This window comes from Acomys minous (genome assembly GCF_964271855.1).
Source record: "Acomys minous genome assembly, chromosome: 7".
NCBI classification, from domain to species: Eukaryota; Metazoa; Chordata; class Mammalia; order Rodentia; family Muridae; genus Acomys; species Acomys minous.
In genome coordinates, this window is record NC_140488.1 from 20,304,689 (window position 1) to 20,444,597 (window position 139,909).

General features: G+C 48.7%; 3 protein-coding genes and 1 long non-coding RNA gene across 10 annotated transcripts in view; 2 read left to right on the forward strand and 2 right to left on the reverse strand.

Moving 5' to 3' along the window:
* LOC311602092 (uncharacterized protein) overlaps positions 1-1,775 on the forward strand; it is a gene marked incomplete at its 5' end in the record, with an annotated part of 4,251 nt that extends 2,476 nt beyond the window's left edge. Inside the window, one exon of the mRNA XM_084789773.1 lies at positions 753-1,775. Within this exon, the coding sequence (XP_084645899.1) occupies positions 753-1,474 (722 nt within the window). The 3' untranslated portion in view covers positions 1,475-1,775. The remainder of the gene's footprint in view (positions 1-752) is intronic.
* An 11,305-nt stretch (positions 1,776-13,080) lies between these two features.
* LOC311601902 (putative zinc finger protein 75C) lies at positions 13,081-26,948 on the reverse strand. Of its 4 annotated transcripts, none has more exons than XM_084789658.1 (4): positions 26,912-26,948; positions 21,458-21,946; positions 20,038-20,164; positions 13,081-13,928 (listed from the first exon to the last, which is right to left on the reverse strand). In XM_084789658.1, the coding sequence occupies exons 2-4, from the start codon at positions 21,860-21,862 to the stop codon at positions 13,732-13,734; spliced, it is 729 nt and encodes a 242-aa protein (XP_084645784.1). In that variant the 5' UTR covers positions 21,863-21,946; positions 26,912-26,948; the 3' UTR covers positions 13,081-13,731. The 4 variants fall into 4 exon arrangements, with proteins under 4 accessions (XP_084645784.1, XP_084645782.1, XP_084645783.1 ...); XM_084789656.1 differs by lacking the exon at positions 26,912-26,948 and adding an exon at positions 26,341-26,471; XM_084789657.1 differs by lacking the exon at positions 26,912-26,948 and adding an exon at positions 26,285-26,451.
* Positions 26,949-44,080: 17,132 nt separating this feature from the next.
* Positions 44,081-73,122, forward strand: LOC311601634 (uncharacterized protein). 4 transcript variants are annotated; one of them, XM_084789209.1, is made up of 12 exons: positions 44,081-44,119; positions 49,248-49,736; positions 51,033-51,159; positions 57,283-57,436; positions 65,072-65,159; positions 65,373-65,496; positions 67,979-68,400; positions 68,964-69,098; positions 69,771-69,896; positions 69,987-70,075; positions 70,521-70,689; positions 72,501-73,122. In XM_084789209.1, exons 2-12 carry the CDS (start codon positions 49,332-49,334, stop codon positions 72,597-72,599), a joined length of 1,938 nt encoding a protein of 645 aa, XP_084645335.1. In that variant the 5' UTR covers positions 44,081-44,119; positions 49,248-49,331; the 3' UTR covers positions 72,600-73,122. The 4 variants fall into 4 exon arrangements, with proteins under 4 accessions (XP_084645335.1, XP_084645333.1, XP_084645336.1 ...); XM_084789207.1 differs by lacking the exon at positions 44,081-44,119 and adding an exon at positions 44,560-44,690; XM_084789208.1 differs by lacking the exon at positions 44,081-44,119 and adding an exon at positions 44,580-44,746.
* Positions 62,453-77,269, reverse strand: LOC311601635. The gene is made up of 3 exons (XR_014780618.1): positions 77,165-77,269; positions 74,219-74,403; positions 62,453-63,945 (listed from the first exon to the last, which is right to left on the reverse strand). It is a non-coding gene; the product is annotated as an uncharacterized lncRNA (long non-coding RNA).
* Between the last annotated feature and the right edge of the window lie 62,640 nt (positions 77,270-139,909).

A 139,909-nucleotide genomic window follows, 5' to 3' on the forward strand; every position in this document is an offset into this window, starting at 1 on the left:
CAAGGATGACATTAGAATGGTCAAGACTGGTGCCTAATTAGACTATACATTGCATTAGCACCCATCGCAACTCACATGCCTTGTGGAGCAGTACAAATGGCCAGTACTTAAGAAAGAGAGGTGAACACATGCTGTCTGCTGAGGCATTAGGATGGCAGTGGGTAGGGAGCACATAGGACAATTACCAGGCTCTGCCAGGTAGAAAGGAATTCAGAAGAAGCAAGGGAAGAAAGGAGAGAAAACGGTGCAATTTATCAGTGGTGCTACTTGAGAGCTTCCCCCACCCTCTGAGCATTTATTTTTCTATTTATTGATTTAGATTCTTTTGTGACAGGGTTTCTCTGTGTGACCCTGGCTGTCCTGGAACTCACTCTGTAGAACAGGCTGGCCTCGAACTTAGAGGTCGGCCTGCCTCTGCCTCCTTGAGTGCTGCGATTACAGATGTGTGCCACCACTGTCCGGCTTTTCTCTTTATTTTTTGTCACACAGTAGCACCTATGGTTTCCTTTTGTTCTCTCAGCTATTGATGTTGGGAGGGGAAAGTGATGATTGCATGTCAGCAAAGATCAATTTCTGAGCCAGGCGTGGTGGCGCACGCCTTTAATCCCAGCACAGGGAGGCAGAGGCAGGTCTTCAAAGCAAGTCCAGGATAGCCAAGGCTACACAGAGAAACCCTTTGTTGAAAAACAAACAAACAAACAAACAAATAACAACAACAACAACAAAAAGATCAATTTCTGATTTACTCTCAGATTTCCACTTAGCCAAAGATTATGAATATCTGGAACCCCCTGGCGAAGAACCCCCAGAAGAACTACTGGCCGAGTTCCAGGAGCCTGTGGAGAACGAGAATTCCTGCGTGGAAGAGATGCCAGGGACCTCCATGGAAGCACAGGCTCTCATCCCTGGGGCTCTCGCACAGGCTGGTCACACTGGGATGCCTGGCACTAATGCTCAATCAGGGATCTGTTTTGCTCACCTGCAGCAACATAATAGCCATCTGGAAAATCGCTCAAGAAAGGTAGCCAAAAAGGGCCCTGGAGACAGTACAGGGTCCTTTAATGGGTCAGGCATTAATGGGCAATGGCTCATGAACCAGGAGGAGGATACCCATGAGTGTGCTGTGGGCAATAACCCACTTACTGAGGGAGCATCCGCTAGTGTGCCACAGGCAGATTATATTGAGGAAGAAAGACAGCAATGTAGGCTGTGTAAGAGGGAGTTCATGTTTATGTTGGGCCTGAGAGAAAATGTGGACACTGGCGACTCGAAGCCTCGCCTGTGCTCCTTCTGTGGGAAGATGTTTAGAGGGCAGGCTCATCTTGTTGCACACAAAGTAACACACACCAAAGAGAGACCATTTGTGTGTGAACGCTGTCGGAAAAACTATAGACATAAATCTAGCCTGCTTAGACACTTAAAAAGCCACACAAGCCGGGCTTCTGAGAACCTCTCGCACAATGTAAGCCAATAGCTCACCAGCCTGCAAAGTGGATGGAAACAGATCCTTGAAAAGTGATGGCTCCTCCTAAAAGCCTCCCCCTGCACCAGGCTGTCTTGGAAGGATAATGTTGCTTGAGCTCATCTTAGAGTGGACCTTTGCTTTTATGTAGATGCAAATCCTACCTTCCAAGGCTTACCAATGCTAGCATATGCATTTATTCTCCATGGCCCTGCATGTGATTCTTCTGGGCCTGGGAAGATCTTTTTTTTTTTTTTTTTTGCCTTTAATATGAATATTGTCTGTTCCCAAGCAGTACCCACCTCACAAATGCTGTGAGACTGGGATATAGATGATATACATTGCTCATACCTTAAATGGAAAAATGTTGACATGCAAGTCCTGTCCCAAACTAAGGTGTCAATAGGTATGCATGTTTAATTTTCCTTACTGCTGGAAATGGTTCTCACAGCTAGTTCTGCTTAGCTTTTGCTAGTTAGTACTGGGGAGTAATATCAAGGCACACACTGTATCAAGGAGCTATCTCTAGCTTAGGTAGATTTTGTTTTTGTTTTTGTTTTTGTTTTGTTTTGCTTTTTTGCTTTTGTATTTCCTTTGCTAGTGCTGGGGAGTGAATCGAGAGCCTCCAGCTTGCAGATCAGACACTGCCACAGAGCTACAGCTTTGGAGTTATTTTTTGGAGGGGACGGGTTGATTTTTGGTTTTGGTTTTTCCTGGTGCTGGGGGAGTGAATCGAGAGCCTCCGGCTTGCAGATCAAACACTACTATGGAGCCACTAATCTCTAGCTCAGGTAGTTGTATTTTGTTTTGTTTTGTTTTTTGTTTTTTGTTTTTTTCCTTTTCCTGGTGCTGGAGAGTGAACATAGAGCTTCGAGCTTGCAGATCAAACACTACCACTGAGCGACATCTTTAACTGAGTCAGGGTTTTTAATTCTTCTAGTGTGGTTATTCTCCATTAATTTGAGGTTATAATCTTGTTTGTCCTGTGTTTATGATATGTTAATGAGAATTTTGTTTTATTCGCTGCGCTTAGGCCTGGAGTTGGCCAATGCTAATTAACCCTTTGCTGTCAATGTTTTACTAATACTGCAATTTGATCAATAAATATGCTTCTGTTTCTGCTCTGTATCAGACTTAATTTTCTTGAAGACTTGCATCTTATGAATCAAAACAAAAACATGTAATGTGCACTCGAGGAGGGTGGTTGGGGACTCTGAGAGGCTTTTCAGTTATTTAATGTAAGCTTGGTCCCTGGCACTCTAGCAAGGCAGTGGCATCCCTTAGGTTAAATGCTTGCATTTTTGTTCTCACACACATTTGGCAACCATTTTTTTTCAATACCACAGAGCAAATTTTAACAGGTGCTTAGCTTTTAAGCTGGCAGTAAACACTGAAAGGCTCCATTTTGGACCTAGGAGCAGCCTGTTCTCACAAAGCTATGCAAAGAATGCGCTGCTTGGCATCCCATCCTTGCCTTGTGTCCTAAGAGTAGAGGGAACCTGTGGTGTGTCCTGTAAGGTTTTTGCAAGCAGACCTTCTGGAGTCAGTGGGGCTTGCTTCTTAACATACCAAGCTTGCTCACCCAGAACAGCAAGGGAAAAGTGGGCAGAATCAGTGTCCCATGGCTCAAAACAAGTCTAGGACACCATTGCACTCCACCCCCTTGTGTCTGCAGTCCCTGTCACATTTGGAAGGGAAACTGTTCCTCCAGGAAGCTCCAGGCACTCGAGCTGCATTCCTCAGTTTGCTGTCAGACCTTGTCTCCAGGTCTGACCTGGCTATCCTTAAGTATAATCAAGGCTCATTCTCCAGGCCCCAGTTCCTGCTTCTTTTTTAGTTCTCTGCAGCACACCAGGCTCTCTTCAGGTTTTGTGCTGAGCGGTGTCAGCCCCGCGTCTCACATGCTAACTAGTCTGATTTAGCTGGTTACTTACCATTTATGCTGTCGGAGAGAATGCCTCAGGTATCTAGTCTGGGCTACATCCACGTGATTAAGATACGGCAAACTTATGAATATATATTAAGAGTCTACCTTTAATTGACATCTCTAATGCTGGACACAAAGAGCAACAATCTGTGAGGTGACTTCAAACAGTCAAATATGAGATCCATTAAGAAAGTCAAGTGATGCCTCTTGGCCCTGAGTGGAAGACAGCTTGCCAGCAGCTTCATCTCCAGGGACATTTGTCCACTCTGTCACTTCAAGTGCCACAGTGGTACCCAGGCAGGAAGAGGGAAGGATGGCTGTGGCTCTTTTTTTTTCAGGACTGATTCTTTAAAGCGGAAACACGCTCTAACAACTCACATCTTTCTGGCATTTACCAAGTAAATGGCCATGGGGTGTCCCTGTTGCTCAGTATCTTTGTTGTGATGGTTTTAGACATGGCTAGCAACACTTTCCTGTCAACCTGTGTGTGATAGGAAGTTTTTGACAACTCGTCACAAAGCTAGAGTCACCTAGGAAGAGAGAACCTCAAATGAGGAACTGCCTACATCAGACTGGGCTGTAGGCATGTCTCTTGGGGATTTTTTTTTCAAACAATATGGTTTGAGCATACTCTTTTCCTCCTCCACCTCCTTACCCACACAACTCATGTTCTTCTTCTATATATAAAAAAGAAAAAATAACAAAAATAAACCCAAATAACCAAAACAAACAAAACAAAAAGCACGCGAAAATCATGGTGTGTGCTTTGTGTTGAACAATCGCTTCCAAGCATGGGGCCTGGAGGAGGTTGATGTGTCCTGTACCGTTCTGATCTTCCTTCCCCCATCATGTATCAATTGAAACAGTTTCTAGGTTAGAGGTGAGACTCTGTGTCTGCTTCTGCTTCTCCTCCGTGCTGGGATTTTGTCTGGCTTGAACCTGTGCACTATATGTCATGCACACTGTCACAGTCTCTGTGAGTTCATATGTGTGTCATCTGTGTTGTGCCTGAAAGATGCTGTTTCATTGAAGTCATGCATAAGCTCTGGCTCTTCCAGTCTGGCTCTTCCAGCCTCATCTTTTGCATAGATCCCTGACACTTGAGGGGAGGGGTTTAATAAAGATATCCTATTTAAGGCGGAGTGCTCCAAAGTTTCTCGCTATCTGGCACTGCCCAGTTGTAGCTCTCTGTGTTAATTACCACCTACTATAAGAAAAACATATCTGAAGAAGATTGAGGGTAGAGCAATTAGGAGCCATTAGAAATCATCTGATTGCTATGTTCATTGAGCAGAATTATAAGATTTTCCTCCTAGGATTCCTGACCTATCTGGTCTCAGATGCTTGATCTGAGACACTCCCCTCAAATAATCCTTCTGTACTAGTTTCTTCTTTATTTCTTTATAACACTATATTCTATTCCCTCTTCCTTGGAAGATCTGCTCCTCCCCCCTGGTCTTTTACTAGATGGCTAAGCTTTGTGGTTACTCTAAATGAAACACACATATGAGAGAAAGCATGCAGTGTTTGTCTTTCTGGGTCTAGTTTACCTGTCTCAGGCCTTTTCCTGATTAATAGTTGATGGGAGAGGACCCAGAACACTGTGAGCTATGCTATCCCTGTGTAGGTGGTCCTGGGGTATATAAGAAAACAAGCTGAGGGTGGGGCCTGAGAGATGCCTAAGTGGTTAAGAGCCCTGGTTGCTCTTTAGAACAGCAGGGCTTGACTCTTAGACCGCACAGCTTTAATATCAGGGGATGGATTGCCCTCTTCTGGTTTCTGCAGACACTGCACCGACATGCTGCACAGACATACATGCAAGCAAAACACTCATTTTATATTTCACACATTGTATTATATTATATTAATAATATTACACATACTAAAAGTTAAGACAAGTTTTTAAAATTAAGAAAAAGGCTGAGAAACCTGTGGAGAGCAAGCCTTTTATCTTTTTAAAAAATATATTTTATTAATTTATTCATATTACATCTCAATGGTTATCCCATCCCTTGTATCCTCCCATTCCTCCCTCCCTCCCATTTTCCCCTTACTCCCCTCCCCTATGACCGTGACTGAGGGGGACCTCCTCCCCCTGTATATGCTCATAGGGTATCAAGTCTCTTCTTGGTAACCTGCTATCCTTCCTCTGAGTGCCACCAAGCCTCCCCATCCAGGGGACGTGGTCAAATATGGGGCACCAGAGTACCTGTGAAAGTCAGTCCCCACTCTCCACTCTACTGTGGAGAATGTCCTGTCCATTGGCTAGATCTGGGTAGGGGTTTGAAGTTTACTACATGTACTGCCCTTGGCTGGTGCCATAGTTTAAGCAGGACCCCTGGCCCTAGATCTGCCCATCATAATGTTCTACTTGTAGGTTTCTAGGACCCTCTGAATCCTTCTATTTCCCCATTCTCCCATGGTTCTCTCACCTAGAGTCCCAACAGGATGTCCTCCCCTCTGTCCTACTTTCCTGGTAAGTGAAGACTTTCATGGGACATGCCCTTTGGCCTAGTGTCCAGATATAAGTGAGTATATACCATTTGACTCTTCCTGCTTCTGGGTTAGCTCACTCATTATGATCATTTTTAGTTCAATCCATTTGTCCACAAATTTCAGGAATTCCTTGTTTTTAATAGCTGAGTAGTATTCCATAGTGTAAATGTACCAGTTTCTTTATCCATTTTTCTACTGAGGGACACTTAGGCTGTTTCCATGTTCTGGCTATTATGAATAAGGCTGCTATGAACATGGTTGAGCAAATGTTCTTGTTGTGTGCTGGAACATCTTCTGGGTATATTCCAAGGAGTGGAATAGCTGGGTCTTGAGGAAGCTTTATTCCCAGTTTTCTGAGATAGAGCCAGATAGATTTCCAAAGTGCAAGCCTTTCTCTTTGTCTCCTGCCTCCGCTTCTGCTCGAGTCCCTGCCCTGCCGTCTCTCAGTGACAGACTGTGCTGTGGAAGTACAACATAAAACAAGCTGTGTCCTCTCTAAGTTGTCCTTGGCCATAGTGTTTATCACAGCAGTAGAAAGCAAACCAGGACACCATGGTATGTAGAAAAGTACCCTCCCCAATGCCAACTATATCCTAATGATACTACTGTAGGCTCAATTTCCTTAACAATTATACTTTAGTATAAACTTATTAAATGAGTGAACTTCCCTTACAACCCGACTAGCCTAAATAGCAGGGGGAGGAGATTAAAGAAAACTAGAATGAAACCTTCTGGGTGTCAGTTCCTAGGATCGATTCTTCTGGCATAATCAGCAGGATTTCAGCAGAGCAGCCATTCCACCAAGGTTGCTTCTGGAACCTGGAACAACCGGAACCCAGAGCCTCAGCCGCAGCCCAAGGCCTTAAAGTCTTTGACGGAGTGGTTCTCTCTAGGAGCATATTGAAGTGGAGTGATGAACAGCCAAACAATACCAAGTCCCAAAAAAGCCCCCTCTCCTATTTTGGGCTCATATACATATCTCCTCTCAGAGTCTGTTTAAGGGTGCTTTTTAGCTGGCAACAGCCAAGCTCCCCCAGTAAGTGGTTCGATTTCTAAGTGGATAAGCATCATCTGTTCTCTCACAAGTCTGTTCCCCATTCCACACTTATGATCAAAACAAAAACACGTTTATCTCCCCTACATACTATGTCACATTCTTTCACAAAACAAACTCTGAACGTATCCTCAGTGTCCTCAGATAGGGGCGTTTGACTAAGAGGAAGCAAGAAGATCAGAGTTAAAAACAGATCTTAGACTGATACCAAGGCAAGGCTGGGAGCCACGCAGTGGGGGTGCCCCCTGGAAGCTGAAAAGAACAAGGAAAAATGCTCTTTTCTCTTAAAGCTTCCTATTTCAAAACTGTAATTTTGATACTGTTATGAATTGTAATGTAAACATCTGATATGTAGATGGTCTTAGACAACTCCTGTGAAAGGGTCCTTCAATCCCCACAGGGGTCATGACCCACAGGTTGAGAAGCACCACTGCTCTAGCGGGTAAACCTAGGCAGCACCTTGATTTTACACTTTCTGCCTTCCAGACTTGAATTGAAATAGATGAGTTCCATTTTAGGTGCCTAGACATGTGATCATCTCTTAACAGTAACTAGAAACTCACATACCCAAGTGGGGATGGGGGAAGTCTTGGCAGGCTTGAGTCAGCTGCTAACCAAGTAGAGAAGAAAGGATGCTGGGTAAATTTCTATTCAGAGTTCTTGAAGACATCAGAGATTACATTTTGATCTCATGGAGAATGGGGGAGGATTTGAGCTCCATTTAAAAAGTCTGTACCTTCACTAATTTGATGCCTGCCTGTCTGTCTGAGTGTGCTTTGTAATTCTGTCTGTTTGCAATTGAAAATGGATTTTTTATACACCATATTCTGATTGCAGTTTACTCCAACTCTTTCCAAATCCTCTCCACTTCTCCACTCACCCAGACCCACACCTTTTCTTTCTTTTATTATAATACAAACAGGCATATTAAAAACAACAACATTATTAATGATGATGATAAAGATAAAATAGAAACAAACAGGCCAGAAAAGGAAAACAAACAAACAAGAAAAAGGGCCAGAGAAAAAAAGCACAAGAAACATAGAGACAGAAAGACACACATTCACAAACACACACGCGCACACAGAAATCCCATAAATGCACAGAACTAGGAACCACAATAATATACCACAAAGGACCTGTAAGACTTAAAAAAAAAAAAAGAACCCTAACAATACGTTATTAGATAAAGAACCTCCAAAAATGCTATTGGGTTTGTATTGCACTGGCCATCTACTGGCGAGCAGAGGCCTAGCCTTAAGCATGATTTGTACACCCAGTCAAACTAGTGGAGAAAACTAATTTTTCCTGTGTGAGCTATCAATTAGAGATAGCTTCCGGGTTAGTGATAGGGGCTTGTGTCCACTTCCCCCTCACTGCTGGGACTCTTTCTGGCTTAGAGCTGGCAGGTTCTATGCATGCTGCTACCATCTCTGTGAATTTGGTGCATCCATCAGTCCTGATGTGTTTAGAAGGCCTCTGGGTGAGATTTTTTTTTAATCTTAAAACAATCTTCACCTCTGTAAGTAACATGAGGATAAGTAATACCAAAGGCTTGTTGAAATTTTAGATTGCGACATTTTCTGTCCTAATGCTATTTTGTGGCATGACAGCCTTCATAAGGTGTTAATTGTGACACAATAAATAAGCAGGCAAATGTCAGAGGCGGTAAAGAAATAAACCTGAAGGAAAGTACAAAATGGCTCACTGGGTCAGGGCAGTTGCCACCCAAAGCTGAGGGCCTGACTTTGATCTCTGATATCTGCATGACTGAAAGAGAGGACTGACTTTTCCAAATTTTCCTCTAATCTGTACATAGGTGCTGTGGCATGTGCATGTCTACACACACATGTGCACACACAAACACATGCACACACAAAAGAAATGCATTAAAATATATAAATAACATGAAAGTAAATGGGCCTCTAACAGGAGGTTCAGGAAGAAGATCATGGAAAGGGGACTTGAAAATGTATTCCTCCAAGCCTCCCATGCCAACAGCTCTTACAACCAACCATCTTCTTACAAGAAAGCCTTGGCTTGAAGACATTTGCCTTGGGTTCCTGACAAGCTGGTTTTTCGTGCCGCATCTCCATGTGTCTCTATGTGCTTTGAGCAGGGAGGGTTTGGGGAGCTGTACATGTCCCCCTCTGAGACTTCACACAGCTGCTGAAGGAAGGCCCTCTTTTCTTTTGTCACAAAAGAATCTATTTCATTCTGCCAATAACAGACCGTAGTTGCTTCCTTCCTGATGGATATGGTTCTGGTTTGGCAAAATGTATTTATAAAAATAGTTTCAAGTCAAATAATACTATCCAAATCCATTTTCAGACTAGGTAAGGGCACTAAGGTTTGGGTTGTATGTTGTTAACTAAAATGCCAATTTGTAGCCACACAGCACTTTGAGGTCAGCGGCAGTTTTTTTTTTCATTTATGAAATGCATAATATTCCACATCAAACTTTCTATCAGAATGCTTTTATGTCCAAGATCAACCGAAAGCAAACAGACAACCTCCAAGCAGCTAATATATATAAAAGACTGACAAATTGAAATAAGATGTTTTTTCAGAAATAAGAAATAATAAACATGCTTTTATATAACCAATTTAATGTTAGGCATAGAGGAATTACTTTCTTCATATGCTTAGAATTTAAAAGGAGAGAAAATCTGTATGAGAAAATCCACATAGACACACAGAAAACTAAGCAAGAGCCTCATGGAAAATTCAAACTATGGGTGAATACTGATTTCCTGACCCAAATGCTGTCATATGAAATCAAGTTTCATCATCGCTAGATCAGTCTCACTTGATTCTTCAATTTACAGAGAAGACAATCAAGAAATGTATAAAGCTTTCCATATTGACCAGAGACAAAATTACTTTGGCCTAACATGGCGGCTCTAATTAGTCCCTTTATCATCCAATGACAGTGTGGACAAGCGGACCGCAAAACCTAATAATAAAGTCATCATTTAGTTTCTCAGTTAGCTCACAGCAGTATCTGTGTACCATTGCCAAGGTCAGGGGGAGCTCAGAATCTGCCTGGTAAATTTCATAGACCAGCTCCTCACCAATGGAGAGGAACCGTGGCTATGTACTCTGTTTATGGCTTATGATGAAGGAACAACTGCAAGTAATAAATGGATGCTGTAAAGGATTTATCATCAGTAAACTGGCTTAGGAAACATTAAGTTATACATGAGTACACTTTGCCTAAAGCAGCACTACCTCTACCGTAACTGGAAGATGAGCAGAGCACTAACCAGTCTTCTTAGAAACTAGAAAGGAGTTTTGTCCAATATTTAAATTTAGTATGAAGCATGTCATTTTCAGTGGAAAACAACACTTAACAAATATGTTGGGCGGTGGTGGCGCACGCCTTTAGTCCCAGCACTTGGGAGGCAGAAGCAGGCGGATCGCTGTTGAGTTCAAGGCTAGCCTGGTCTACAAAGTGAGTCCAGGATAATCAAGGCTACACAGAGAGACCTGTTTCGAAAAGCCAGGCTGCCCAACATCATAAATTAGCCCTTGACACATCTTTCAATCTACGTACACTATCATTTAAGAGCATTGGAGAAAAACTCCTGGATGCACAGTAGAGAAAGGGTTGTGCATTGAGCTATTGGGAGGGACACAGTTCTGCTGTCCAGATTGCTTGTGCTTTTTTTCTCCCTGAAGATGTGCAGGGAGGGGATGATTCTTTGATCAGACTGTGTACTGGGACAAGAAGGACCTTGGAACAGATGCCACTTCCTATTGACTGTGTAGGAATGGAGCTCTTAGCTGGTAGAGATCGTGAGAGGCTAACAGGCTTGAGACTCCCAGACCATGAAAACACCAGGCTACCCTGAAGGTGCCTTAGCTCCTGGTTTATTTTTATTATTATTTTATGTGTAGGAGTGTTATATCTGCACCTGGTGCCCTCGGAGGCAGGAAGTGGGCATCAGATCCTCTGGGACTGACTGAGTTCTGGACAGTTATGAGCTGCCATGTGGATTCTGGGACTGGAACCCCGGTCCCTTGCAAGGACAGTCAGTACCCTTAGTCACTGAGTCTCTTCTCAAGTCCCCATCAGTAATTATTAAAATAAATTATTACATTTATTGACTGACAGACTGAGGGAGCAAGTGAGCAACTCCATCTCAATCCTTTCAAAATATTTTTTTGGTATACTTTGGTTTATGCTAACGACCAGTATATCTAGCTGTAGTCGGGCCATTATCTTTTAAGTACTATGTGGAGAGCAGCATCTGGCCACAAAGAAACAGGAAATGATGGAAAAGATGTTAAGTACAATTAAATGCTGCATAAACATACAATGTTTAGTTTCTTCTTTAATTCACTAGGTGAATGAAGAATGTTCCTGTGATCACTGAAACCTAACGTGTCCCATCACTCTCCTAGATGCTTTCATGTGCCTCATGTAACCCACACAGTAGCTTTCAGATAGCAACTGCTCCCAATGCATAACCCTGAAAATAGGCTCTGCGAAGTCTCTTTGAAGAATTGCCTCAAATCATCCATTCAGAAAAGTGAAGGTTAAGGGGGCTGGGGAGATGGCTCAGTGGTTAAGAGCTCTGCCAAAGGACCCAGGTTCAATTCCCAGCACCTACGTGGTTGCTCACAACCACCTGCAACTCCAGTTATAAGAAGTTCACACCCTCTTTTGGCCTCCTTGCACACTCCACATGTATGACACACAGGTGTGAATCACAGGTAAATCTTAGAAAAAAAGTTAAGAAAGGAACGTTAGTCATTTCGGGGCATTTAGTTTTCAATATTAAAATGCAGTATAAAGCATGTCAATTTAAAAAGAAAACAACATAAAAAAAAACATATTGCAGCCTGGTGTGGTGGTGCACGCCTTTAGCCCAAGCACGCGGGAGGCAGAGGCAGGCAGATTGCTGCGAGTTTGAGGCCAGCCTGGTCTACAAAGAGAGTCCAGGACAGCCAAGGCTATACAGAGAAACCTTGTCTTGAAAAAACAAAACAAACAAACAAAAACCCAATACAGAAGCCTGGTCTACAAAGAGAGTCCAGGACAGCCAAGGCTACACAGAGAAACCGTGTCTTGAAAAACCATATATATATTTTTCCCAACACCATAAATTAGCATTTGACATACCTTTCAATCCATGTATACTAATTTATCTTCTAAGCAATACTTGCACAAATGGTAGAAAGGATAAAAAAAAATCAATATCATTAATCAGTTTCCATGTGGCATGGTTCTGATGGGGATCGTAACTACAAGCCATGTTTTTCTTTGCCTGGCTACTTCTAGATGACCCCTTCTATTACCAGATGTCTACCACGCAAAAAAGCTACATACCCCCCCTTGCCATTATCAGTAAATTAAATGTAAATGCTTTTCTTATTTACTTACTTTATATATGAGCTGAATGTACACCTATCTGCCAGAAGAGGGCACCAGATCACATTACAGATGGTTGTGAGCCAACACGTGGTTGCTGGGAATTGAACCCACGTCCTCTGGAAGAGCAGGCAGTGCTCTTAACCTCTGAGCCATCTCTCCAGCCCCTATTCACACTTTTACTCATTTGGGGCTAGGAAAGCATGAAAGTGGACGGCCCTTTAGGCACAGGAGTGGTATGCACCCATTTGAAAGCTTTCACGACTTTGCTGTTCTTCCACAGAGAGACAGAGAACTAAGTGTGGCCACGCACTGCCTCCAGCTCCTTTCACTCTGTAAGTGTATACAGAGCAGAGCACAGCTACAGTTTAAACATTTACAAGTTTCTTAGGTGTGTGTTGCCTTTCAGGTCTTCTCTTGCTCATCAGACTTCCTTGAAAGAAGACAATGTAGTAGCATGGGCACAGGAGGACAGCTACAACGGGCACACTGACGCTGGGGAAAATACTAACCCTCACATCCTCATCCTAACGTTCCCTGACTCTTGCTCTTGGTGGTCCATGGCGACAAAAATCATAGTCACTGAAACTGTCCCAAGAATATTCATTCTTTCTGACTTCAAGGGACTCTAAGAGCATTCTCCTTCTCTTCTGAGAAAATGTGAAGAATAAGTGTAGAGCTCATGGTACCTGACACGAGAGGATAGTTTCTGAGAAGAACATACCTACAGACATAGCTGACAAACAAATTTTCCTTCTTTTATTCACAAAGTATTAAGTGAAAATAAAACTTGTGGTCAACACTGAAATTAAAATGCCAGGGGTGGGAAGCAATTTTGAATCCTTTCTATGACACAAAAACATAACTGTCAACTTTTCTTTTTTTTTTTCTAACAGATCTTATCCCCAGGACACTCCTAAGCTTCTTTCCATCCTCCCACTGCAATGTGCTAATTTTCCTCGGTCTGAGTCTCTGGACTGTGTGTGCTCTGGTATCTGAGAAGGCTTCACCGTCTGCTAAACATGAATACTGTTGCTCATCAGTGTAGGTTAGGTGGTGACCCTCAGGAGTGGATGCTTTCCCACGTGCTAAAGAGCTAGCGGGGCTTTCTCCTGCATGACTTTGTTGATGTTTATGGAAGTTTGTGGTACGACTAAAGCCTTTTGGACACCAGGAACACTTAAAGTGGTTTTTTTTTCTCTTGGTGATCCAGGATATGCATTTTAAGATCTGACCTGCACCTGAAGCTACTGCCACATTGCTGACACGTGAAAGCCTTCTCTTTGATATGACCTCTTTGATGATGCCTAACAAGCTCAGATAGAACTCTGAAGCTTTTCTTACATTGCTGATGTGTAAAGGGTTTGTCTCCTGTGTTGCTTTCCCCATGAGCCCTGGGTGTCAGATGCTGCTCTTCAGACACTGAAGCTACCGTTTTTCCCCCTCCCTTGAATAGCCTGACCAATTCTCTGCTCCATGCTCGTAGTCGGACGTTTCTTCCCCGCCTTCTTTTTCCTGGACATCTTTCTGATCTTTAGTGGTCTTGCTTCTGTTTCTGATATAGAGGCCAATTCAGGCTGATCATTTTCCATGGCAGTTTCTGGCTTTAGCCCTGTACACAGAAAGAAACGAATCAATCAAGTGTTTCATAGAAAAGAAAATTCAAAGGAATAGAGAGAATTGTTGATAACAATTACCTTAAAGAAATACATAAATGCCGGGCATGGTGGCGCATGCCTTTAATCGCAGCACTCAGGAGGTAGATGCCAGCGATCGCTGTGAGTTTGAGGCCAGTCTGGTCTGCAAAGCAAGTCCAGGACACCCAAGACTACACCAAGAAACCCTGTCTCAGAAAAACAAAACAAAACAAAACCCAACTCCGCCTAAAACAAAATAAAAAAAAAACAAAACAAGACAACAACAACAACAAAAACTCATAGACTAGTGATTCTGACCTGGGCTGGAAAAATGGAGTAGATCCATAGTTCCTTGATCCAGTTGGTCAGGGACAGCAAAATGCCCATTAAATGATGGCAGAAGTCACAAAAATAAATTATAAAAAGTGGAGAATGGTAAGGAGGTCTGGGAGGCAAGGAAAACACAGAAGGGCATAGCACATGCATCCACGCAGAGGAAAGCAGTAACTTAGACCCAGGGTTTCCCCAGCCAAAACCTTCTGCAGAGGCTGCCTGGATGGGCTTACTCTGATCGTTAAGGAACGATCAGAGGGACATATGCAGTCCTAAGTGCTTACAGTAGAAAAGAAGGTTTCCAACTCAGTAATCTTGAAGTTCCCCCTTCAAGAAACTTGTAAAAAGCAAAGGAGGCCCTAACCAACGTGAAGAGATAGAGTTCTAACAATGAAAATGGAGAAAGCAATTAAATAAAGTGCTGCTTTAAAAAAAAAATAAAACAGCAGCCAGGCCTGGTGGTGTATGCTTTTAATCCTGGCACTCAGGAGGCAGAGGCAGGTGGATCTCTTGTGAGTTCGAGGCCAGCCTGGTCTACAAAGGGAGTCTAGGACAGCCAAAGCTACACAGAAAGACCCTGGCCTCAAAAAACGAAAACAAAAAACAAACAAACAAAAAACAGCAAGAAAAGTGGTAAGTCACCATGAAGTTGGACAAAAACAAATGGAAGACCCAAAGGACTAACAAGAAGCATAAAGTACAAGCAGGCTTCGTGGCACAAGATTGTAATCTCCACCCTAGGCAGACACCCAGAGGGCAGATCAATGCTAGCATGGGCCACATTGTGCATCACCCTGACTCAGAGTGCCCTCCCAGAAGATACAAATAGAGGGCACGTGGTGGTTTGCATGAGAATGGCTCCCACAGGCTCATGTATTTGACTGCTTTGATACCAGGGAGCGAAACTGTGTGAGAAGGCTTAGGGGACATGGTCTTGTTGGAGGAGGTGTGTCACTGGGGGTGGGCTTGGAGGCTTCAGAAACCCATACCAGGCTCTCTCACTCTCTCCCTTTCTTTCTGTCTCTCTCTGTGCCTCTGTGTGTGTGTGTGTGTGCGCGCGCGCGCGCGTGTGTGCGTGCGTGCGTGTGTCTGTCTGTCTTTCTCACTCTCTCTGATGCCAACTAAGACACTACAGAAAGATACATGTGGCATGATCTTCTAAACCCATAACACCAGAGATCTGGAGATGGAAGGAAGAATGTCACAACTTCAAAAGCCCAGCCTGGGACACACAGTGGAAATCTATCTGAAGTGGAAAAAAAGAAGGAAATTTAAATGCTCCTATTAGTTGACAAAACAAAACTATATGGGGAAAAAATCACACATCACTTCAGGATAAAAATCACTTATAAATATAGAAATTCTGACAACGAAGTAAAAAAGCAATTACATACAGGAAGTTGACACTAATGCAGTAAGTCAAGACAAAGGAATAAAAGGCATTCTGGGTGGTTGCTTACAAGGAAAATCCTGAGGTTGCCCAAGAAATCTAAAAGTACAATAAAATAAAATAAAATAAAAATAAAAAAGACTTGTAGGTAGTACACTCTATTTACAAGATACAAGATGCCAAAATAAAAGTCCCTGGCATTTAAGAAGTGATATAATGAGGAAATCAAAATTAAAATTACTGCCCTTGCTGTTGTTACAACAGGAATGAAAAGCCAAGGCACATACACAGATAATAATGAAGAGCAGATGGGAGAAACCAAGGGCTACCTAACTTAATGTGTGATGTGGGAGTCTGACACAGGTCCTTCTGTGTCAAACAGTTTACCAAGTGAGCATCTCTCAGGCCCAAACAAACAAACAAACAGAACGTCAAAACTGAGCACAGTGTGCTGAACTTCAAAACTGAGCACAGTGTGCTGGGATAATTGGAAAACAAAGTAATGAAGAACAGGGAAATGGGGAGCCCAGTTCTAAGAAGAACTGGACCAAATACGTAACAATATGCAGAAACTTTAATACCAGTTAAGCGATGTGACACCTACACACCTCATGTTGTTGCAACATTCAGAAAAGCCAAAGAAGAAATTAAAAACAAAATTGGACGCTCTTAAAGAAGCACAACAGGGGCTGCAGAGATGGCTCAGAGGTTAAGAGCGCCGGCTGCTTCCCCAAAGGTCCTCAGTTCAATTCCCAGCCACCACAGGACGGCTCACGACCATCTATAATGAGATGCAGTGCCCTTTTCTGGTGTGCAGTTGTTCATGCAGACACAACATTGTATACTTAATAAATAAATAAACCTTTAAAAAGTAAAGAAGCACAACAATTGATATATAAATAGCTTGCTAAAGGAAAAACAACAACTAATAAAGACTTGCACACTATCCTGGTCGGGTTTTTATGAACTTGCTGCAAGCTAGACTTATCTGGGAATCGGAAACTCAACTGAGAAAAGAGATGCCAAGCCAAGCAAATGAACCTAGGGTGCATAAGACAGCAGCAAGCTGAGCAAGCCAGTATTCAGTGACCCTCAGAGGCCTCTGCTTCAGTTCCTGCCATGACTTCGCTGAAGTGTCAGATGAGATGAACCCTCTCCTCTCTCTCTGAGGGCCCTGTGTTTTGTTGTTGTTTTTGGAAACAGGGTTTCTCTGTGTAGCCTTGACTATCCTGGACTCGCTTTGTAGACCAGGCTGGACTCGAACTCACAGAGATCCGCCTACCTCTGCCTCCAGAGTGCTGGGATTAAAGACATGTGCCACCACGCCCAGCCCTCTAAGGGCACTTTGTTTGTGGTGTGTGTCACAGCATTAGAAATCATAATTAAGGAAAGTGCCAAGCCGAGAAAAACTGGCCCCTGAGTTCTATGTAATGCAGAACAGTGAAAGCTTTCAGGGTTCTCTCCACCCAAGTTCCTTAGACACAAAGTCACACCTCGAGGTCTTCTGGAAGAAGTGGCTGAACAGATGCGGCCCCAAGGGTCGGGGATGGTTCTGACGGCTATAATTATGTGAAGATGGGGGGGGGGGGTTGAACTCTAACGAGAAGCCACAGGGAAGGGAGTTCCAGAGTGTCTTTTTAGAAAGCTAGACGATGAAGTTTAACAATCTGAGAAATGCTGCCGTGGCTTCTGTCTTGAGAAGAAAGAAAAATGTCTATTCAGAATTTGAAAACCAAAATGCAGTTAAAAAGAAAAAACTTTAAAAGATACAACACACTTTTAAAAGAAATCAACAAATTGGAGGACACTAAAAAGCAAAAAGATGGACAAAGAAGGAACAGAAAGTGACAGTCAGAATGTGGATAAAGTACAGAGAAATATAGAAATTTCTACAGAATATGTCCCACTTTGAACGCGAGGAGAAAGCCAGCCAAAGCAACAGAAAGAGTGTCAATGGCATTTTACTCTAGAAGGTTACATCTTGCCAAAGAATGGTACAGGAAGACTGTTGAGTATCAAAAGGGGGCCAAAGGGCTGAAACAGAAACTGCTGCAGCTGCTCAAAGTGCCTGGGTTCGAGAAAGAGATTTACATTTATTTAAATGGAAAACGGCACACAGATGGGCCAAGTGTCTTCAGCAGAAGTCACCTCTATTGCTGTGAGGACACACTACGCAGCTCTTATAAAAGCAAGCATTTAATTCAGGATTTGCTTACAGCTCACAGGCTTAGCAGAAAGGCATGACACTGGAACAGCATCTAAGAGCAGAGAGAGAGAGAGACAGAGAGAGACAGAGAGAGACAGAGAGAGACAGAGAGAGAGAGAGAGAGAGAGAGAGAGAGAGAGAGAGAGAGAGAGAGACAGACAGACAGACAGACAGACAGAAGACAGACAGAGACAGAGACAGAGACAGAGACAGAGACAGAGACAGAGACAGAGACAGAGACAGAGACAGACAGACAGACAGACAGACAGACAGACAGGCAGGCAGGCACAGACAGACAAACAGACAGAGAAGGAGGGAGACACTGACATAATGTGGACATTTGAAACCTCAAAGTTTACCCCCAGTGACATAGCTCCTCCAACAAGGTCACACTTACTCCACAAAGCCACATATTCTAAATGTCCTTAAACAGTTCCACAAACTGGAACCAAATATTCAAACCCATGAGCCTGTGGGGACCATTCTTAGTTAACCACCACACAAAGGGTGATGGAAAGGCAGAAAAAGCAAAACTGGCAAAATTATAACCAAAATGAAACCTTGAGCAGCATGTTAGTAAACATTCCTTATAGCTTTGCAAACCTCCAGAAGGGTCGGGAAGAAACAACCAGAAAGACGAGACCAAGGCCGGAGAGATAGCCCAGATGTTCAGAGCACTGGCTGCTCAGTCATGAGGCCTCAGACCCAGACCTGGCACATACACTGGGAAGACTATTGACACCTCCAGCTCCAAGGGGTTCAATGCCCTTTTTAGCCTCTATGAGCACCCTCACAAACACAGACATGGACAAACACACATAAGTTTTAAAAAAATGTTATCTCTTCATAAAAAAGAAAAGATAGGACCAACAGCCTCACAGAGGGCTATTTCAACCTGGAAATAAGGGATAAAGGAAAGAATGGAAAATGCTAAACGTTGGATAGGAACGTGAGTATATGCCATCACACCATGAAAAACTGACTAGCTGGGCTTGTTAAATATCACCAGCCTCGTCATACTGTTTATTGTTTCATATGCAAATCAAGAAGTAGTAAGTTTCTGCTGGGCATAGTTGTGCAGGCCTTTAATCCCAGCACTCGGGAGGCAGAGGCAGGTAGATCGCTGTGAGTTCGAGGCCACCCTGGTCTTCAAAGTGAGTTCAGGACAGCCAAGGCTACACAGAGACACTCTGTCTTGAAAAAACAAAACAAAACAAAAAAAGAATCAGTAAATTTCTTATGACACTGTCAGCATTTTTTGTATCTACTAAGAGTGTATTTCAGATATATACTGGCCTAATATCTACATAAAAGTTATTTAGATAAGTTTATGTCACTAACATTCTATTAAAACAGACAAAATATTTTAAAGGATTTTGTATAGGATAGAAAAATAAGACCATTTTTCTAACTTAGAGGCAAGTCAACTCAATTGACACAACTATGGAGATTTTTAAAGCTCTCCTGAAATAATTTGGTACATTTCTTAAGTTTAACAAATTGGTTGTTTGTTATCTATTGCATTTTTTCCAATAAAGACTTTGAATTTACTTGAAGTATTCTTTGGCTTATATAGAGAACATTTATTTTAAAGGTAATGCCAATAAACCCTATTAATTATAAAAGTGGCACCTCTTGGGTTTTCTTCATCTATTCCAAATTTAAATTTACCTTGAGCCTTTCCAAAATTCATACACACGCGCGCACACACACACACACACACACACACACACACACACACACACACACGATGCTTGTGTCTTTGAGTTAATATAATTAAAATAAAAATTTACAAACTCAGCCCAGACTACATAATAGTAGAAGGCTCTTTCCTTTTGAAAAGACTTATTTTATTGTTATTTGCTGTCATTTCTGGGAGTGGCGGTGGTGTGTGGTGTGTGGTGGTGGTCATGTGTGTGTGTGTGTGTGTGTGTGTGTGTGTGTGTGTGTGTGTTGTGTGTCTATGTTGTGGTGTGTCTATGGTGGTATGTGTGTGAGGTGTGTTGTATCTAGAAAGGAAGAAGTCCCCAAATCAATAGGTAAGAAGCAATCTAGATCCATTATAGTCCAACGGGGGCTTCCTCACAGCGTGTGGTTTTCATCAGGACAGGCCACGTTACACAGCTTGGATACAAAAGGGACAAGGTATCTTTACCTAGAGAGGTGGCTGTCTTGTAGATGTCCAGCATTACATCACTGTAGAGTGTCTTCTCAGAAGTGTTCATCATAGACCACTCCTCCTCAGAAAAAAGCACGTCTATATCTTCAAATGTCCCCAAGTCCTGAAGAAGAGATTGGACAACGTGAGCCTAGTACTACTGCTGTACTGCCTGGGAATCACATGGTGGGCCGCATGCTGAAGAAATGATCACTATAGAAGGTAGGTGGAGAAAGTGGGATGCCAGGAAGTGGCCAGGCAGATCAGGAAATAACCTGGGAAACATTCAGTTCCCTTTCCTCATCGTGAAAGTCTCGTTGCCCTGGGGAGCATTAAGGTCAAATGGAACCCAGAGCACCTCGTAGGGACTATGGGTGTTAGCAGCATGAAAAGAGCAGACAAGATAAGAGGATAAAATGAAATAACAACAAAAAGCGATCTGGTTCCCCTCCCACCCCCAGGCCCCTCTGTCCAGCAGCTTCTGTGTCTACTCACGCAGCCACAGCTCGCGACACTCCCAACACTGGGCCCACTGCTCTCTTGACTATAATCCCTCATAACGGGAATTTCTCTTTTCCTTTTGCGTAAAAGATTAGAAAGCACTAGACTTAAAAATCTTTTTTTGTTCCTGTCATCCTAGTTTTTCAATCTCCCTATAACTAAGGCAAGATTCTGTAGGGAAAGGGAATTAAACAAAGGGAAAAATAACCAACGGCCCCCCAGAAGAAACTCTGCCCTATATTCTTAGGTTGGATCCTGAAGAGAGCTGGTGTGCTCCTGTCACCTGAGGTGTCTTTTGATTCTCCCACTCACCAGCAGCACCAAGAGCATGCTGCTAGGAGACGCAAGTGGCTTTCTTTTTTTATTATTACTAAACATTTTTTACATATACATTTATACTATTACACATATATACAACAGACTACCTACAGCAGCAAGAAGAACCACGACACAATCAGGGGATTATATAAATATTACATTCTTAGTGTTTAGACCGTTTGTCTGGCAGCCTTGAAGAAAACATCTTTCCTATCTTGGAGAGTCTACAACTCTGAACGTAAATCACTATCGTATCTCATATCTCTATCGACTTAAAACATCTATCTCGACCTAAAGAGATCTTAACCTCTGTACAACTAAGTGCTGTGACATGTTTTTAGATACCCCCCCTTAACATCCCTTTCTTGCCTTTTATTTCTCCATTTCTAAGATCTCAGGCCTTGTACTCCTACATCTGCTCCCTTTAAGGCCATGAGAGACTCTACTAGGGACTCTCAACCTTATAGAGTGACTGTCAACACGTGGTTTTGGTTCCTGCCTAGTCAGTCATCCTAAAGGAATGAGAGCTGTCAGCTAAAACCTATCTACCTCTACCCTAAGCCATTGATTGTGCATTGCAAAGAATCTTTCTTCTCACCTCACTGGGCACTTCATCAGGCTGTGCCTGCAAGCAGGTGACCAGAGCTGCCGCCTGTGTGACATCCTGGGGATGATGCTTCTGCACCCAGTTCTTCATGGCCTGGGGCAGACTATTCAGGAACTGCTCTAGCACCAGAACTTCCAAGATCTGCTCTTTTGAATTGGTCTCTGGCATCAGCCACTGGCGGCATAACTCCCGAAGCTGGCTGGCAGCCTCCAGTGGCTTAGATGGTGGCTTGTAACGGAAGTTGCGGAAGTGCTGCTGAGCACTTGCGGAGGGAAGACATTTGGTCTGTGAGCTGTCATCCCTGCTCTGGGTTGGGATCTCTTGAAGAGATTCATTACTTTCCTGCACGCTCCGCATGTGAGCGCGGAAGACCTCATCTTCCTTCTCCTCACTCATCACCACCAGTCCCCTTGAGACCACCTTTCACAGCCGAGGCGTGTCAGGTTTGATACCAAGCCAATAAATGAGCAACTTTTCTTCCTAAGGGGGGGGGGCAGGGGGACACAGAGAGTGAGAGAAAAGAAAGTTACATGACACACATTCACTTGGCATTTTATTACCAAAGAAAAATTAACAGAAACATTCCTTCCTCTCCTCTAAATTCAACTGTAAAGTACTATGGTAGTGTATTACCTCTGAAGCTATATTTCTCTCCTTTGTTTTTCCACGTTGGATTATAGCATAGCTCAGTAAAGAAAAATACCAAACAATGCACTTATTTCTCGCCTCCCTCCCACCCACAACCGCCCTCTCCCCCCCCGCCCCGCCATTGAAGAGTTTAGGAAAAGATGGCACCCAATGGCTGACAGAAACCCTGACACTATTGAATACTTTATTTGTGCACCTCTGTCTAATTTCACAAATAGGGCACATTCCTGTTTTGTTTACATATAACAAGCAATCCTAGTATTTCAGCTGCACTCAGCGGAAAAACCCACTTTACCTTAAATTCCTTACAGTAAGTGAATTTTTTGCCTCACGGCCCCTTTAACATTTTCCATATCGCGTGTATTAACGGTTACAGAGAGCCTGACATATCAGTAGAGGTCAGAGATATCCTTAGGGGAATTGTAATGTTCATCACGGTGAACGTCGCCCCCCTCTCCCCAACACACTGGAAGCAGAACATTGCTATTTGGGGGATGCACACCTCTGAGTTGTGTATACAGGGCCCTGTGCAACGTTACTCCTGTGTATTCAAGTGTGTGCTTAACCGGGAAAACGTACAGCCACCCTTTGCTTACAAGATGTTCAAATGTCAGGTTATTTTAACAACAGGGACGGTGATGAATAATGAATGTTCTCATACATAGGAAGTGTCTGGAGAGGGGTGAGTAACCTTGTCCAGACCTCACACTTCCTCTGAATATGACTGTGTATTCTCCAGGCGAAGGATGGCCTTGATGACCTGATGTTCCCAGAGGCAGGCAATTCAGCAGAAGCAGCACCGAAACTCCTGGAACGGAGCAAGCACGCACACACGGTTCGTGACATATGGTGACATATCCAAACACGGGAGACACCGTGGTACTTCTCAGCTTTTCGTTTCAGCAGAAGCCACTGTATCTTTAAGGCTAGACGGCCCGCTCTCTAATACAATGACCATGAACTAGTGGAAACTGGCAAGCTTTGTGTGTGCAGTGGTGGACCTTACCACCTGAGTCCATTCCACCAATTTGTCACACTTTCTACACAGACCACTGTGACACCCACAAACACTTTGCATGCAAGCAGCTTGGGACTGCACTCTAGCCAGCATTCTGACTTGAATAGGCACTTAGCTAGGAGGTGGCTTTCGGAGCCTAGCAATTGCTGGTGGCGGCCGCATTTGTAGAACACAGAAGAGGAGCTAGGTGGTAGTGGCACACACCTTTAGTGCCAGCACTTGGACGGCAGAGGCAGGTGCATCTCTGAGTTTGAGGCCAGCCTAGTCTACAGAGAGAGAAGAGAGAAGAGAGGAGAGAGAAGAGAGAAGAAGAGAGAAGAGAGAAGAAGAGAGAAGAGAGAAGAGAGAAGAAGAGAGAGAAGAGAAGAGAGAAGAGAGAGAAGAGAAGAGAGAGAAGAGAGAAGAGAGAGAAGAGAGAAGAGAGAGAAGAGAGAGAAGAGAGAAGAAGAGAGAGAAGAGAGATGAGAGAGAAGAGAGAAGAGAGAGAAGAGAGCAGAGAGCAGAGAGCAGAGAGCGGAGAGAGGAGAGCGGAGAGCGGAGAGAGGAGAGAGGAGAGAGGAGAGAGAAGAAAGAAGAGACAAGAGAGAGACAGAGACAGAGAGATATTCTGGATAGCCAGGGCTACACAGTAAGCCTTGTCTCAGAAAAGCAAAGAAGAAAAGGGGAAGGAGGAGGAAAAAGGAAAAGAAGCTCTCCTTCATTGTCCTACTTCTGACTCCTGTCCCTGACTGGCTAACAGCCAGAAACTTCGACAGTAATAATCAATCCATGGGTGAAAGAACTGCAGTCCCTCTTTCGGAAAACATCACAGATGACGTCATTAAACTTGGCTTATGAAGCCCAGGCACGGTGGCACCCGGCACCTGGGATGCAGAAGCAGACAGATCTCTGTGAGTTTGAGGCTAACCTGGTCTATACAGTGAGTTCCAGGACAGCCAGAGCTACATAGGTGAGACCCTGCTTTAAAGAAGGAAACGAAACCTCAAGGGAACTGTTGAGATGGCTCAGCTGTTAGGAGCGATTCACTGGTCTCACAGAGAAGCCTAGTTCAGGTCCCAATACCTTGCAGCCTGCCTAGCTGTGGTTCTTCACCTGACACTTTAACAGGGGTCACCTAAGACCATCTAGAAAACACAGGCATTTACATCCCAACTCACAGCAGTACCAAACTGCAGGTACGACGTAGGAACAACAACAACAAAACCACTTTATCGTTAGAAGTCACCACAACATGAGAAACTGTAGTAAAGGGTGGCAGTGTGAGGAAGGCTGAGAAGCACTGCTGCGGCACTGGAGATCCAAGAATCTAACCACCTCTCTGGCCTCTGCTGGCAACCCCTACACACACACACCAACACACACACACACACACACACCACGTGCGTGGAAAACTTTAAATCTTTTAAAAACGTCTTATGAGGGACTGTCAAGAAGGCTCAGGGGTGAGGAGGCTTGCCACCACAGCCCTTATGACTGCAGTTAGATCCCTGGAAATCACATGGCCAACGAGAACACTGCTGAACAGGTAACTCAAGGGCTAAGAGCATTTACTACTGTTTCACAGGACCTAGGCTCGAGTCCTACATTCACACGACACCTGAGTCACAACTGTCTAAAATTCCAGTTCCAAGGGATCTGGCATCTCTTCCAGCCTCTACTGAACCAGACAAGTGATAAACATACACACGTGGCAGGTAAAACACGAATACATGCAAACAAAAACAAAGAAGTAGGGCCGGGTGTGGTGGTGCACGACTTGGGAGGCAGAGGCAGACAGACCTCTGTGAGTTCGAGGCCAGCCTGGTCTACAAAGCGAGTCCAGGACAGCCAAGGTTGTTACATGGAGAAACCCTGTCTTGAAAAACCAACAAACAAACAAACAAACAAAAAACCAAACCAAAACAAGCCAAAAACGAAACAAACAAACAGAAACAAAACCCCAAAGAAATCTTTTTTTTTTTAAAGTCAGAAAGGAGGGAGGGGGGACAAACAGAAAACCCCAGGCAACTGCCTTCCCAAACCGGTTTGACCTCTGCATCAGTGGGAGTAGATGCACTGAGCCAGCCAGCGCAAGGTGGCAGTAGCACTTAATGGCAGGAGTGGGTGCACGGCCACAGGAGGGAGCTGGCGAGCACGGAATTCACTTCCTGGTTATTTGTTTGTTTGTTTTAAAATGGCGAACTGATGCTGTCTGGAGAGATGGCGCGGCCGTTATCCGAGCGAAATTGACTTCCACTTCCAACAACTACGTGGGCGGCTTACAACTCCTTCTAACTCAAAATCCTGAGGGATTCAACACCTCTCATCTCCCTGTACTCAACGTGAACATACCTGCACAGAATTAAAAATTAGCTAAATATTTTTAAATGGTCCTACGAGCCGTGCTGTAGGGCTAGTCCCCCGATGCTGCCAGTGTAAGGTTAATGCTGATCAATGTTTTATTAAGTAGTAGATATTTGTCTGTACTTCTATTTTCTATCTGGAATCCTTCCTTCGAACTCGTCCTCGGCAAGGACCAAATGAAGCACCGTTAGCCCACTTTTAAACTCTGAAAGCCACCTTCTTGCTACAGGACCACACAAGTCAGAACTTGGCTAGAACTTAAGTCACACACCCTTCTCTACCACCCAAACCGCACAAAGCACCTAAAAAAAAAAGTTGTCTTCAAAGACAAAAATTATGTGGATAAGTAAAAGGAGCAAGCCGGCATGGAGGCGCATGCCCGTAATTCCAGCTACTCGGGAGGCAGAGGCAGGTGGATCGCTGTGATTTTGAGGCCAGCCTGGTCTACAAAGCGAGTCCAGGACAGCCAGGAGTACACAGAGGAACCCCGTATCGAAAAACCAACCAGCTAAACGAAAAAAAAAAAAAAAAAAAAAACCTACCACAAACCAAATACCCCCCAAAAAATACACACACACACTCAAAAAAAAAAAAAAAAAAAAAAACAAACAAACAAAGAGTGACAAAGAAAGAAAAAGAGCAATGAACCCCTCCTTGCCCTAATGTTTGAATTTAGTTGCAGATTCAGACGTTGCGAAGCCGTCCCCCAAAACTCCCACTACAGGAGCGTTTCGGCAATTGCGTTCCCAGCGCCCAAACTCGCGGCAACCCCACAGAAAAATATGGCATCCCCTTCGACTCCCACTCACCACCAGCTAACGGCTGCTCCAAATGGCGCCCAAACGGAATCTAATGGCGAACTCACCTCGTCACCTCGTCAGCTCGTCAGCTCGTCGAGGCACTACCGGCTTTACCCAGGTCGCTCTCAAGCCGCGAAGGACCTCCCGCCAACCCCAGGCCCCGCCTGCAAAACGTGTCTCTCGGGGTGTGTGGGTGGGGCGAGGGGTGGGGAGTAGACTGTGTTTCCGGTTTCCTTTCATGAGGCCACATCCTGTGATCTCACTTTTGCGTTCAGCTGTTTCCGGAAGTATCCGATTCGCGCGCTCGGCTTTTTGTTGTTGTTTTATGTATGGAAATGTGTATGCATGTGTATATGCATGTTTGTGTGTACATTACATGCGTGCAGTACCTGTGGAGGCCAGAGAGGGCGCGGAGGCTGGAGTTGGTGGCAGCGAGAGCCACAAGGTTAGATGCTGGGAATCGCACCCAGGTCCGCTGTAAAAGCAACGGTCGGTTTAAACTGCTAAAGCCGCCTTTCTAGCTGCTGGCTCCAGTTTAGCGGTTAATTCAAGAATTGACGCTATGGAGTCTGGAGACCTGCTGCAAGCCATAAGAACTCTGAAACTTGTTGGTGGTTTAGGGGCTATGTAGCTTACCGATTCCGGGTTCGGAGATATCCCATCTCCAGTCTTGAATTGATGCCCGTCCACATGGTTTCTGCTGGGAAGCCGTGTCTGCCAAGAAGCCAAAGAAGAATATGGCGCATGAGATTCCAACCGTCTCAGGACGGCTACATACTATGTGTTCTTCTTGAGTCCCAGCCAGTGCGTTGTAACTGTGCTCGTTATACTACTTAGCTGTAGCTTCATTTAGTAAGGTAGTTTAGTCCTGGTCAGATCTCACCATAGATAACAAACATTTGTTTTTAACTTTTAAAATTGTCTGGCAGTCCTTTCTAACCATTCATTTATTCTTTTTTTTCATTTATTCTTATATAAATGTATTCTTATGTAAATGTTTCATTATTGTCTTATAAAAAAAATTGTGGGGGTGGAGAGATGACTCAGAGGTTAAGAGCACAGGCTGGCTGCTCTTGCAGAGGACCCAGGTTCGATCTCAGTACCCACACAGTGGTTCACGGCTGCCTGCAACTCCTGCTCCAGGGTACCTGATGCCCACTTCTGACCTCCGCAGGGACCAGGTACACACATTGCAAACTGATATACGTTCAGGCAAAACCATTCATATAATCAAAATAAATAAAAGTAAAAAAAATTTTTTTAATTGCAATGTAAAACCGGGCATGGAGGCACACGCCTTTAACCCCAGCACTCAGGAGGCAGAGACAGGCAGATTGTTGTGAGTTTGAGGCCAGCCTGGTCTACAAAGCCAGCGCTACACAGAGAGATGCTGTATCGAAAAACAAAAAAATAAAAAATAAATAAAAATAAAATTTGCAATGTATAACTAGCTTCCACAGGGTTATGTACATTAGCAGGGATAGATTTTAAAATACGGACTTAAAGGCAGGGTGTGGTGGCACATGCCTTTCATCCCACCACTCAGGAAGGAGAGGCAGGCAAATTGCTGAGTTTGAGGCCAGCCTGGTCTATAAAGCTAGTCCAGGACAGCCAAGGCTACACAGAGAAACCCTGTTTTGAAAAACCAATATGCACCCGGGCATGGTGGCGCACACCTTTAATCCCAGCATTCGGGAGGCAGAGGCAGGCAGATCCCTGTGAGTGCGAGGACAGCCTGGTCTACAAAGCAAGTCTAGGACAGCCAGGGCTACAGAGAGAAACCCTGTCTTGAAAAACAAACAAACAAACAAACAAACAAAAAAGAAAGAAAGAAAAACCAGTATGTATATATTGGCAGGTATAGGCTCCAATTTTCTTAGCAATTATATTACAGACTTATTAACTGAGAGTAACTCACTTATAACTAACCCAGCTACCCTAAACAATAGGAAAAGACGATAGAAGAATACAACAAAACAAAAACAAACAAACAAACAACAACAACAAAAACCCGAACCATAAGAATATCAGTTCCAAGGAACGATTCTCCTGGCGTAATCAGCAGAATTTCTTCTTCTGGAAACTAGGGCAAAGAGAATCTGGAACCTCAGCCAGAGTCCAGAGCCGCAAAGCCTTCCATTCAGTGGTTCTCTCTAGGAGCATCTCAAAGTCTAGCAATGAACAGCCAAACTGCCCCCAGTTTCCAAAGGCCCTGCCTTTTGATTTTGGCTCATTTTTATACCTCCTCTCAGAATTTGTTCAAGGACGTTTTTCAGCTGGTTAACAACCAATCTCCCCAAAACGGTGGTTCGACTTCCAAGGGTATAAACATCACCTGTTCTCTCACAAGTCTTTTTCTCATCCCCCACGTGTGATCTAAACAAAAAACATATTTATCTCTCGTTGAGAGCCCAGAGGGCATAGGCCTGAGGGCAGAGTGGAGAGGCAGAGGGACAGGCAGAGGCAGAGGCCAGAGGCAGAGGCAGAGACAAAGGGACAGGAAGAGGCAGAGACTGAGGCCCGAGGCCAGAGGCCTGAGGACACAGACCTGAGAGCATTGGCCTGATAGTGAGGCTGAAGGGCAGATTGCAGACCCCAGAGGGCAGAGGTATGAAGGCAGAGGTCAAGGCCAGAGGGCAGGGAACTCAGGAAGGACAGAGGGCAGAGGCTTGAGGCCTCAGGGCAGAGGCCTGAGAGCAGAGGCAGAGGCAGAGGCTTGATGATAAAGGCAGAGGCCTGAGGTAAGGGACCTGAGGACAGAGTGCAGAGGCCTGAGAGCATAGGACTGAGGCCTGAGGGCAGGGGCCTGAGGGCAAAGGCCTGAGGACACAGGACTGAGATCTGGGTCCAGAGGCCTAAGAGCAGAGGCCTGAGGGCAGGGGCCTGAGAAGAGAGGCCTAAGTCTTGAGGGGAGAGGCCTGACAAGGCAGAGGATACAGAGGTAGAGGTAGGAGCAGGGGCAGAGGCAGAGGCAGAGGCAGAGGCAGAGGAGGTGGCAGAAGCAGAGGCAATCAGGACACAGGGACAAATGGGAGGGCAGAGACAGAGGGCAGCGGCCAGAGGCCAGTGCAAAGGGTTGATTCTGAGAGCAGAGTCCTTAGGCCTGAAGGCAGAGGCCTGAGGCCTAAAGGCAAATGTCTGAGGGCAAGAGCAGAGGAAGAAGCTAAAGCAGAGGCAGAGGCAGAGTCCTGAGTGCAGAGGCTGGAGTGCTGGGGCCTGAGATCTGGGGGCGTGGGCTTGAGAGGAGAGGCTGGAGGCCTGATGGTAGAATCCTGAGGGCACAGGCTTCAGAGGAGAGGCCTGAAGCAGAGGACAGGGACAGAGGGCAGCGGCCAGAGGCCAGAGGGCAGTACAAAGGGGTCAATTCTGAGGGCAGAGACACAAGCAGAGTTCAGAGGCAGAGATCCATGAAGAGGGTCAATTCTGAGGGAAGTGACGGAGGGCAGAGACCAGAGAGCAGAGGGCAGAGGCAAACACAGAGGCAGAAGTCTAAGGTTAGAGCCCAGCCTGAGGGCAGAGCCCTTAGGGCAGAGGGCAGAAATCTGAGAGCAGACACCTGAGGGCAGAGCAGAGGGAGAGGCAGAGGCCTGAGGACACAGGCCTGAGGTCTGAGGGACTATGTCTGAGGACTGAGTGTAGAGAGCTGAGAGCATAAGCCTGAGGCCTGAGAGTAGAGACCAGAGGGCACTGACCTGAGGCCTGAGGCCTGAGGCCAGAGGCCAGAGGACACTGACCTGAGGCCTGAGGCCAGAGGCCTGGGTACAGAGGCCTGAGATCTGGAGGCAGTGCCTTGAGAGCAGAGGCCTGAGGCCTGAGATCAGAGGCCTTAGAGCAGTGGCCTAAGGCTTGAAGGGAGAGGCATGGCGGCAGAGGCAGAGGCAGAGGTAGACATCAGTGCTCAGGGCCAAATCCAAGGGCAGAGACAGAGGGCAGTGGCCTGAGGCCAGAAAGCAAAGGCTGGAGGACAGTTCAAAGGGTTGATTCTGAGAGTCGAGGCCTTAGGCCTGAGTGCAGAGGCCTGAGGCCTAAAGGCAAAGGCCTGAGGGCAAGAACAGATGCAGAAGCAAAAGCAGAGGCAGAGGCCTGAGGTTGGAGGCAGAGGGAGAGACTTGAGGGCAGAGACAGAGACATAGGCAAAGGCAGAGAGGGCAGGGGCAGAGTCATGAGGACAGAGGCCTGAGGTCTGGAGGCCTCAGCTTGAGAGCAGAGGCTTGAGGCCTAAGGGCAGAAGCCTGAGGCTTGGGGGCTGAGGCCTGAGGGGAGAGACAGAGGAAGCGTCAGAGACTAAGGCCTGAGACCAGAAGTCTGAGAGCTTTGGCCTGATGGCACAGGTAGGAGGGCAGAGTGCGCAGGCCTGAGGGCAGATGGCAGATGCCTTAGGGCAGAATCCTTAGTCCTTAGGGTGGAGGCCTGAGGGAACAAGCGGAGGCCCGTGAGGAGAGAACAGTGGACTGAGGGGAAATGGCAGAGGTCTGAGGACATAGGCCTGATGCCAGAGGGGACATGCTTAATCCCGGTGCCTTAATCCTCTAACAATCTCACTAGTCCACCAGAACCGTGGACGAACCTGCAGCACCCATTTCCAATCTGCGCGTTTCCTACCTCCCTGAGGCGCTGGTCAGCTTCCCTGGGCGATCCTTCAGGGAAGGATCCCTTCTTTCCCCGATATCGGTGAGATCTCCACTTGTGGCGCCCATGCTACCGCGGTGCAGAGTCAAGGGCGAGGGACTACGGATTTAACACACACACACTAAAACAGCGGGTCCTTCGTGTTAAGAGAGCAGCAGCAGCAGGGGCAGCAGCTTTTAGTCAGTGTTCAAAGAGCCTTCTTATAGGCAGCAAAACAGGCATGCCACTCGCAGGTGAAATCCCTCAAGAGTTGATTGCGCACAGGAGGAAAAGTCCCGAGGAGGGGAGGGGTGCGTTCTCAGAGCAGTAAACATGACTAGCTAACCAACATAAACACAGACACGGAAGCTGCTAGAAACAGGACATGAAACAGCAAGACAGGCAGGCAGCCCAGTCGGGCCTGGTTCCTACAGGCAGAAGCCTGAGAGCAGAGAGAGGCCTGAGGGTAGATGCCTGAGGCCTGAGAGCAGAGGCCTGTGAGCAGAGCCTTAAGGCTTGAGGGGGAGAGGCCTGACGGCAGAGGCTTGAGGGTAGATTGAAGAGGCCTGAGGGCAGAGATCTGAGAGGAGAGGCCATAGAGCAGAGGCAGAGGCACAGTCTGAGGCCTGAGGCCTGAGGACAGAGATCTGAGAGCATTGGCCTGATGGTGAGGCTGAAGAGCAGATTGCAGAGGCCTGAGGGCAGAGGGCAGGGCACTAAGGACAGAGGGCATAGCCTGAGAGCAGAGGCCTGAGGGCACAGGACTTAGAGGAGAGGCCTAAGGGTAGACGCCTGAGGCCTGAGAGAAGAAGCCTGAAAGCAGAGGCCTAAGGCTTGAGGGGAGAGGCCTGACAACAGAGGCAGAGGCAGAGGCAGAGGCAGAGGCAGAGGCAGAGGCAGAGGTAGACATCAGTGCACAAGGCCAAATCCCAGGGCATGGACAGAGGGCAGCGGCCTGAGGCCAGAGGGCAAAGGCCAGAGGCCAGTGCAAAGGGCAGATGCTGAGGGCAGAGACAGAGGATAGAGGCCTAGAGACAGAGGGCAGAGGGTAGAGGCAAAGGTCTGAGACCAGAGGCCAGAGACTAGAGGCCTGACACCACTGGCCTGATGTCACAGGCCAGGAGGCAGACTGCAGAGGCCTTGGGACAGAGGCCTGAGAGCAGATGGCAGAGGCATAGGGCAGAATCCTGAGGCCTGAGGGCAGAGGGCATGGGTAGGGACAGGGGGAGAGAGAGCAGTGGCCTGAGGCCTGAGGGAAGAAGCTTTAGGCCTTAGTGCAGAGGCCTGAGGCCTGAGGACAGTGACCTGAGGAATCAGGGCAGAGGCCAGAAGCCCAAGGCCCGAGAACAGAGACCTGAAAGCATTGTCCTGAGGGCAAAGGCCTAAGGCCTTATGGAAGAGGCCTGATGGTAGAGGCCTGACTCCTAAGGGAAGAAGAGGCCTGAGGCCTGAGGGCATATGCTTGAAGGTACTGATGTGAAGAATGAGGGCAGAGGCCGGACACCCAAGGGCAGAGGCAAAGGCCAGAGTGTCTAGGCCTGAGGTCATAGGCCAGAAGGCATTGGCCTGAGGGCAGAGGGCAAGAGGCCTGAGGCCTGACGAAGAGGCTTGAGGCCTGAGGGAAGAGGCCTGAGGCCTGAAGGAAGAGGCCTGGGGTCAGAGGACATTGGCCTTGAGGACAGAGGCCTGAGACCTGGGGGTAGCAGCCTGAGAGCAGAGGCTTGAGGTATGAAGGCAGAGCCTGAGAGCAGAGAGAGGCCTGAGAGGAGAGGCCTGAGTTTTGGGGACAGAGGCCTGAGGGTAGTAGATTCCTGAGGCCTGAGAGTAGAGGCATGAGAGCAGAGGCCCAAGTCTTGAGGGGAGAGGCCTGACAGCAGAGGCAGAGGAAGAGTCTGAGACTGAGGCCTGAGGACTGAGGCCTGATGGAAGAGGGCAAGGACAGAGGGCAGAGGCCTGAGGGTAGAGGGAGAGACGGAGGTGTGAGGTTAGAGGCAGAGGCCTGAGAACAGAGGACTGAGGCCTGAGTGCAGAGGGAGAGATTTCTGGGCACAGGCCTGAGGGAAGATGCCTGAGGCCTGATGAAAGAGGCCTGAGACCAGGGGGCAGCAGCCTGAGAACAGAGGCTTGACGCCTGAAGGCAGAAGCCTGAGGGCAGAGAGAGTCCTGAGAGGAGAGGCCTGAGGCTTGAGGCCAGAGGGCTGAGGGTAGATGCCTCAGGTGTGAGAGCAGAGGCCTAAGGCTTGAGGGGAGAGGCCTAACAGCAGTGCAAAGGCAGAGGCAGTGGGAAATGCAGATTCCTGAGGGCATAGGCCTAAGGCTTGAGGGGTGAGGCCTGACAGCAGAGGCAGAGGCAGAGTTAGAGGCAGAATCAGTGCACAGGGACAAATCTGAGGGCAAAGACAGAGGCCAGCATCCAGAGGACAGAGGACAGAGGACAGAGGCAGAGTCATAGGCCAGAGGCAGTGGCAGAGGCCTGATAGCAGAGGCCCGAGGCCTGAGGACAGAGGCCTGAGACCACATTGGCCTGATGGCACAGGCTGGAGGGCAGACTGCAGAGGCCTGAGGGCAAATGGCAGAGGCATAGGGCAGAATCCTGAGGCCTGGGAGCAGAGGCCTCAGGGCAGAGGCAAGTACAGGGTCAGAGAGGCCAGTAGCCTGAGGGCTGAGGCCTGAGGCCTGAGGACAGAGGGCAGAGACTGGAAGGCAGACGCCTGAGGGCAGAGGAAGTGGCAGAAGCCTGAGGATAGTGGCAGAGGCCTTAGGATAGAGGGCAGAGCCCTTAGGGCAGAGGCTTGAGGTCTGAAGGCTAAAGCCTGAGGGCAAGAGTAGAGGCAGGATCAGAAACAGAGTCAGAGGCCTGAGGTTGGAGGCAAAGGCAGAGGCATAAGTTGGAGGCAGAGGCAGAAGCAGAAGCAGAGGCAGAGGCAGAGGGAAAGGCAGACTCCTGAGAGCAGACGCAAAGTCCTGAGGACAGAGGCCTGGATCTATGGTCAGGAGTCTGAGAGCATAGGCTTGAGGTCTGAGGGCAGAAGCCTGATGGCACAGGACTCAGAGAAGAGGTCTTAGGCTTGGGGGCAGACCTGAGGGAGAGGCAGAGGAAGAGTCAGAGACTGGGGCCTGAGGCCAGAGGCCTGAGGTCAGAGGCGTGAGAGCACTGGCCTGATGACAGAGGCTGGAGAGCAGACTGCAGAGGCCTGAGGGCAGAGGGAGAGGCCTGAGGACAGTGGCCTGATGCCTGAGGGAGGAGGTCATGGCCCTCAGGCCTCAGGCCTCTGCACTCATTCTTAAAGTCTCTTCTTTCAGGCCTCAGGCCTCTGCACTCAGGCCACTGCCCTCAGGCTACTGGCTTCTCTGACCCTGCCCCAGCCTCTGCCCATTGCCCTTAGGCCTCAGGATTCTGCCCTATGCCTCTCCTGCTTGCCCAGCCTGTGGTCTGAGGCTGCTACCTATGACTCTGCATCTGGCCTCTGCCTCTGCCTCTGCCCTCTGCATAAGAACTGTCTTTGCTTCTGCCTCTTCCTTTGCATAACCTCACCCCCCCACCCCACCCCCGGCTTTTAATCTGTCCCCTGCCCTTTGCCTTCTTCCCTCTACACACTGTCCTCTGTCCTCTGGCTTCAGGCCTCTGTCCTCTGTCATTAACCTCTGAGTCAGCCCTTTGCACTAGCCTCTGGCTTTGTCCTCTGGCCTCAGATTTGTCCTTGTGCACTGATGTCTGCCTCTGCCTTTTTCTCTGCCCTCAGACCTCTGCTTCTGCCTCTGCCTCTCCCTCTGCTGTCAGGACTCTCCCCTCAAGCCTTAGGCCTCTGCTCACACACCTCAGGCTTGGGCCCACAGGCCTCAACCCTCTGCTCTCATTGTGTTACCCCCAGATCTCAGGCCTCTTGCCTCTGGCCTCAGGCCTCAGGTCATTGCCCTCAGGCCTCTATCCTCAGGCCTCAGGCCTCAGGCTTATGCTCTCAGCCCTCTGCACTCCGGCACCCGGCCTCTTCCCTCAGCTTCAGGTCCCAGTCTTCAGGCCACTGCTGCTATCCTCATGTCTTGGCCTCTCCCATTGCCCTCAGGCTCCTTCCCTCAGGCCTGAAGCTACTACCCTCAGGGCTCTGCCCTCAGGCTCTGCCCTCTGCCCTCTGGCCTCTGGCCTCTGCCCTCAGGACTCAGGACACTATCCTCAGGCCTCTGCCACTATCCTCAGGCTTCTGCCACTCTCTCTGCCTTTAGGCCTCTGCCCTGAGGACTCTGCCCTTTGGCCTCTAGATTATGCCCTCAGGCATTGGGTAATTGCCTTCAGGCCCCTGCCCTCAGGCCTCGGGACTATGCTCTCAGCCCTCTACACTCAGGCCTCAGGCCTCCTCCCTCAGGCATCAGGCCACTGTCCTCAGGCCTCTACCTCTATCCTCAGACCTCTGTCTCTCCCTCTGCCCTCAGGCCTCTGCAGTCTGCCCTACAGCCTCTGCCATCAGGCCAATGCTCTCATGCCTCTGTCCTCAGGCCTCTGCCCTCAGGTCACAGTCTCTGACTCTTCCTCCGCATCTATTCTCAGGTCTGCCTCCAAGCCTAAGACCTCTCCTCTGAGTTCTCTGCCTTCAGGCCCTTGACCATAGATCCAGGCCTCTCTCCTCAGGACTCTTTCCTCAAGATTGTGACTCTGCCTTTAGAATTCTGCCTTTCCCTCTGCCTTTGCCTCGATCTCTGCCCTCAGCAGTAGCCTTTGCTTCTGTTTCTGCTTCTTCTTCTACTCTTGCCTTAGGCCTTACCCTTTAGGCTTCAGGCCTCTGCACTCAGGCCTATGGTCTCTGATCTCAGAATCAACCCTTTGCACTGTCCTCTGGGTTTGCCCTGTGGATTCAGGCCGCTGCCCTCTTTCTCTGCCCAGGGATTGGCCCTGTGCACTGATGTCTACCTCTGTGACTGCTCTGTCTCTGCCCTCAGACCTCTCCCTCAATCCTCTGCCTCAGCTTCTGCTTCTCCATCTGCTCTTGCCTCAGGCCTTAGCCTTTAGGCCTTAGGCCACTGCCCTCCCCCCAACTCTCTGCCCTGGGATTTGGCCCTGTGCACTGATGTCTGCCTCTGCCTCTGCCTCTGCCTCTTTTCTCATGCACTCCCCTTAAGCCTTAGGCTTCTGCTCTCAGGCCTCAGGCCTCTGCTTCAGCATGCTGCTCCCAGATCTTAGGCCTCTGGCCTCAGGCCTCAGAATTCAGGTCACTGTCCTCAAGCCCTTACCCTCAGGCCTCAGGCCTATGCTCTCATCCCTCTGCACTCAGGCCTCAGGCCTCTGTCCTCAGGCCTCTGCCACTATCCTCGGGCTTCTGACACTCCCTCTGCCTAATGCCTCTGACCTAAGGGCTGAAGCCTCTGCCCTCTCTCCTCAGGTCTCTGCCCTCTATCCTTAGGCATCTAACTTGTGCCTTCAGGCCCCTGCCATCAGGCCTCAGGCCCATGCTCTCAGCCCTCTGCACTCAGGCCTCAGGCCTCTTCCCTCAGCTTCAGGCCTCTGTCCTCAGGCCTCTGCCACTATCCTCAAACCTCTATATCTCCGTCTTACCCTCAGGCCTCTGCCCTCAGACCTCGAGCCTCTGCTCTCAGGCCTCAGCCTTCAGGCTATGCCCTCTCTCCTTAGTCCTCTGCCCTCTGGCTTTGCCTTCTGTCCTCAGGCCTCTGAAGCCTGGACTTTAGCCTCTGCCATTAGGCCAATGCTCTCAAACCTCTAGTTTCCGACCTCTGGACTCAGTCCTCAGTCTCTGCCTCTTCTTCAGCCTCTCCCTTCAGGTCTGCCCCCAAGCCTACGACCTCTCCTCTGAGTCCTGTACCATCAGGCTTCTGCCCTCAGGCCTCAAGTCTCTGCTCTCAGGCCCCGGACCACAGATCCAGGCCTCTGTCCTCAGGACTCTGCCCTCTGGACTGTGCCCCTGCCCTCCCTGTGCCTTTGCCTCTGTCTCTGCCTCTTCCCTCAGGCCTCTGGCTTGACCTCTACCTCTGCCCTCCAGTCTCTGCCCTCTGTCCTCAAGCCTCTGCCCTCAGGCCTCAGGCCTCAGCCCTCAGGCTACTGGCCTCTCTGACCCTGTACTTGCCTCTGCCCTGAGGCCTCTGCTCCCAGGCCTCAGGATTCTGCCCTATGCCTCTGCCATTTGCCCTCAGGCCTCTGCAGTCTGCCCTCCAGCCTGTGCCATCAGGCCAATGTGGTCTCAGGCCTCTGTCCTCAGGCCTCGGGCCTCTGCTATCAGGCCTCTGCCACTGCCTCTGGCCTATGACTCTGCCTCTGTCCTCTGTCCTCTGTCCTCTGGATGCTGGCCTCTGTCTTTGCCCTCAGATTTGTCCCTGTGCACTGATTCTGCCTCTAACTCTGCCTCTGCCTCTGCTGTCAGGCCTCACCCCTCAAGCCTTAGGCCTATGCCCTCAGGAATCTGCATTTCCCACTGCCTCTGCCTTTGCACTGCTGTTAGGCCTCTCCCCTCAAGCCTTAGGCCTCTGCTCTCACACCTGAGGCATCTACCCTCAGCCCTCTGGCCTCAAGCCTCAGGCCTCTCCTCTCAGGACTCTCTCTGCCCTCAGGCTTCTGCCTTCAGGCGTCAAGCCTCTGTTCTCAGGCTGCTGCCCCCTGGTCTCAGGCCTCTTTCATCAGGCCTCAGGCATCTTCCCTCAGGCCTGTGCCCAGAAATCTCTCCCTCTGCACTCAGGCCTCAGTCCTCTGTTCTCAGGCCTCTGCCTCTAACCTCACACCTCCGTCTCTCCCTCTACCCTCAGGCCTCTGCCCTCTGTCCTTGCCCTCTTCCATCAGGCCTCAGTCCTCAGGCCTCAGTCTCAGACTCTTCCTCTGCCTCTGCTGTCAGGCCTCTCCCCTCAAGACTTGGGCCTCTGCTCTCATGCCTCTACTCTCAGGCCTCAGGAATCTACTACCCTCAGGCCTCTGTCCCCAAAACTCAGGCCTCTCCTCTCAGGCCTCTCTCTGCTCTCAGGCTCTGCCTTCATACCTCAAGCCTCTGCTCTCAGGCTGCTACCCCCAGGTCTCAGGCCTCTGTCCTCAAGGCCAATGTCCTCTGACCCCAGGCCTCTTCCTTCAGGCCTCAGGCCTCTTCCCTCAGGCCTCAAGCCTCTTCGTCAGGCCTCAGGCCTCTTGCCCTCTGCCCTCAGGCCAATGCCTTCTGGCCTATGACCTCAGGCCTAGACACTCTGGCCTTTGCCTCTGCCCTTGGGTGTCCGGCCTCTGCCCTCATTCTTCACATCAGTACCTTCAAGCATATGCCCTCAGGCCTCAGGCCTCTTCTTCCCTTAGGAGTCAGGCCTCTACCATCAGGCCTCTTCCATAAGGCCTTAGGCCTTTGCCCTCAGGACAATGCTTTCAGGTCTCTGTTCTCGGGCCTTGGGCTTCTGGCCTCTGCCCTGATTCCTCAGGTCACTGTCCTCAGGCCTCAGGCCTCTGCACTAAGGCCTAAAGCTTCTTCCCTCAGGCCTCAGGCCACTGCTCTCTCTCCCCCTGTCCCTACCCATGCCCTCTGCCCTCAGGCCTCAGGATTCTGCCCTATGCCTCTGCCATCTGCTCTCAGGCCTCTGTCCCAAGGCCTCTGCAGTCTGCCTCCTGGCCTGTGACATCAGGCCAGTGGTGTCAGGCCTCTAGTCTCTGGCCTCTGGTCTCAGACCTTTGCCTCTACCCTCTGCCCTCTGTCTCTAGGCCTCTATCCTCTGTCTCTGCCCTCAGCATCTGCCCTTTGCACTGGCCTCTGGCCTTTGCCCTCTGGCCTCAGGCCGCTGCCCTCTGTCCATGCCCTGGGATTTGGCCTTGTGCACTGATGTCTACCTCTGCCTCTGCCTCTGCCTCTGCCTCTGCCTCTGTTGTCAGGCCTCTCCCCTCAAGCCTTAGGCCTCTGCTTTCAGGCTTCTTCTCTCAGGCCTCAGGCGTCTACCCTTAGGCCTCTCCTCTAAGTCCTGTGCCCTCAGGCCTCTGCTCTCAGGCTATGCCCTCTGTCCTTAGTGCCCTGCCCTCTGCCCTCAGGCCTCTGCAATCTGCTCTTCAGCCTCACCATCAGGCCAATGCTCTCAGATCTCTGTCCTCAGGCCTCAGGCCTCAGACTGTGCCTCTGCCTCTGCTCTATGGCCTCTCCTCTCAGATCTCTGCCCTCAGGCCTCTTCAATCTACCCTCAAGCCTCTGCCCTCAGGACTCTCCCCCCCCCCCAGGCCGCAGGCCTATGCCATCATTCCTATGCCCTCAGGGCACTGCCAGAAGGCCTCTGCACATAGACATCAGGATTCTGCTCTAAGGCCTCTTCCGTCAGGCCTCTCCCCTCTGCCACTGCCCGCTAACATCTGCATCTTGCCGTGCTTCTGCCTCTGCGCCTATGCCCACTGTCTTCTTGCCTTTAAACTCTAGTTTCTGCCCTCTGCCCTCAGGCCTCTGTCCTCAGGCCCTCCATAGTCCTCCCTCCAGCCTGTGCCATCAGGCCAATGCTGTCAGTCCTCTGGACTCTGGTTTCAGGCCTCTGCCTCTGCACTCTACCCTCTACCCTCTGCCCTCTGCCCTCTGCCCTCTGCCCTCTGTCCTCTGGGTTTAGGCCTCTGTCCTCTGTGTCTGCCCTCAGAATCGATCCTTTGAACTGGCCTCTGGCCTTTTCCCTCTGGCCTCAGGATGCTGACCTCTGTCTCTGCGCTCAGATTTGTCCCTGTACACTGATTCTGCCTCTGCCTCTGCCTCTGCCTCTGCCTCTGCCTCTGCCTCTGCCTCTGCCTCTGCCTCTGCCGTCAGGCCTCTCCCCCTCAAGCCTTAAGGCTCTGCTCACAGGCCTCTGCTCTCAGGCCTCAGGCATCTACCCTCAGGCCTCTCTCTGCTCTCAGGCTTCTGCCTGTAGGAACCAGGCCCGACTGGGCTGCCTGCCTGTCTTGCTGTTTCATGTCCTGTTTCTAGCAGCTTCCGTGTCTGTGTTTATGTTGGTTAGCTAGTCATGTTTACTGCTCTGAGAACGCACCCCTCCCCTCCTCGGGACTTTTCCTCCTGTGCGCAATCAACTCTTGAGGGATTTCACCTGCGAGTGGCATGCCTGTTTTGCTGCCTATAAGAAGGCTCTTTGAACACTGAATAAAAGCTGCTGCCCCTGCTGCTGCTGCTCTCTTAACACGAAGGACCCGCTGTTTTGGTGTGTGTGTGTTAAATCCGTAGTCCCTCGCCCTTGACTCTGCACCGCGGTAGCATGGGCGCCACAAGTGGAGATCTCACCGATATCGGGGAAAGAAGGGATCCTTCCCTGAAGGATCGCCCAGGGAAGCTGACCAGCGCCTCAGGGAGGTAGGAAACGCGCAGATTGGAAATGGGTGCTGCGGGTTCGTCTACGGTTCTGGTGGACTAGTGAGATTGTTAGAGGATTAAGGCACCGGGATTAAGCATGTCCCCTCTGGCATCAGGCCTATGTCCTCAGACCTCTGCCATTTCCCCTCAGTCCACTGTTCTCTCCTCACGGGCCTCCGCTTGTTCCCTCAGGCCTCCACCCTAAGGACTAAGGATTCTGCCCTAAGGCATCTGCCATCTGCCCTCAGGCCTGCGCACTCTGCCCTCCTACCTGTGCCATCAGGCCAAAGCTCTCAGACTTCTGGTCTCAGGCCTTAGTCTCTGACGCTTCCTCTGTCTCTCCCCTCAGGCCTCAGCCCCCAAGCCTCAGGCTTCTGCCCTTAGGCCTCAAGCCTCTGCTCTCAAGCTGAGGCCTCCAGACCTCAGGCCTCTGTCCTCATGACTCTGCCCCTGCCCTCTCTGCCTTTGCCTATGTCTCTGTCTCTGCCCTCAAGTCTCTCCCTCTGCCTCCAACCTCAGGCCTCTGCCTCTGCTTTTGCTTCTGCATCTGTTCTTGCCCTCAGGCCTTTGCCTTTAGGCCTCAGGCCTCTGCACTCAGGCCTAAGGCCTCGACTCTCAGAATCAACCCTTTGAACTGTCCTCCAGCCTTTGCTTTCTGGCCTCAGGCCACTGCCCTCTGTCTCTGCCCTTGGATTTGGCCCTGAGCACTGATGTCTACCTCTGCCTCTGCCTCTGCCGCCATGCCTCTCCCTTCAAGCCTTAGGCCACTGCTCTAAGGCCTCTGATCTCAGGCCTCAGGCCTCTGCTCTCAAGGCACTGCCTCCAGATCTCAGGCCTCTGTACCCAGGCCTCTGGCCTCAGGCCTCAGGTCAGTGTCCTCTGGCCTCTGGCCTCAGGCCTCAGGCCTCAGGTCAGTGCCCTCTGGTCTCTACTCTCAGGCCTCAGGCTTATGCTCTCAGCTCTCTACACTCAGTCCTCAGACATAGTCCCTCAGACCTCAGGCCTGTGTCCTCAGGCCTCTGCCTCTCCCTCTGCTCTGCCCTCAGGTGTCTGCTCTCAGATTTCTGCCCTCTGCCCTAAGGGCTCTGCCCTCAGGCTGGGCTCTAACCTTAGACTTCTGCCTCTGTGTTTGCCTCTGCCCTCTGCTCTCTGGTCTCTGCCCTCCGTCACTTCCCTCAGAATTGACCCTCTTCATGGATCTCTGCCTCTGAACTCTGCTTGTGTCTCTGCCCTCAGAATTGACCCCTTTGTACTGCCCTCTGGCCTCTGGCCGCTGCCCTCTGTCCCTGTCCTCTGCTTCAGGCCTCTCCTCTGAAGCCTGTGCCCTCAGGATTCTACCATCAGGCCTCCAGCCTCTCCTCTCAAGCCCACGCCCCCAGATCTCAGGCCCCAGCACTCCAGCCTCTGCACTCAGGACTCTGCCTCTGCCTCTGCTTTAGCTTCTTCCTCTGCTCTTGCCCTCAGACATTTGCCTTTAGGCCTCAGGCCTCTGCCTTCAGGCCTAAGGACTCTGCTCTCAGAATCAACCCTTTGCACTGGCCTCTGGCCGCTGCCCTCCGTCTCTGCCCTCCCATTTGTCCCTGTGTCCTGATTGCCTCTGCTTCTGCCACCTCCTCTGCCTCTGCCTCTGCCTCTGCCTCTGCCTCTGCCCCTGCTCCTACCTCTACCTCTGTATCCTCTGCCTTGTCAGGCCTCTCCCCTCAAGACTTAGGCCTCTCTTCTCAGGCCCCTGCCCTCAGGCCTCTGCTCTTAGGCCTCTGGACCCAGATCTCAGTCCTGTGTCCTCAGGCCTTTGCCCTCAGGCCCCTGCCCTCAGGCCTCAGTCCTATGCTCTCAGGCCTCTGCACTCTGTCCTCAGGTCCCTTACCTCAGGCCTCTGCCTTTATCATCAAGCCTCTGCCTCTGCCTCTGCTCTCAGGCCTCTGCCCTGAGGCCTCAAGCCTCTGCCCTCTGTCCTTCCTGAGTTCCCTGCCCTCTGGCCTTGACCTCTGCCTTCATACCTCTGCCCTCTGGGGTCTGCAATCTGCCCTTCAGCCTCACTATCAGGCCAATGCTCTCAGGTCTGTGTCCTCAGGCCTCTGGCCTCGGGCCTCAGTCTCTGCCTCTTCCTGTCCCTTTGTCTCTGCCTCTGCCTCTGGCCTCTGCCTCTGCCTGTCCCTCTGCCTCTCCACTCTGCCCTCAGGCCTATGCCCTCTGGGCTCTCAACGAGAGATAAATATGTTTTTTGTTTAGATCACACGTGGGGGATGAGAAAAAGACTTGTGAGAGAACAGGTGATGTTTATACCCTTGGAAGTCGAACCACCGTTTTGGGGAGATTGGTTGTTAACCAGCTGAAAAACGTCCTTGAACAAATTCTGAGAGGAGGTATAAAAATGAGCCAAAATCAAAAGGCAGGGCCTTTGGAAACTGGGGGCAGTTTGGCTGTTCATTGCTAGACTTTGAGATGCTCCTAGAGAGAACCACTGAATGGAAGGCTTTGCGGCTCTGGACTCTGGCTGAGGTTCCAGATTCTCTTTGCCCTAGTTTCCAGAAGAAGAAATTCTGCTGATTACGCCAGGAGAATCGTTCCTTGGAACTGATATTCTTATGGTTCGGGTTTTTGTTGTTGTTGTTTGTTTGTTTGTTTTTGTTTTGTTGTATTCTTCTATCGTCTTTTCCTATTGTTTAGGGTAGCTGGGTTAGTTATAAGTGAGTTACTCTCAGTTAATAAGTCTGTAATATAATTGCTAAGAAAATTGGAGCCTATACCTGCCAATATATACATACTGGTTTTTCTTTCTTTCTTTTTTGTTTGTTTGTTTTTCAAGACAGGGTTTCTCTCTGTAGCCCTGGCTGTCCTAGACTTGCTTTGTAGACCAGGCTGTCCTCGCACTCACAGGGATCTGCCTGCCTCTGCCTCCCGAATGCTGGGATTAAAGGTGGGCGCCACCAGGCCCGGGTGCATATTGGTTTTTCAAAACAGGCTTTCTCTGTGTAGCCTTGGCTGTCCTGGACTAGCTTTATAGACCAGGCTGGCCTCAAACTCAGCAATTTGCCTGCCTCTCCTTCCTGAGTGGTGGGATGAAAGGCATGTGCCACCACACCCTGCCTTTAAGTCCGTATTTTAAAATCTATCCCTGCTAATGTACATAACCCTGTGGAAGCTAGTTATACATTGCAAATTTTATTTTTATTTATTTTTTATTTTTTTGTTTTTCGATACAGCATCTCTCTGTGTAGCGCTGGCTTTGTAGACCAGGCTGGCCTCAAACTCACAACAATCTGCCTGTCTCTGCCTCCTGAGTGCTGGGGTTAAAGGCGTGTGCCTCCATGCCCGGTTTTACATTGCAATTAAAAAAATTTTTTTTACTTTTATTTATTTTGATTATATGAATGGTTTTGCCTGAACGTATATCAGTTTGCAATGTGTGTACCTGGTCCCTGCGGAGGTCAGAAGTGGGCATCAGGTACCCTGGAGCAGGAGTTGCAGGCAGCCGTGAACCACTGTGTGGGTACTGAGATCGAACCTGGGTCCTCTGCAAGAGCAGCCAGCCTGTGCTCTTAACCTCTGAGTCATCTCTCCACCCCCACAATTTTTTTTATAAGACAATAATGAAACATTTACATAAGAATACATTTATATAAGAATAAATGAAAAAAAAAGAATAAATGAATGGTTAGAAAGGACTGCCAGACAATTTTAAAAGTTAAAAACAAATGTTTGTTATCTATGGTGAGATCTGACCAGGACTAAACTACCTTACTAAATGAAGCTACAGCTAAGTAGTATAACGAGCACAGTTACAACGCACTGGCTGGGACTCAAGAAGAACACATAGTATGTAGCCGTCCTGAGACGGTTGGAATCTCATGCGCCATATTCTTCTTTGGCTTCTTGGCAGACACGGCTTCCCAGCAGAAACCATGTGGACGGGCATCAATTCAAGACTGGAGATGGGATATCTCCGAACCCGGAATCGGTAAGCTACATAGCCCCTAAACCACCAACAAGTTTCAGAGTTCTTATGGCTTGCAGCAGGTCTCCAGACTCCATAGCATCAATTCTTGAATTAACCGCTAAACTGGAGCCAGCAGCTAGAAAGACGGCTTTAGCAGTTTAAACCGACCGTTGCTTTTACAGAGGACCTGGGTGCGATTCCCAGCATCTAACCTTGTGGCTCTCGCTGCCACCAACTCCAGCCTCCGCGCCCTCTCTGGCCTCCACAGGTACTGCACGCATGTAATGTACACACAAACATGCATATACACATGCATACACATTTCCATACATAAAACAACAACAAAAAGCCGAGCGCGCGAATCGGATACTTCCGGAAACAGCGGAACGCAAAAGTGAGATCACAGGATGTGGCCTCATGAAAGGAAACCGGAAACACAGTCTACTCCCCACCCCTTGCCCCACCCACACACCCCGAGAGACACGTTTTGCAGGCGGGGCCTGGGGTTGGCGGGAGGTCCTTCGCGGCTTGAGAGCGACCTGGGTAAAGCCGGTAGTGCCTCGACGAGCTGACGAGCTGACGAGGTGACGAGGTGAGTTCGCCATTAGATTCCGTTTGGGCGCCATTTGGAGCAGCCGTTAGCTGGTGGTGAGTGGGAGTCGAAGGGGATGCCATATTTTTCTGTGGGGTCGCCGCGAGTTTGGGCGCTGGGAACGCAATTGCCGAAACGCTCCTGTAGTGGGAGTTTTGGGGGACGGCTTCGCAACGTCTGAATCTGCAACTAAATTCAAACATTAGGGCAAGGAGGGGTTCATTGCTCTTTTTCCTTCTTTGTCACTCTTTTCTTGTTTTTTTTTTTTTTTTTTTTTTTTTTTTGAGTGTGTGTGTGTGTGTTGGGGGGTATTTGGTTTGTGGTAGGTTTGCTTTTTTTTTTTTTTTTTTTTTTTTTTTTTTTTTTTTTTTTGTTCGTTTAGCTGGTTGGTTTTTCGATACGGGGTTTCTCTGTGTACTCCTGGCTGTCCTGGACTCGCTTTGTAGATCAGGCTGGCCTCGAAATCACAGCGATCCACCTGCCTCTGCCTCCCGAGTGCTGGGATTACGGGCATGCGCCTCCATGCTGGCTTGCTCCTTTTACTTATCCACATAATTTTTGTCTTTGAAGACAACTTTTTTTTTTTTAGGTGCTTTGTGCGGTTTTGGTGGTAGAAAAGGGTGTGAGACTTAAGTTCTAGCCAAGTTCTGACTTGTGTGGTCCTGTAGCAAGAAGGTGGCTTTCAGAGTTTAAAAGTGGGCTAACGGTGCTTCATTTGGTCCTTGCCGAGGACGAGTTCGAAGGAAGGATTCCAGATAGAAAATAGAAGTACAGACAAATATCTACTACTTATAAAACATTGATCAGCATTAACCTTACACTGGCAGCATCGGGGGACTAGCCCTACAGCACGGCTCGTAGGACCATTTAAAAATATTTAGCTAATTTTTAATTCTGTGCGGGTATGTTCACGTTGAGTACAGGGAGATGAGAGGTGTTGAATCCCTCAGGAGTTTGAGTTAGAAGGAGTTGTAAGCCGCCCACGTAGTTGTTTGAAGTGGAAGTCAATTTCGCTCGGATAACGGCCGCGCCATCTCTCCAGACAGCATCAGTTCGCCATTTTAAAACAAACAAACAAATAACCAGGAAGTGAATTCCGTGCTCGCCAGCTCCCTCCTGTGGCCGTGCATCCACTCCTGCCATTAAGTGCTACTGCCACCTTGCGCTGGCTGGCTCAGTGCGTCTGCTCCCACTGATGCAGAGGTCAAACCGGTTTGGGAAGGCAGTTGCCTGGGGTTTTCTGTTTGTCCCCCCTCCCTCCTTTCTGACTTAAAAAAAAAAAAAGATTTCTTTGGGGTTTTGTTTCTGTTTGTTTGTTTCGTTTTTGGCTTGTTTTGGTTTGGTTTTTTGTTTGTTTGTTTGTTTTTTGGTTTTTCAAGACAGGGTTTCTCCATGTAACAACCTTGGCTGTCCTGGACTCGCTTTGTAGACCAGGCTGGCCTCGAACTCACAGAGGTCTGTCTGCCTCTGCCTCCCAAGTCGTGCACCACCACACCCGGCCCTACTTCTTTGTTTTTGTTTGCATGTATTCGTGTTTTACCTGCCACGTGTGTATGTTTATCACTTGTCTGGTTCAGTAGAGGCTGGAAGAGATGCCAGATCCCTTGGAACTGGAATTTTAGACAGTTGTGACTCAGGTGTCGTGTGAATGTAGGACTCGAGCCTAGGTCCTGTGAAACAGTAGTAAATGCTCTTAGCCCTTGAGTTACCTGTTCAGCAGTGTTCTCGTTGGCCATGTGATTTCCAGGGATCTAACTGCAGTCATAAGGGCTGTGGTGGCAAGCTTCCTCACCCCTGAGCCTTCTTGACAGTCCCTCATAAGACGTTTTTAAAAGATTTAAAGTTTTCCACGCACGTGGTGTGTGTGTGTGTGTGTTGGTGTGTGTGTGTAGGGGTTGCCAGCAGAGGCCAGAGAGGTGGTTAGATTCTTGGATCTCCAGTGCCGCAGCAGTGCTTCTCAGCCTTCCTCACACTGCCACCCTTTACTACAGTTTCTCATGTTGTGGTGACTTCTAACGATAAAGTGGTTTTGTTGTTGTTGTTCCTACGTCGTACCTGCAGTTTGGTACTGCTGTGAGTTGGGATGTAAATGCCTGTGTTTTCTAGATGGTCTTAGGTGACCCCTGTTAAAGTGTCAGGTGAAGAACCACAGCTAGGCAGGCTGCAAGGTATTGGGACCTGAACTAGGCTTCTCTGTGAGACCAGTGAATCGCTCCTAACAGCTGAGCCATCTCAACAGTTCCCTTGAGGTTTCGTTTCCTTCTTTAAAGCAGGGTCTCACCTATGTAGCTCTGGCTGTCCTGGAACTCACTGTATAGACCAGGTTAGCCTCAAACTCACAGAGATCTGTCTGCTTCTGCATCCCAGGTGCCGGGTGCCACCGTGCCTGGGCTTCATAAGCCAAGTTTAATGACGTCATCTGTGATGTTTTCCGAAAGAGGGACTGCAGTTCTTTCACCCATGGATTGATTATTACTGTCGAAGTTTCTGGCTGTTAGCCAGTCAGGGACAGGAGTCAGAAGTAGGACAATGAAGGAGAGCTTCTTTTCCTTTTTCCTCCTTCTTCCCCTTTTCTTCTTTGCTTTTCTGAGACAAGGCTTACTGTGTAGCCCTGGCTATCCAGAATATCTCTCTGTCTCTGTCTCTCTCTTGTCTCTTCTTTCTTCTCTCTCCTCTCTCCTCTCTCCTCTCTCCTCTCTCCTCTCTCCTCTCTCCGCTCTCCTCTCTCCGCTCTCTGCTCTCTGCTCTCTGCTCTCTTCTCTCTCTGCTCTCTTCTCTCTCTTCTCTCTTCTCTCTCTTCTTCTCTCTTCTCTCTCTTCTCTCTTCTCTCTTCTCTCTTCTTCTCTCTTCTCTCTTCTCTCTCCTCTCTCCTCTCTCCTCTCTCCTCTCTCCGCTCTCCGCTCTCCGCTCTCCGCTCTCCGCTCTCCGCTCTCCCGCTCTCCGCTCTCTTCTCTCTCTTCTCTCTCTTCTCTCTTCTCTCTCTTCTCTCTCTTCTCTCTTCTCTCTCTTCTCTCTTCTCTTCTCTCTCTTCTTCTCTCTTCTCTCTTCTCTCTTCTCTCTTCTCTCCTCTTCTCTCTTCTCTCTTCTTCTCTCTTCTCTCTTCTCTCTTCTCTCTCTGTAGACTAGGCTGGCCTCAAACTCAGAGATGCACCTGCCTCTGCCGTCCAAGTGCTGGCACTAAAGGTGTGTGCCACTACCACCTAGCTCCTCTTCTGTGTTCTACAAATGCGGCCGCCACCAGCAATTGCTAGGCTCCGAAAGCCACCTCCTAGCTAAGTGCCTATTCAAGTCAGAATGCTGGCTAGAGTGCAGTCCCAAGCTGCTTGCATGCAAAGTGTTTGTGGGTGTAGAAAGTGTGACAAATTGGTGGAATGGACTCAGGTGGTAAGGTCCACCACTGCACACACAAAGCTTGCCAGTTTCCACTAGTTCATAGTCATTGTATTAGAGAGCGGGCCGTCTAGCCTTAAAGATACAGTGGCTTCTGCTGAAACGAAAAGCTGAGAAGTACCACGGTGTCTCCCGTGTTTGGATATGTCACCATATGTCACGAACCGTGTGTGCGTGCTTGCTCCGTTCCAGGAGTTTTGGTGCTGCTTCTGCTGAATTGCCTGCCTCTGGGAACATCAGGTCATCAAGGCCATCCTTTGCCTGGAGAATACACAGTCATATTCAGAGGAAGTGTGAGGTCTGGACAAGGTTACTCACCCCTCTCCAGACACTTCCTATGTATGAGAACATTCATTATTCATCACCGTCCCTGTTGTTAAAATAACCTGACATTTGAACATCTTGTAAGCAAAGGGTGGCTGTACGTTTTCCCGGTTAAGCACACACTTGAATACACAGGAGTAACGTTGCACAGGGCCCTGTATACACAACTCAGAGGTGTGCATCCCCAAATAGCAATGTTCTGCTTCCAGTGTGTTGGGGAGAGGGGGGCGACGTTCACCGTGATGAACATTACAATTCCCCTAAGGATATCTCTGACCTCTACTGATATGTCAGGCTCTCTGTAACCGTTAATACACGAGATATGGAAAATGTTAAAGGGGCTGTGAGGCAAAAAATTCACTTACTGTAAGGAATTTAAGGTAAAGTGGGTTTTTCCGCTGAGTGCAGCTGAAATACTAGGATTGCTTGTTATATGTAAACAAAACAGGAATGTGCCCTATTTGTGAAATTAGACAGAGGTGCACAAATAAAGTATTCAATAGTGTCAGGGTTTCTGTCAGCCATTGGGTGCCATCTTTTCCTAAACTCTTCAATGGCGGGGGGGGGGGGGAGAGGGCGGTTGTGGGTGGGAGGGGAGGCGAGAAATAAGTGCATTGTTTGGTATTTTTCTTTACTGAGCTATGCTATAATCCAACGTGGAAAAACAAAGGAGAGAAATATAGCTTCAGAGGTAATACACTACCATAGTACTTTACAGTTGAATTTAGAGGAGAGGAAGGAATGTTTCTGTTAATTTTTCTTTGGTAATAAAATGCCAAGTGAATGTGTGTCATGTAACATTCTTTTCTCTCACTCTCTGTGTCCCCCTGCCCCCCCCCTTAGGAAGAAAAGTTGCTCATTTATTGGCTTGGTATCAAACCTGACACGCCTCGGCTGTGAAAGGTGGTCTCAAGGGGACTGGTGGTGATGAGTGAGGAGAAGGAAGATGAGGTCTTCCGCGCTCACATGCGGAGCGTGCAGGAAAGTAATGAATCTCTTCAAGAGATCCCAACCCAGAGCAGGGATGACAGCTCACAGACCAAATGTCTTCCCTCCGCAAGTGCTCAGCAGCACTTCCGCAACTTCCGTTACAAGCCACCATCTAAGCCACTGGAGGCTGCCAGCCAGCTTCGGGAGTTATGCCGCCAGTGGCTGATGCCAGAGACCAATTCAAAAGAGCAGATCTTGGAAGTTCTGGTGCTAGAGCAGTTCCTGAATAGTCTGCCCCAGGCCATGAAGAACTGGGTGCAGAAGCATCATCCCCAGGATGTCACACAGGCGGCAGCTCTGGTCACCTGCTTGCAGGCACAGCCTGATGAAGTGCCCAGTGAGGTGAGAAGAAAGATTCTTTGCAATGCACAATCAATGGCTTAGGGTAGAGGTAGATAGGTTTTAGCTGACAGCTCTCATTCCTTTAGGATGACTGACTAGGCAGGAACCAAAACCACGTGTTGACAGTCACTCTATAAGGTTGAGAGTCCCTAGTAGAGTCTCTCATGGCCTTAAAGGGAGCAGATGTAGGAGTACAAGGCCTGAGATCTTAGAAATGGAGAAATAAAAGGCAAGAAAGGGATGTTAAGGGGGGGGTATCTAAAAACATGTCACAGCACTTAGTTGTACAGAGGTTAAGATCTCTTTAGGTCGAGATAGATGTTTTAAGTCGATAGAGATATGAGATACGATAGTGATTTACGTTCAGAGTTGTAGACTCTCCAAGATAGGAAAGATGTTTTCTTCAAGGCTGCCAGACACAAACGGTCTAAACACTAAGAATGTAATATTTATATAATCCCCTGATTGTGTCGTGGTTCTTCTTGCTGCTGTAGGTAGTCTGTTGTATATATGTGTAATAGTATAAATGTATATGTAAAAAATGTTTAGTAATAATAAAAAAGAAAGCCACTTGCGTCTCCTAGCAGCATGCTCTTGGTGCTGCTGGTGAGTGGGAGAATCAAAAGACACCTCAGGTGACAGGAGCCACACCAGCTCTCTTCAGGATCCAACCTAAGAATATAGGGCAGAGTTTCTTCTGGGGGGCCGTTGGTTATTTTTTCCTTTGTTTAATTCCCTTTCCCTACAGAATCTTGCCTTAGTTATAGGGAGATTGAAAAACTAGGATGACAGGAACAAAAAAAGATTTTTAAGTCTAGTGCTTTCTAATCTTTTACGCAAAAGGAAAAGAGAAATTCCCGTTATGAGGGTTTATAGTCAAGAGAGCAGTGGGCCCAGTGTTGGGAGTGTCGCGAGCTGTGGCTGCGTGAGTAGACACAGAAGCTGCTGGACAGAGGGGCCTGGGGGTGGGAGGGGAACCAGATCGCTTTTTGTTGTTATTTCATTTTATCCTCTTATCTTGTCTGCTCTTTTTATGCTGCTAATACCCATAGTCCCTACGAGGTGCTCTGGGTTCCATTTGACCTTAATGCTCCCCAGGGCAACGAGACTTTCACGATGAGGATAGGGAACTGAATGTTTCCCAGGTTATTTCCTGATCTGCCTGGCCACTTCCTGGCATCCCACTTTCTCCACCTACCTTCTATAGTGATCATTTCTTCAGCATGCGGCCCACCATGTGATTCCCAGGCAGTACAGCAGTAGTACTAGGCTCACGTCGTCCAATCTCTTCTTCAGGACTTGGGGACATTTGAAGATATAGACGTGCTTTTTTCTGAGGAGGAGTGGTCTATGATGAACACTTCTGAGAAGACACTCTACAGTGATGTAATGCTGGACATCTACAAGACAGCCACCTCTCTAGGTAAAGATACCTTGTCCCTTTTGTATCCAAGCTGTGTAACGTGGCCTGTCCTGATGAAAACCACAGGCTGTGAGGAAACCCCCGTTGGGCTATAATGGATCTAGATTGCTTCTTAACTATTGATTTGGGGACTTCTTCCTTTCTAGATACAACACACCTCACACACATACCACCATAGACACACCACACCATAGACACACAACACACACACACACACACACACACACACACACACACACACTCACACACACACATGACCACCACCACACACCACACACCACCGGCACTCCCAGAAATGACAGCAAATAACAATAAAATAAGTCTTTTCAAAAGGAAAGAGCCTTCTACTATTATGTAGTCTGGGCTGAGTTTGTAAATTTTTATTTTAATTATATTAACTCAAAGACACAAGCATCATGTGTGTGTGTGTGGGGGGGTGGGTGTCCGCACGCGCGCGCGCGTGTGCGTGTGTATGAATTTTGGAAAGGCTCAAGGTAAATTTAAATTTGGAATAGATGAAGAAAACCCAAGAGGTGCCACTTTTATAATTAATAGGGTTTATTGGCATTACCTTTAAAATAAATGTTCTCTATATAAGCCAAAGAATACTTCAAGTAAATACAAAGTCTTTATTGGAAAAAATGCAATAGATAACAAACAACCAATTTGTTAAACTTAAGAAATGTACCAAATTATTTCAGGAGAGCTTTAAAAATCTCCATAGTTGTGTCAATTGAGTTGACTTGCCTCTAAGTTAGAAAAATGGTCTTATTTTTCTATCCTATACAAAATCCTTTAAAATATTTTGTCTGTTTTAATAGAATGTTAGTGACATAAACTTATCTAAATAACTTTTATGTAGATATTAGGCCAGTATATATCTGAAATACACTCTTAGTAGATACAAAAAATGCTGACAGTGTCATAAGAAATTTACTGATTCTTGTTTTGTTTTGTTTTGTTTTTTTCGAGACAGAGTGTCTCTGTGTAGCCTTGGCTGTCCTGAACTCACTTTGAAGACCAGGGTGGCCTCGAACTCACAGCGATCTACCTGCCTCTGCCTCCCGAGTGCTGGGATTAAAGGCCTGCACAACTATGCCCAGCAGAAACTTACTACTTCTTGATTTGCATATGAAACAATAAACAGTAAGACGAGGCTGGTGATATTTAACAAGCCCAGCTAGTCAGTTTTTCATGGTGTGATGGCATATACTCACGTTCCTATCCAAGGTTTAGCATTTTCCATTCTTTCCTTTATCCCTTATTTCCAGGTTGAAATAGCCCTCTGTGAGGCTGTTGGTCCTATCTTTTCTTTTTTATGAAGAGATAACATTTTTTAAAAACTTATGTGTGTTTGTCCGTGTCTGTGTTTGTGAGGGTGCTCATAGAGGCTAAAAAGGGCATTGAACCCCTTGGAGCTGGAGGTGTCAATAGTCTTCCCAGTGTATGTGCCAGGTCTGGGTCTGAGGCCTCATGACTGAGCAGCCAGTGCTCTGAACATCTGGGCTATCTCTCCGGCCTTGGTCTCGTCTTTCTGGTTGTTTCTTCCCGACCCTTCTGGAGGTTTGCAAAGCTATAAGGAATGTTTACTAACATGCTGCTCAAGGTTTCATTTTGGTTATAATTTTGCCAGTTTTGCTTTTTCTGCCTTTCCATCACCCTTTGTGTGGTGGTTAACTAAGAATGGTCCCCACAGGCTCATGGGTTTGAATATTTGGTTCCAGTTTGTGGAACTGTTTAAGGACATTTAGAATATGTGGCTTTGTGGAGTAAGTGTGACCTTGTTGGAGGAGCTATGTCACTGGGGGTAAACTTTGAGGTTTCAAATGTCCACATTATGTCAGTGTCTCCCTCCTTCTCTGTCTGTTTGTCTGTCTGTGCCTGTCTGTCTGTCTGTCTGTCTGTCTCTTCTGTCTGTCTGTCTCTCTCTGTCTCTCTCTGTCTGTCTCTCTCTCTTTCTCTCTCTCTCTCTGTCTCTCTCTGTCTGTCTGTCTCTCTCTCTCTCTCTCTCTCTCTCTCTCTCTCTCTCTCTCTCTCTCTCTCTGTCTCTCTCTGTCTCTCTCTCTCTGCTCTTAGATGCTGTTCCAGTGTCATGCCTTTCTGCTAAGCCTGTGAGCTGTAAGCAAATCCTGAATTAAATGCTTTCTTTTATAAGAGCTGCGTAGTGTGTCCTCACAGCAATAGAGGTGACTTCTGCTGAAGACACTTGGCCCATCTGTGTGCCGTTTTCCATTTAAATAAATGTAAATCTCTTTCTCGAACCCAGGCACTTTGAGCAGCTGCAGCAGTTTCTGTTTCAGCCCTTTGGCCCCCTTTTGATACTCAACAGTCTTCCTGTACCATTCTTTGGCAAGATGTAACCTTCTAGAGTAAAATGCCATTGACACTCTTTCTGTTGCTTTGGCTGGCTTTCTCCTCGCGTTCAAAGTGGGACATATTCTGTAGAAACTTCTATATTTCTCTGTACTTTATCCACATTCTGACTGTCACTTTCTGTTCCTTCTTTGTCCATCTTTTTGCTTTTTAGTGTCCTCCAATTTGTTGATTTTTTTAAAAAGTGTGTTGTATCTTTTAAAGTTTTTTCTTTTTAACTGCATTTTGGTTTTCAAATTCTGAATAGACATTTTTCTTTCTTCTCAAGACAGAAGCCACGGCAGCATTTCTCAGATTGTTAAACTTCATCGTCTAGCTTTCTAAAAAGACACTCTGGAACTCCCTTCCCTGTGGCTTCTCGTTAGAGTTCAACCCCCCCCCCCCATCTTCACATAATTATAGCCGTCAGAACCATCCCCGACCCTTGGGGCCTCATCTGTTCAGCCACTTCTTCCAGCAGACCTCGAGGTGTGACTTTGTGTCTAAGGAACTTGGCTGGAGAGAATCCTGAAAGCTTTCACTGTTCTGCATTACATAGAACTCAGGGGCCAGTTTTTCTCGGCTTGGCACTTTCCTTAATTATGATTTCTAATGCTGTGATACACACCACAAACAAAGTGCCCTTAGAGGGCCGGGCGTGGTGGCACATGTCTTTAATCCCAGCACTCTGGAGGCAGAGGCAGGTGGATGTCTGTGAGTTCGAGTCCAGCCTGGTCTACAAAGCGAGTCCAGGATAGTCAAGGCTACACAGAGAAACCCTGTTTCCAAAAACAACAACAAAACACAGGGCCCTCAGAGAGAGAGGAGAGGGTTCATCTCATCTGACACTTCAGCGAAGTCATGGCAGGAACTCACGCAAAGCAGGAACCTGCCGGCAGGAACTGAAGCAGAGGCCTCTGAGGGTCACTGAATACTGGCTTGCTCAGCTTGCTGCTGTCTTATGCACCCTAGGTTCATTTGCTTGGCTTGGCATCTCTTTTCTCAGTTGAGTTTCCGATTCCCAGATAAGTCTAGCTTGCAGCAAATTCATAAAAACCCGACCAGGATAGTGTGCAAGTCTTTATTAGTTGTTGTTTTTCCTTTAGCAAGCTATTTATATATCAATTGTTGTGCTTCTTTGCTTTTTAAAGGTTTATTTATTTATTAAGTATACAATGTTTTGTCTGCATGAACAACTGCACACCAGAAAAGGGCACTGCATCTCATTATAGATGGTCGTGAGCCGTCCTGTGGTGGCTGGGAATTGAACTGAGGACCTTTGGGGAAGCAGCCGGCGCTCTTAACCTCTGAGCCATCTCTGCAGCCCCTGTTGTGCTTCTTTAAGAGCGTCCAATTTTGTTTTTAATTTCTTCTTTGGCTTTTCTGAATGTTGCAACAACATGAGGTGTGTAGGTGTCACATCGCTTAACTGGTATTAAAGTTTCTGCATATTGTTACGTATTTGGTCCAGTTCTTCTTAGAACTGGGCTCCCCATTTCCCTGTTCTTCATTACTTTGTTTTCCAATTATCCCAGCACACTGTGCTCAGTTTTGAAGTTCAGCACACTGTGCTCAGTTTTGACGTTCTGTTTGTTTGTTTGTTTGGGCCTGAGAGATGCTCACTTGGTAAACTGTTTGACACAGAAGGACCTGTGTCAGACTCCCACATCACACATTAAGTTAGGTAGCCCTTGGTTTCTCCCATCTGCTCTTCATTATTATCTGTGTATGTGCCTTGGCTTTTCATTCCTGTTGTAGCAACAGCAAGGGCAGTAATTTTAATTTTGATTTCCTCATTATATCACTTCATAAATGCCAGGGACTTTTATTTTGGCATCTTGTATCTTGTAAATAGAGTGTACTACCTACAAGTCTTTTTTATTTTTATTTTATTTTATTTTATTGTACTTTTAGATTTCTTGGGCAACCTCAGGATTTTCCTTGTAAGCAACCACCCAGAATGCCTTTTATTCCTTTGTCTTGACTTACCGCATTAGTGTCAACTTCCTGTATGTAATTGCTTTTTTACTTCGTTGTCAGAATTTCTATATTTATAAGTGATTTTTATCCTGAAGTGATGTGTGATTTTTTCTTCCCCATATCGTTTTGTTTTGTCAACTAATAGGAGCATTTAAATTTCCTTCTTTTTTTCCACTTCAGATAGATTTCCACTGTGTGTCCCAGGCTGGGCTTGAAGTCGTGACATTCTTCCTTCCATCTCCAGATCTCTGGTGTTATGGGTTTAGAAGATCATGCCACATGTATCTTTCTGTAGTGTCTTAGTTGGCATCAGAGAGAGTGAGAAAGACAGACAGACACACACACGCACGCACGCACGCGCACGCACACACACACACACACACACACACACAGAGGCACAGAGAGAGACAGAAAGAAAGGGAGAGAGTGAGAGAGCCTGGTATGGGTTTCTGAAGCCTCCAAGCCCACCCCCAGTGACACACCTCCTCCTACAAGACCATGTCCCCTAAGCCTTCTCACACAGTTTCGCTCCCTGGTATCAAAGCAGTCAAATACATGAGCCTGTGGGAGCCATTCTCATGCAAACCACCACGTGCCCTCTATTTGTTTCTTCTGGGAGGGCACTCTGAGTCAGGGTGATGCACAATGTGGCCCTTGCTAGCATTGATCTGCCCTCTGGGTGTCTGCCTAGGGTGGAGATTACAATCTTGTGCCACGAAGCCTGCTTGTACTTTATGCTTCTTGTTAGTCCTTTGGGTCTTCCATTTGTTTTTGTCCAACTTCATGGTGACTTACTACTTTTCTTGCTGTTTTTTGTTTGTTTGTTTTTTGTTTTCGTTTTTTGAGGCCAGGGTCTCTCTGTGTAGCTTTGGCTGTCCTAGACTCCCTTTGTAGACCAGGCTGGCCTCGAACTCACAAGAGATCCACCTGCCTCTGCCTCCTGAGTGCCAGGATTAAAAGCATACACCACCAGGCCTGGCTGCTGTTTTTTTTTTTTTAAAGCAGCACTTTATTTAATTGTTATCTCCATTTTCATTGTTAGAACTCTATCTCTTCACGTTGGTTAGGGCCTCCTTTGCTTTTTACAAGTTTCTTGAAGGGGGAACTTCAAGATTACTGAGTTGGAAACCTTCTTTTCTACTGTAAGCACTTAGGACTGCATATGTCCCTCTGATCGTTCCTTAACGATCAGAGTAAGCCCATCCAGGCAGCCTCTGCAGAAGGTTTTGGCTGGGGAAACCCTGGGTCTAAGTTACTGCTTTCCTCTGCGTGGATGCATGTGCTATGCCCTGCTGTGTTTTCCTTGCCTCCCAGACCTCTTTGCCATTCTCCACTTTTTATAATTTATTTTTGTGACTTCCGCCATCATTTAATGGGCATTTTGCTGTCCCTAACCAACTGGATCAAGGAACTATGGATCTACTCCATTTTTCCAGCCCAGGTCAGAATCACTAGTCTATGAGTTTTTGTTGTTGTTGTTGTCTTGTTTTGTTTTGTTTGATTTTGTTTTAGGCGGAGTTGGGTTTTTTTGTTTTGTTTTGTTTTGTTTTTCTGAGACAGGGTTTCTCGGTGTAGTCTTGGGTGTCCTGGACTTGCTTTGCAGACCAGACTGGCCTCAAACTCACAGCAATCGCTGGCCTCTACCTCCTGAGTGCTGCGATTAAAGGCATGCGCCACCATGCCCGGCATTTATGTATTTCTTTAAGGTAATTGTTATCAACAATTCTCTCTATTCCTTTGAATTTTCTTTTCTATGAAACAATTGATTGATTCGTTTCTTTCTGTGAACAGGGCTAAAGCCAGAAACTGCCATGGAAAATGATCAGCCTGAATTGGCCTCTATCTCAGAAACAGAAGAAAGACCACTAAAGATCAGAAAGAAAGATGCCCAGGAAAAAGAAGGAGGGGAAGAAACATCCGACTATGAGCATGGAGCAGAGAAATGGTCAGGCTATTCAAGGGAGGGGGGAAAATGGTAGCTTCAGTTTCTGAAGAGCAGAATCTGACATCCAGGGCTCGTGGGGAAAGCAACACAGGAGACAAACCCTTTACACATCAGCAATGTAAGAAAAGCTTCAGAGTTCCATCTGAGCTTGTTAGGCATCATCAAAGAGGTCATATCAAAGAGAAGGCTTTCACGTGTCAGCAATGTGGCAGTAGCTTCAGGTGCATGTCAGATCTTAAAATGCATATCCTGGATCACCAAGAGAAAAAAAAAACCACTTTAAGTGTTCCTGATGTCCAAAAAGCTTTAGTCGTACCACAAACTTCCATAAACATCAACAAAGTCATGCAGGAGAAAGCCCCGCTAGCTCTTTAGCACGTGGGAAAGCATCCACTCCTGAGGGTCACCACCTAACCCACACTGATGAGCAACAGTATTCATGTTTAGCAGACGGTGAAGCCTTCTCAGACACCAGAGCACACACAGTCCAGAGACTCAGACTGAGGAAAATTAGCACATTGCAGTGGGGGGATGGAAAGCAGCTTAGGAGCGTCCTGGGGGAAGATGGTTGGTTGTAAGAGCTGTTGGCATGGGAGGCTTGGAGGAAAACATTTTCAAGTCCCCTTTCCATGGTCTTCTTCCTGAACCTCCTATTAGAGGCCCATTTACTTTCATGTTATTTATATATTTTAATGCATTTCTTTTTTGTGTGTGCATGTGTTTGTGTGTGCACGTATGTGTGTAGACATGCATATGTCACAGCAGCTATGTACAGATTAGAGGAAAATTTGGAAGAGTCAGTCCGCTCGTTCTGTCATGCAGATCTGAGAGATCAAAGTCAGGTCCTCAGCTTTGGGTGACAACTGCCCTGACCCAGTGAGCCATCTTGCACTTTCCTTCAGGTTTATTTCTTTACCGCCTCTGACATTTGCCTGCTTTTTTTTTTGTTGTTGTTGTTTTTGTTTTATTTTATTTTATTAATTTATTCTTATTACATCTCAATGGTTATCCCATCCCTTGTATCCTCCTAGTCTTCCCTCCCTCCCATTTTCCCCTTATTCCCCTCCCCTATGACTGTTCCTGAGGGGGATTACCTCCCCCTGTATATGCTCAGAGGGTATCAAGTCTCTTCTCAGTAACCTGCTGTCCTTCCTCTGAGTGCCACCAGGTCTCCCCCTCCAGGGGACATGGTCAAATGTGAGGCACCAGAGTATGTGAGAAAGTCCCATGAAAGCCTTTACTTACCAGTAAACTGGGACAGAGGGGAGGACATCCCATTGAGACTCTGGATGAGAGAAGCATGGGAGCAAAGTTGAAGCAAAGTTGAAGGATCCAGAGGGTCCTAGAAACCTACAAGTAGAACATTATGGTAGGCAGATTTGGGTCCAGGGGTCCTGCTCAAACTAAGGCACCATCCAAGGACAATACAAGTGGTAAACTTGAAACCCATACCCAGATCTAGCCAGTGGTCAGAACAGTCTCCACAATTGAGTGGAGAGTGGGATATGACTTTGCCTGCTTATTTATTGTGTCACAATTAACACCTTATGAAGGCTGTCATGCCACAAAATAGCATTAGGACAGAAAATGTAGCAATCTAAAATTTCAACAAGCCTTTGACCTTACTTATCCTCATGTTACTTACAGAGGTGAAGATTGTTAAAAAAAAAAAAAAAAGTAATAATCTCATCCAGAGGCCTTCTAAACACATCAGGACTGATAGATGCACCAAATTCACAGAGATGGTAGCAGTATGCATAGGGCCTGCCAGCTCTAAGCCAGAAAGAGTCCCAGCAGTGAGGGGAAGTGGACACAAGCCATCACTAACCCAGAACCCAGAAGCTACCTCTAATTGATAGCTCACCCAGGAAAAATTAGTATTCTCCACTAGTTTCACTGAGTGTACAAATCATGCTTAAGGCTAAGACTCTGCTTGCCAGTAGATGGCCAGTGCAAAATGAACCCAATAGCATTTTTGGAGGTTCTTTATCTACTAATTAGGGTAAGGAGGGGTGCATTGCTCCTTTTTCTTTCTTTGTCGCTCTTTGTTTTTGTTTTTTTTTTGTGGGGAGGGCAGGGGGTGAGGGAAGGGGGTTTGTTTGTTTGGTTTGCTTCTCCCTCAGGCTCCTACACTCAGGCCTCAGGCCTATGCTCTCAGCCCTCTGCATTTAGGCCTCAGGCTTCAGGTCTCTGCCACTATCCTCAGGCCTCTGCCTCAGCCTCTGCCTCCAACCTCAGGCCTCTACCTCTGCTTTTGTTCTGCCACTGCTCTTGTCCTCAGGCCTTTACCTTTAGGCCTCAGACCTCTGTCGTCAGGCCTAAGGTTTCTGCTCTCAGAATCAACCCTTTGAACTGGCTTCTGGCCTTTGCCCTCTGGCATCAGGATGCTGCCCTCTGTCTCTGCTCTCACATATGTTCCTGTGCACCGATATCTGTCTCTAAGTCTCCCTCTGTAATTGCCTCTGCCCCTGCCTCTGCCTCTGCCCCTGCCTCTCCCTCTGCCTCTGCCTCTGCCTCTGCTGTCAGGCCTCTCCCCTCAAGCCTTAGGCCACTGTTCTCAGGCCTCTCCCCTCAAGCCTTAGGCCACTGTTCTCAGGCCTCTGATCTCAGGCTTCTGCCCTCAGAACTCAAGTCTCTGCTCTCAGGGTGATGCCCCCAGATCTCAGGCATCTGTTCTGGGGAATCTGTTCTATGTCCTCAGGATTCTGGCCTCTGGCCTCAGGCCTCAGGTAATCGCCCTCAGGCCCCTACCCTCAGGCCTCAGGCTTATGCTCTCAGCTTTCTGCACTCAGGCCTCAGGCCGCTTCTGTCAGCTTCAGGTCTATGTCCTCAGGTCTCTGTCACTATCCTCATGTCTTCACCTCTCCCACTGCCCTCAGGCTTCTACCCTAAGGCCTGAAGCCTCTGCCCTCTGTCCTCAGGCCTCTGCCCTCTAGCTTATGCCCTTAGGAGGCAGGTAATTGCCTTTAGGCCCCTGCCCTGAGGGCTCGGGCCCATACTCTCAGCCCTCTGCCCTCAGGCCCCAGGCCTCTTCCCTCAGGCATCATCAAGCCTCTGTCTTCTGTCTCTCCCTCTGCCCTCAGGCCTCTGCAGTGTGCCCAACATCCTCTGCCATCAGACCAATGCTCTCACATCTCTGGCCTCAGGCCTCTGCCCTCAGGCTGCAGTCTCTGACTCTTCCTCTGCCTCTCCCTCAGGTCTGCCTCCAGGCCTAAGACCTCTCCTCTGAGTCCTGTGCCATCAGGCTTCTGCCCTCATGCCACAGTCTCTGACTCTTCCTCCGCTTTTCCCCTCAGGTCTGCCTACAAGCCTCAGGTTTCTCCTCTGAGTCTTGTGCCCTCAGGCTTCTGCCCTCAGGCCTCAAGCCTCTGGTCTCAGCCTGTTAACCTGCAGATCTCTGGCCTCTGTCTTTGGGCCTCTGCCCTCAGGCCTCTGCCTCTGACCTCAGGAGTCTGTCTGTGACTCTGCCTTTGCCTCTGTTTCTGCCTCTGCCCTCAGGCCTCTGCCTCTGCTCTTGCCTCAGGTCTCTGCCTCTCCCTCTGCATTCAGGCTCCTGCCCTCTGCCCTCAGCCTGGGCCTCTACCTGCAGGCTTCTGGATCTGGGTCTGTATCTGCCTCTGCCCTCACGCTTCTGTTCTCTGGTCTCAGGATTCTGACCTAAGGCCTCTGCAGTGTGCCCAGTATCCTCTGCCATCAGGCCCATGCTCTCACACCTCTGGCCTCAGGCCTCTGCCCTCAGGCCGCAGTCTCTGACTCTTCCTCTGCCTCTCCCCTCAGGTCTGTCCCTAAGCCTAAGACCTCTTCTCTGAGTCCTGTGCCATCAGGCTTCTGCCCTCAGACCTCAAGCCTCTGCTCTCAGACCCCTGACCATAGATCCAGGCCTCTGTCCTCAAGACTTTGCCTCTGCTCTCAGGAGTCTGCCTTTCCCTCTGCCTTTGTCTTGATCTCTGCTCGTCATTTTTGACCATCAGAAATTCATTTGATTTTCTTTGTATTCAGTGTGTTTCATATCCAAGGCAGTCTTGAAGTCTTTGTTATCCTCCTGCCTTTCAACCTCTGATATGCTGAGACTACAGGTGTGTACCAACTAGCAGAGAATTCCTATGGCTTAGATGGAAAATGAACATGTCTGCAAAAGACAGAGAGAAAGACACAGAGACGGGGTAAAGGGAGTGGGAGGGGGGGTTTCTAGATGGGAGAGGGGAAAGGGGGAGAGAGAGAGACAGAGACCGAAAGAGATGCAGGGAGATTGACAGGGGCCACTGAGACAGACAAATCTTGTAGGGAAAAGCTTTGGACTAGAGCAATAGTTGTATAAGTTTGGTCCTCCTAGAGTCCAACATCCAAGTCACTAGACAACACTGGGTGGGAGTTACATGCAGAGTTCTAGTTCCCCTAGATGTCCTGGTCCTATACAACATACGGATGAGGGGACGCGAATACTATAGTTAACATGAAGCCAGGAGGCTTCTGTGTATTATAATGTCTGGCAAGTGCTAGTCTGATGGATCCTTTACCCTCCCACACAGCAGGTGGCAAAAGGATAGCGATCATTCTGTGAACAGCAGGCAAACCAGTAGCACCAAAGAAATTTCTTCCTTCTTTTAGGAGGGCACGCCTCCAGTCTTGGGTCATTCCACAGATAGTCCTGGACTCTCAAGGCCTTAGCACCTCCAATGAAAGCTTTCCAAGGAACACTATAGGCCACACGTGTGGAATGAATTGTTGAAAAGTTATACAGTAAGGACTGGGAGAGGCATAAGCTGACCTAATAACAGTAGCCCACAATTTCTACTTCCTTGCCTCTTGAGCCTACTTATTCTACTACTAGTGTTTGTCAAGAGAACCTCAGAGCTTGTTGGTGGTATATCAAAGCCAGGCAGTGGGGGAAAGTAGAAACTCCCCATACCTCCAATGACACGAAGTCTTCCAGGCTTATTTGAAGGCTGCGATATCAATAAGGATTACAGATGCCAGTGTATCTTTCAGCCAGAGTGGAAGAAGGCAGATACTCTGATTTTACACATAGTACGTACTCAATGAGAAGTGTATGGGTTTTCCATTTCTTGGCTATTGTAAACATTGCTTCAGTAAATATGAAATTACAGGGAGTTCTGTTGAGTATACACCCAGTATCGTTATATGCTATGGAGGATAGGACAATTCATGCGGAGCTATGGAGAATATTTCAATTATTGGAGCAACTTCTACATTGACTCAGTAATAACTGTGCTAATATATATTCCCATCTACAGTGTCAGTGTTTGAGAGGTCCACTTACTCCATGTCCTTCCCAAACTTGTTATCAGGACTATGGTGTGTACACACAATGAAATACTAGTCATAAAAATGAGGAAATCCTGCCATTTGCAACATAAGAGCATGAGCCTAGGGGAAGTTATGCTAAGTAAAAAATGCAGACACAGAAAGAAAAGTATCATGTGCTTTAATTTATATGTGGAAAGTAAGAAAATCAAACTCCCAGAATCCCTTAGATTCTAAAATGGTGGGTACTAGGGGTTAAGGTGGCAGAGGCAAAGAGAATGGGCAGATGCTGGTCAAAGGACACAAGGCTATTGTTGTTTTTTGTTTTTTTGTTTTTGAGAGGAGGAATTGTTTTAGGGATCCACAGTGTATCCTGGTAAGTACAGGCAATAACATGCATTGTATCCTCACCATATATTGGAAAATGCTAATAATTAACTTTAAGTGCTCTCACCACAAACAATAAATTTATTCATTAGCTTCATTTATTCATCCCCTTGTATGTATTATTTGCTATATTATTCATTTATTTTAACAAGGAGAAAAGTCTCAAGGGCATGGGTGAAGAAGGGCTGAGAAGTGCAGCTGAGGGAAGAGCTCCTGTGGTGGTAATGCTCAGTGTTGGGGTGATGGAAGGGCAAGGGAGCTTAAGGGAGCAGTGAGGCTGTGGGGTAAGAGGACAGTCATGGACTCAGCATCTCTCAGCTTCGCAGTGAACCCAAGGCATGGGATGGACACATTCCTGGTGATTTTGTGTTGACACATGCTTTGTGGTCCTACTTGGCAGCATATTCTCTCCTCACTACCACAGCAGCTTTCTTCTCTGCTCTTCCTATTTTGCATCCAGCTCTCCAACAGCCAGTTACAGATTCTGGGTCTGGTTCACCAAATCCTGACTCTTACCAAATTATGGCCTGGTCTTTCCTTATGCAGCCAGAAGTCGACAAATAGTTGTTTGAATGTTTTCCTTGAATCCACATAATTTTTTGGCAGTCCTATGTAATTTCCTTGTATTCTTCTGGAAAAAAACCAACTCTGAGTCCGTACCTCTGTCAACCCTGTCTTAACAAGTAGAGACATTTAGAAAGCAAATAAAATATGAACTAGTTGACAAAACCTTACCATGAGCATATGTAACCTGAGTAGGCCTTCTGAAACCATTTGTTTTACTTAAAATAGGTTGTCCTTGGTCTTTCTCATTGTGTAAAAAAAAAGTGTTCTCGTTATACCATTTGGATGTTAAGCTTAATCCATAAAGACAAAAATAGATAATATATTAAAATATAAAATTAATGGAGTATGAAATAAACACAATACCCAGAGATTTATCAAAACAAACATCTGAATGGCTAGTTCTAGTCCTTGAGCTAGAATTCTTTCTGTTTGTGAATGTCTTTACTATGTTCAGAGCAGAGATTGGGTTCTAACAGTGGTTTCTCATTGGATCATATTTCTATATTGTTCTAAAGAGGTCAATTAGAACAAACACTTTTTTTAGCATTTATTTATTTTTTTATTTATTTTTCTCCTTTATTAATTTATTCTTGTTACATCTCAATGGTTATCCCATCCCTTGTATCCTCCCATTCTTCCCTCCCTCCCATTTTCCCCTTATTCCCCTCCCCTATGACTGTTCCTCTTTGGAGCAGTATTACAGGAGGTAGGGCTTCTGTGGGTCTCATGTGGCCACACCACTATTATGAGCTCCTGAGTGCAGTGTTCCTGTCATGGTCCACATGACACTGTTACCTCCCTGATCTCTGATTCCTACAGCCTTCCTGCCCTACCTTCTGCAATACTCCCTAAGCCTTGTGTGGAAGGGGCTCTTACAGATGTACCACGTATATCTAAACACTCCAATAACACTTAATTCTCTACAGTTTGACTAGTTGTGAGTTTCAATTTTAACCACTGAATACTGCATAAATGAACTTCTCTGATGATATCTGAGAACTGCACTAATCCATGGGCATAAAGATAAATTGCATAAAGACATTAATTTAGAGAGCACGTTGACACTATGTCCATTTAGCAAGGTAACAGCAAGTAGATTCACCCTTAGGGCAGGTGAACTCCCCAGCTTTGTGTTCTTGATCAGATTTATAGTACCAGACATACATTCCATTCAGGAATTGGTCGGTTGCCACGTAACATTGATGCAACTATTGCAAACATGGGCGTATTTTGCCATGCCAGTCATTATTGTTGATCACGGTGTTCACAGCTGGCAAAATTGTCACTGACTTTTTTCTCCCTCCATCAGCTTAGATAACCCTGTCTAGTACAATGAAAGCTATCCAACAAAGAGGGAGCTTCCTGGCCAGTACACAACACACATTTTGATAATTATTTCTTTATGGCTTTATTAAGGCTTGAAAAACGACGCCAGAAGAATGAATTGCAAAGAATTTGCCAGGATGAAGCTTCGAATATGGAACATTCTGATTCAGACTCAGAAGTATGTGCACTGACAGCCATTGAGTAGAACTATGATCCCTCTAATGTTGTTATATACTTAATGTTTGTTGCAAAAGTATGTATAGTGTTAGATTTTCAATTGCTTGAAGTATGTTATTATGTTTAAAGTTTTTGGGTTCTGCCTGTGTTTCCTATTATTTGTGTCTTACTCTATTTCACTAGTGAAATGTATCATCTTCTTTTGGAATCTCAGATTGAGATTGTGGATATTCAACCAGCCACTCGGGAATGGCCACTTGGAAAAACAGTTCAGGCCAGGACATCATCTCGGTTGAGCACAAGGAGGAAGATAAGTGCCACTACAAGCAAGAGCACAGGTACGAGGACAAGCCTTTCTTCCACAGGTTTTACACCCCTGACATCGAGTAGGTACAATGAGCTATTTGGAAGTGGATGAAATAAATCAGATGACCTTCAAGGTGGTTAGGAGGTTTAAAATAGTGTTCTATTTATAACACTGTGAAATCACAGGTGTCATGTCCAACTCTGCTCATTTTCTGTAAATCTTTTGATATGATGATTCAGAGATTCAAACAATCACTGATCTTACACATTTTAGAAATCCCAGTTAGAAATGTGCAGACTCTCCTTTTTTTCTGTTGAATTTGTATTATTCACTTGCTTTTGATTTTAATACTGCAGACATTGTGATAGATCTGTCTTTGAATAAATACCATTTTATTGTTTATGCCCATGCAGTGTATCTTACTGTAACATGTTTTTGTTGTTAGTTTTGTTGATGTTTTGAGGCAAATTCTTGATGTATAGTTCACCCTGTCCTAGAAGTCAGAGTGGGTTTTTTACCTCCACACCAGGGTGCTGGGATGACAGAATTATAGGCATGTGCATTGCCAGGAAAATGTAATGGAAGTAGCAGTGAAAGTGGTTAATCCCTCCAAAATACTGCTGCTCCTTTTATGTGTTTCTATAACTAAGTACTAATTATACAATTGTATAAAAACTGCAACACTTGAGACATGGATCTTACTGCAGATAACTTATATTGTGACATTTTCACTTACTATGGTTAATCTTTTTTCCTCAGTTTCAAATGTAGGTTTAACTTTCAAATATTTTTAGTAGCATCACTTCCATTATTTTTGTAAGTTTCAGATCTCTGTTCCAAATTGTTCTTTGAAAACAGCACAAAGGTTGTGGTGTGTGTGTGTGTGTGTGTGTGTGTGTGTGTGTGTGTGTGTGTGTGTGTGTGTGTGTTTGACTATTTTTAACATTTACATGAGCAGTGATTGCACTTAGCCTACTTATCTGGAGTTACCTTGGAGGGTTGTTCTGTGGAATTATATTCATTACTGTTAAACCAGCTGTGGAGAAATCCTTATAAGATCCCACAGCTATCTTTTCCAGTCAGAGGAGCAAAGCCAGATAACCAGCAACAAACGTTGAAATTTAGCAGCGTCTGGAGTGCTTGCTATGGATTATAGATATTTATTTTTTCATTTGGAACCAGAAAATTGCAAATATGCTATTAAATCGCAAAAGTGATTTGGAAGTGATTGTTAGCAGAAAAATTTAGTCAAAGCTCTGAGCACTGAAACTGTCAGGAAACTAGAATTTTCCAAAAGGACTAAAATGGAATATATAAAACTAACTGAATGACTGAAGTGCAATTTGCTTGTATCCATAGCATTGTTGTGAAGTGTGCATCCTGAAGCTGCATAGAGCAATTGGGAGGTATCTGGTGGGGCACTCTGCCTGATCCTGATGCTTATATTTTGTAAATGTTTTTCATTTTGAAATAATTTTGGACTTAGAGAAAAATTTCAATGCAATACTCAGGAGGGAGAGGCAGAAGGGTCAGGGGTTCATGGCCATTATCTATGCCATGAGTTCAAGGCCATCCTGGGATTCATGGATGTTGTCACAAAAATAAAATAATTTGAATAGAAAGAGCAATACATGGGAAAATGGACAAAAGCAAAAAAAAAAATCTAACCATTTCATTGTGATGCCCTTAATGTCACATTACATAATCAAAACAACATTGGTTTCATTCTTGTTACCAATGTGATGTCTTTTCCTTCTGTCTTTTTTTTCTTAGAAATGTACAGTTAGCAAATTTCATGTCACAGGAAACAATGGATCGCTTTAATTTTTTCCACATTATGACTATATTGCCAATTTTAATCCCTCCATCAGTAGAAGGACATCTGGATTGTTTCAAGTTTTTGATAGTTATGAATAATGTTACTACAAACATTTTCACAGAGGTTTTGCATGGAACTTTCGGTTTGCTTGGGTAAATTCCTGGCTGTGAGACTTGGAGTCATTTGTAACTTATTTCAGCTTTACTATTTGGAGGACACCCAACATCTTGAGGTAGAGACCAAAGGATGTTGCCATGAAAGGTTACTATTAACTGGGCTGGATTTAAGCACCAGTATAAAATGGGAGGTGGGCAGAGAGAAATCAGATACACTTGTCCTTAAGTTTCAAATATGAACGAATTTTAGAAATACTGTTCTCTAAATGATTCCTGTACCTGGCACAGCTCACTCTTTTTTTTTTTAAGATTTGTATTTACTTATTTTATGTATGAGTGCTCTATCTGCATGTATGCCTGCATCCCAGAAGAGGGCGTCAGGTTACAGTACAGGTGGGTGTGAACCACTATGTGATTGCTGGGAATTGAACTCAGGACCTCTGGAGGAGCAGACAGTGCTCTTGTCTTCTGAGCCATCTCTCCAAGCATATCTCATCCTTAAACCACAATGTCCTGTTATATAACGATGTCATATTTTATTGTTTTAGTCACAATCTCCTCTGTGCTTCCTTCCTCAGGTTCTGGACAGAAGTGTACGACAGATTCAAAGAACATGCTAGAGTCTATGGATATGGAATTAGAAGTGCTTCCAGAGACCCTTTTAAGTGATAGCCAGGAAGAAGAAGGCTCCCCAGAACAAGAAGGGAGCAGTGATGAGGATGAAAAGAAAACACTGGAAGAGGCAAAGATCTTCAATCCTAATGAAATTACTGTAATTTCTAGTTGTTCATCAGATGAAGATTACTGTGAAATAATAGAAGACAGCGAAGACGAGAAAAATGATAAGACCCTAGAAACCACTGTGGACCAAGGCCAAGGACACGAAAAGGCAGCAGAGACAGCCTCAACAATCTCAAACACAACCACACAGCATGTGCACCCAGAGGCAGTGGTGGAACCCACAGTGCGCATAGATGAGTCAGCCTCTGGAGTAACTGAGGTACATCTCAAAGTCTTTCAAGTGCATTTTTTTAAACCTCTAACAATGTTAAGCTTAAATTCACTCTGTTCAGGTTTACTTTATAGAAAGCATGATCTTTACTTTTCAAAAACATATATCACTGTTTCTAATGCTCTAGCTTTTCAGACACACAAGAAAATCTATTGGACCCTTAAAAACAGGCAGGTTTGATGTTCTCTAAGGCAAATCACACCCCTTTTGTTCTCATCCTGTTAAATATACAAGGACATGTTTTTGAAAGGCCTTCTTGCCTTACATGGATTTTTGGAGTACTGAGAAATTTCCTTGAACTATTTAGAAGGAAATTTATATGAATAATTAAACTCTCAGTGTAGATACAGTCTTAAATTCTTAAAACAATCAATAGCGGGTCTTCAGTCTGCCTGTGTACAGGAGCTGAGGAGAGCCCAGCCAGATCTTAGCTTCTAGATATCTAAGGTTCCCTGTGGGATTGCTGAGCGCTCCTTTTCCATGTTCACACGTGTATTAAGGAACGGCATGAACTAACAGCAAGTAATTTTGTTGTGTCCTTACAAATACAGCCAAGGAGATCTTTGCAATCCCAACGTCCACTTTTGGGGGAAAGGTTTGCCCAACTCAACACCCCACAAATAAGGACACAGGTCTATGATTTGAGCATAACCAGATCCTTTCAAGATACAAATACTGAAGAAGAGGTATGGAAAGTTCATTTTAAGTTTATAACTGAAAGGACATTTCATTTGTATAGGAAGTCTGATTGGTTTTGTTTATTCAAGCTCAGCCTACCCCATAGGCTGCAGTTGAGCTGCTCCAGAGAATTAAACATATCTATGCTAGGTAGACCTCAATACAGGCTCAATGATATACACTTGCTTGTGCAGGTGTTTTGGATGTTCAGAAGTCTGTGACTCAGAGGCATGTCTCTGACTAGCGTGCTACCAAAGCAGTCAGTAGTCCCCATAGCCCTGTATGCATATAGAGACCAGACTTCCATTAATTTGGGATTCATTCAAATGTACATTTCATTTCTGGGGGATGGTTTTTCAGATATCAAGTTACTTTTATAAATTACCCAACCCTACTCTAGGAACCTAAGGTTAAGATGCTCCAAGTAACATATCTTGGCTTCTGTTAAACTGCCTGCTTATGCAAACCTCAACTTCAGCTAACTGCTTATCTTAGCTCCCCCTTGCAGCTGTCCAGTGTGTTTTTTGTTTGTTTGTTTTTGTTTTTGTTTTCTGCCTTTAAAAGCTCCTTGCTCTCAATTCTTTGTGCTACACTTAAGTCCCAGTTGGCTAGATTAAAACCTTTCAATTGTCTATAAAAAGTTACTTTTATGTTTATTTTTGACACATCAATACCTGCAGGACAGAAAAAAAAAACAATGTCTGTATAAGTTGTCTCAGCGTATTGAGATGCTTCGCAACTTGTATGATGAACTGCAACAAACTGGACAAGGACAAGCGAATCAGGCATGTCAGCCACGAGAGCAGGTACAGGAGCAGCCAGAGCCTAAGATGTCAATAAGTTCATGTACGATACACCTGTATTATTTTTACAATAACGCTGTTGGTTTTGTGTAGATGGTGACTGCTATTGATGACCTGGGGAGTGGCCCCATTGATTCTTCTGGAAATGACAATTCTGAACATGCACAGAATCAGACAGATAGGTAAGAGACAGACTGACTGGGGAGAAGGGTGGAGGCCAATGCTTTTTTCCCTTGTTCCTGCCTGTATAGTGCCTATCTCAGCATCTATTAATAAAGTGGAAGATCTTCCGCACAGAAGGCTTAGACAAGACAGCCTCAAATGCAGAGATTTCCCATCCAACCCTTGAAATCATTGGCTTTATTCCTCAAGTTCAGACTCTTTGCACGGGGTGTTTGTAGAGAAGTGTTTATTGACCATAACTAACTCCCGAGTTTCATGTCCATTCTTCAACTTCTCTGGAAAGAAGGCATGGGACATGAAAACCAGGGAAGTAGATGTAAGATGTTTGCTACTTGCTGTGAGCAGCCAATAACATAAACCTGGATGAGCTTTTACAGGTAACATGGAGAACTCCATATGAGCCATCATTCTTTGACCTGTGTAACAGCTCCAAATTTCTTACAGACTTTCAGAGGATCCTGTTGATTGTACTTCTCCACTTCTGCCTCACCCATCAGCAAGTTCATGTGAAGCAATGACAGTGCCACATCAGCCATTGACAACAGCAGGTTACCCACCAGCAGAATCACAGTACTCATCGGCAAGGCCACAGGACCCACCAGTACAGTCAGATGTAAGTGATTCTCAATCATCTGAAGGTCATAAATCAAAAATTCCTGGCCTGGGGGACTCAGGAAATTTCATGCAGCTATGAAATAATGCCATGGGCCACATTATAGAGCATCATTGTTTAGTATAGGTCAACTCGTGGCTCTACAGTCTAAGAGGGAATCTGTATGATAGAATTGAAATGCCCTATAGCTTTTTTCTTTTGATCTGGGACTCTTCTTCATAAGGAGAATGCCCAAGAAATATGCTCTGTTTTTGAAATGCAGAGTTGAAAGCATTATCAATTTGAAGGAAGTCACACATGTGATGGTAGAACTCACTGCTGAGTAAAACCATTGGGAATCTTGTATAACTGAGCTTCATAAATGATTCCTAAATACAGTCTGACTTTCAGTCTTCCCCAGCCACACCTCACTTTAGTGCCAAGCTCAACACTGAATCCAGATTCCTTACTGAGATTATACATTTTGCAATACTGCAATACAGTCTAGAACCTACCTTGGATATGTCTCATCATATTGAAAAAGTTCCTTAAAATTCCCTTTGCTGAGTGAGTGTGCTTGGCATTTATCTATGGAGTTGCCTTATGTTAGACATGGCAGACAGACCTTGGGGACCATCTTTAAGGGCTACGCTTGCAGAATTAAAACAGGCCCTGATAAAAATAACCCAGTAGATTTAGCTCTTCATGTAAAGTCCCAGCTAGCCCTATAAGGAGCAGAAACATTCAATCTGGCAAAATAGCAACACATCAAAAGTATTTTCATTTTAAATGTTTAAAATGTTTAAAAATGTTTAAATGTTTAAAAATTCTAGATAGCTAAATGTGTAATAATTTCATATACATGGCTTGACCAAGTGAACCATCAGTGTCACCAGAAATTGGGTCCCTATGATCTCATATCGAGATCAAAATGAGCAAATGGTCTGATGGACTCACTAGCAAAGTAGGCTCCAAAGGTATCAAGACAATGGTATCCTTGAATGGGACTCTAAGAATCAGAGTTGTCACAAAATTGATCTGATAGTCCAGACAGTGAACGTAGGGTTTCAGATAGCTCATTGGGAAAGAGGTAGAGTGGGAAGAGCAAGAGTTTCATCCTGAGTACATAAGACTCTGACTGGGCTCCTTGCTTTCTGCTCACTCCTGCCCCGATCTTCAGCTGTCTGTTTGAAGCCCAATTCCTCCTGAATCTATTTTCCTCATTCACCCCATTTGGTTCCACGTACTGGGTCCTGAATCACTTCAAAATAGAGTCAAAAAAGAGTTCTACAACTGATACCTGTAACACTGCCTTTGTGCTTGTCCTCCTCCACTTCCTGGTGGGAGCTGACATCTTTACTTCCACTGTGTAAATGCTGAAATGACTTAAATCCAAGGTTACAGGTGAGACTTTGGCTAGGCCTGACTTCACAAAAAGCTGGGAAGTGGAGGGCCAGACACAGATGCTGCAGACTAAAAGGAAGTTTTGGGTTCTCAGGACTGCCATTAAGCCAAGATGCATCTGGAAGGAAGAATACTACAGGAATCCTAACTTTCCAAGCTCTCTCTGTCTCTGTCTCTGTCTCTGTCTCTGTCTCTGTCTCTGTCTCTGTCTCTCTCTCTCTCTCTCTCTCTCTCTCTCTCTCTCTCTCTCTCTCTCTCTCTCTCTCTCTCTCTCCCTCCCTCCCTCCCTCCCTCCCCCCCCTAGTACCTTGTAAACCAATAATGCAAAGACACTTGTCAGTGGCTCACTGGCTTGAAAATAAAGGAATACTCCTATCACCACAGAATATTTCAGTTTGCCACTCTCCCTGCTTTTTTTTTCTTTTCAGCATGCCTCTTCTGATAACCTGAGAGAGAACACGCAGCCTGGTCAAGACAATTCTGCAGATTCTCTGACTGAAGAGAACATCATCAATCCTCATCCCTAAGGGGAAGATGAGGCAGAAGACCTAAGTCCATGGTCTATGTGGGAAAGGGACATACAAGAGTCCCTGGATGGGAGAGGGTGGGTGGGTTATTTTCTTTACTCACAAATTTAGTTTTTAGTTGTTTCTTAAGCATAATGAGTTTAATGGAAAGTAAGCTGCAAAAGCAAACTATTACATCCAGATTAGTGTGTGATAACCACTATTCATTTCCATCTGCTTGCCCCACACTTTTTCAAGTAAACGTATATACATCTGTGCTTTTGCTGGGGCAAGCTGCCTTCAATGGGAAGAATTCTAGGGTACTAATGTTTTTGCCAAAATAAGAAATGCCACAGAGGTTTGAAACGCAGAAAAATACTGTTCCATCATGCCCTTTTCCCCAAATCTCGGGCCTTAATCTTGATTTATTCATATATGTCTTCTGTGGTCCTATGCCACTTTGTAACCTATATTCCAGACAACCAATTTGAGAAGTAATATCTGTTCAAAAAATGTATGTCTTTGCTTAATAAACACTATGTTGTACTGCAAGTCTTGTGTCTGTGAGGCTGACTTTGAAATCCTAGGAATATTACTGACTTGGTAGACCCACACTTATGTCCTGATGAAGAGCCTATGTTCTAGGCAGAAACATTTCATGCAGTACCTGTTCCTAGCACATTGGCTTGTTTTCTACACTTACAGAGTCCAATGGCTGCTACCCTCCTGGGTCGCTAAGAATATAGGCGCCCCATTCCTACCTACAGCCTTTTTGGTTGGTTTGTCTTTGTGTGTTATCCCCATCTTACTTTTAAAGACAGTGTCTACCATTGCACCTGGAGCTCACAAGCAGGCTAGACTGGCTAGTACAGTTCAGGGATCATCTCCCCAGCATTGTGGCCACAAAGGTGATTTTGCTTGTTGGTCCTGTACCAAGAAGAGCATTTCCCCTCTGTATGAAGAGTGGGAGGAGTGGGAGGGGTCAGGGGCATGGATAGCTCTACCAGAAATCACCCCATGTCTTTGGGAAGGGCAATGCACTACTAATGGAAGAAAGCAAAGGAAACAACCCAGAGTACTCTGACATGCCTCCGGACATATGGTTTAGAACATAGTGTTATAAAAGAAGTGTTTGCATGCTCCCCAAACTCACCGGAAGCCGTAGCCTCTAATGTGATGAATTCGGAGATGAGGTCTTAAAGAGGTATGGTCCTGAGGGCAACAGAAAGATGGTGGTGGCACGTGGACTTTTGATAGCTAGTCAAGCACCCTGGTCCCAGTGTGACTTTGGAGTTCACTGTAATTTCCTGGACAGCATCCATAGTTCTCAGAATTACAGTTTATGCTCTGCATTTGCAAAGTTGTTTTAGCAATCTGGTCTTCAGCTGGAGAATATGCCATTGGGGAGCAGAACACTTTCCTCACAAAGTACAGGACTGCTGAGGACAGCGGTAAGCTTGAGCATGTCTTAGGAAGGCATGGGAATTCCAGGAGGCCTGAGGCCACCTATGGGCATAACTGCTTCTGCCCACTGCTTAGAATGTGGCTGTTCTTGGAGATAACCTCCTTGAGTAGCCCTGCAATGGCTGAGCACAGTTGCACTCACTTTGTCAGGTAGTTTGTCAAATGCTGACACTCACCAGAGTTTCCTGCTTTAGTTGTTGCCCCTCCTGCATATGCTCAACTCCTACCAGCTGAGGGTAAGTAGAGGCACAGAGAAGTTCTCCAGAGATTGTGAGCACAGGAGTCAACAGCTGCAACCCAGGAGCTCGGTCCTTCTCTCGAACACCACAGAACAGCTGCAACACCTTCTAGATTGAAGAGCCTGGAAAGGGAGTCCTGGGACCTAGCCTGCCTTCTCCATCCTCAACACAGTAGTCATTAGCTCTAAGATTCAAAGCAGGTGGCTCTGTACCCTCTCCTGTGTTTCTCCACTCCAGCAACAATGTCAATAAAGTGGCCCCAAGCTGAAAGCACCTCACTATAACCCAGTGAGGAGACATGGGGTGGTAGAGTCAGTTTGACCTTGTTTATCTTTTCAACATGAGGCCAAGTTCAATTCACCCTCCAGGGAGAGCTCAGGAGTTACATATTAGTGTGGCTCATGGAGGGGAAATGATGAAATTCACAAGAGCTTCCAGACATGTTCACTTTAACTTCTACACTTGCTCATTTCCACATAGAAAGGGCAAGGCTTGGCTTATATATAATGGAATATTATATATACACAGATTTACAGCTGCATATTCATGAGTTTTCTGTGGCATCCAACATTTATAAAGATTCTTAGTCCCAAATGCATTTTATAAATAAAAAAGGAAGAGTATTATTAAGACTATCAGCTTCAGTCCACACCCTTCCTCCACATCTTTTCACGCCACGATAGCAGCTAATAGCCAGGGCTGTGTATTGAGCAATGTTTTGAAGTGTATCTTGAAGACAATGAAGGGGAAAGTAGCCTTGACATGTTGTAGCCTGTGGGTATTGTTCACCATGACTGAGCTGGAGACATGTTCCTGTTAATAACTGCCCACCCACTGTAATCTCAAGCCATCTGAAGCCTTGCTCCTGAGCCCCTGTTGCACTTCCAGGGAGCCCCTCACTCCCGCTACCTGCTAGGATTCTAGCCCTGTCAAAGTACAGTCTATGCTGTTTGTACACCCGACTAATAACCCTCACCTCAGGCTCTCTGGCACTTGACTTCTGACTAACTGAAGCAAGAGCCTGCTTGCCTGATGAAGGATTAGTGTGTGTGGCCAGAAGCCTCACCTTGCACTAACTGACCTAGAACTACTCTTGCCACCCAAATTACACATCGCCATGGAGTGGTCCCAAGACTTTAACCTCAAGCACCACTCATCAGTGATAACAGATGGCTGCTGGGAGGAGAGAGAGGGTTGATTTTTCTGGCAACTTAGACTCTCTCATAGGCTGTCTGTATCCCAGTGAATGACTCCACACTCATGCACATACTGGCTGCACTGAAGAAATCCAGTGAGCAGAGCGTGGTGGTGGGAAAAGTAATGTGTGGAGTTAGAGGGGAGGGAGAAGGACAGATTGATCAAAATACATTTTATTCATTCTCAAACACCAAATTAAAAAACAACCCTCAGATTCAGAGCTAGGTTTGGATTAACTATGCCACAGGGGATGTTAAATTATTAGGCTTTTCAGCAGGAGCAGTAAGCAAGGCTCTGCTGCATGATCATCTATTGTTATGCAGTGCAGTCCCAGTTCACCTTATTGATCTTATCTTTTCCTTCCCTCTGTAGTTGTTTCTTTCCTCCCATCATGTATTCTGCCTTCAGCTTTGGTGAACCATCGGGTGTGATACAAAGGCTCTGCACCTTTCTGCCCTCATGCATCGCCAACCTCATAAGTAGCACAAAGTCCTTCCCTTTTGTCTCTGCATCTTTGCCCACAATGCAGGTGGGAAATGCCCCAGGTGGGAAGAGCACTATGTAGGAAGAGCCCCTGGTAGAAAGGGCCCCAGGTGGGAAGGGCCCCAGGTGGGAAGGGCCCCTGGCTCTCCTAGAGCATTCTTGACTGTTCAGCACCTGCCACATGTGCATCAGCACTCCTCTAAACTGCTCCCATGATGGGTAGAGGTCTCAGACATTCCCAGAACTCCCACAACTCAGGGCCTTGCACAATTCAATGCTGCCCAAAGGAAATCAGTTGCTTGAGACATGAGCAAGTGGGAAATCAAGACTGGCTGGTAGCCCTGCACAGAAGCTGAGAGGATCAGGCAAGAAAGTGTTCCACCTCTGCTCAGTCTTTCTGGCTCAAGTGTAAACTCATCCTAAGTTTGTGAATCTTAACCAGTAAACAGGTTTAGGCTTCATCCTTGGAGTGAGGCCCTCCTACCAGTAGAGATCTGGCCCCTGGCTTAGCTACAGTCTGATGAAACCGGGGAGCTAATGAAACTTGGTGGATGAGACAGCTCAATACACTACCAAGAATTTGGTGGCTCCAGTTAGCCTCTGGACATTCCTCCATGGCACACACAAGTCCTCACACTGCAGAGACATGGGGGTGATGAAAGGGTGAAACTTCTGGAGTCATTGATGTTTCCTTCCCAGATGGAGGCCCTGAGCCCAAAAGTCAAAGGGTAATTAACCACATAGTCACCTTGGTGATGAAACAAAACCCACAACCCTACAGAATCAAAACATGTCAAATACAGAGAGGCAGAGGTCAGCAGACGGGACAGGCAAATTGCAGTATTTAGAATAGCGAATTCAAGTGTAATCCAAGTTCCAGCCTGTGGGGAAGGTAGGTGGAAGAGGAGCTGGAAATTCACCTGACTGGGAGTGGGGTAGGACTTCAGCAAGGAAATAGCCTCTAGGTTTTCAGAGAGGGCTGGTATCATGGGATGGTTTAAACCTGAGGCATTGGGTATGCCATCTGCTAGGCAAGTCTGTGTAGGGTACTCGTGCACAGTAAATTCCTTGAGGAAGGTGGTGTGGTTTTCTGGTTTAGTGTTGCTTTGCTATTCCACACGTGTCACCTGCCAATTGTCAGTGTCCAGCCATGTCCATCTGGGATTTAGGGTGGAGAACCAAGACAATACTTTGACTTTTTACCTGGACCATCTGTGAATCCCTTTGTTGACTCCTGGGTTTACAAGGTAAGGTTAAGACAGTTGATTGACAGCAGGGACTTCATCTGTTCTCTGAAGCTCTCCAGGATCCTAAAAACAAGGAACAGGTGAAGAAACACATGTTAGTCATCTCTAAGTCTAACTTCAGCTCCTCCCCTACCCCACCCCCCACCCCCCGGGCTCCTATGAAGGCACAGAGCAAGCACTGATCCTGTGTAAGGATGAGCATGCTGGGAGACCAGACCCTCCTAATTGATTGCATCTTTCCTTCTATTTTCCTGGTCCAGTTGGGTCTTCTCCCTTGGTTCCCTCCTCTAGTCACTGTATGTTCTTCTCTCAGTCACCAAGATATCTGCCCGACTCCTCCCTGTAGGCTCAATTTTCTTAGCAAATAGATTTTATTACAAACTTATTAACTGAGAATACCTCATTTATAACTCAACTAAGCTAAACAATAGGAAATGAAGATTTAAAAATACAATAATGAAACCATAAGGAGATCAGTTCCAAAGAACGTTTCTCCTGGTGTAATCAGCAGGATTTCTTCTGCTGGATCTTGGAGCAACCAGAACCTGGAGCCTCAGCAAGAGCCCAGAGCCCTGAAGCCTTCCCTTGAGTGGTTCTCTCTAGAAGCATCTCTAAGCAGAGCAATGAACAGCCAAGTCTCCAAGGGCCCCACCTCTTGTTTTTGGCTCACACTTATACCTCCTGTCAGAATTTTTTCAAGCATGTTTTTCAGCTGGTTGATAACCAATCTGCCCCACACGGTGGTTCAACTTCTAAGGGGATAAACATCATCTGCTCTCTCACAAGTCTTTTTGTCATCCCCCACTTGTGATCAAAACAAAAAACATGTTTATTTCTCATTCATCTCCCCCTTTCTATTAAATAAAATAAGTTATATACAACAAAATAAGAATTATCCAGTAACTCACATTTACAAGGAGCAGTCAGTCCGTTTGTAGTTAACAATTTTTGAGAAATTGTTATCTATCCTATGCTGCTGATTCTTATCCTAATATCTAAAGATTATATTAAGACTGTGGCTATCTAGTCTTCAACCCCATCAGAGACCCCACAAGGAAAAACTATCTAATATGAAGGAACTGCAGGCAAGCAACTTTCAAAAGTATTGACAGAAGAGAGAGTTGAGTGTCTGGACAGTCACAAGTTCCTCTCCATTGTTGGGGCATCCCAGTCTTCAGCTAGCTGGCGCAAGTCATCTGACAGACTGCTTTTGGACTGTGACAAGTTTCTCTCCATCACTGGTATATCCCGCCTTCAGCCAGCCAGCCCAAAGCATCTGGCAGACTGCTCTGAAGCAGGAACCCTGCAAGGCTGGGCAGCCATTTTCTCAGTATCAGGCTTGATCATAGTGGACAGTCATTCTGTCATTAGCAGTAGAGATAAGCACAGTTCCTCAGACCAGTGGCTATCAGCCACTATCATTTCTTGATCCTCGCATGATTAGACTGGAGGTGCTGCCAGGAGCAGATGTGTCTCTCTGTCATACAAGCCCTTTATTAAATGCCATTTTCTGTGAATCTCTGAAGTGTTTGAAGGCTATCTATCCCTTTGAAAACATATACAAAAAAAACTAAGTAAAGCTTATTCTATAATTAATTAATTTAGTATCTAGTCAGATTTATAAGTGACCAACTAACAATTTCTATCTCTGACCATCCTGAACAAGTTATGACAGTTATTTTTCACCTTTTCAAATAAGTTGTACATATACAATACATTAAATAAATGTCGAACAAAATGATCTTAAGTTTCTCCCAACATACAATATACAATTTAAGTTTCCATTAACATACCATATACAATACATAAAGCAAACATTGAAAAAGGAAAAATCTTAAATTTCCATCAATCTATAATACCAATATGAAATATTTGAATACCAATACAAATTATTTGAGGCTAGTGGATTCAATAATCTACTTTTTATTCTATAAATCTATATCCTCCCTTATATGCTTCCCTTATATCTTCCCTTCTTCCCCCCTTATCCCCTAACATTAGGTAAGATAGAAAAATAAGAAAGAAAGAATGATAGAAGAAAGAAATCCCTAAATGAAACTTTTATTAACTTATAACTAAGCCCCCTAGACAACAATGAACATTGATAACCCACCAAAAACCGCCACCCCACCTATTGGGAATGGGGGCATCATTCTCTCAAAATTACTTTTTGCTGTTTAGGAGGGAAACATCTTTTGGGTAACCATAGAAAAATAAGATATTGGCCAAGCGCTGCAAAAGCTAGCGGTATCTGTTTTGTCCAGTCTTTTTTGGATTGATTCTTGGGGCTAGCCATTTTTAAAGTCGATAGACATGCAATTTCTTGAGGAAATAGTAGCTGAAGCAGTCTTTGATGTTGAATCGCTTGGGCTACCTGCTTTGTTTCCATAATTATCGGTTTTTTGTTCTGACAATAAGCAAACTTACACAAGTTTAGAATAAGTACTTATATAATATATATTGAATATAAATATATATTCAAGATGTACAAATTAAAGATAAACATCTGCCCTATTTTTGAGCAGATGTAAGTCATCAATGTTATACATCTGTGTGAGCTGTAATATCCAAGCTGTAAGAAAGAATGTCATGTTATAAGGACCAGGTATCCCTTATTATTCCCTTGCTATACAAACACATTCATGTGTTATGTACTAAGAGGTCTTTCCTGGTCAGATCTAATCTTTATGAATTTTGTCAGCAACCATATAGACATATAGGCATAACCCCAGGCCCACCTCAAAACTTTTGCAGGTTTCCAGTCCATGCTCGATAAATCCTTATAGTAAGTTGGTTGTCCTAGTTCCTCAGTTTTTTCTATAACCCACTATCTCTCAGCTGCTGTTGTCCCTCATCACCAACATTCAGAAAATTTAAAGTCAACAAAGCATTGTTTAATCTGCCCCTGGGGTTCTTTACACTTCCTTTTTGTTTAATAAGCATCTCTTTTAAGGTACGATTAGCTCTTTCAACAACTGCCTGCCCTGTTGGATTGTGTGGTATACCAGTAATATATTTAATATTATAACATGTAAAGAATTTCTTCATCTTAAGGGACACATATGCAGGAGCATTGCCAGTTTTTATTTGTGCAGGTATTCCCATAATTGCCATTATTTCCAATTAATGAGTAATTACACAATCAGCCTTTTCAGAACTTAGGGCAGTTGCCCATCTAAATCCCGAATAGGTATCGACAGTATGTACATATTTTAGTTTTCCAAATTCTGCAAAATGAAACACATCCATCTGCCAGATTTCATTCCTTTTTCTACCCCTAGGGTTAACTCCAGCAAGTAAAGGGTTTTGATTATACAACGAACACGTAGGACACCTATTAATTATTTCTCTGGCTTGTTGCCAAGTGATAGGGACCCTTTCCTTCAAACTCTTACTGTTAACATGATCTTTCTCATGAAATTTTGAGGCTTTGAGTGCATTCTCTATTAATAATTGGTCGATTTCCCCATTTCCTTGTGCCAATGGACCTGGTAAACCTGTATGGGATCAAATATGAGTAATATACAAGGGATAGTTTCTACTTCGGATGACCTGTTGCTGTTCTATAAATAATATAGTCAATTCAGAGTTATCAGGAGTAAATTCAGCAGTTTCTATATGGAGAATGACTCTTTCTGCATACTAGGAGTCAGTGATTATATTAATAGATTCAGGAAAATCTAACAGTACCATAAGGATGGCATATAATTCTGATTTTTAGATGGAAGTAAATGGACTTTTGATCACCTTAGTTGTTTTATCAGATTTATAACCAGACATACCCATCTTATTTTCATCCGTGTAGAAGAAAGTGGGTGTCCCTGGTATTGGTGTCCTTTTTACAATACTTGGAAGGATCCAATTAGTTTTCTTTATACATTGCATACGTTTGCTTTTTGGATATTTGTTATTAATTCCTTCCAAATAATTACTACAAGCCCTTTGCCAATCTCCATTAATTATCCATAGTGACGTGACTTCAGAATTAGTAAAAGGCACTACAATTTCTGTGGGGTCTGTCCCTGATAGTTGATGAAATCTTATTCTTCCCTTTGTAATCAACTCAGAAATTTTTTTCGATGTACATCTTCAACTTCTTACTTTGTTTATTTGCTAGAAACACCCATTCCATAGTCCTATCTTCCCTTTACGTAAGGAGCCAGTAGGAGAATGTTTTGAAGGCAAAACAACCAGAATGCAACCAAGTTTTGGATCCATTCTATCCACATATGCCTTTTGCAGTTTTTGCTTTACTGAAATTAACTCCTTTTCCACATCAGCTGTTAGACACTTTGGACTGTTTAAATCTGAACCCCCTTGTAACGTTTGAAATAAGTTACTTAACTCATAGGTAGCTAGTTCAATTGTAGGCCTTAACCAGTTAGTGTCTCCCATTACTTTTTGAAAATCATTTAGTGTTTGCAACTGATCTCTATGGATCTGTACTTTTTGAGGTCTAATATTTTGTTCAGTTATCTTATAGCCTAAATGGGTAATTGAATCTCCTCTTTGTATTTTTTTCTACGGCATTTTGTAATCCCCAGCATAGTAGAATGCTTTGTACTTCTTTAAACATTTTTTTCTAAAGTCTCCAAATCAGAATCAGGCAACAGAATATAATCCATGTAATGGTAAATGATAGATTGAGAAAACTGCTTATGAAGTATTTCTAATGGTCTTTGAATGAAATTTTGGCATAATGTAGGGCTATTCAACATTCCCTGTGGGAGCACCATCCAATGGTATCTCTACATTGGACCACAACTGTTCAGTGTAGGTACTAAGAAAGCAAACCTTTCCCTATCCTTCTCATACAAAGGTATTGTAAAAAAGCAAAAGCAAAAACAAAACAAAACAAAAAACCAATCTTTTACATCAATTACTATTATAGGCCAAGACTTAGGTGTAGGCTCAATTTTCTTAGCAAATGTTTTATTATGAACTTATTAACCTGACTAACCTGAACAATAGGAAAAGAAGATTAAAGATTGCAGTAATGAAACCATAAGGATATCAGTCCCAAGGAATGACTCTCCTGGTGTAATCAGCAGGATTTTTTCTGCTGGAACATGGAGTAATCAGAACCCTGAGCTTCAGCAGGATCCCAGAGACACGAAACCTCCCCTCGAGCAGTTCTCTCAAGAAGCATCTCGAAGCGGAAAAATAAACAATCAAGACTATCCCAAGTCTCCAAAGGCCCCGCCTCCTGTTTTTGGCTCACATTTACACCTCCTCTCAGAATTTTTTCAAGGATGTTATTCAGTTGGTTAATAACCAATCTTCTCCACATGGTGTTTCAACTTCTAAGAGGATAAACATCACCTGCTCCCTCACAAGTCTTTTTCTCATCCCCCACGTGTGATCTAAACAAAAAACATATTTATCTCTCGTTGAGAGCCCAGAGGGCATAGGCCTGAGGACAGAGTGGAGAGGCAGAGGGACAGGCAGAGGCAGAGGCAGAGGCCAGAGGCAGAGGCCAGAGGCAGAGACAAAGGGACAGGAAGAGGCAGAGACTGAGGCCCGAGGCCAGAGGCCTGAGGACACAGACCTGAGAGCATTGGCCTGATAGTGAGGCTGAAGGGCAGATTGCAGACCCCAGAGGGCAGAGGTATGAAGGCAGAGGTCAAGGCCAGAGGGCAGAGGCCTGAGGCCTGAGGGCAGAGGCCTGAGAGCAGAGGCAGAGGCAGAGGCTTGATGATAAAGGCAGAGGCCTGAGGTAAGTGACCTGAGGACAGAGTGCAGAGGCCTGAGAGCATAGGACTGAGGCCTGAGGGCAGGGGCCTGAGGGCAAAGGCCTGAGGACACAGGACTGAGATCTGGGTCCAGAGGCCTAAGAGCAGAGGCCTGAGGGCAAAAGCCTGAAGCCTGAGAGCAGAAGCCTGAGAAGAGAGGCCTAAGTCTTGATGGGAGAGGCCTGACGTGGCAGAGGATGCAGAGGATGCAGAGGATGCAGAGGCAGAGGCAGAGGCAGAGGCAGAAGAGGCAGCAGAGGCAGAGGCAGAGGAGGTGGCAGAGGCAGAGGCAGAGGCAGAGGCAGAGGCAGAAGAGGCAGCAGAGGCAGAGGACAGAGGAGGTGGCAGAGGCAGAGGCAGAGGCAGAGGCAGAGGCAGAGGCAGAGGCAGAGGCAGAAGAGGCAGCAGAGGCAGAGGCAGAGGAGGTGGCAGAGGCAGAGGCAGAGGCAGAGGCAGAGGCAGAAGAGGCAGCAGAGGCAGAGGCAGAGGAGGTGGCAGAGGCAGAGGCAGAGGCAGAGGCAGAGGCAGAAGAGGCAGCAGAGGCAGAGGCAGAGGAGGTGGCAGAGGCAGAGGCAGAGGCAGAGGCAGAAGAGGCAGCAGAGGCAGAGGCAGAGGAGGTGGCAGAGGCAGAGGCAGAGGCAGAGGCAGAAGAGGCAGCAGAGGCAGAGGACAGAGGAGGTGGCAGAGGCAGAGGCAGAGGCAGAGGCAGAGGCAGAAGAGGCAGCAGAGGCAGAGGCAGAGGAGGTGGCAGAGGCAGAGGCAGAGGCAGAGGCAGAAGAAGCAGCAGAGGCAGAGGCAGAGGAGGTGGCAGAGGCAGAGGCAGAGGCAGAGGCAGAGGCAGAAGAGGCAGCAGAGGCAGAGGCAGAGGAGGTGGCAGAGGCAGAGGCAGAGGCAGAGGCAGAAGAGGCAGCAGAGGCAGAGGCAGAGGAGGTGGCAGAGGCAGAGGCAGAGGCAGAGGCAGAGGCAATCAAGACACAGGGACAAATTCGAGGACAGAGACGGAGGGCAGCGGCCAGAGGCCAGTGCAAAGGTTTGATTCTGAGAGCAGAGACCTTAGGCCTGAGAGCAGAGGCCTGAGGCCTAAAGGCAAATGTCTGAGGGCAAGAGCAGAGGAAGAAGTTAAAGCAGAGGCAGAAGCAGAGGCCTGAGGTTGGAGGCAGAGGGAGAGGGAGAGACCTGAGGGCAGAAACAGAGACATAGGCAAAGGCATAGAGGGAAAGGCAGAGTACTGAGGGCAGAGGAAGAGTCCCAAGTGCAGAGTCATGAGGACAAAGGACTGAGATCTGGGGGGCATCAGCTTAAGAGCAGAGGCTTAAGGCCTAAGGGCAGAAGCCTGAGGGCACAGGACTCAGAGGAGAGGCCTAGGGCATGGGGGCTGAGGCCTGAGGGGAGAGACATAAGAAGAGTCAGAGACTAAGGTCTGATGCTAGAGGTGTGAGAGCTTTGGCCTGGTGGCACAGGCAGGAGGGCAGAGTGCGCAGGCCTGAGGACAGAGGCCTGAGGGCAGATGGCAGAGGCCTTAGGGCAGAATCCTTAGTCCTGAAGGTGGAGGCCCAAGTGCAGAGGCCTGAGAGTAGAGGACAGTGGACTGAGGTCTGAGGGCATAGGCCTGATGCCAGAGGGGACAGGCCTGAGGGGACAGGCCTGAGGGCAGAAAGCAAAGGCCAGAGGCCAATGCAAAGGGTTAATTCTGAGAACAGAGGCTTTAGGCCTGAGGGCAGAGGCCTGAGGCCTAAGGGCAAAGGCCTGAGGGCAAGAGCAGAGGCAGAAACAAAAGTAGAGGCAGAGGCCTGAGGTTGGACGCAGAGACAGAGGCAAAAGTCAGAGGGAAAGACAGAGAGTCCTGAGGGCAGAGGCCTGAGTGGAGAGTCCTGAGGGCAGAGGCCTAAGACTTGAGAGGACATGACTGATGGCAGAGGCAGAGGCAGACACAAAGGGCAGAGGGAGAGGAAGACATCAGTGCTCAGGGCCAAATCAGAGGACAGAGACTGAGGGAAGTAGCCTGATGCCAGAGGGCAAAGACCAGAGGCCAGTGCAAAGGGTTGATTCTGAGAGCAGAGACCTTAGGCCTGAGGGCAGAGGCCTGAGGCCTAAAGGCAAAGGCCTGCGGGCAAGAACAGAGGCAGAAGCAAAAGCAGAGGCAGAGGCCTGAGGTTGGAGGCAGAGGGAGAGACCTGAGGGCAGAGACAGAGACATAGGCAAAGGCAGAGGGAAATGCAGAGTCATGAGAACAGAGACTGAGATCTGAAGGCCTCAGCTTGAGAGCAGAGGCTTAAGGCCTAAGCAGAATTCTGAGGGCACAGGACTCAGAGGAGAGGCCTGGGGCTTGAGGCCTGAGGGGAGAGACAGAGGAAGAGTCAGAGACTAAGGCCTGATACCAGAGGCCTGAGACCAGAGGTCTGAGACCTTTGGCCTGATGGCACAGGCCAGAGGGCAGACTGCAGAGACCTGAGGACAGAGGCTTGAGGGCAGATGGCAGAAGCCTTTGGGCAGAATACTTAGTTCTGAGGGCAGAGGCCTGAGGGTAGAGGGAACAGGCCTGAGGGGAGAAGCCTGAGGGGAAAGACCTGAGGGCTGAGGCCTGAGGGAAGAAGACAGAGCCCTGAGGCAAGAAGCATGAGGTCTAAGTGTAAAAGGCTGATAGCATAGTCCTGAGGGCTGTGGGCAGGGGCCTGAGGGCAATGACCTGAGGCCTGAGGGTAGAGGCCAGATGCCAGGGGCCAGAGGACTGAGGACAGAGGACTGAGATCTGGCTCAGAGGCCTGAGAGCAGAGGCTTGGGGCCTGAAGCCAAAAGCCTGAGGGCAGAGGCCTCAGAGGAATGGCCTGAGGCTTGGGAGCAGAGGCCTGAGTGTAGATGTCTGAACCCTGAGAACAGAGGCCTAAGGCTTGAGGGGAGTGGCCTGACAGCAGAGGCAGAGGCAGAGGCAGAAGCAGAGGAAGAGGAAGAGGCAAAGGGCAGAGGCAGAGGCAGAGGACAGAGGCAGAGGAAGAGGCAGAGGGCACAGACAGAGGCAGAGGGCAGAAGGCAAAGGACAGAGGGAAGAGGCAGAAGAAGAGGGCAGAGGCACAGGGCAGATGCAGAGGGCAGACGGCAAATGACAGAGGGCAGAGGCAGAGGCAGAGGGCAGAGGAAGAGGGGAGAGGCAGAGGTAGAGGCAGAGGAAGAAGGCAGAGGCAGAGACAGAGGACAGAGGGCAAAGGACAGAGGGCAGAGGCAGAGGGCAGAGGCAGAGGCAGATGGCAAAGGACAGAGGGCAAAGGACAGAGGGCAGACGCAGAGGGCAGACGCAGAGGCAGAGGGCAAAGGCAGAGGCAGTGGCAGAGGGCAGAGGCAGAGGCATAGGGCACAGGCAGAGGAAGAGGTAGAGGGCAGAGGGCAAAGCAGAGAGGACAGAGGCACAGGCAGAAGACAGAGGGCAGAGGGCAAAGGACAGAGTGCAGAGGCAGAGGCAGAAGCAGAGGGCAGAGGCAGAGGAAGAGGGCAGACACAGAGGCACAGGCAAAGGACAGAGGCAGAGGGCAGAGGAAGAGGGCAGAGAGCAAAGAACAGCGGGCAGAGGCAGAGGGCAGAGGCAGAGGAAGGGCAGAGGCAGAGATAGAGGGTAGAGGGCAAAGGACAGAGGGCAGAGGCAGAGGGCAAAGGACAGAGGCAGAGGCAGAGGCTAGAGGCAGAGGAAGGGCAGAGGCAGAGATAGAGGGTAGAGGGCAAAGGACAGAGGGCAGAGGCAGAGGGCAGAGGCAGAGGGCAGAAGCAGAGGCAGAGGCAGAGGGCAGAGGGCAAAAGACAGAGGGCAGAGGCATAGGACAGAGGACAAAGGAGAGAGAGCAGAGACAGTGGCAGAGGACAGAGGGGAAAGGCAGAGGCAGAGGGCAGAGGGTCAAGGACAGAGGGCAGAGGGCAGAGGGCAAAGGACAGAGGGCAGAGGCAGAAGGCAGAGGGCAAAGGACAGAGGGCAGAGGTAGAGGGCAGAGGCAGAGGTAGAGGGCAGAGGCAAAGGAACAGGCAAAGGACAGAGGCAGAGGGAAGAGGGAAGAGGGCAAAGGGCAGTGGGCAGAGCCAGAGGGCTGAACAGAGGGCAGAGGCAGAGGGCAGAGGCAGAGGCATAGGACAGAGGACAAAAAGGAGAGGGCAGAGGAAGTGGCAGAGGACAGAGGGCAAAGGCAGAGACAGAGGAAGAGGCAGAGGCAGAGAGCAGAGGGAAGAGGGCAAAGGACAGAGGGCAGAGGCCGAGACAGAGACAGAGGGCAGAGGCAGAGAAAGGGGAGAGAGCAAAGGACAGAGGGCAGAGGCAGAGGGCAAAGGACAGAGGCAGAAGGCAGAGGGCAAAGGACAGTGGGCAGAGGCAGAGGGCAGAAGCAGAGGCAGAGGGCAGAGGCAGAGCCAGAGGGCAGAGCCAGAGGCATAGGGCAGAGGACAAAGAAGAGAGGGCAGAGGACAGAGGGCAGAGGCAGAGGGCAGAGGGCAAAGAACAGAGGGCAGAGGGCAGAGAGCAAAGGACAGAGGGCAGAGGCAGAGGGCAGAGGCAGAGGCAGAAGCAGAGGGCAGAGGCAGAGGGCAGAAGCAGAGGCAGAGGGCAGAGGGTAAAGAACAGAGGGCAAAGGACAGAGGGCAGAGGCAGAGGCAGAGGGCAAAGGACAGTGGGCAGAGGCAGAGGGCAGAAGCAGAGGCAGAGCCAGAGGGCAGAGGCAGAGGGCAGAGGGCAGAGGGCAAAGAACAGAGGGCAGAGGGCAGAGAGCAAAGGACAGAGGGCAGAGGCAGAGGGCAGAGGCAGAAGCAGAGGGCAGAGGCAGAGGGCAGAAGCAGAGACAGAGGGCAGAGGCAGAGACAGAGGGCAGAGGGCAAAAGACAGAGGGCAGAGGCAGAGGCATAGGACAGAGGACAAAGAAGAGAGGGCAGAGACAGTGGCAGAGGACAGAGGGGAAAGGCAGAGGCAGAGGGCAGAGGCAGAGGGCAGAGGCAGATGGCAGAGGCAGAGGGCAGAGGCAGATGGCAGAGGCAGATGCAGAAGCAGAGGGCAGAGGCAGAGGGCAGAGGCAGAGGGGAGAGGCAGAGGCAGAGACAGAGGGCAGAGGGAAGAGGCAGAAGAGAGGCAGAGGCAGAGGGAAAAGGACAGAGGGCAGAGGCAGAAGGCAGAGGCAGAAGAAGAGGCAGAGAGCAGAGACAGAGGGCAGAGGAAGAGGGCAAAGGCAGAGGCAATGGCAGAGGGCAGAGGGCAGAGGCAGAGGGCAGAGGGCAAAGGACAGAGTACAGAAGCAGAGGCAGAGGCAGAGTCATAGTCATAGGACAGAGGACAAAGGAGAGAGGGCAGAGGCAGTGGCAGAGGACAGAGGGCAGAGGCAGAGGCAGAGGGCAGAGGGCAGAGGGCAAAGGACAGAGAGCAGAGGCAGAAGGCAGAGGGCAGAGGGCAGAGGGCAGAGGGCAGAGGCAGAGGCAGAGGCAGAAGTCAGAGGCAGAGGGCAGAAGCAGAGGCAGAGGACAGAGGTAGAGGCAGAGTGCAGAGGGCAAAGGACAGAGGCAGAGGGCAGAGGGCAAAGGACAGAGGGCAGAGGCAGAGTCATAGTCATAGGACAGAGGACAAAGGAGAGAGGGCAGAGGCAGTGGCAGAAGACAGAGGGCAGAGGCAGAGGCAGAGGCAGAGGGCAGAGGGCAAAGGAGAGAGGGTAGAGGCAGAGGGCAGAGTGCAAAGGACAGAGAGCAGAGGCAGAAAGCAGGGGGCAGAGGACAGACAGCAGAGGGCAGAGGCAGAGGCAGAAGTCAGAGGCAGAGGGCAGAGGCAGAGGCAGAGGACAGAGGTAGAGGCAGAGGGCAAAGGACAGAGGGGAAAGGCAGAGGCAGAGAGCAGAGGGCAAAAGACCGAGGGCAGAGAGAAGAGGGCAAAGGACAGAGGGCAGAGGCAGAGGCAGAGGGCAAAGGGCAGAGGGGAAAGGCAGAGGCAGAGAACAGAGGGCAAAAGACCGAGGGCAGAGGGAAGAGGGCAAAGGACAGAGGGCAGAGGCAGAGTCATAGTCATAGGCCAGAGGACAAAGGAGAGAGGGCAGAGGCAGTGGCAGAGGACAGAGGACAGAGGGCAGAGGCAGAAGGCAGAGGGCAGAGGACAGACGGCAGAGGGCAGAGGCAGAGGCAGAAGGCAGAGGCAGAGGCAGAAGTCAGAGGCAGAGGGCAGAGGCAGAGGCAGAGAGCAGAGGCAGCGTGCAGAGGGCAAAGGACAGAGGGCAGAGGCAGAGGGCAGCGGGCAAAGGACAGAAGGGAAAGGCAGAGGCAGAGAGCAGAGGGCAGAGGTAGAGGGCAGAGGCACACGCAAAGGACAGAGGCAGAGGGCAGAGGGCAGAGGGCAAAGGACAGAGGGCAGAGGCAGAGGCAGAGACAGAGGGCACAGGCAGAGGAAGGGCAGAGGCAGAGATAGAGGGCAGAAGGAAAAGGACAGAGAGCAGAGGCAGAGGCAGAGGGCAAAGGACAGAGGACAGAGGCAGAGGCAGAGAGCAGAGGGCAAAGGACAGAGGGCAGAGGGCAGAGGGCACAGGGCAGAGGCAAAGGCAGAGGCAGAGGGCAGAGGCAGATGGCAGTGGCAGAGGTAGAGGGCAGAGGGCAAAAGACAGAGGGCAGAGTCATAGGACAGAGAACAAAGGAGAGAGGGCAGAGTCAGAGGGCAGAGACAGAGGCAGAAGCAGAGGGCAGAAGGCAAAAAACAGAGGGCAGAGGCAGAGGGCAGAGGCAGAGGGCAGAGGGCAAAGGACAGAGGGCTGAGGCAGAGGCAGAGGGCAGAGACAGAGGCAGAAGGCAGAGGCACAGGCAGAAGGCAGAGGCACAGGCATAGGCAGAGGCAGTGGGCAGAGGGCAGAGGCAGAGGGCAGAGGAAGAGGCAGAGGCATAGGACAGAGGACAAAGGAGAGTGGGAAGTGGCAGAGGGCAGAGGAAGAGGTAGAGGGCAGAGGGCAAAGGAGAGAGGACAGAGGGCAGAGGGCAGAGGCAGAGGGCAGAGGCAGAGGGCAAAGGGCAAAGGACAGAGGACAGAGGCAGAGGCAGAGGCAGAGGGCAGATGGCAAAGGACAGAGGGCAGAGGCAGAGGCAGAACGCAGAGGGCAAAGGACAGAGGGCAGAGGTAGAGGGCAGAGGCAGAGGAACAGGCAAAGGACAGAGGCAGAGTGCAGTGGGCAAGGGGCAGATGGCAGAGGGCAAAGGAAAGAGGGCAGAGGGCAGAGGCAGACACAGAGACAGAGGGCAGAGGCAGAGGAAGGGCAGAGGGCAAAGGACAGTGGGCAGAGGCAGAGGGCAGAAGCAGAGGCAGAGACAGAGGGCAGAGGCAGAGCCAGAGGGCAGAGGCAGAGCCAGAGGGCAGAGGACAAAGAAGAGAGGGCAGAGGAAGTGGCAGAGGACAGAGGGCAGAGGCAGAGCGCAAAGACAGAGGGCAGAGGCAGAGGAAGAAGCAGAGGGCAGAGGCAGAGGGCAGATGGCAAAGGACAGAAGGCAGAGGGCAGATGGCAGAGGGCAAAGGACAGAGGGCAGAGGGCAGAGGCAGAGTGGAGAGGCAGAGGCAGAGACAGAGGGCAGAGGGGAGAGGCAGAGGCAGAGGGCAGAGGGCAAAACAGAGGGCAAAGGACAGAGGGGAGAGGCAGAGGCAGAGGGCAGAGGCAGAAGAGGCAGTGAGCAGAGACAGAGGGTAGAGGCAGAGGAAGAGGGCAAAGGCAGAGGCAAGGGCAGAGGGCAGAGGCAGAGGGCAAGGGCAAAGGACAGAGTGCAGAGGCAGAGGCAGAGGGCAGAGGGCAAAAGAGAGAGGGCAGAGGCAGAGGCAGAGTCATAGTCATAGGACAGAGGACAAAGGAGAGAGGGCAGAGGCAGTAGCAGAGGACAGAGGGCAGAGGCAGAGCGTAGAGGCAGGTGCAGAGGGCAGAGGCAGAGGCCGAGGGCAGAGGAAGAGGCAGAGGCAGAAGTCAGAGGCAGAGGACAGAGGTAGAGGCAGAGGGCAGAGGCAGAGTGCAGAGGGCAAAGGACAGAGGGCAGAGGCAGAGGGCAGAGGGCCGAGGGCAAAGAACAGAGGGCAGAGGCAAAGACAGAGGACACAGGCAGAGGAAGGGCAGAGACAGAGATAGAGGACAGAGGGCAAAGGACAGAGAGCAGAGGTAGAGGCAGAGGGCAAATGACAGAGGACAGAGGTAGAGGCAGAGGGCAGAGGGCAAAGGACAGAGGGCAGAGGGCAGAGGCAGAGGGCAGAGGCAGAGGACAGAGGTGAGGGCAGAGGCAGAGTGCAGAGGGCAAAGGACAGAGGGCAGAGGCAGAGGGCAAAGGACAGAGGGGAAAGGCAGAGGCAGAGGGCAGAGGGCAAAGGACCAAGGGCAGAGGTAGAGGGCAGAGACAGAGGCACAGGCAAAGGACAGAGGCAGAGGGCAGAGGGCAAAGGACAGAGGGCAGAGGAAGAGGCAGAGACAGAGGGCACAGGCAGAGGCAGAGGCAGAGGGCAGAGGCAGAGGGCAGAGGGCAGAGGGCAAAAGACAGAGGGCAGAGGTATAGGACAGAGAACAAAGGAGAAAGGGCAGAGGCAGGGGCATAGGACAGAGGGCAGAGGCAGAGGCAGAGAGCAGAGAGCAAAAGACAGAGGGCAGAGGCAGAAGCAGAGGGCAGAGGCAGAGGGTAGAGGCAGAGGCAGAAGGCAGAGGGCAAAGGACAGAGGGCTGAGGCAGAGGCAGTGGGCAGAGACAGAGGCAGAAGGTAGAGGCACAGGCATAGGCAGAGGCAGAGGCAGTGGGCAGAGGGCAGAGGAAGAGGTAGAGGCATAGGACAGAGGACAAAGGAGAGTGGGAAGTGGCAGAGGACAGAGGAAGAGGTAGAGGGCAGAGGGCAAAGGAGAGAGGGCAAAGGGCAGAGGCAGAGGCAGAGGGCAGAGGCAGAGGGCAAATTCAGAGCCAGTGGGTGAGGACAGAGGCAGAGGGCAGAGGAAGAGATAGAGGGCAGAGGGCAAAGGAGAGAGGACAGAGGCACAGGTAGAGGCAGAGGGCAGAGGGCAAAGGACAGAGTTCAGAGGCAGACGCAGAGGCAGTGGCAGAGGCAGAGGCGGCAGAAACTGCGGCTGAGGCAGAGGGCAGAGGCAGAATGCAAAGGCCAGAGGGCAGAGCCAGAGCCAGAGAGCAGAGACAGAGGGAGAGATAGAGGTAGATGGCAGAGGCAGAGGGCTGAGGCAGAGGCAGAGGCAGAGGGCAGAGGGCAAAGGACAGAGGGCTGAGGCAGAGGCAGATGTGGCAGAGGCAGAGGCAGCGGCCGAAGCAAAGGTAGAGGGTAGAGGGTAGAGAGCAGAGGCAGAGGCAGAGGGCAAAAGACAGAGGGCAGAGGCAGAGCGTAGAGGCAGAGGCAGTGGCAGTGGCAGTGGCAGAGGCCGAGGTAGAGGGCAAAGGGCTAAGGACAGAGGGCAGAGGACAGAGGGCAGAGGGCAGAGGCAGAGGGCAGAGGGAGAACCAGAGGGCACAGGCAGAGGCAGAGGGCACAGGCAGAGGCAAATGGCAAGGGACAGATGGCTGAGGCAGAGGCAGAGGCAGCAGAGGCAGAGGGAGCTGCAGAGGTAGAGGTGGCAGAAACAGAGGCAAAGGGAAGAGGTAGAGGGCAGAAACAGAGGCAGAGACAGAGGGCAGAGGCAGATGCAGAGGGCAGAGGGCAGAGGCAGAGGGCAGAGGGCAGAGGACAAAGGACAGAGGGCTGAGGCAGAGGCAGAGGCAGCGGTAGAGGCAGAGGTGGCAGAAGCAGAGGCAGAGGCAGAAAGCAGAGGGCAGAGGTAGAGGCAGAGAGCAGAGGGAGAGGCAAATGCAGAGGTAGAGGTAGATGGCAGAGGCAGAGGGGAGAGGCAGGGGTCAAAGGGCAAAGGAGAGAGGGCAGACGCAGAGGCAGAGGTACAGGAAGTGGCAGAGGGCAAAGGGCAAAAGAAAGGAGGCAGAGGCTGAGGCAGAGACAGAGGCAGAGGGCAGAGAGCAAAGAACAGAGGGCTGAGGCAAAGGCAGAGGCTGCAGAAGCAGAGGCAGAGGCAGACGGTAGAGGGAAGAGGGCAGAGGCAAAGTCAGAGGGCAAAGGACAGAGGGCAGAGGCAGAGGCAGTGGCAGAGGGAGAGGCAGAGGGCAAAGGCAAAGGACAGAGGGAAGATGCAGAGCCAGAGGCAGAGGGCAGAGGCAGAGGGCAAAGGGCAGAGGGCAGAGGCAGAGGACAAAGGACAGAGGGCAGAGGCACAGGCAGAGGCAGAGCTACAGGTAGATGGCAGAGGCAGAGGCAGTGGCAGAGGGCAGAGAGCAAAGGACAGAGGGCAGAAGCAGTAGCAGAGGGAGAGGGTAGAGGGCAGAGGCAGAGGTAGAGGGCAGAGGCGGAGGCAGAGACAAAAGCAGAAGCAGACATAGAGGGCGGAGGCAGTGGCAGAGGCAAAGACAGAAGCAGAAGCAGAGGCAGAAGCAGAGGGCAGAGGGAAGAGGGCAGAGGCAGAGGCAGAGGGATAGACAGAGGCAGAGGCAGAGGCAGAGGGCACAGGCAGAGGCAGTGGGAGAAGGAGTGGCAGAGGGCAAAGGCAAAGGACAGAGGGCAGACGCAGAGTCAGAGGCAGAACGCAGAGGCAGAAGCAGAGGGCAGAGGCAGAGCCAGGGGGCAGAGGGGAAAGGACAGAGGCCTAAGGAGGAGGCAGAGGTGGCAGAGGCAGAGGTACCGGCAGAGGCAGAGGCAGCAGAAATAGAGGCAGAGGCAGAGGGCAGAGGGCAAAGACAGAGGGCTGAGACAGAAGCAGAGGCGGCAGAAGCAAAGGCAGTGGGCAGAGGGCAGAGGGCAGAATCAGAGGGCAGGGGGCAAAGGACAGAGGGCTGAGGCAGAGGCGGCAGAGGCAGCGGCAGAGGCGGCAGAAGCAGAGGCGGAGGGCAGAGTGCAGAGGGCAGACGGCAGAGGCAGAAGCAGAGGGCAAAGGACAGAGGGCAGAGGCAGAGGGCAGAGGGAAAAGGACAGAGGGGCTGAGGCAGAGGCAGAGGTGGCAGAAGCAGAGGCAGAGGCAGAGGGCAGAGGGCAGAGTGCAGAGGTAGAGGGCAATGGACGAGGCAGAGGGCAGAGGCAGAGGCAGACGTAGACGTAGATGGCAGAGGCAGAGGGCAGAGGGCAGAGGCAGAGGGCAGAGGGCAGAGGCAGAGGGCAAGGGACAGAGGGCAGAGGGCAGAGGGAGTGGCAGAGGCAGTGGGCAAAGGGCAAAAGACAGAGGGCAGAGGCAGAGGCAGAAGCAGAGGCAGAGGCAGAGGGCAGAGGGCAAAGGACTTAGGGCTGAGGCAGAGACAGAGGCAGAGGTGACAGAAGCAGAGGCAGAGGCAGAGGGCAGAGGGCAGAGGGCAGAGGCAGAGGGCACAGGGCAAAGAACAGAGAGCAGAGGCAGAGGGCAGAGGGCAAAGACAGAGGGCTGAGACAGAAGCAGAGGTGGCAGAAGCAAAGGCAGTGGGCAGAGGGCAGAGTCAGAGGGCAGGGGGCAAAGGACAGAGGGCTGAGGCAGAGGCGGCAGAAGCAGAGGCGGAGGGCAGAGTGCAGAGGGCAGACGGCAGAGGCAGAAGCAGAGGGCAAAGGACAGAGGGCAGAGGCAGAGGGCAGAGGGAAAAAGACAGAGGGGCTGAGGCAGAGGCAGAGGCAGAGGTGGCAGAAGCAGAGGCAGAGGCAGAGGGCAGAGGGCAGAGTGCAGAAGTAGAGGGCAATGGACAGAGGGCAGAGGCAGAGGGCAGAGGCAGAGGCAGACGTAGAGGTAGATGGCAGAGGCAGAGAGCAGAGGGCAGAGGCAGAGGGCAGAGGGCAAGGGACAGAGGGCAGAGTGCAGAGTGCAGAGGTAGAGGGCAATGGACAGAAGGCAGATCGAGAGGGCAGAGGCAGAGGGCAGAGGGCAGAGGGCAGAGGCAGAGGGCAAGGGACAGAGGGCAGAGGCAGAGGCAGACGTAGAGGTAGATGGCAGAGGCAGAGGGCAGAGGGCAGAGGGCAGAGGCAGAGGGCAGAGGCAGAGGGCAAGGGACAGAGGGCAGAGGGCAGAGGGAGTGGCAGAGGCAGTGGGCAAAGGGCAAAAGACAGAGGGCAGAGGCAGAGGCAGAAGCAGAGGCAGAGGGCAGAGGGCAGAGGGCAAAGGACTTAGGGCTGGGGCAGAGACAGAGGCAGAGGTGACAGAAGCAGAGGCAGAGGCAGAGGACAGAGGGCAGAGGGCAGAGGCAGAGGGCACAGGGCAAAGGACAGAGAGCAGAGGCAGAGGGCAGAGGGCAAAGACAGAGGGCTGAGACAGAAGCAGAGGTGGCAGAAGCAAAGGCAGTGGGCAGAGAGCAGAGGGCAGAGTCAGAGGGCAGGGGGCAAAGGACAGAGGGCTGAGGCAGAGGCGGCAGAAGCAGAGGCGGAGGGCAGAGTGCAGAGGGCAGACGGCAGAGGCAGAAGCAGAGGGCAAAGGACAGAGGGCAGAGGGGAAAGGACAGAGGGGCTGAGGCAGAGGCAGCGGCAGAGGTGGCAGAAGCAGAGGCAGAGGCAGAGGGCAGAGGGCAGAGTGCAGAGGTAGAGGGCAATGGACAGAAGGCAGATGGAGAGGGCAGAGGCAGAGGGCAGAGGCAGACGTAGAGGTAGATGGCAGAGGCAGAGGACAGAGGCAGAGGGCAAGGGACAGAGGGCAGAGTGCAGAGGTAGAGGGCAGAGGCAGACATAGAGGTAGATGGCAGAGGCAGAGGCAGAGGGCAGAGGGCAGAGGCAGAGGGCAGAGGCAGAGGGCAAGGGACAGAGGGCAGAGTGCAGAGGTAGAGGGCAATGGACAGAAGGCAGATGGAGAGGGCAGAGGCAGAGGGCAGAGGCAGAGGCTGAGGCAGAGGCAGAGGGCAGAGGCAGAGGCAGACGTAGAGGTAGATGGCAGAGGCAGAGGGCAGAGGGCAGAGGGCAGAGGCAGAGGGCAAGGGACAGAGGGCAGAGGCAGAGGCAGACGTAGAGGTAGATGGCAGAGGCAGAGGGCAGAGGGCAGAGGCAGAGGGCAAGGGACAGAGGGCAGAGGCAGAGGCAGACGTAGAGGTAGATGGCAGAGGCAGAGGGCAGAGGGCAGAGGCAGAGGGCAAGGGACGGAGGGCAGAGGCAGAGGGCAGAGGGAGTGGCAGAGGCAGTGGGCAAAGGGCAAAAGACAGAGGGCGGAGGCAGAGGCAGAAGCAGAGGCAGAGGCAGAGGGCAGAGGGCAAAGGACTTAGGGCTGAGGCAGAGGCAGAGGTGACAGAAGCAGAGCCAGAGGGCAGAGGGCTAAGGCAGAGGGCACAGGGCAAAGGACAGAGAGCAGAGGCAGAGGGCAGAGGGAAAAGGACAGAGGGCTGAGGCAGAGGCAGAGGCGGCCGTGGCAGAGGCAGCGGCACAGGCAGCGGCACAGGCAGAGGCGGAAGAATCAGAGGCAGAGGGCAGAGGCAGAACCAGATAGCAGAGGCAGATGCAGTTGGCAGAGGCAGAGGCAGAGGACAGAGGCAGAGCCAGAGGGCAGAGGGCAGAGCCAGAGGGCAGAGGGCAGAGGGCAAAGGACAGAGGGTTGAGTCAGCGGCAGAGGCGGCAGAGGCAGATGAAGAGGGCAACGGGCAATGACAGAGGGCAGAAACAAAGCCAGAGGCATAGGCAGAGAGCAAAGGACAGAGGGCCGAGGCAGAGGCAGAGATAGAGGCAGAAGCAGAGGGCAGAGAGCAAAGGGCAGAGAGCAAAGGACAGAGGGCTTAGGCAAAGGCAGAGGCTGCAGAAGCAGAGGCAGAGGCAGAGGGGAAAGGACAGAGGGCAGAGGCAGAGATTAGAGGCAGAGGCAGTGGCCGAAGCAGAGGTAGATGGCAAAGGGCTAAGGACAGAGGGCAGAGGTAGAGGGCAGAGGGCTGTGGCAGAAGCAGAGGCAGCAGCAGAGGCAGAGGCGGCAGAGACAGAGGCAGAGAGCAGAGAGCAGAGACAGAGGGAAGGGGCAGAGGGCAGAGGGCAGAGGCAGAGGGCAGAGGGCAGAGGCAGAGGTAGAGGTAGATGGCAGAGGCAGAGGCAGGGGTCAAAGGGCAAAGGACAGAGGGCAGAGGCAGAGGGCAGAAGCAGAGGCAGAGGCAGAGGGTAGAGGCAGAGGCAGAGGGCAAAGGACAGAGGGCTGAGGCAGAGGCAGAGGTAGAGGCGGCAGAAACAGTGCCAGACACAGAGGGCAGAGGGCAGATGCAGAGGGCAGAGGCAGAGGTAGAGATAGTTGACAGAGGCAGAGGGCAGAGGCAGAGGCAGAGGGCAGATGGCAAAGGACAGAGGGCTGAGGCAGAGGAAGAGGCGGCAGAAGCAAAGGCAGAGGCAGGGGCAGAGGGCAGATGGCAAAAGACAGAGGGCTGAGGCAGAGGAAGAGGTGGCAGAAGCAAAGGCAGAGGTAGAGAGCAGAGGCAGGGGGCAAACCGCAAAGAACAGAGGGCAGAGGCAGTGGCAGAGGCAGAGGCAGCAGCAGAGCAGAGGCAGCAGAAACAGAGCCAGAGGCAGAGGGCAGAGGGCAGAGGGCAGAGGGACAGGGCAAAGGACAGAGGGCAGAGGCAGAAGGCAGAGGCAGAAGGCAAAGGGCAGAGGCAGAGATATTGGCGGAGGCAGAGGGCGGAGGCAGGGGTCAAAGGGCAAAGAACAGAGGGCAGAGGCAGATGCAGAGAGCAGAGGCAGAGGCAGAGGCAGAGGGCAGAGGCAGAAGCAGAGGTAGCGGTAGATGGCAGAGACAGAGGCAGAGGGCAGAGGCAGGGGTCAAAGGGCAAAGGACAGAGGGCAGACGCAGAGGCAGAGGTAGAGGTAGTGGCAGAGGCAAAGGGCAAAAGGCAAAGGGCAAAAGACAGATGCGAGAGGCAGAAGTAGAGGCAGTGGCAGAGGCAGTGGGCATAGGGCAAAAGACAGAGGGAAGAGAGAGAGGCAGAGGCAGAGACCGAGGCAGAGGCAAAGGGCAGAGGTAGAGGCAGAGGGCAGACTGCAGAGGGCAGAGGCAGAGGGCAAAGGACAGAGGGCAGAGGCAGAGACAGAGGTAGATGGCAGAGGCAGAGGCACAGGCAGAGGGCAGAGGCAGAGGTCAAGGCATAGGGCAGAGGGCAGAGGGCAAAGGGCAAAGGACAGAGGGCAGAGGCAGAGGCAGAGGCGGTAGAAGCAGAGGCAGAGGAAGAGGGCAAAGGACAGTGGGCAGAGGCAGAAGTAGATGGCAGAGGCAGAGGCAGAGGCAGAACCAGAGGGAAGAGGCAGAGGCAGTGGCAGAGGCAGAGGGCAGAGGCAGAACCCGAGGGCACAGGCAGAGGCAGCGGCAGAGGCAGAGGCGGCAGAAGTAGAGGGCAGAGGGCAGAGGCAGAGGCAGAGGGCAAAGGCAGAGGGCAGAGGCAGAGGCAGAGGGAACAGGACAGAGGGCAGAGGCAAAGGGCAGAGGGCAGAGGCAGAGGGCAAAGTGCAAAGGACAGAGGGCAGAGGCAGAGGGCAGAGGACAGAGGGCAGAGGCAGAGGGCAGAGGACAGAGGGCAGAGGCAGAGGACAGAGGCAGGGGCAGAGGACAGAGGGCAGAGGCAAAGGACAGAGGGCAGAGGGCAGAGGCTGAGGCAGAGGGCAAAGGACAGAGGACAGAGGTAGAGGCAGAGGGCAGAGGGCAAAGGACAGAGGACTGAGGCAGAGGCAGAGGTGGCAGAGACAGAGGCAGCAGCGAGACAGTAGCGGCCAAAACAGAGACTGAGGCAGAGGGCAGAGGCAGAGGACAGAGGCAGTGGCAGGGGCAGAGGGCAGAGGCAGGGGTCAAAGGGGAAAGGATAGAGGGCAGAGGCAATGGCAGAGGCAGAGGGCAAAGGGCAAAAGACAGAGGGCAGAGGCAGAGGTGCAGAGGCAGAGGCAGAAGCAGAGGGCAGAAGCAGGCGGCAGAGGCAGGGTCAGAGGGCCCAGGACAGAGGGCAGAGGGCAGAGGCAGTGGCAGAGGCAGAGAGCAAAGGGCAGAGGCAGAGGGCAGAGGACAGAGGACAGAGGGCAGAGGGCAGAGGCAGAACCAGAGGGCAGAGGCAGACGACAGAGGGCAGAGGGCAGAGGGCAGAGGGCAAAGGGCAGAGGCAGAGGGCAGAAGCAGAGGCAGAGGGCAAAGGACAGAGGGCTGAGGCAGAGGCAGAGGCGGCAGAGGCAGAGGTGGCTGCAGAAGTAGAGGTGGCAGAATCAGAGGCAGAGGGCAGAGGGCAGAGGCAGAGGGCAAAGGACAGAGGGCAGAAGCAGAGGGCAGAGACAGAAGCAGAAGCAGAGGCAGAGGCAAAGGCAGGGGCCGAGGGCACAGGGCAAAGGACAGAGGGCAGAGAACAAAGGACAGAGGGCAGAGGCAGAGGGCAGAGGCAGAACCAGAGGGCAGAGGCAGAGGCAGGGGACAGATACAGAGCCAGAGGGCAGAGGGCAGAGGGCAAAGGACAGAGGGCTGAGGTAGAGGCAGAGGCGGCAGAGGCAGCGGGAGAGGCAGAGGTGGTAGAAGAAGCACCAGAGGCAGAGGGCAGAGGGCAGAGGCAGAGGGAAAGACAGAGGACAGGGGCAGAGGCAGAGGGCAGAGGGCAGAGGCAGCAGCAGAGACAGAGTCTGCAGAAACAGAGCCAAAGGCAGAGGGCAGAGGCAGAGGGCAAAGGACAGAGGGCAGAGGCATAGGCAGAGGGCAGAGGCAGAGTAAGAGGCAGAGGTAGATGACAGAGGCAGAGGTAGAGGGCAGAGGCAGGGGTCAAAGGACAAAAGACAGAGGGCAGAGGCAGAGGCAGAGACAGCGGAGGAGGCAGAGGCAGAGGGCAGAGGCAGAGGCCAAGGCAGAGGCAGAGTCAGAGGGCAGATGGCAAAGGACAGAGGACTGAGGCAGAGGCAGAGGTGGCAGAGGCCGAGGCAGCAGCGAGGCAGAGGCGGCCGAAACAGAGTCTGAGGCAGAGGGCAGAGGGTAGAGGCAGAGGGCAGAGGCAGAGGGCAGAGGCAGTGGCAGAGGGCAGAGGCACAGTAAGAGGCAGAGGTAGATGACAGAGGCAGAGGTAGAGGGCAGAGGCAGGGGTCAAAGGACAAAAGACAGAGGGCAGAGGCAGAGGCAGAGACAGCGGAGGAGGCAGAGGCAGAGGGCAGAGGCAGAGGCCAAGGCAGAGGCAGAGTCAGAGGGCAGAGGCCGAGGCAGAGGTAGATGTCAGAGGCAGAGGCAGAAGGCATAGGGCAAAGGACAGAGGGCAGAGGCAAAGGACAGAGGCAGAGCTAGAGGGCAGAGGGCAAAGGACAGAGGGCTGAGGCAGAGGCAGAGGCAGAGACAGAGACAGCGCGGCAGAGGCAGAGGCAGTGGCACAGGGCAGAGGGAGAGGCCAAGGCAGAGGCAGAGGGCAAAGGACAGAGGACAGAGGCAGAGCTAGAGGGCAGAGGGCAAAGGACAGAGGACTGAGGCAGAGGCAGAGGTGGCAGAGGCCGAGGCAGCAGTGAGGCAGAGGCGGCCGAAACAGAGTCTGAGGCAGAGGGCAGAGGGTAGAGGCAGAGGGCAGAGGCAGAGGGCAGAGGCAGTGGCAGAGGCAGAGGGCAAAGGCAGGGGTCAAAGGGGAAAGGACAGAGGGCAGAGGCAATGGCAGAGGCAGAGGGCAAAGGGCAAAAGACAGAGGGCAGAGGCAGAGGCAAAGGCAGAGGCATAGGGCTGAGGCAGAGGCAGAGGGCAGAGGGCAAAGGACAGAGGGCTGAGGCAGAGGCAGAGGTGCAGAGGCAGAGGCAGAAGCAGAGGGCAGAAGCAGGCGGCAGAGGCAGGGTCAGAGGGCAGAGGGCAGAGGCAGTGGCAGAGGCAGAGGGCAAATGGCAAAGAACAGAGGGCAGATGCAGAGGGCAGAGGACAGAGGCTGAGGCAGAACCAGAGGGCAGGGGCAGAGGCAGAGGCAGAGGGCAGAAGCAGAGGCAGAGGGCAAAGGACAGAGGGCTGAGGCAGAGGCAGAGGCGGCAGAGGTAGAGGCAGCTGCAAAAGTAGAGGCGGCAGAATCAGAGGCAGAGGGCAGAGGGCAAAGGGCAGAGGGCAGAGGGCAGAGGCAGAAGTATAGGACAGCGGGCAGAGGCAGAGGGCAGAGGGCAGAGGCAGAGGGCAGAGGGCAGAGGCAGAGGCAGCAGCAGAGACAGAGTCGGCAGAAACAGACCCAAAGGCAGAGGGCAGAGGCAGAGGCAGAGGCAGAGGGCAGAAGCAGAGGCAGAGGGCAAAGGACAGAGGGCTGAGGCAGAGGCAGGGGCGGCAGAGGTAGAGGCAGCTGCAAAAGTAGAGGCGGCAGAATCAGAGGCAGAGGGCAGAGGGCAGAGGGCAGAGGGCAGAGGCAGAAGTATAGGACAGCGGGCAGAGGCAGAGGGCAGAGGGCAGAGGGCAGAGGCAGAGGGCAGAGGGCAGAGGCAGAGGCAGCAGCAGAGACAGAGTCGGCAGAAGCAGACCCAAAGGCAGAGGGCAGAGGCAGAGGCAGAGGGCAAAGGACAGAGGGCAGAGGTAGAGGCAGGGGGCAGAGGCAGAGTAAGAGGCAGAGGTAGATGACAAAGGCAGAGGCAGAGGTAGAGGGCAGAGGCAGGGGTCAAAGGGAAAAAGACAAAGGGCAGAGGCAGAGGCAGAGACAGCGGAGGAGGCAGAGGCAGAGTCAGAGGGCAGAGGCCGAGTCAGAGGCAGAGGTAGATGTCAGAGGCAGAGGCAGAGGGCAGAGGGCAAAGGACAGAGGGCAGAGGCAGAGGACAGAGGCAGAGCTAGAGGGCAGAGGGCAAAGGACAGAGGGCAGAGGCAGAGGACAGAGGGCTGAGGCAGAGGCAGAGGCACAGGGCAGAGGCAAAGGCCGAGGCAGAGGCAGAGGGCAGAGGCAGAGGTAGATGGCAGGGGCAGAGGGCAGAGGGCAAAGGACAGAGGGCAGAGGCAGAGGCAGAAGGCCAGAGGCAGAACCAGAGGGCAGAGGCCGAGGTAGAGGCAGAGGCAGAGGCAGAGGCAGAGACAGAGGGCAGAGAGCAAAGTACAGAGGGCTGAGGCAAAGACAGAGGCTGCAGAAACAGACGCAGAGGCAGACGCAGAGGGCAGAGGGCAGAGGCAAAGTCAGAGGGCAAAGGACAGAGGGCAGAGGCAGAGGCAAAGGGCCAAGGAGAGAGGGCAGAGGGCAAAGGACAGAGGGCAGAGGCAGAGGCAGAGGCAGAGGGATAGACAGAGGCAGAGGTAGAGGCAAAGGGCCGAAGCAGAGGCAGAGGCAAAGGCAAAGGGCAGAGGCAGAGGCAGTGGCAGAGGGAGAGGCAGAGGGCAAAGGCAAAGGACAGAGGGCAAAGGCAGAGGGCAAAGGACAGAGGGCAGACGTAGAGGCAGAAGCAGAGGGCAGAGGCAGAACCAGAGGGCAGAGGCAGAGCCAGAGGGCAGAGGGCAGAGTGCAAAGGACAGAGGGCTGAGGCAGAGGCAGAGGCGGCAGAGGCAGAGGTAGCAGCAGAAGCAGAGGCGGCAGAAACAGAGCCAGAGTGAGAGTGCAGAAGGCAGAGGCAGATTGCAAAGGACAGAGGGCAGAGGAAGAGGGCACAGGCAGAGGCAGAGGTAGAGGGCAGAGGAAGAGGGCAGAGGCAGGGGTCAAAGGGCAAAAGACAGAGGGCAGAGGCAGTGGCAGAGGGAGAGGGCAGAGTCAGAGGGCAGAGGGCAAAGAACAGAGGGCTGAGGCAGAGGCAGAGGGCAGAGGACAGAGGTAGAGGCGGCAGAGGTAGAGGCAGGGGTGGCAGGAGCAGAGGCAGAGGGCAGAAGACAGAGGCAGAGGGCAGAGGCAGAGGGCAGAGGACAGAGGGCAAAGGACAGAGGGCTGAGGCAGAGGCAGAGGGCAGAGGCAGAGGGCAGAGGCAGAGGCAGCAGAAGCAGAGGCAGAGGCAGAGACAGAGTGCAAAGGGGAGAGGGCCTAGGCAGAAAGCAAAGGACAGAGGACCGAGGCAGAAGCAGAGGGCAGAGAGCAAAGGACAAAGGGCTGAGGCAAAGGCAGAGGCTGCAGAAGCAGAGGCAGAGGCAGAGGCAGAGGGCAAAGGAAAGAGGGCAGAGGCAGAGGTCAAAAGGCAGAGGGCAGAGGCAGAGGCAGAGGTCAAAAGACAGAGGGCAGAGGCAGAGATTAGAGGCAGAGGCAGTGGCCGAGGCAGAGGTAGAGGGCAAAGGGCTAAGGACAGAGGGCAGAGGCAGAGGGAAGGGGCAGAGGGCAGAGGCAGAGGCAGAGGGCAGAGGCAGAGGCGGAGGTACAGGCAGAGGCAGGGGTCAAAGGGCAAAGGACAGAGGGCAGACGCAGAGGCAGAGAAAGAGGCAGAGGCAGAGGGTAGAGATCAATGGACAGAGGGCTGAGGCAAAGGCAGAGGCGGTAGAGGCAGAGGCAGCAGCAGAGGTAGAGGCGGCAGAAACAGAGCCAGACACAGAGGGCAGAGGGCAGACGCAGAGGGTAGAGGCAGAGGCAGAGGGCAAAGGGCAAAAGACAGAGGGCAGAGGCAGAGGCAGAGGCAGAGGCAGAGACAGAGGCAGAGGCAGAGGGCAGAGGCCGAGGCCGAGGCCGAGGCTGAGGCCAAGGCAGAGGGCAGAGGCAGAGGGAGAGGCAGAGGCAGAGGCATTGGCAGAGGCAGAGGGCAGAGGCAGGGGTCAAAAGGCAAAGAACAGAGGGCAGAGACAGAGGCAGTGGCAGACTCAGAGGGCGAAGGGCAAAATACAGAGGGCAGAGGCGGAGGCAGAGACAGAGGCAGATGCAGAGGGCAGAGGCAGATGCAGAAAGCAGAGGCAGAGGCAGAGGCAGAGGTAGATGGCAGAGACCGAGGCAGAGGGCAGAGGCAGGGGTCAAAGGGCAAAGGACAGAGGGCAGACACAGAGGCAGAGGTAGAGGCAGTGGCAGAGGCAAAGGGCAAAGGGCAAAAGACAGATGCAAGAGGCAGAAGTAGAGGCAGTGGCAGAGGCAGGGGGCAAAGGACTAAGGACAGAGGGCAGAGTCAGAGGCAGTGGCAGAGGCAGTGGGCATAGGGCAAAAGACAGAGGGCAGAGGGAAAGGCAGAGGCAGAGGCAGAAGGCAGAGGCAGAGGCAGAAGGCAGAGGCAGAGGGCAGACTGCAGAAGGCAGAGGTCTTAGGCAGAGGCAGAGGGCAGAAGGCAGAGGGCAAAGGACAGAGGGCAGAGGCAAAGGGCAGAGGCAGAGGGCAGAGGCAGATGCAGAAGGCAGAGGCAGAGGGCAGACTGAGAGGGCAGAGGTCTTAGGCAGAGGCAGAGGCAGCAGAAACATAGGCTGAGGCAGAGGGCAGAAGGCAGAGGGCAGAGGCAGAGAGCAGAGACAGAGGTAGAGGGCAGAGGCAGAGGCGGTGGCGGCGGCAGAGGCAGAGGCGGTAGAAGCGGAGGCAGAGGTGGAGGGCAGAGGAAGAGGAAGAGGGCAAAGGACTGTGGGCAGAGGCAGAAGTAGATGGCAGAGGCAGTGGCAGAGGCAGAAGCAGAACCAGAGGGCAGAGGCAGAGGCATCGGCAGAGGCAGAGGCAGAGGTCAAAGGACAGAGGGCAGAGGCAGAGGGCAGAGGCAGAGGGAACAGGACAGTGGGCAGAGGCAGTGGCAGAGGCAGAGGCAGAGGGCAAAGTGCAAAGGACATAGGGCAGAGAACAGAGGGCAGAGGCAGAGGGCAGAGGCGGAACCAGAGGGCAGAGGGCAGAGGGCAGAGGCAGAGGACAGAGGGCAGAGGGCAGAGGTAGAGGGCAAAGGACAGAGGACAGAGGTAGAGGCAGAGGGCAGAGGGCAAAGGACAGAGGACTGACGCAGAGGCAGAGGCAGCAGCGAGGCAGAGGTGGCCGAAACAGAGCCTGAGGCAGAGGGCAGAGGCAGAGGCAGAGGCAGGGGCAGAGGCAGAGACAGAAGCAGAGGCAGAGGCAGAGGCAGAGGGCAGAGGCCGAGGCCAAGGCAGAGGGCAGAGGCAGAGGGAGAGGCAGAAGCAGAGGGCAGAAGCAGGCGACAGAGGCAGGGTCAGAGGGCCCAGGACAGAGGGCAGAGGGCAGAGGCAGTGGCAGAGGCAGAGGGCAAAGGGCAAAGGACAGAGGGCAGAGGCAGAGGACAGAGGACGGAGGACAGAGGGCAGAGGCCGAGGCAGACGACAGAGGGCAAAGGCAGAGCCAGAGGGCAGAAGCAGAGGCAGAGGGCAAAGGACAGAGGGCTGAGGCAGAGGCAGCTGTAGAAGTAGAGGCGGCAGAATCAGAGGCAGAGGGCAGAGGGCAGAGGGCAGAGGGCAGAGGCAGAGGTAGAGGGCAGAGGCATGGGGCAAAGTGCAAAGGACAGAGCACAGAGGCAGAGGCAAAGGGCAGAGGCAGTGCTAATCAGTAAACTCTCACCCAAAGAACTCAGATTTAAAAAAAAAAAAAAGACCAAAAGTGCACAAAGAAAAATGCTTAATATGGCCAGGCGTTGGAGGCAGATGCAGGCTGATCTCTATGATTTTGAGGTCAGCCTGGTCTACAGAGTGAGTTCAGGACAGCCAATGCTACATAAAGAAACCCTGTCTAGGGAAAAATGTTAAATATGTAGTCACACATTCAAACTGAGTACCCGTACTAAGGGCTAAAAACCCGATTTTCCAGCGACTTTTCTATTGGTTCATTTCTATGAGTGGGTGGGGCTAAATTTTACACCTCAGTGTCTCTCATTGGCTACAGCAGTGACGTAAACACATGAATGAATCTCATTGGTAGGACAGTGAATAAATAGTTGTGGCCTCTCGTGGTCTCACTGGAGAGCGCTCTTTCTCTTGCTCTCCTTAGTCATTCACTACCCCATCAGGGAGGCTAGGAAGCAATTTTAAGCTTCACCAGAAAGCCTAAGTTTTGCCCAGGCCTTTGTTCCAACATCACTATGCAGCGAATTGTGCACCAAATCTTTACCTTCTTTCGGAGGACTGACTCTGAAGGAAATCTACAACTTCAAGGTAATGTCCGGTGGGAGTCAGTCCCTTCATCGCCCCCCCCAACACACACTCAAGAAGACTCCTCAGAAAGACTCTCTTCTGCCATGAGGTGCTTGGGCACAAACAGTGCAGGGGGTTGGGGTGGGGTGACCACAATCATGGTCTTAAGGTAATGTCCTCTTGGAGTCAGTCCCCTCATACCCCCGCCCCACTCAAGGAGACTCCTCAGAAAGGCTCTCGGCTTCCATGAGGAGCTTTGGCGGGAACAGCGCGCGCAAGGGGGGGGGGGGGCGACGAGACAATCATGGTCTCTAGGTAATGCCCTGTGAGAGTCAGTCCCCTCATCCCCCTCTCAAGGAGACTCCTCAGAAAGGCTCTCCTCTGCCATGAGGTATTTTGGCGGGAACAGCGCATGTGCGGGTGCGGGGGGTGGGGGAGGGGAGGGACGACAACGAGGACAATCATGGTCTCAAAGCAATGTCCTCTGGGAGTCAGTCCCCTCATCCCCCCGCTCCACTCAAGGAGACTCCTCAGAAAGGCTCTCCTCTGTGATGAGGTGTTTGCGAGCGAACAGCATGAGCAGGGGCCGGGGGTCGGGATGACAATCATGGTCTCAAGATAATGTCCTTTGGGAGTCAGTCTCCTCATCCCCCATTCAAGAAGACTCCTCAGAAAGGCTCTCCTCTGCCATGAGGTGCTTGGGCGGGAACAGCGCGCAGCGGGGTGGGGGGTGGAGGGCACCATCATGGTCTCAAGGTAATGTCCTGTGGGAATCAGTCCCCTCATCTCCCATTCAAGAAGATTCCTCAGAAAGGCTCTCCATTGCCATGAGGTGCTTTGGCAGGAACAGCGGGCGGCGCAGGAGGGAGCAGGACCCACAATCATGGTCTCAAGGTAATGTCCTCTGGGAGTCAGTCTCCTCATCCCCATTCAAGGAGATTCTTCAGAAAGGCTCTCCTCTGCCATGAGGTGCTTTGGCGGGAACAGCGCGCAGCGAGGTGGCGGGTGAGGGGTGACCACAATCATGGCCTCAAGGTAATGTCCTTTGGGAGTCAGTCCCCTCATCCCCCTCTCAAGGAGACTGACTCCTCAGAAAGGCTCTCCATTGCCATGAGGTGCTTGGGTGGGAACAGCGCGTGCGCGGGGCCGGGGGTGAGGGGGAGGGCACCATCATGGTCTCAAGGTAATGTCCTGTGGGAATCAGTCTCCTCATCGCCCATTCAAGGAGATTCCTCAGAAAGGCTCTCCATTGCCATGAGGTGCTTTGGCGGGAACAGCAGGCAGCGTAGGAGGGAGCAGGACCCACAATTATGGTCTCAAGGCAATGTCCTCAGTCCCCTCATCACCCCACCCCCACCCTACTCAAGGAGACTCCTCAGAAAGGCTCTCCTCTGCCATGATGTGCTTGGATGGGAACAGAGGGGAGGGGGGCCGGGGGACCGGGGGTGGGGGTCTGTGGCTTTCCTCAGTGGCTACTCAGCTTGAGGAGTGCCCAAGAGCAGCTGATACAGTACTGAGGCCAGTACTGACCTGTGTGCCCCACTCAGCTTAGATGGGCTAGTGGAGGAGGGTGTTGGGACCAATTCACAGAACACGTGACACAAAAGTCTTTGTAGGCTGTACTATCTCTGCCTTTCCACTTACATCATGCCTTTTCATATCTCCTGGAGAAGGGGACCATCTCACTTTGAGAGTGACTTTGGCCTTGTTTTCCAAATGTATTTAAGGCAGGAGGCGGGGTCATAAGGAGGGCACCATGAAGGAAGGTGGCCAGTTGTCCCAGCAGGATACTCACCCATTATGCTTATGAAGAACAAAAGAAAATTTGGATTCACGTGCTTACATCTGCACATATGTTTTACTGCTCTGTTAGAAGGGATGCTGAAGAGTCTAGACCTATGGCTATGCATTTGCTGCTGCTGAGGCAGGCCATGCATATACTAGTAATCGTGGGGGGTTAAAGAGGCTTCCTGAGCTGGTATGGTGAACACAGCACTTACAGTCTGACTGGGACAGGTCACCCACAGCTGAAACAGTTTCTGTGAAGGTGCCATTCAGCAATGACAAGCTTAGGGCGGCAACATGGTTATTGTCTTATGGTCAGAGACATGATGATATGTGCTCATATCTGTACAGATAGTCAGAGTAGAACCGTGTCCTGGGTGTTTGCATTTGACAGGAGCCAGTGTGACCTTTGTTCACCTGTATTGTAGATAATTCCATGTATAAATCTTTCCGAGGAATCGTGACACACCTCTACACTGATTATGGATGGATTGATGAGAGCATTTTCTTCAGTTTTGATGTGGTGTGTGGCAATGTTCCACTGAATGTGGGATGGATGTCATTGCTCTTGTGGAAGAACGTGAAAAAACCCATGCATCGAGAACACTTAAGGTAACACTGAGTTTGCTACGGTTCTCTTATAGTAATGGGATTTTGATATTTCCTCTTGGTTTAAGACAAGCATCATTGTGGATATAGAATGAGTGTTGGCTTTCCAGTGAGCTTCTTAGATTTGACGGTTTAATATTTGATTGCAGTGATGTTTTTCTGTTCCTAAAGACTGTGTCACTTGGAGTATTTGAATAGCATGGTGAATGATGACTCTCCTCTCCTTTAGCTTTCATCTTCGTGAAAAGCCACTTTTTTAATTTGTTTTTTTGTTTTGTCTTGTTTTTTGTTTTTTGTTTTTGTTTGTTTGTTTTGAGACTGGGTTTCTCTGTGTAGCCTTGGCTGTCCTGGACTCACTTTGTAGAGCAGGCTGGCCTCGAACTCACATCAATCGCCCTGCCTCTGCCTCCCAACTGCTGAGATTACAGGTGTGTGCCACCATACCCGGCTGCTAGCTGGTTTTAAATTATTTTTAGCTATACTGTTCAAATTGATTATTTCCAGCAACAGGCTACATAAAAGCATTTTTTTGCCAATATTGGTAAGCATAGATATTATTATTATTATCATTTATATAGAATAATTCTCAAAATGAGAACTAAAAAGTGGATTCATAATATTATAAAAATCTTGGTTTGGTTATTGCTCATATATGTATGGGTTGGGGTGTTTGCGTGTATGTGTGTGTGTGAGTGTGTGTGTGTGTGTGTGCGTGTGTGTGTATGTGTGTGTAGTGTATGCATATGTAGGCACCTGAGCAAACATGTATAGAGGCCAGTTCCAAACTGCCATGTGTTCCTCAGTTACTTTCCTCCTTATGTTTGGAGACCATCTCTTACTGAACCTGGAGATCACTATTAGAGGTGTCAAGGAAGTCACAGAATCTGGCTGTCTCTACCTCCACGCTCTGCTTTTCTATGGATGTTGGAAGTCAACATTCATGCCCTAGGGTTGGTTGCACACTAAGCACTTCACTCATTGATATGATTCCCTAACCCCTGGATTTCTTCAAATCTTTTTTGTTTGTTTGTTTTTGTTTTGTTTGTTTGAGACAGGGTTTCTCTGTGTAGCCATGACTGTCCTGGACTCCCTTTGTAGACCAGGCTGGCCTTGAACTCACAGTGATCCACCTCCCTCTGACTCCCCAAGTGCTGGGATTACAGGAGTGTGCTATCATGCCCGGCTTTTAAATCTTAATGATGAAGGAGCAATTGTCTCTTTTTGCTTCTCTTACTAATTAGATTCATAATAATTCTTTCCATGCAAGGGAAAATATCTTTGTTAGAAAATTTGTGCATGTTGTTTCCCATTATTTTATCTAATTCTGTTTTCTTGATTTATGTGTAATTTTAATATCCTATATGTCTTCTCATTGTATCTTTATCTTTTGACCTTAGTAAGCACTGCAAAGCTGATGTTAATTAATTCATAATTTCCACAGATGTCCATTTTTGTTTCTATTTATTAATTCTTGTTTTTAGGAGGCATGGTCTCAATCTATCTCATACCTCAAACTCATTCAAATTTATAATCCTCCCAGTCTTTGATTCAAAGTGCTGGCATTACAAGCCTCATATACTATGCCTCGTTTTGGTTTTGGTTTTGTTTTCTAAAAGTTGTATGCATATTGAAATGTAAACATTCAGCTACCTGCTTTTTTGTTCTTTTGGTTTTGGTTTTGGTTTTTGGTTTTTCAAGACAGGGTTTCTCTGTGTAGCCTTGGCTGTTCTGGACTCACTTTGTAGACCTGGCTGACCTCGAACTCACAGCGATCTACCTGCCTCTGCCTCCTGAGTGCTGGGATTAAAGGCGTGCACCACCATGCCCGGCCTGTCAGCCTGTTTTTGACATAGACTCTTTTTTTTTCCAAGATATATATTATTTTATTAATTTGTTCTTGTTACATCTCAATGGTTATCCCATCCCTTGTCTCCTCCCATTCTTCCCTCCCTCCCATTTTCCCCTTATTCCCCTCCCCTATGACTGTTCCTGAGGGGGATTACTTCCCCCTGTATATGCTCATAGGGTATCAAGTCTCTTCTTGGTAGCCTGCTGTCCTTCCTCTGAGTGCCACCAGGTCTCCCCCTCCAGGGGACATGGTCTAAGGTGAGGCACCAGAGTATGTGAGAAAGTCATATCCCACTCTCCACTCTACTGTGGAGAGTGTTCTGACCATTGGCTAGATCTGGGTAGGGGTTTAAAGTTTACAGCCTGTATTGTCCTTGGCTGGTGCCTTAGTTTGAATGTGACCCCTGGGCCCAAATCTGCCTATCATAATGTTTTACTTGTAGGTTTCTAGGACCCTCTGGATCCTTCTACTTTGCCATTCTCCCATGCTTTGACATAGACTCTTAAAACAAGGATCCACACCTTGCTTTGTAACTTACTAGGTAGTGGTCCTATACCACTAACTGGATCATTTACTCAGTGCTAGTTGTTTGGGAAGACCAATATGTGCTATTAACCTCTGTGCCATCTGTCTGGCCCCATTAGCGGTACTTCTTAGGTTAAAAAAAGAGAACTGGTAGAATACACGTTTACTAGGAAAACCTGCAGATTATTCAAGGTTTCCTGTAGAGTTGGGGCATAGAGCATTCCTAATCTCTGAACCAAGGGTGGGAGTGCACTAAGCATAGGTGGGCGATTTATTTTTGGAATGCATTTACCAATCCATGGAACAAACACAGACACAATTTATGCATCTTTTCATGCCCACGATGATAGTGTTGAGAGATGTCATTTAAAAGATTAAATGATGGATGATTTGATGTAAATAATAAAGTACTTTGTCTCTGGCATGGGAGACATATGTCCCAAATGTCCTTACAACTGCAACAAACCAACTCACTAAATTGCCATTGTTTTGATGGTGAAACATTGGCATGTATGCAGAGTCCTGTCTGTAATTATTATTTTAGCTGCAGACACTGTCTCCTTATCTTGTAGGTGAAAGCTATGAATGATCCTGCTTATGACACTGAGTCATTGGAAGGTAACAAAGGAGTTTGTATTAGATGTGTTACTTCTGCAACACAGGAGAACATTTATATCAGCAAAAAAACTTTCTTTCCCAGAAGACTTCTTTCTGGAGGTAAGAGTTACACTTTCTTAACTTCTTACCGAATTTTATACAATGAACTTTGATCATATTCATCTCCCCTCCCCCCCAAATTCACCTTCCTTCACGACCCACCCAACTTTGTGTCCTTTCTTTCTCACTTGGTACTAACTATATGTCCGTGGATGTGTGGCCTTCTGTTGGAGCATAGTGGACCCACCAGTAACAGCACTCTTGAAGAAAACTAACTCGATGTATTGGCTGTTCTGTCACCTTGACACAGGCGAGAGTTATTTGGGAAGACAGAACATCAGTTGAGATAATGCCTCCTTGTGGGCATGGTGGTGCACATCTTTAGTCCCAACACTTTTTGAAACCTTGTCTCAAAAAACAGTCTACGACCTCAGCACTCAGAAGGCTGAAGTTAAGGTTTCTTAAGTTCAAAGACAAACCTTGAATACATAGTGAGCTTAAATCACCTTGGAGAAACCTAACTGAAAAAAACAAAAAATTAGCCGGGTGGTGGTGGCGCACGCCTTTTATCCCAGCACTCGGGAGGCAGAAGCAGGCAGATCGCTGTGAGTTTGAGGCCAGCCTGGTCTACAAATCGAGTCCAGGACAGTCAAGGCTACACAAAGAAACCCTGTCTTGAAAAACAAAACAAAAAGAGAGAGAAAGAAAGAAAGAAAGAAAAAAACCCCAAAAACCTAAAGAAGCCAGTTGATAAATAAAAACCATATAGAATTATCAGTGGTTGCATTCACATGGTCAGTAATACCATGAAAGTTTTAAACAATATTGTGGTGTTCCCCTTTACAGTACCTTATTTCCAATTGTAAGAATACCTTCCACATTCTCAAGATTGTATATCCCAAGCCCATTAGACTAGACATATCTTGCTTGTTCAGTAAGATTCCCCCTCCTCTTTCTTTCTTTGCTTTTTTAATTTTTATTTATTTTTTATTTTTTTAAGATAAGGTTTCTCTGTGTAGCCTTGGCCGTCCTGGATTTGCTTTGCAGACCAGGCTGGCCTTGAACTCATAAAGATCCATCTTGCCTCCGTGAGTGCTAGGATTATAGGCATGCACCTCAGTGCCCTGCTGTTCAATGCTTTTGAAAGAAGCTTCACACAAGCTTAACTCAAAACAAAGTCCAGCACCAAGTGGGGAGGTGGATACAAACTTCACTCCTAGCCAAGGAGCTATTGCTAATTGGTAGCTTCTAAGAGAGGGAGGGTGTCTTGATTAAGATTTCAATTGCTATGGTGAACACTATGACCAAAAGCAACTTGAGCTCCTTGAGAATTACAATCCATAACCAAGATAAATCAGTAGAGGACCTCAATGCAGCTACCCTAATCTAGAAACGAAGGCAGAGACTATGGATGAATGGTGCTTACTTAATTCTTCATTATGGCTCACCCTGCTTTCTTAGACACCACTAGGACAACCCATTCAGGATTCCTTTATTATTATTATTATTATTATTATTATTATTATTATTATTATTATTATTATTATTATTATTTTAAAGATTTATTTATTCATTATGTCTACAGTGTTCTGTCTGCATGTGTGCCTGCAGGCCAGAAGAGGGCACCAGATTTCATTACAGATGCTTGTGGTTACTGGGAATTGAACTTAGGACCTTTAGAAGAGAAGGCAGTGCTCTTAACCTCTGAGCCATCTCTCCAGCCCCCATGCAGGATTCTTACCACCCACAATGTGCTGGATCCTCCTACTAATCAGGAAAATCCTGACATACTCACCCACAGGCCAATCTGAGGAGGACATTTTCTCTTCTCTTCTCATTCACTCTACCTTACTCCCCCTTCTCTCCTTTTCTTGTTTGTTTTAAGCAAGATCTCTATGTATATCCATGGTTGTTTGGAATTTTCTATGTAGACCATCCTGGCTTCAAACTCATAGAGATCCCCTTGCCTCTGACTTCCAAGTTCTGAGATCAAAGGCATGTGTCACTATGCCCAGCTCAGTTTTTTTGTTTTGTTTTGTTTTTGTTTTTGTTTTTGTTTTTCAAGACAGGGTTTCTCTGTATAGCCTTGGCTGTCCTAGATTCACTTTGTAGACCAGGCTGGCCTTGGACTCACAGCAATTCACCTGCCTCTCCCTCCTGAGTGCTGGGATTAAAGCCGTGCGCCTACCACCACACCCAGCTCCCAGCTCAGTTCTTAAAGGCAAAACAAAACAAAAGCCATTTATCAATTTGTATATATGTTTATGAGTATTTGTGTGTGTGTATGCCTAGTGCCTGAGGAGGCCAGAAGAGGGTGTTGGATCCCCTGAGACTGGAGTTACAGATGGTTCCTAGCCACCATGTTGTTGCTGGGAACCCAACCTGTGTCCCTGCTACAGTGCCATGAACTTTTAACTGCTGAGCCAGTTCTCCAGGACTGAGATTATAAACTTTTGCCAGCACGTCTGACTGCATTCAGTTTCTGTTCAGTGAGAACATCCTATAAGTATAGGGGATTTATATGGAAAATACTTCAATTATTGCAAAGCAAGGGTGCAAATATCCCTGTCTCCGTTTCTTTCTCTTCCCCTGCCCCATTCTCCATGTGTCGTCATTCTGGAATACTATTAATGCCCAACAGATAGACCTTCAAATTTTGTGTTTAGCCTAAGTATACTGGCAGGTACCCCAGCTCAACAATATGCTTTTACTAATACATCTCTTCCAAAGGAGATGTTACTATGTGCGGAGACAATCCAGTGGCACTACCAAAAAAAATGCTCCCTTTGATACACACAGTTGTTGTCAATGTCTGACTATTAATCAGCGTAGAAGAACTACTGGTTAAAGGATTATAAACGTCCTTTTTTTGTAGGAAGATATTTGACGTATCTGCTGGCGATGGGTTTGGTTTGTGTCTGGGTTTGGGTTTTGCCAGGGACCAAACGGCCCGTGGCCGACCCCCACCCATTCAGCATCTGCAGCAAACATCCTGCTTGGCCACTCACTAGGCACGAAAGGCATCCGGCTTAGCCCTGAGAAGAGAGCGATCTGATCCTGAGATAACCACAGCGACATCCTGCTTTGCCTCAACCAGGAAAACCCCTCCCCCTGCAGATGTTCCAGGGGCTCAACCCCAGAAGATTTTGTACTTTTCCATTACCCTCCTCGCTTACCCCCGCCCTCCCTAAAGCAGGTTTTAAAAAGCCTGCCCTTACCTTCAATAAACGGCTCTTGACAAGCTACTGTTTCCTTGAGCCCTGCCTCCCTCTCGCCCATTTTTTATCCACAGGTTGCGACCCCCCTCGGCTCCCCAATAACTGACCAGCAGGACTGGTCGGGGTTTGGGTTTGTTTGTTTTTTTTTTTAGACAGAGTCTCACTATGTAGTCTTGACTGTCCTAGATCATTGTAGGTAGATAAAATGGCATTCAACTTAGAGATCTCCCTACCTCTGCCTCTGGAGTGCTGGGGTTAAAGGAATGTGCCGCCATACCTGCCCAAAGGGTATCTAAGTCTTTGGAAAAGTCACTTTACCCACAGGAAATGTAGGTCAGCGATCGCAGTGACAAAGGGCCTTAGGAAATAGGATGTGGCCCCAGTGCAATAATGCTTAGACTTCTATCTTTCTTGGCTGTTATAGAATTTGTACCATTCAAAGGAGACTTGCTGCTGATGGAGTATGTTATCAATCCTGTCACTTCAAATGTCAGCATCGATTCTGTGAGCCCCCTCAACTCTCAGAATATAGAAGAGGTGAGTTGCTTCCACGTTGCCCGTGTTATGGGTAGCTAGCTGCCTCTCCCTCCGTGCTGATCACTTTCTTGCCCAGGATTTGGATTGGAATGTGCGGTGGCATGTCCCCTGCCAAAGTCCACAGGTTTGTCCTCTGACTGAAAGGGAAACGAGCAGAAACTAATGCGGAACGTGCACAGACTTCGTTCCTAAGTTGCGTGCTTTACATGATGTCAGGCTGTTCAGTGGACAGCAGCTAGAAGAGCGTTGTGGCTGTGAGGCAGTTGTGGGGAGACTCTGGGTGCTGTGGGTCTGAGGTGTTCAGCCTTCTGATGAAGGCGCGTGAGACCTTGCTTAGTACAGCCTGGGAACGAGCTGGGAAGTCAGGGAGGTAGTGTGTGAGGACACATCGGGTAGCACGAAGGGCAGGCACGTCCTCTCATCAGACACCCAGGGCTCCTCCTGTTTCCATGTTAGGTTTTTTGTTGCTGTTGTTGTTTTGTTTTGTTTTGTTTTGGAGAGGGGTGGGATGGTGACTCAGATGTCAAAGATAGGTTAAGGATTAGACTCATGCTGGGGTATGGTACGTGCTTTCGGAGCTGAGGGCCTGTGTATGGCCATCTGTGGTGGGTCATGCTTCCCCACACTCATTGCCGCCACTTCTCATTAAGGTCTGTGTCACCAGCATTGATGGTAGAGTTGGAATGGTGGACGACATTGTCTTTTTTACTCTGGATTCTCTTGATATACCTCCTGGTTATACACCTAAGCTATACGACATTGTCAATGTGGTTGCTGTGGAGAGCATTCAACCATACTGCTCCTGGAGAGCTGTTCGGATGGCCCCAGTGGAAATATGTATTAACCAAGGCTTTTAATTCATGATTAGTAGTACTTCCAAGGCTCTGGTTCAATAAAAAAATAACATGAGCATGTAATCTAAATAAAGGTCTGTGAACGAGGACACTTCTTTTGAACCCCCTGGTAATTTCATTGGTGGCACGAACTTACTTTAGGAATGTACCCTGTCAATTCAAAAACATGCAGTATTGGAATGTGATTTTTATAAAGAAACAGCCCAGCACTCAGGGTAAATGCATCATTTTCCATAAGCAGGAGCAGATTCTCTGCTGCCAGTGGTCTTGTGGGCCACTAAGCATCACGCAGAAGCGAAACATTTAACTCAAGATTCCAGGAGTGAGCAGGCAGAGGTGACCAGTATGATTTAACATTACAGCTTGCCTCCTAGTTTATGCCTCTGTGAGCTTTTCCAAAGTTTATCTCTCTACAATATTGTTCATTTTCTACCAGTTACCTAATTTGTTAAATTGTGTGTTTATCATGGCTCTTCTTCCTATTATTGCATTTAATCTCTATAAAATAGGGTGTTAGGTGAGTCATTTTCTATCTCCCAGGAGTTAGAACAGTTCTTAGTAGATCTTCGGGGCCGACTGAAAGTTAGAGACTAGTAAATATTTTCACTGGGTTGTAGTAGTGTTTTCCTATAGTTTCAATTGCTAGGTTTTAAATCATTCCACATCCCATTAAGAAGTAATTAAAAATCAGGTGGTGGTGGTGCACATTTTTAGTCCCAACACTCAGGGAGGCAGAGGCATGCAGAGCTCTGTGAGTTCAAGGCTAACCTAATCTACAACGCACATTCCAGGACAGCCAGGACGACACAGAGAAACTCTGTCTCAAAACAAATTCACAGCTCATATCTGCGTGGGAAAGGCTTTAAAATTGCATGCTACCGCCCAACACCAGTGCCCACCTCCCGGCCTTACATGCAGAGGTTTCTTTTTTAATTTTGAAATTTCAATTTCTTCTAATTTATTCAGATTACATCACAAATGTTATCCCCTCACTTGTATCTTCCAATTCCCACCCACCCTCCCTCTTCTGCCCTATTCCCCTCCCCTAGACCTCTGACAGAAGGGGACCTCCTCCCGCACCATCTGCACCATCTGACGACAGCCTATCAGGTCTCATCCAGATAGCCTGCTTCCCCTTCCTCTGTGTGCCCACCGGGCTTCCACACCAAGGGGAAGGATCAAATTAGGGGCACCAGAGTTCATGTCAGAGGCAGTCCCCGCTCTCCACACAACCATGGAGAATGAGCTGTCCATTGGCTAGATCTGAACAGGGGGGTCTAGGTTTATTGTATGCATTGTCCTTGGTCGATGCAACAGTTTGTGCAGGTCTCCCTGGGTCCATATCTGCCAGCCTTCATGATCTCTTTGTGGTTCTCCTGAGCCCTATGGGTCCTATAATCTCCCCCATTCTTCCATACCACTCTCATCGTTTCACCCAGAGTCCAGCAGCGAAGTGATAGCACATGCTGGCGAGGATGTGGACAAAAGAGAACACTCTTCCATTGCTGGTGGGAGTGAAAAGTTGTACAACCACTTTGAAAATCAATCTGGCGCTATCTCAGAAAATTGGGAATAGAGCTACCTCAAGACCCAGCTATCCCACCCCTGGGCATATACTCGAAAGATGCTCCACCACACAACAAGGATGTTTGCTCAACTATGTTCATAGAAGCCAGAATCTGGAAACAACCTAGATGTCCCTCAGCCAAAGAATGGATAAAGAACCTGTGGTACATTTACACAATGGAACACTACTCAGCTATTAAAAACAAGGAAATCCTGAAATTTGCAGGCAAATGGATGGAGCTAGAAACGATCATCCAGAATGAGGTATCCCAGACCCAGAAAGACATTCATGCTATATACTCAATACTGGATATTAGTGCAACATGTCCTCTGAGAGACTCCACCCAGTGGGGGATTGGGATAGACACAGTTTTTGGTTTTTGGTTTTTGTTTTATCACAATACTGCTGCCACCTCTGCTTCTGCTGCTGTCACTGTCCTGCACCTGCCTTAACCTGGTGGCAGCGATGGCTACTTGTGAACACTTTCGCCTTGTCGCTGCCACAGTGGACCATAAGCCCTGCAGCCAGACCATGATTCTTACCTCTGATGAGGTAAATTTAAAATTATACTTAAAAATTCACCCACAAGGTTCAGGCTTTCTTTCTTTCCGTGTGGCAGGCTCACTTGATGCTTACCCCTCCCCTACAGTTTCCAAAGGTGCACGCCTTCCCTCCCCTTTCTCACAGTGGGTCTGTGAAAGAAACAAACTTGTGCTTGGGCTGTTTGGTAGGCGGAATGATGGGCAAGGTCCAGCAGACCTCCTGGGGCCGGCTAGCTCTGCTGCCAGACACACTTCCACCATGAACCACTCGGGAATGGCTGGACTGCTTCCCCCCCCCCCAATCCCCTTGCTGCACTGGTCTGGTGGTGGTGCCATGCCCCTCTCCCCACACAGGCACAGATTCACTCAAGTGCTGTTTCTCCTCAGAATACAGGCAGAGGCCTCTCACAATGCATGGCTTGAACAGCTGAGACAAGCAGGACCCTCTTTGTCTCTCATTGCCTGTGGCTCCTAGAATACTATGAAGCTGCCCCACCCCTCCAGGTCACTAAGACCTGCTGTGCCGACTGTGTCTGGGTTCTAGCAGCAACAGCAGCTGAGCACTATGGCAGCCTGGTCCTGGCAGCACTTTCAAAACTTCCCGCTACTGGGGGCTCACAACATGTGGCTAATCTGATCCCTGTGTTGGTTTTGGGATGGGGGTTAGAGCTATTGCCTTGTTGCCTATTTGGTAGAGGACAATCATGTGAATAGCCACCATTTTTTGCTTTGGGAAAATAGTGACTACGTCTGCTATCTTTACTAAGGGCTGCCAGCCTTATTCAAATTCTCGCTAAAATCCAAATACAGCTTCTGTCTTTTAAGCTTTCTACTACTTGGGCTACAATGGTGAAATTAATTATAGGATTAAGGTTTATCTTACTTCTGATTTTATGTTTTCAAGGTTACATCTTTACAATATGCTGCATATATAATTCAATCTTGGTTCATATAATGTTTTATTTTTAGGTTTTCTGTTTTTTGGTTTTTTATTTTTTATTTTTTTTTTTTGAGACAGAGTCTCTCTGTGTTAGCCTTGGCTGTCCTGGACTCACTTTGTAGACCAGGCTGGCCTCAAATTCACAACGATCCACCTACCTCTGCCTCCCGAGTGCTGAGATTAAAGACGTGCGCCTCCATGCCTGGCTATTTTAAGGTTATAAAGGTCTATTCATATACTGTTTTATTTTAAGGTTATAAAGGTCTATGCAAATTAACGAGATGAATGCTTTTTCTCCCACCAGGAGCACTGCAGGCTTTGGGATCAATAGATTTGATATATAATGTTCTGTTGTATTGCTACATTAAAATATATTAATTCTAGAGAAAAATGTGCTCTACCTTCATTCTCTTTTTTTTTTTTTTTTTTTTTTTTTTGGTTTTTCGAGACAGGGTTTCTCTGTGTAGCCTTGGCCATCCTGGACTCACTTTGTAGACCAGGCTGGCCTCGAACTCACAGCGATCCGCCTGCCTCTGCCTCCCGAGTGCTGGGATTAAAGGCGTGCGCCACCACGGCCCGGCACTACCTTCATTCTCAAATGCTAAAAACCACTGCCTTATAAATATACTTAGTCTTGTTTTTCCTAATCTATAACTTTAGAGTTTTATAAGCTATGATAATTTTACAAACTAAATCATACAGGAAGCTTATTATCTCTGTTTATGGACTATGCTTATAAGTTTTAAGGCTTCAACATTCTTGTTTGGGCTGTGCTCTCTTGGTCAGTGACCAGCACTGATAAGTTGCTGGCCACCAGGCCTCTCCACCAAGGGGAAGTGGTTAAATAGGGGGCACCAGAGTTCATGTCAGAGGCAGTCCCTGCTCTCTAGTCTTTCAAGCTGGAATTTTGCATCTTCTAAAAGCACAAAAGATTTTTTTATTACTCAAAGGTCTTCACAAAAGTTCATTCTAAGGTATAAAGACAAGGATAAAGATTGTCTAAAAAGCAAGAAGGAATAATGAACTTGAACATATGAACATAAGTAAATTTTTGTCAAAAACAATAGTAATATCCAATCAGATGAGTTAACATAGAAATAATTAATGGACACTAATAACACATGGGTATAATGGAGGTAATTGGAATTTAAAAGTTTCAAACTGTTCAGAAATTTGATAAGGGGGGCTGAAATATTAATTTTGGACTTTTAAACATGTATGATAAAGTATAACAATAACTACTGAAGGAATATAGTATATCCATTTCAAACTAATAGAAAGGTGTAAAATGGAATTAAATAAGAGAAAATAAAAAAGATTTTGTACAGGATGTCAAAGAAGAAAGAAATGGCAGGGTGAAATTGATGACATATATTGGTAACAATAAGTCCATAATATGAGCCAGTTATCATAAATGTAAATGGACTACACTTATCAGAAAGTTAAACATTAGAAACATAATTAGATTTATCTCATATGAGACAAGGGTACACTAAAAATAAAAGATTATATGGAAAGCTTTAAAGTGAACAGATTAGAAAGTATGTAATAAATATTAAAATAGGGATGCTTTATGATCTTTTAATTCCCTGCCTTTTATTGAACATAGATGCTTTTCTCATAATATATCCTGATTAAAGTTTCCCCTTTCTTTACTCCTCCCGGTTCCTCATTACCTCCCCTCTCATCCAGATACACTCCTTTTTTGTATCTCATTAGAAAAGAACAGGCTTCTAAGAGATAACAACAAAACATAACAAAATAAAACATAATAAGTTAAAACAAAACCCACAACATTGAAATTGGACAAGGCAAACCAATAAAAGGAAAAGAGCCTCAAGAGAAAGCACAAAAATCAGAGACTCACTTGTTCACACACTCAGGAGTGCCAATAAAAACACTAAACTGGGGCTGGAGAGATGGCTCAGAGGTTAAGAGCACTGCCTGCTCTTCCAGAGGTCCTGAGTTCAATTCCCAGCAACCACATAATGGCTCACAACCATCTATAATGAGATCTGGTGCCCTCTTTTGGCCTACAGGTGTACATGCCAGCAGAACACTATATACATACACATAAATAATTCTTTTTAAAAATTAAAACTACTAAACTGGAAGTCATAATATATGCACTGAGGACCTGGTGCAGATCTTTGTATGCATAAGGTTATTGTGTAGTTTAAATTCTGATTTCCTGACTAAATGTGTAAACTATCCTCCCCAGTTGTCCCCCTGATATCAATAAAGCATCTTACAGCCAATCAATGATCATTGGAGAGAATAGGGCAGAACTTCTTGCCAAACCGGGGAGGAGGAGTTAGGAGAAGAAGCGGGTGATTCAGCCATAGGTAGAGGTTGGTTGAAGGAAGATCAGAAGGAAGGAACTGGAGCCAAGGAAAGCTACAAAGTGCAAGTATCTCTGGGATGTTTGCTGGGAGTAAGATAAAATAGCATAGAGGGTTAAGAACAGACTTAAACTGCTCAAGATTGTGTTGTGAAGCCTTGTATTATAAAAGAGTCTCAATTATTTGTGTGACAGCTGGGTTAAGAAGTAAGCTAAGAGAAACAAACACTGTTTTATAAAAATAACTTCAGCAGACCTCTGTAGGCTCTGTGCTTGCTGCTTCAGTCTCTGTGAGCTCGTATGAGCTTCGATCTTGTTGATTTAGAGAACCTTGTTTTCTTGGCGTCCTCCATTCCCTCTGGCTCGTACACTCTTTATACTGCATATTTTGCTTTTTTATAAATATCAAACTGCAGAATTTAAGGCAAAAACACTAGTATGGTCAATATGCTTAAGTGTTCAAGTCATAGAAAAAATTATACTTTCCAATTACAAATGTAGCTAGGGGTGGTTGTGCACACCTTTAATCTCAGCACTCAGGAGGCAGAGGTTGAGGTCTGTGTGGTCTACACAGAGAGTTCCAAGACAGTCAAGATTACATAGGGAGACTCTGTCTTGTGTGTGTTCATGTTATTCATGTTAAGTTGCTTTCCATAAAAGGAAAAACTTCTTTTTTTTTTTTTGGCTTCTTGAGACAGGGTTTCTCTGTGTAGCCTTGACTGTCCTAGACTCACGTTGTAGACCAGGCTGGCCTCGAACTCACAACGATCTGCCTGCCTCTGCCTCCCAAGTGCTGGGATTAAAGGTGTGCGTCACCACGCCTGGCGCAGAAAGAATTTCTTAATACACTATTAGGATACAAGACTTTTAATGTATATCGAACCATTCTTGAATTACTTTGCAGCCAAAGGTACAGATGTATCAGCAAAATAAGCCAAAGACTGAGTATTAATCAAGAAGTTCAATTTAAGGCACATATCTAGAATATATGGTGCTAGATTAGAATATATCTTTTCTTACCAAGCATGCATGGATTTTTAAAAAATTAACATGGCTCTATGTAAATGATAAACTTCAATTCAGAGGTTTTATTCAGAGGACAGATACTGTTAGAAAATCCCAAGAAACTGATTTTTTCTTAGAAATAATGTTTATTTGAAGTGTTACCAGCACATTAAAAAACTGATGAATCAGAGAACTCACGAAAGAAAAATGTAAATACATAGATAGTAATGGAGTGAAAATACTGCCTATTAGGACATCAGGGATCTAGCTCAATTGTACACAGGGAGAAATTTTTATCATTCTATAAGGGAAAGTGATGAAAAGTATACAAGCTAGTGGTCCCAAATTAAACTTAGTAAGCAACACAGAAATAGAAGGACATTAAAAATAATCAGGATAGAAAGTAACTACAAATTCAAAATCAAAACAAATGACTAGGCATGCTGGCTCACATCTCTAATCGTAGCAGTCTACATAGTGGCAGAGGCAGGAAGACACCAGACTCTAGCATATCCAAGAGCAAATAGTGACACCTTGTCTGAAAAAATACAAAAAGCATTGACTTTGTTATTTTAGGCCTGCAACCTCAGCTTCTCTGGGGTCTGAAGTAGGACATCTTGTATTTGAGGCCTGCCATGTTTACAGAGCAAAGTGAAGTCCTAACTAGACAGCAAAGTGAGAGCCTTCATGAAAAAAGAAAATTAAAGTGGCTTTGCATATAGCTCAAGAGTACAGTGTTTGCCAACAAAGTGTCAGGTTCAAACTCAAGTATCAATAACAGCAGCAATAATAAGTATCCTGAAAAGGCAGCTTTATGAAGGGTTTATTTGGGCTCACAGTTTGAGCCCTTGTAAGAGGGCCATATCCAAAGGCTTAGCCTCTTTATGCCGCAATGACATAAAGACCTTGTCTCAAAAAAGAAAAAGACTTTTTTTTTATAAACTAAAGGTGATTTTATTATAATATGTCACATTGTCTATTGTTCACTTAAGCATGAGACAATAAGATAGTAAGTGCCCTATTTTTAAAAAAAAACATAAAAATAAGTATGATGGGAACTGGAGCCTAGCAGAATGGTCATCAAAGAGATCAGAGAGACTTCGTCCAGCAGCTGACTGGAGCAGGTGCAAAGTCCCACTGCCAAACATTGGGCAGAGCTCTGGGAGTCCTGTGGAGGAAGGAAAGGAAGGATTGGAGGAACCAGTGGGGTTAGGGATACCACAAGAATGGCCCACAAAAGCCGAGCATGGTGATGCACGCCTTTAATCACAGCACTCGGGAGGCAGAGGCAGGCAGATCGCTGTGAGTTCGAGGCCAACCTGGTCTACAAAGTGAGTCTAGGACAGCCAAGGCTACACAGAGAAACCCTGTCTTGGAAATAAAAATGGCCCACAAAATCAGCTGACCAGAGCTCATGGGCACTTGCAGAGATCAGAGAGCCTATAGGAGTCTGACCTAAGTCTTGTGACTGAGTAGTTTGGTGTTCTTGTGGGATGCCAAACAGCGGCGGCAGGGGCTGTCTCTGACTCCTTTGCCTACTCGGAGTAAGCTTCACCTCCTACTGGGTTGCCTTGGCCAGTTTTTATGTTAGGGCTTATGCCCGGTCATATTGGAGCTTGTTATGCTGTGTTTAGTTGATGTCCTTGGGAGGCCTGCTCTTCTCTGAGGGGAGGAGAAGGGGCCATGAATCTGAGGGAGAGGGGAGGTGGGGGCAGAGACTGGGGGAGAGAAGAGAGTGGGAACTGCAGTTGGGATGTAATATATGAAAGAATAATTTAAAAACATAAGTATTAAAAAAAAAGTATTGATACCAAACACCTGTCGCTTAGAATCTATACAATAACTTTCAAATTTAGAAGTTGTACTGGTAGATAAATACCTAGATCAGCAGAGTGGGAAATTCAAAAAATGATTGGGTTTGGTCTAAAAAGATGATATGTTGAATTAAGGATAGTAAATTATGTTGGGATACTTAGAGAGCAACTTGAAAATGAGAGAACATTAAGTTGGGTGTGGTGGTACATGCACTCCTGTAATCCCAGCACTCAAGTGGGTCTTTGTGAGTTCGAGGTCAGCCTGGTCCACAATATGAGTTCAGAATAGCCAAGGCTACACAGAAAAACCCTGTCTTAGAAAACGAGAGAAAGAGAGAGAGAGAGAGAGAGAGAGAGAGAGAGAGAGAGAGAGAGACAGAAAGGCATAGAGAGACACAGACACACAGACACACACAGAGAGACAGAGGAAATTAGATTGGATTTCTACCTGCAGAGGAATGAATTAAATTTGTATCTTCCACGTTAATTATTCTGAAGTGATTAAGTCACTCCATTTTGTCCTGACTCTATTTTTCCTCTGCTTAGACACTTCTCACCCCTCTGTTCCCACAAAAGTCACATTTTCCTTGGCAAGACATTTGGGATCTCCATGACCCTGACCATGGTCCATATGTATTAAGCGAAATAATTAATGTTTACATAAACTTAAGCTAAATTAACTGAAGAAACTATAAATCTAAATTTGTGCCATGCTGTGTCTGAAATAATTACTATGTTCTTTCAAAACAAGTATTGCAAGGTTACTCAGACCCACATCTAACATTGATATAATTGTGGGTTTTGCCTTTCAAAATGCTGTTCCCCTGAGCTTCAGCACCAAGACACTTTGAGGTGATCGCAATTAAAGGGCTCTTATAATCTTAATTGGCCTGATTAGTATCATGGTCCATATCTTTGTCACCTGGATTTATTAAATTTTGGAAGGCCCCAGTGAGCAAAACCTCATGCCCACAGGACTCAGCCTCATTCCTGACTGGCTGGGGAGGATTCAGGGAAGGTGCCCACTGAAAACATTCCAGTACCCCACGCCTCCCACGGAGCCTGGAGAAATTTGGAATGACTCTTGTGTTTGCAGTCACCAAAACTGACTGAGTCCTAATATTCCTAAGAGGGAAGTTTATACCCTGAATTCAGTTCTAGCTGAGAAGGACAGGCCTCTTGTGGAGCTCTCTTGGGAGCCCCTTTCTGGAAAAAATACAGGGGTCTTGTGGGGCCTTCTTCTGGACAAGGAGGACAGGGGAGTAACAAACAAACAGCGGTGAGACAGAGGCAGTGCAGAAGACGCAGAGATGCGATTGACAGGACACAAATGTTTCAATGAACGTTGGCAAAGTGCTGGTTCAAAATGGAGGAAGTTCATTTTTCTTATTTGACTCATTTTCTTGTAGTTTTAAAATAGTAAAAAATATTTTATATTTATGTGTATGAATGTGTCTGTGTCTATACAGGTACCCAAGGCCAGAAAAACAAAAGCAAAATAAGACGAACAAAAAAACACATGCTGTGTTCGGGAAACTGAATTCTGGTTCTCTGCAAGGACAACCCTGCGATAAACTTAATAAACTGCAAAGCCAGAGTCCTCAAACCTCCTAGTAGCTCAGCCGTTTGTTGGAGGGTTATGAACTAGAAACACTTCGGCGAGTTCTTCCCCTGCTAGAGTACCACGTACCGGATGAGGACCAGGGCCCATCCACCCCAGGGCCGGTTTAGACGAGTGCACATGCACAACACCAAATGCGCAGGCGCACATCATTCAGCCAATCAGCAGAGAGCCTGGCCGATACTGGCTTTTCTCTCACCTCCCGGAAGGTCCATTTTGCCGAAGAAACTTCGACCGAGTTGTGTGTGTCTTCGCTAGTCTGGAGTTCAGTAAGCCTGGTTCACCCAAGGAGGGTTAGTTCAGGTGCAAGGAGGGGACAAGTGTGAGGAGGGAAGAGTGTGACAAGGGAGGAGCGCGAGGAGGGGAGGAGTGCGCCCCTCCCACCCCACCCCCACTCCCCCCCCACTCCCGCCGAGGGAGGCCTGGGTCCTGGGCGCCATTTTACCCGAGAGGTAAAATTCCGTTTGCGGGGCCTTTGACAGGAAAGGGGACAGGGAAGGGGAGGTGGCGCTGAACCTCACTGAGGCCGCTGGCAGGAAGATGGAGGTGGTGAAACTTGCCGAGCGCTGGGCCTGAAGCCTGGGTGGAAGGAAGGAAAGCCTTCGAGTGGGGACCCTGGGAGGTCGCTGCCGACATGGCAGAGATGGCAAGTGGGAGCCGATAGGAGAAGCGATGGGCCGAGGGTCAGGAGGAGCGGTGGGGTAGGCGGGATTGGAGAACGGGGGTTTGGGCAGGGTGAGGGGCTGGGAGATATTAAGGATATGGAGGGGCCCCGGGGGCGGGGGGGGGGGGCTCGGAGCTGTGGCTGGAGGCGCGTTGTCTGCAGCTGGGTGTGCTGAGGGACGGGAACGTATTTACCTCTGTACTTTCTCAGAAGCCAGGCTGTGTCCTTTAGAACCCCACCTTCATTTTTCTCTATATGGCGTTGCACAAGTTTGGTACAGAGTGTGTGGACGTTAATTTTTCAAGGACCAGAGTAGATTTTTAAAAATCAGCCAGGCGTGGTGGCACACACCTGTGATCCCAGCACTCGAGAGACAGAGGCATACAGATCTGTGTGAGTTCGAGGCCAGCCTGGTCTACAAAGTGAGTCCAGGACAGCTAGGGCTACAAAGAGAAACCCTGTCTCGAAAAACCAAAACAACAACAACAACAAAATATTGTCTACTTATGTTTATGTGTCCGTAGAGGCCAGACAGGACAATGTATTCGCCAGAGTTTTAGTTCCAGATATTTGTAAGCTTGCTATTGCTGGCTGTTGGTGCTGTGAACTTAATATCTGTTTAGGGGGGACAGGGCAACAGGGGACAGTGGCCTGGTGGCGCACTGGATTCAGGAAGCAGACAGAGGGATTTCTGAGTTAGAGGCTAGCCTTGCAGCAAGTGCTGCACAGAAAGACCCTGTCTTGAAAAAAAAATGTGGTAAAGTGCTGGTAACTAACTGCTGAGCCATTTTTCTAGTTTCTGAGGCATTTTGTTGTTTGTTTGTTTGTTTGTTTTTGTAAGGCATGATATTGCTTTGTATCTGGAAACCACCTGCCAATATGCTTCAGTATTTTAAGTGTTACTTAGGACTAGAACAAGGGATAAGCACATCCATCTTTTTGTTTGTTCACTTGGGCTTTTTGTTTATGTGTTTGTTTGACTTTTTTGAGACATGTCTCACTGTAGGCCAGAATAACCAGAACTCCATATGTGACTTGGGCTGGCCATGAGCTAGCATGTTCCAGTCTCCAGAATGGAATGGTATGATTAAAGAGAGACCTGAGTCACCATGGCTGAGTCATTTTTTTTCTGGCAGTTTTGACAGTTGAGCCCAGGTCTTTATGGTAAACATGCCCTGTACCACCAAACTACATCCCCAGCTCTGTCAAATTTTGTCTGATATTTGTTTTGCTATCAGCAGATTTGCAAACTCTAGTGATAGTATGGATGGGATTACTTGGGTCAGAGACTGCTTTAAATATTGGTTCAAATTTCTTAAGAATCTGACAGTGATGGGACCTAGAATTAGATATCCCAGTGGTTAAGTATAAACACATTGTGAGTCAGGGTTAAAACCATCATTACATTTTTTTCCTTGAGATTTTAACTTTCAATTATGTCTACAGGTTTGGATGTAAGTACAGTTTCTTCTTGAGGCCAAAGGTGTCATGCCCTCCTAGAGCTGGTGTTACAGGAAGTTGTGAGCCACATCAAGCTTAAGTCCTCTGCGAGGACAGTATACACTGTTAACAACTGAGCCATCTCCCCAGCCCTCTTCTTTTTTCATTCAGAAACTACAAATTGTTAACTTCTAATTAAATAATATATGGAAACTGGTAAACTTCTATTTAACTAAGGTTATCTTACTGGATATTTTATATTTTATTGGCTTATTGAAGTTGGTTGCTTTGGACTCAGATGAGAGATCTGTTATTCTCTTTCAGTTTTCAATGACAAAACATTAACATATATTTCCCCCTGACAAAACTTGTCTTAAGTCTCTGAAGCCAGCAATGGATAAAGAGCACTTTGTAGTCTTCGATGGTGAAGAAGAAGATGATGATGATGTGCAATGCTCAGAAGATTCTACTCCAACAGATACAGTATATTCAGTTCTGAGTACGAATGGTAACCCACAGTTTAATTTATTTTTGTGTGTTAAGGAAGGAAGTTGGTCAGAGGCAATTTACAGGATTTAGGTCTCTCTTCCCACTATGTGTGTCTCAGGGATGAGTCATGTTGATTTCAGGCTTGGCATTAGATTAGCTTCTACTCCCTTACCTCCTAAATCATTTTGCCTACATGGTTCATTTTATTTTTATATAGTTGCTTGAACTAGAATAAAGGTTAGTATTTTCATACACCTTGTTTACTCTTACTTGTTTTTCATAAGCCTGTATCAAAGTTCACATCCATCAATAAATTGTAAATGACTCACAGTGGTATTACCCCAGAAAGACTTGAAAAACTGTTCTTATGAAATGCTCATAACTTATAATTTTATTTTATCTAATTGTCAGAGTAATATTGTATTTATATTTTTGCTTTAAGAAATAATGTTGGAAAAATGCCTGAAAGAACTACAATAAAATTATTGTTTCATTAAAATTAACTAAAATAGTATATTTAAACTGTTATTCATTTTTCTTGTTCAATGTAGAAAAAAGTCCAGAATTTGGTACTACTAAGAAGGCATTGGTTCCTCCAAGAAGGGATGGAGAAACAGGGTAATATATTTTTTTGCCTGACCAATAAATTATTTTTATACCTGTAATGCCAGCACTTGAGAGTTGGAGGCAGGACAGTAAGATGGTCAGTGACATTCTCAACTACATAGTTCATGATCATCTTGAGCTAACTGGGTTCTTATTTAAAAAAAAAAGCATAAAAGAATAGGAAAAGTTTGATTATTTAACAAGTATTGGATATGTTAATTCACATGTGATATTTTCTTTAAACCAAGCATTTTATATTATAAACATTTAGTTAAAAGGCTTATCTTTGGTAGTGTGAGAGATCAAACTTAGTGCTTTGTACATGGGGGTGATGCTCGACCACTGACGTAAACTCCCAGCTTTAATCTTTTAATGTAATTTCTTTACAGAGATGAAGTAAGGAATAGGATGGAAGAAATTGGAGGTACAGTTTTTGATGTATTTGTATCTAGAGAACATTGTTTCAAGCTATAATGTTAATGCACTGTGGGATTGTTTATTAATGCTTTATTCTCGGTGATAGGATTTTACACAAATATTTTTGACTTAGCATTGGATTTTCTTAGTTATTAGTTATTTTTTTCCTTGATAGGAAAAGTAAAACAGGCACTTTTGGGTAAATGTGACTTAAATGGAATTATAGAAAGAAAAATGGATGGTAAATTTTTTTAAATAATTCTTTGGATTAATATATTTGCCAGGTGTGGTGACGCACACCTATAATCCCAGCACTCAGGAGGCAGAGGCAAGAAAATCACTGTGAGTTCGAGGCCAGCCTGGTCTACAAAGCAAGTCCAGGACAGCCAAGGCTACACAGAGAGACCCTGTCTCGAAAAACAAAACAAAACAAAAAAACATATTTATATATGCACATCTTTTAAAAAAAGATTTATTTATTTATTTATTTTATGTATATGACTGCGCTGTCATACACACCAAAAAAGGGCACCAGATCTCATTATGGATGGCTGTGGGCCACCATGTAGTTGCTGGGAATTGAAGTCAGGACCTCTGGAAGAGCAGCCAGTGCTCTTAACCACTGAGCCATCTCCCCAGCCCCATGTATACACATCTTTATGCACATATCAATGTTTCATTTACTATATTCTCTAGTAATCCTCCTGGATTGCTTTCTCCCTCCCAACTTCTTTTTCTTTCTTTCTTTTGTTTTTTTTTTGTTTTGTTTTGTTTTTTGAGACAGGGTTTCTCTGTGTAGCCTTGACTGTCCTGGACTCACTTTGTAGACCAGGCTGGCCTCGAATTCACAGTGATCCGCCTGTCTCTGCCTCGGGAGTTCTGGGATTAAAGGCGTGCGCCACCACCACCTGGCTATTTTTTTTTTAAAAACAGTGTCTCTACTATAACAGGCCCCCAGACCTTAGCACAACTGATGCCATGATAGAAATACCTACCATTCAGTCCTTGAAACCCAGCAAGGGAGCAGAAATTCCTCTTGTCTTAGTCAGGATTGCTAATTTCTACGATGAAAAACCATCACCAAAGCAACATGGGAAGAAACATGGGAAAGATTTACTTGGCTTACACTTCCACATTGCTGTTCATCATCAAAGGAAGTCAGGACAGAAACTCAAACAGGGCAGGAACCTGGAGGCAGGAGTGATGCAGAGGCCATGGAGGGTGCTGCTTACTAGCTTGCTCTTCATGGCTTGCTCAGTCTTATTTATTTTGGTTTTTGTTGTTGTTGTTGTTTTATTTTGTCGAGACAGGGTTTCTCTTGGTAGCCCTGGCTGTTCCAGGCTTGCTTTGTAGACGAGGCTGGCCTCAAACTCAGAGAGATCCACCTGCCTCTCCCTCCCTGAGTGCTGGGATTAAAGGCATCCACCCCAGTGCCCTGCTTAGCCTGATCTCTTATAGAACCCAGGAGATTGTGTCTAGGGGTCTCCCCCCCCCCCTCTCTCTCTCTCTCTCACACACACACACACACACACACACACACACACACACACAAACACACCGAGAGGGATCTGAGCTTTCTCCCTTTGGTCACTAAGAAAAATGCCCTACAGGCTTGCCTATAGTTCCATCTCATAGAGGAATTTCCTTAATTGAGGTTACCTTAATATTGTGTCAAGTTGACATAAAACTAGCCAGCCCATCTGTCAAAACACCAACAACGGCAAAATCAGTGATTCTAGATGTGGTGGGAAAGTGCTGAGTGAAAAATCCATACACGTACTAACTTCTTTTGCTTCAGTAGTTCTACTTTTTGCGAACTGAAGTGTCCCAACCAGGATATTTTTTTGTGCATAAAAGCTTAAGAGCTGTAAGGCTCAGGTGGCCTTCAATTTTATAAAAATTTAACTTAATTTAAAAATACTTTGAGACAAGATCTCACTATGCAACCTTAGTTTGTCTGGGATTCACTATAGCTATCCTTGAACTCAATGATCTGGCTGCATCTGCCTCCCAAGTGTGGGTATAAATGACAGCCACATGCAGCCTGGATTCTGCCTGTTTAACACGGTGGGGTTTTGTTCTGTTTTGTTTTGTTTACTGTAATTAGTTATAACAGTAGTATAGCCAAGTATCCTTCTATTTGGAAAGTAATCCTATAAACTTAAAAAAGAAAAAGAAAACAAAAGAAAAAAGAAAGGTTTGTTTTTTCTTGTAATTTTTCCTTGGGAAAAAATGAAAAGTTTTTTTTTTATTATTTTGTTTATTATATATATATTTTTATGATCTCCAAACTTAAAAGACGATCGTTAGCAGGAAAATAAGAATTCTAGTAATGTTAGTCATTTCTCATTCACAGTGCTTAGGAACAGAAATGTTTCAGATTTTAGAATTTTATTTGATTTTGGAATATTTGTATGAACAATACTGATTGAGTATATCTAGTCTGAAAAGCAAGAATTTTGAGTGCTGTAAAATAGAACATGCTTGAGATATTTTGCTGATGCTCTTTTTAAATATCTTTGGTATTGTTGAATGTTGCTTGTGCCTGTATTTACTTCCATATGTGAAAGCAGTATCATTTTCTTCAACATTAAATTTTAATGAACTTTTTCTTTCAACATAGTTCAGCTTAGCAGTAGCTTTCTGGAAAAGAAAGCAAGAATGCGGTCCTATATTAAAGATGTTGTCAAAGACTGCAATAGGAATATCAAACAACACTGGAAAGATCATCTAGATGAAATGTAAGGCTTCATTTTTTTAAATGTATTTTTTGTTGTTTTTTTTCTTTTTTTTTTAATTTTTTTTTACTTTATTAATTTATTCTTGTTACATCTCAATGGTTATCCCATCCCTTGTATCCTCCCATTCTTCCCTCCCTCCCATTTTCCCCTTATTCCCCTCCCCTATGACTGTGACTGAGGGGGATTACCTCCCCCTGTATATGCTCATAGGGTATCAAGTCTCTTCTTGGTAACCTGTTGTCCTTCCTCTGAGTGCCACCAGGTCTCCAAACCTCATGAGGCTGAGAAGCTTCTGTAAGGCAGGAGACACTGTCAAGAGAACAAAGCGACAGCCTACAGACTGGGAAAAGATCTTCACCAACCCTACATCTGACAAAGGTCTAATATCCAAAATATATAAAGAACTCAAGAAATTAAACACCACCAAACCAAATAACACAATTGAGAAATGGGGCTTGGAACTAAACAGAGAATTCTCAACAGAGGAATATCAAATATCAAAAGAAACACTTAAAGAAATGCTCAACCTCCTTAATCATCAGGGAAATGCAAATCAAAACAACTCTGAGATTCCATCTTACACCCATCAGAATGGCTAAGATCAAAAATTCAAGCGACACCACATGCTGGCGAGGATGTGGGGAGAGAGGAACACTCTTTCATTGCTGGTGGGAATGTTTTTTGTTTTTTGAGACAGGGTTTCTCTGTGTAGCCTTAGCTGTCCTAGACTCACTTTGTAGACCAGCCTGGCCTCGAACTCACAGCCATCTGCCTGCCTCTGCCCCCCGAGTTCTGGGATTAAAGGCGTGTGCCACCACACCCGGCCTTAAATGTATTTTTAATTTATATATTTACATCATAGCCCCTCCCTCCTCTTCTCCTGGTCTCACCCCCCCTTCTTCCCCCTCTCCCGTTCTCCTCAGAAAAGAGGAGCCCTTACCACCACCACCAACCCACCCCAGCACATCAAGTTCCATCAGGACTGAGCTCATCCTCATCCACTGAAGCCAAACTAGACAGCACCATGAGATAGAAGGCTTCATTTCTTTAGAGCCAAATTTATATGATTTTGTAGGATACATTAGCACTAATTACTCCATTAAGTGGGGTCTATTAAAATTTTTTGGCTTCATTTTTCTCCAAGCTAATAGTTGTAATAACTTCCTGGATTGAGATGAGTTTCTGGGAAGCCTTTGGATATCACTGATTTCCCCTTTTAAAAACAATTAAGGAGAGTTATCTTGTTGGGGTTTTTTTTTGGTTTGGTTTGTTTGTTTGTTTTTTGTTTTTTTAGAAACAGAGACAGTGGCAGAGGCAGAGGCAAAGGACAGAGGCAGAGGCAGAGGGAAGAGGCAGGGGCAGAAGGCAGAGGGCAGAGGGCAAAGGACAGAGGGTTGAGGCAGAGGCGGCAGAGGCAGAGGTGGCAGAAACAGAGCCAGGGGTAGGAGGGCCGAGGGCAGAGGGCAGAGGCAGAGGGCAGAGGCAGAGGTAGATGTTAGAGGCAGAGACAGAGGGCAGAGGCAGAGGCAGAGACAGCAGAAACAGAGCCAGAGGCAGATGGCAAAGGGCAGAGGGCAGAGGTAGAGGTAGATGGCAGAGGAAGAGACAGAGGGCAGAGGCCAAAGGGCAAGGGAAGGAGGGCAGAGGGAGAGGCAGAGGACAGAGGGCAGAGGGCAGAGGGCAGAGGCAGACACAGAGGGCAGAGGGCAAAGGACAGATGGCTGAAGCAGAGGAAGAGGCACTGGCAGAGGCAGAGAGCAAAGGGCAAAGGACAGAGGGCCAAGGCAGAGGTCAGAGGTCAGAGGACATAGGGCAGAGGCAGGGCCAGAGGGCAGAGGCAGAACCGGAGGGCGAAAGCAGGGGCAAAGGGCAGAGGCAGAGCCAGAGCCAGGGGGCAGAGGCGGAGGGAGAGGGCAAAGGACAGAGGGCAGTGACAGAGGTAGAGGGCAGAGGCAGGGGGCAAAGGGAAAAGGACAGAGAGCAGAGGCAGAGACACAGGCAGAGGCCAGAGGGCAGAGGCAGAGGACAAAGGACAGAGAGCAAACGCAGAGGCATTGACACAGGCAGAGGGCAGAGGTCAAAGGACAGAGGGCAGAGGCAGAGAACAGAGGGCAGAAGCAGAGACACAGGCAGAAGGCAGAGGGCAAAGGACAGAGGGCAGAGGCAGAGGGCAAAGGACAGATGGCTGAGGCAGAGGCACAGGCAGCAGAGGCCGAGGTAGCTGCAGAGGTAGAGGTAGCAGAGACAGAGTCAGAGTCAGAGGCAGTGGCACACGCAGAGGGCAAAGGGCAAAAGACAAGAGGGTAGAGGCAGAGGAGGAGACAGAGTCTGAGGCAGAGGTAGAGGGCTGAGGCAAAGGCAGAGGCTGCAGAAGCGGAGGAAGAGGGAAGAGTACAGAGACAGAGGGCAGAGGCAGAAGCAGAGGGATAGGCAGTGGCAGGGGGAGAGGCAGAGGGCAGAGGACAGAGGCAGAGCCAGAGGGCAGAGGGCATAGGACAGAGGGCTGAGGCAGAGGCAGTGGCCGACTAAGAGGGCAAAAACAGAGGGCAGAGGCAGAAGTAGATGTAGATGGCAGAGGCAAAGGGCAGAGGCAGAGGGCAGATGCAAAGGGCAAAGGACAGAGGGCAAAGGGAGAGAGCAGAGGCAGAGACAGTGGCAGAGGAGAGAGGCAGAGGGCAGAGGCAGATGCAGAGGCCAGAGGCAGAGGGCAAAGGACAGAGGGCAGAGGGTAGAGGCAGAGGCAATGGTCGACTAAGAGGGCAAAGGGCAAAAGACAGAGGGCAGGGGCAGAGGTAGAGGGTAGAGGCAGAGCCAGTGGGCAGAGGCAGAGTGCAGAGGGCAAAGGACAGAGGGCTGAGGTAGAGGCAGTGGGGGAGGCATCGGGCATCGGGCAAAGGACAGAGGGTAGAGGCAGAGGCGGCATAGGCAGAGGCAGCGGCAGAGGCAATGGTAGACTAAGAGGGCAATGGGCAAAAGACAGAGCACAGAGACAGAGGCAGAGGGCAAAGGGCAAAAGACAGAGGGCAGGGGCAGAGGTAGAGGCAGATGTAGAGGGTAGAGGCAGAGCCAGTGGGCAGAGACAGAGTGCAGAGGACAGAGGGCTGAGGCAGAGGCAGCGGCAAGGCAGAGGCAGCAGAAACAGAGGCTGAGGCAGAGGGCTGAGGGCTGAGGGCAGAGGGCAGAGGCAGGGGTCAAAGGGGAAAGCACAGATGGCAGAGGCAGAGGAAGTGGCAGAGGCAGAGGGCAAAGGGCAAAAGACAGAGGCAGAGGGCTGAGGCAGAGGCAGAGGCGGCAGAAGCAGAGGCAGAGACAGAAGGCAGAGGGCAAAAGGCAGAGGCAAAGGCAGAGGGCAGAGACAGAGGGGCAGAGGGGGAGGCAGAAGGCATCGGGCAAAGAACAGAGGGCAGAGGGTAGAGGCAGAGGCAGTGGCAGAGGCAATGGCCGACTAAGAGGGCAAAGGGCAAAAGACAGAGCACAGAGACAGAGGCAGAGGGCAAAATACAAAGGCAGACACAGAGGGCAGTGGCAGAGGGCAGAGACAGGGGCAGAGACAGAGGGGGAGACAGAGGGCAGAGGGCAGAGGGCAAAGGACAGAGTGCAGAGACAAAGGCAGAGGGCAGAGGCAGATGTAGAGGGTAGAGGCAGAGGCAGTGGGCAGAGGCAGAGGGCAAAGGACAGAGGGCTGAGGCAGAGGCAGAAGCTGCAGAGGCAGAGGGCAGAGGCAGAGGGCAAATGACCGAGGGCAGAAGCAGAGGCAGAACCAGAGGGCAGAGGCAGAGGCAGAGTTTAGAGGGCAGAGACAGAGGACAAAGGACAGAGAGCAGAGGCAGAGACACAGGCAGAGGGCAAAGGGAGAGGCAGAGGGCAGAGATCAAAGGACAACGGCTGAGGCCAACCCAAAGGCAGCAGAGGCAGAGGCAGAGGCCTAGGCGGCAGAGGCAGAGGCAGAGGGCAGCAGGCAAAGGGCAGAGGCAGAGGGCAGAAGCAGAGACAGAGGGCAGAGGACTGCGGGCAGAGGCAGAACCAGAGGGCAGACGCAGAAGGCAGAGGCAGAGGGCAGACGCAGAAGGCAGAGGCAGAGGACAAAAGACAGAGAGCAAAGGCAGAGGCAGAGACACAGGCAGAGAGCAAAGGCAGAGGCAGAGGGCAGAGATCAAAGGACAGACGGCTGAGGCAGAGCCAAAGGTAGCAGAGGCAGAGACAGCAGCAGAGGCCTAGGCCGCAGAAGGCAGAGGGCAGAGGACAGAGGACAGAGGGCAGAGGCAGAGGCAGAGACACAGGCAGAGGGCAAAGGCTGAGGCAGAGCCAAAGGTAGCAGAGGCAGAGACAGCGGCAGAGGCCTAGGCCGCAGAAGGCAGAGGGCAGAGGCAGAGGACAGAGGGCAGAGGCAGAGAGCAGAGGCAGAGGCAGAGACACAGGCAGAGGGCAAAGGCAGAGGCAGAGGGCAGAGATCAAAGGACAGACGGCTGAGGCAGAGCCAAAGGTAGCAGAGGCAGAGGCCTAGGCCGCAGAAGCAGAGGCAGAGGGCAGAGGACAGAGGGCAGAGGGCAGAGGGCAGAGGCAGAGGTAGAGGGCAGTGGCCGGGGGCAAAGGGCACAGGGCAGAGGGCAGAGGCAGAGCCAGAGGGGAGAGGGCAAAGGACAGAGGGCCACGGCAGAGGAAGAGGGCACAGGACGGAGGGGAGAGGCAGAGGGCAGAGGGCAGAGGCAGAGGGCAAAGGACAGAAGGCAGAGGACAGTGGCCAGAGGCAGAGACAGAGGACAGAGGCAGAACCGGAGGGCAGAAGCACGGGCAGAGGGCAGAGATCAAAGGACAGACTGCTGAGGCAGAGGCAAAGGCGGCAGAGGCAGAGGCAGAGGGCAAAGGACAGAGGGCAGAGGTAGAAGGCAGAGGCAGAGGGCAAAGGACAGAGGCAGAGGGCAGAGGCAGAGGACAGACACAAAGGGCAGAGGACAGAGGGCAGAGGGAGAGGGCAGAGGCAGAGACAGTGGCAGAGAAGAGAGGCAGAGGCAGAGGGCACAGGCAGAACCAGAGGGCACAGGCAGAGGGCAGAGGCAGAGGACAGAGAGCTAAGGCAGAGGCAGAGGCGGCAGAGGCAGCGGCAAAGCAGAGGCAACAGAAACAGAGGCTGAGGCAGAGGGCTGAGGGCAGAGGGCAGAGGCAGTGGCTGAGGCAGAGGGCAGAGACAGGGGTCAAAGGGGAAAGCACAGATGGCAGAGGCAGAGGAAGTGGCAGAGGCAGAGGGCAAAGGGCAAAAGACAGAGGGCAGAGGCAGAGGGCAAAGGGCAAAGGGCTGAGGAAAAGGCAGAGGCGGCAGGAGCAGAAGCAGAGACAGAAGGCAGAGGCAGACGGCAAAAGACAAAGGCGGAGGGCAGAGGCAGAGGGCAAAGGACAGAGGGCAGAGGCAAAGGCAGAGAGCAGAGGCAGAGGGGGGCAGAGGGTATCAGGCAAAGGACAGAGGGCAGAGGCAGAGGGCAAAGGACAGAGGGCAGAGGCAGAGGCAGGGGCAGCAAAGGCAGAGGCAGTGGCAGAGGCAATGGCCGACTAAGAGGGCAAAGGGCAAAAGACAGAGCGCAGAGGCAGAGGGCAGAGGCAGAGGGCAAAGGGCAAAAGACAGAGGGCAGGGGCAGAGGCAGAGGCAGATGTAGAGGGTAGAGGCAGATGCAGAGAGCAGAGGCAGAGGGCTGAGGCAAAGGCAGAAACTGCAGAGGCAGAGGCAGCGGTAGAGGCAGAGGGCAGAGGCAGAGGGCAAATGACTGAGGGCAGAAGCAGGGACAGAGGCAGAGGGCAAATGACCGAGGGCAGAAGCAGGGACAGAGGCAGAGGGTGGTGGGCAAAGGACAGAGGGCAGAGGCAGAGATAGAGGGCAGAGGCAAAGGGCAGAAGCAGAGGCAGAGGGCAGAGGCAGAGGGCAGAGGCAGAACCAGAGGGCAGAGGCAGAGACAGGGCAGAGGCAGAGGGCAGAGGGCAGAGGCAGCGGGCAAAGGAAGCGGGCAAAGGACTGAGGGCAGAGACAGAGGCCAGAGGCAGAGGGCACAGGGGAAAGGACAGATGGCTGAGGCAGTGGCAGAGGCAGAGGCCGCAGAAGCATAGGCAGAGGGCAAAGGACAGAGGGCTAAGGCAGAGGCAGAGGCGGCAGAGGCAGAAGCAGAGGTAGAGGGCAGAGGTAGGGGGCAAAGGGCAAAGGACATAGGTCAGAGGCAGACACAGAGGCAATGGCCGACTCAGAGGGCAAAGGGCAAAAGACAGAGGGCAGGGGCAGAGGTAGATGTAGAGGGTAGAGGCAGATGCAGAGAGCAGAGGCAGAGGGCAGAGGGCAAAGGACAGAGGGCTGAGGCAGAGGGCAGAGACAGAGGGCAAATGACCGAGGGCAGAAGCAGAGGCAGAGGTAAAGGGCAGAGGCAGGCGGCATAGGGCAAAGGACAGATGGCAAAGGCAGTGTCAGTGGCAGAGGGCAGAGGCAGAGAGCAGAGGTCAAAGGACAGAGGGCAGACACAGAGACATAGGCAGAAGGCAGAAGCAGAGGGCAGAAGTCAAAGGACAGAGGGCAGAGGCAGAGGCAGCAGAGGCTGAGGTAGCTGCAGAGGTAGAGGCGGCAGAAGCAGAGGCAGAGGGCAAAGGACAGGGGGCAGAAACAGAGCGCAGAGGCAGGGGACAAAGGGCAAAGGACAGAGGGCAGAGGCAGAGACAGGGACAGAGGCAGAGGGCACAGGCAGATGCAGAGGGCAGAGGCAGAGCCAGAGGGGAGAGGGCAAAGGACAGAGGGCAGAAGCAGAGGCAGAGGTACAGGCAGTGGCAGAGGCAGAGAGCAAAGGGTAAAAGACAGAGGACAGAGGCAGAGGGCAGAGAGCAAAGGACAGAGGGCTGAGGCAAAGACAGAGGCTGCAGAAGCGGAGGAAGAGGGAAGAGGGCAGAGGCAGAAACAGAGGGAAGAGGACAGAGGGCAGAGGCAGAGGGCAAAGGACAGAGTGCAGAGGCAGAAGCAGAGGGATAGACAGAGGCAGATGGCAGAGGCAGAGACAGTGGCAGAGGGAGAGGCAGAGGACAAAGGCAGAAGACAGAGATCAGAGGGCAGAGGCAGAGCCAGAGGGCAGAGGGCAAAGGACAGAGGGCTGAGGCAGAGGCGGCAGAGGAAGAGGTGGCAGAAACAGAGCCAGAGGCAGGGGGCAGGGGGCAGAGGGCAGAGGCAGAGGGCAAAGGACAGAGGACAGAGGCAGAGGGCAGAGATAGATGGCAGAGGCAGAGGGCAGAGAGCAGAGGACAGAGGGCTGAGGCAAAGGCAGAGGCTGCAGAAGCAGAGCCAGAGGGCAGAGGGCAAAGGACAGAGGGTAGATGCAGAGGTACAGGCAGTGGCAGAGGCAGAGAGTAAAGGGTAAAAGACAGAGGGCAGAGGCACAGTGCAGAGGCAGAGGGCCGAGGCAGAGTGCAGAGGCAGAGGGCAGAGAGCAAAGGACAGAGGGCTGAGGCAAAGGCAGAGGCTGCAGAAGCAGAGGCAGAGCAAAGAGGGAAGAGGGCAGAGACAGAGGCAGAGGGCAGAGGACAGAGGCAGAAGCAGAGGAATAGACAGAGGCAGAGGCAGATGGCAGAGGCAGAGACAGTGGGAGAGGGAGAGGCAGAGGACAGAGAGCAGAGGGCAGAGGCAGAGGTAGAGGACAGAGGCAGAGCCAGAGGGCAAAGGACAGAGGGCTGAGACAGAGGCAGCAGAGGTAGCGGCAGAGGCAGAGGTGGCAGAGGTAGCGGCAGAGGCAGAGGGCAGAGGCGGAGGGCAAAGGACAGAGGACAGAGGCAGGGGCAGAGGGCAGAGGCAGAGGGCAGAGGTAGAGGGCAGAGACAGAGGCAGCGTCACTGGCAGACGGCAGAGGGCAGAGAACAGAGGCAGAGGGCAAAGGACAGAGGGCAGAGGTAGATGGCAGAGGC

Excerpts from the sequence above, each read along its gene's own strand:
- LOC311601902 (XM_084789658.1), bottom strand. The coding sequence starts at position 21,862 with ATGAGTGAGGAGAAGGAAGATGAGGTCTTCCGCGCTCACATGCGGAGC. Across the intron at positions 20,165-21,457 it reads CTGATGAAGTGCCCAGTGAG|GACTTGGGGACATTTGAAGA; the intron begins GTGAGAAGAAAG and ends TCTCTTCTTCAG. Across the intron at positions 13,929-20,037 it reads CAAGACAGCCACCTCTCTAG|GGCTAAAGCCAGAAACTGCC; the intron begins GTAAAGATACCT and ends TTCTGTGTACAG.
- LOC311601634 (XM_084789209.1), top strand. The coding sequence starts at position 49,332 with ATGAGTGAGGAGAAGGAAGATGAGGTCTTCCGCGCTCACATGCGGAGC. Across the intron at positions 49,737-51,032 it reads CTGATGAAGTGCCCAGTGAG|GACTTGGGGACATTTGAAGA; the intron begins GTGAGAAGAAAG and ends TCTCTTCTTCAG. Across the intron at positions 69,897-69,986 it reads CATGTCAGCCACGAGAGCAG|ATGGTGACTGCTATTGATGA; the intron begins GTACAGGAGCAG and ends GGTTTTGTGTAG.